This window comes from Monodelphis domestica, chromosome 1 (genome assembly GCF_027887165.1).
Source record: "Monodelphis domestica isolate mMonDom1 chromosome 1, mMonDom1.pri, whole genome shotgun sequence".
Taxonomy (NCBI): Eukaryota; Metazoa; Chordata; class Mammalia; order Didelphimorphia; family Didelphidae; genus Monodelphis; species Monodelphis domestica.
The window spans coordinates 187336756-187480934 of record NC_077227.1 but is presented as its reverse complement, the minus strand read 5'-3'; the positions used below and the strand labels follow the sequence as shown (position 1 = coordinate 187480934).

Below are 144179 nucleotides of genomic sequence, written 5' to 3'. Positions count from 1 at the left end.
ATAAATGAATTTGCTTGTGAAATTTTAATGAAATTAATTCCCATTAACTCTCACATAAGCACTGGATTACAGTGGACAAATTCTGAGGTATATTTTAGTTCTAAAATCTTGTTCAATAATACAATTTAAACATCTGGAAACCATTAGGCATAGATGGAATAGTTCAAATATTTACGCTCAATCTACTGGACCACAGAGGCCCCAATATCTGTTGAAATGGAAAAGGTTTACTCATCTTCCAATGACTGTACATATTTAATTTATTTTGGGAAAAAATATAATGAAGAATCAATTTTCTCCTATTTTCAAAATGTATCTAAAATATCAGAATAAATAACAAAAACCAGAGGATTCATGATTTGGGGAGGTGTTGGACTGACTCCTTCTTCAAGTCCCTTCCTACAAATTTAAACTTATGATTCTATAACAAAATAATAAATAATATTGATTGCTTACTAATGGAAAGTATTGTACACACTGTCAATATAATCCAAAGTGCCTTTTCAAAATCAAACCTTATCTATCCATTACTATTAGAAGAATATACTTTTTGTAGGAAAAAATATTGATTAGAGAACATTCTGATTAGTAACCAAAGCCAAATCTAACCTTGTGAAAGGTTATTTGCCTACTCTTGTATTAAAAGATTCCTTAAACTTCTTTAAAGCATTGACTATAAAAATGGAGTAACTAGGATACAGAGGGTTGGTCCAAACGCAAGGACATATGGATAAGATATTTAACACACTAAGAAGAGATCAAAGACAGAAAGAAATGAATACTGTGAATAACTATGCTGCCCCAATTGTACAGCTTGATGTTGCTGCCATAGTTGCCACCATTAATTTAGATAAACTTAGTTACATGAAAGCATAGAAAGGAACAAAAAGGAAGTAAAACATATATTCACCAAAAATCTTATTAAAAATATATTACATCTGATTTGTCACTTTCTCCCTTTGAAAGATAGGCCTGATCCTCCATTGATCTAAGTTTGCTTCCCAGAGTATCAGGCGAGTTCAAATTGAGATAGTAATAAACCTTTCTCTCTACAAGTCCTTTCTTAATGGAAGTCCCACTAGGAGTCCACTTCTTAGACCTTCCAGGATTCTAAACCAGTTTGGTTTTCTGGGTTCAAAAAGCTACTGCACTTAAACTATATTTTACTTGTCCCCTTCTTTTCTTCAAGTTCCTTCAAGTTCTACCAACTTCTTTCCTCTTTCTCTTCTACTGCAAAAGCTTTATCAATGGTGTTATCAAAATTCAGAAAAAAATAAGATTCTATTTATTTATTTTTTAAAAAACCCTTACTTCTCATCTTAGAATCAATACTTGGTATTGGTCTAAAGGCAGAAGAGTGGTAAGGACTAGGCAATGGGGGGTCAAGTGACTTGCCCAAGGTCACACAGAAAAATAAAATAAAAATTTAAAGAGAAAAAAAATTATATCAATACATCAAAAATGTATATAAACAATGAAAAAGTAATAATTATCATCTTGAATTTATTTTTCTTACAAGTTGGTTATAACATGAATGGCCAGCAATGATCCCTGTATGATAGTAGTTTCAATAAATTTCAGAGCTAATGGTAAAATATTCAATAGATTTGGTAATGAAATTTCTAAAGATTTTTTTAAAAGATTATTTTCAAGAAGAAAAGAAGTATACTCAAATTCTACTCTGTTTCAGATTGAGTAGACAAACTCTAACCTAATCCTTACCTCAAGTTCCCTAGGTTCAGTTTGGTCCATGGCTTTGTTCAAACTTGGAACCCAAAGCTGCTGTTCCCAGATGAGAATAGCCTCTTCTCCTAGACTGCTACCAACATGATATGGGGGCCTTCTCACTTGGTTAATTATACCATTATTCTCAGCCAATCAGGAAGCATTCTGACTATATGACAGGCTTTAGGTGCTACACCCAAATAACTATATAATCACTCTGTTAACTAACTTCCCTTTCCGCCCTAACTTAAAATATGAATAAGGAAAATACAATGTTGAATACCTCATGGTTACCATCACCTCGAAAGTCAGAAAAATTCAGGCCAACATACAGAATGAACATCCCACAAAATAAGCAAAACCCTCTTTTTTTTGGTGGGGGAGGATATATTCTTCTCTTTCTCTCAATATTTCCCCCTATCCTTCCAAAAATGTTCTAAAAAAAGATATTTGGCAGGTAGAAAAAGAAAAAAGTTTACTTGGGAAGAGGTTATTGAGGCCATCATTTACATGAATCTTTCACGAAAATATGTAAAAGTCTCAGTCTTTTAAGGATGTGTACATTGGGAGAGCAACATTAAGAAAGGGATAGGGTTGCAATATAAGTTATAGCAACTATACTTCATTTGCTTTCTTTCTTAGCTTGGCAGCCAGGCTGCTTCCTGTTTGTCTCCACCCTTCACTCTACAGAAGGGGCCTTGCTAAGGAAGACATAGCCAAAGTATAGTCATGACCTAATCCACTCCTAGATATATGTAGTAAATGCCGCAGTGATCACACCATCAGCGCAACTCTTATCAATAAAATGCTTTTCTAGAATTTTGTTTAACTGAATTACTGCATAGAGGAACAAAAAAAAAAAAGGATATTTTAAATACTTAAAACAGAACTGACAAACACTTTGGGGCTAAGGTGGCTACTGAATTATTATTATTGTTTGTTTTTAATCTTTGTTAATTAAGTTTAAGAGAAGCTTTCACAAATAAGATTATAGACAAACCCAAATGTGGGAAGGGAATTTTGTATGAAGAAATTGTCAGTATTCCATCAAACAAAATGCTGAATCTATTCCAAAACACAAACTGGAGACTAATCTGAGACTTTCCCCACAAAGAGGAAGTATCATCTAATGACTCATTCTTCTTTGCACAAGAATTCTCTTAATCTACCAAGTCAATAAATATTGGGCTATAGGTGACCTAAAAATAAAACAGGCCAGGCCTAAAAGAAATTATGCCCCACATAAGCAGGCCTTCAGAGAAGAGCAAACATTCTTCTATTCTTCATTTTTACTTTTTATGATCAAAACCCCTCACCAATTCCTAAATTACTTGTGTTCTAACACAAGTTTTAGTTTCTTTTTCCTCTGTACTTTATTTTATTCCCCAATAACATATAAAAAGTTTCTAACATTTATCAAATACTGAGTCTAGAAATTCTCTCCCTATCTTCCCCCAACCTGGGCCTACATCCCTTGAGAGAAGAAGTAATCTAGTTTAGATTTTACATGTGCAATCATGTAATTTAATTTTTCATTTTTTAACAACTAAATGCATTCCATGACTACCAACTGCCACCCCCAGAAAAAATTATAGGATTCTCTTCTTTCTACATTTTGCAGTAGAGTAACAATCCCACCTGCATGATCTTCCTATATCACTACTTCTCAAACTGGAGTTAAATGGAGTAGGTCACAATAGATCAAAAACCTGATCCATCACATAGCTACTTAGGTATGTGCTGATTTGTAAAGATTAAAATTTAGGGAATATGGGGAGACTGAGGCATCTGAGGCAGGTAGAAATTAGTTTCTCTCTGCAAGAAGTATTATATTTTTTAGAGGTTTATTAAAGGTTAAAGATTAAAGAATATACAAGTAAGAAACATGTGCCTAGGCCAGAGGCCTAGACAAAATAACCTCACATCACGCAAGAGACGCACCTGCTCCAAAACGGAAGTCCAAAAAGAGCCAAGAGAGAGAGCCTCTCAAAAGCCTTTGAATCAGCTTAAATACCTTCTCGATCTCGGCCCAGGTGAGATTACAAGGCATTCTGGGGAAGTGGAACAAAGGCTCGTGGGGATTGTAGTCCTGTATTCGAGTCTATTTTTTACATTTATTTTACATATATTTTACATAAATTTTTAATCTTTACAGATTGCAGTGCTTGAAAAACCAATTGGGCTTAGTTATCCAATCTTAACCCTGCTGTATTGTAATCATTTCATTCTTCCATGACTGATGTTATCATCCTCAGCACCAGAGTTCTTATGGGACCACCTTTTGCCATCTCCCTTTTTGGCAGAGAATATTGTCTTCTATTTTACTGAGAAACAAAGGCAATTCACCTGATCTCACTTCTCCCTATTTGTTACCTCAAAACTTCTAAGTTATTCTTTCTCATTTTCTCTTTGGTATCCATCTCTGAGAAGAAGGCAGCCCCTCCCTTGGCCAAGTCAAATCTTAGAATTGTGCCTCGAATCTTATATCCTACTCCCATCTTCTCCAGGAGCTTGCCCCTTTGTTTTGTTTTGTTTTGTTTATCTCTTGCTTCTTACTTTCATCTCTAATCCATCCATTTGCTCCCTGATTCCTGGAAATATGTTTTCATGAGATTCATCTTTATTCCCTCAAGTTTCTGTTCTTTTTATCTTTTTCTCCTTTCATAGGTCAACTCCTAGAAAGTACTATCTTTACTTATTGCCTCTACTTCCCATTTACTTCTCAAACCATTGTGATTTGGCTTCTGATCTAAAACTCTTCTAAAACTATTCTCTCCAAGAGAACAATAATCTCACCTATTCAATTTTTTTCTCAGTTCTAAGATTTTCTAAAGTATCTGACACTGACAACCGCTTCCTCTTAGATATGTTTTCCTCCCTGCTCTATCTTGGTTCTCCTTCTACTTGGCTAACAGCTCCTCAGTCTCCTTTGCCAGATGATTATTCATTCTTCTGTCCACTATATGTATAGTTCCCATGGGTTCGATTATCATCTCTATATATGACTCTCATATCTTTATAGCCAATCCTAATTTAACTCTGGAACTCTAGTCCCATGTTCCTAAATACTTACTAAATAGCATCCCTGAGATGTTCCATTAGCATCTCAACTCGATATGTTCAAAATGTAACATTTATATTTCCCTAAACTCAATCCTCTCCCCAAAATTCTTTATCTCTGTCAAGTGCACAAATATGCTACCAGTCACCCAGATTCACAAACTTGGGAGTCATCATTGACTTTTCCCTCTCCACCATTCTCCCCACTCCTCCATAACCAATTACTAGCCAAGTCTTGTCAACTCTAAATCCGTAACATCTCTTTCATCTGTACTCTTCCCTCTATTCACCACAGGCTTTGCTCAGGTACTCATCATCTCTAATCTGGCAACTGAAATGAAGTAGTAGAATGGAAAGAACACCAGATTTGTAGATGCAGAAACTGGGTTCAAATCCTGAAGGTGTCATTTATTTTAAGTAGCCCAAAACAAATCTTAACTTCCCTTGGTCTCATTTTCTTCATCTGTAAAATGAGAAGGGTGAACTAGATGACTGCTAAGGTCTCTTCAAGCTCTAAATCTATGATTTTTATGACCAGTCTCTAGTCTTTCTAATCATTATCCACAGAGAATATAATATACTAACTTAATATTCCTAAGGCACAAGTCAGACTGTGTCACTCCCTGCTCAAAAATCTCAAGCATCTAGAATAAAATACAAAATCCTTAGCCTGGCATGTAAAACTCTTCATAATCTATCTCCAACCTACCTTTATAGATCCTTTATTCAGGAATTTGACATTCCCAACCAAACTGGCCTACTAGTTGTTCCCCCTCCCATCTCCAAGTGTTAGTCCTATTGAGGTCCTATGTCTGAAATTCACTCCAACCCCAATCTCTTACAATCATTTCAATCTCTTAAAATCTCTTAACTTCCCTCAAGACTTAGCTCAAATGCCACCTCCTTTATGCTTTCTTGCTCTCCCTAGCTGTTAGCACCCCGCCCCCTTCTGTTCAAATTATATTTATCTCTGTTGAATCCCCCTGGTCAACTATAATCTTTTTTTTAAAAACCTTTTCTTCCATCTTAGAATAAATACTGTGGGTTGGTTCTAAGGCAGAAGAGCGGTAAGAACTAGGCAATGGGGGTTAAGAGACTTGTCCAGGATCACAAAACTAGGAAATATCTGAACTCATATTTGAACCTAGGACCTCCCATTCCTAGGCCTGGCTCTCATTCCACTGAGTCACCCAGCGGCCCCCTCAATTATAATATTCTTAAAAGCTGGGGCCACTTCACCTTTGTCATTATATCCTTAGAGCTTAACACACAAGCATGCTCCTAATAAACATGTCCTTCTTGTTATCACACACACACATGCTTCCCATTTCCGTGCTTTATATTATCTCCATTGCTTAGGCTGTATTCCTTCCTCATTTCCAGTTTCTAGAATCTCTTTTGTTTTCTTCAAAACTCAGCTCAAACATCACATTCTTTCTTTCTTTTTTTTTTTAACCCTTACCTTCCATCTTGGAGTCAATACTGTGTATTGACTCCAAGGCAGAAGAGTGGTAAGGGCTAGGCAATGGGGGTTAAGTGACTTGCCCAGGGTCACACAGCTGGGAAGCGTCTGAGGCCACATTTGAACCTATGACCCATCTCTAGACCTGGCTCTCAATCCATTGAGCTACCCAGCTGCCCCCAAGCACCACATTCTACATGAAGCATTACTAATTCCACCAGCTGCTAGTGCTCTCTCTCCTCAAAAATTTACATATATTTTGCATATACTGATATATTTAATTTTATCTTCACCAATAGAAAGTAAGCTCCTCAAGGGCAGCAACTACTTCATTTTTGTCTTTGTACTGCTACCTAGCAGAGTGCCTGACATAGATACATAAGCACTTAATAAATTTACTTGTTGATTGCACTCTCCCAGTTTCTGCTATTTAAAACCAAGAAGATATAAAGGTTCTAATTTCTTTTTCTCATTTAAACATTTCAAAAAGTGGTAATCAAGCCTCTCAAAGAAAGGAAATGGATTTTTGAGATTTAGAATAAACATTGTAAAAGAATGTTAGAAGGATTTTGAAATCAGAGAAGGAGACTTAAGCAGATAGATTCTTAAAAAGTTTTAGCATCCAGAGGCAAGTTTTAGAAGGGACTACATTGCATATCCATCTACAAATCTTACTATTCATTAATTCTTTGTCTTCGCTATTTATCCCTACCTCTTCATTTTAGAAATAGATTGCCCACTTTCTGTTCCAGCATTGACATACATTTTTAAAAATACACTTTGTACTCTAGATCATATAGTCAATAGGTATAACAAAATTAGTGTTTTATGAAGAGGTCATTTGGCACAAAAGAGTCTTTGAGGAGACTTTTGAGGAACTTCCTCCCCAAAATACTAACAGCAAAAGAAAAATGAATTTTCAGTTTTACAATAACAATTTTCTATTTCTAAACAGCTTTGAACAGAATCTTTTTTATAAAAATATTTTATTCTACCAATTATATGTAAATAACAATTCTCCACATAAGTTTTCTGAAGTTATATGATCCACACTGTCTTCCTCCCTCCCTTTCCTTCCCCTTCCCAAGAGATTTGGTAAGCAATTTGATTTAGATTACACATGTATTATCATGCAATTTACAATTCCATATTGTTCATTTTTGTAAGAGAATAATTATATAAAGCCAAAACCCCCAAATAGAAACCCAAATAAACTAAACTGAAAAATAATATGCTCGGGATACATTCCAACTCCAACAGTTCTTTCTCCCGAAGCGGATAGCATTCTTCATCATAAATCCTTTAGAATTGCCCTGGCTTATTGTACCGCAGAGAGCCGCTAAGTCTTTCACAATTGATCATTCCACAATATTGCTGTTATGAACAGAATCTCTTTAACTGAATTTTGCAAATGGAAAGATGGACCAAGTACAACGGGACCTTTCTTCATGGAGAAAAGATCTGAAGAAACTACTTTAACTCTGTAGAGGCCATGCTTCCAAGCAATGTGTTTTTAGACCCTACAATCTCAAGGGAAAGGTCCCCCCATGAGATTTCTGCAGCTGGAGTCGAGTGGGAAGAACTACAAACAGCTGGTTTCTAAGTGATTTTTACAAAGCAGGCTCTGCTTAGGCTCCCCTGTGGTCACACAGCAAACTTCCCAGATTCTTAAGTTTTCTTTGCTTTAAAACAGTTTACTTTCGGGGGCAGCTGGGTAGCTCAGTGGATTGAGAGCCAGGCCTAGAGATGGGAGGTCCTGGGTTCAAATCTGGCCTCAGCCACTTCCTAGCTGTGTGACCCTGGGCAAGTCACTTGACCCCCATTGCCTAGCCCTTGCCGCTCTTCTGCCTTGGAGCCAATGCACAGTGTTGACTCCAAGACGGAAGGTAAGGGTTTAAAAAAAAAAAACAGTTTACTTTCACCAACTTAATTTCCCACTACTCTCCACTTTGATTTGGCTAGATTTCTGTGCATTTTATCCTCTATCTATTCCTTTGTAAAACTGTTTCCCAACTCAGAGTGAGTGCCCTTCCTCTTAATGTAAAGATTAAAATTTAGGGGAGATGGGGAGACTGAGGCAGGTAGAAATTAGTTTCTCTCTGCAAGGAGTATTATATTTTTTAGAGGTTTATTAAAGGTTAAAGATTAAAGAATATACAAGTAAGAAACATGTGCCTAGGCCAGAGGCCTAGACAAAATAACCTCACATCACGCAAGAGACCGCCTGCTCCAAAGTGAGAGAGAGAGAGAAAAAGAGAGAGAGAGAGAGAGAGAGAGAGAGAGAGAGAGAGAGAGAGAGAGAGAGAGAGAGAGAGAGAGAGAGAGAGAGAGAGAGAGAGAGAGAGAGAGAGAGAGAGAGAGAGAGAGAGAGAGAGAGAGAGAGAGAGAGAGAGAGAGAGAGAGAGAGAGAGAGAGAGAGAGAGAGAGAGAGAGAGACTCAAAAGCCTTTGAATCAGCTTAAATACCTTCTCGATCTCGGCCCAGGTTGAGATTACAAGGCATTCTGGGGAAGTGGAGCAAAGGCTCGTGGGGATTGTAGCCCTGTATTCGAGTCTATTTTTTTTTTCCCCGTATGATCATTTTTGGAAAAATTAATTTCCCCCCCAAAGGATCATAAAAACATAATAAACTTCAAAGATTATAATACTGTGAGGATAAGAGAAAAAAGAATAAAACCAATAATTGCTGAACACATTGACAAAAAGCCATTAGGGGGCAGTCCCCTTTGGCATAAAAGTATACATACAAATAAATGTTCAATCAACCACACCCAAAGTTCAATTTTGTGCAACTTGTGGTCTGGAGGCTTCTTCATGGTGGCTTCTCCAACAGTTCAGTTCTGGATTCAGAGAGGTAGCATCTTCTTTACCTAAAATTCTTCTCAAAAGGAATTTAAACTTTGCAATTTAAATAATGATTTTTTTTCATTCCCCCGTGTTGTGGGTGATTGAAAGATTCAGAATCAGTTAGGGATGCATGGCTGAGGTATGAGGTATATGAATCAATTGGCAAGAGATATTAAAAAGACATCAGAAAATCCAAAAGAAAAGAAAAATTTCTGGATGAAAATATAGACTATCAAAGTCTTATATGTAAAAATCCCAAGTAGAAGAAAAATAAATCTATAACAGGTCCTTCAATCAGGGCCCAATCAAAATGATCTAAGTAATGATTTACCCAGTCAGTAGCCAGGACTACAGAAAGGTACCACACTATGAGAGGTAGAAAAGGGGACCAGATTATATGAGCCAAAGTTTCAGGGATACTCGTCTGTGAGTATCTTCAGGGTAAGTGTGGATACAAGGAAAGCCTATGTCTTAACACATGTTAAACATAGTAACCTCGAGTCTTCACACTAGGTTCAAGACCTTTGTATTGGCCTAGAAGTGCATCAATCCATCCTAGATTGGCCTTTCTTTGGCCCTATGAAATGGCTCTTGTGTGTATCTCTTGTCCTGGAATCAGACAGAATCATTAAGCAAAGTCCCATAATTTATTTAAATAATTAGTAGCATCATTTTTATAGTCACAAGCCTTTTAGGGCATGTATTAGCAAATGTATCTTAAACTTAAAAATCAAAAGGTTAAAGAAAATCTTAATACTGGTGACATGTGCTTCAAATATAAAAAGGAGAGAAAAAAATAATAAAAAAACTGAAAAAGTATATTGCACATGCAAGAAAAATATAATAATAAAAGAGCTTTAAAAAATTCAAAAATATAGCTTATAATCATTGACACTCTGTGTCAGTTAAGAAAATATAAAATACAAGGCTTTCTCACCAAAAAATGAGATCCATTTCCTCTTTGTATCTGGCCATGATCACTGTGAGTAGAAGGCAAATGAATTGAACAAGGTTAACAATTTTTTCATCTTTAAAAATACAGTAATACAACTATGCAGATATCAAAATCCCCAAAATTCTCAATAGCCCAATTAATTACAATAGCAAACAAACACACCTTCATATTTCACATAAGTTGCTGTATGACATTTTTAAAACCTATGAATTGATGGACATTTGTCACAATTTTTACAAACACAGCAATCCTTCAACCTTGGTATTTAAACATATTTTTTAAAACAAAGTAAAACTCATCTTGAGTTTAGAACATAATCAAGAAATCTATATATCATTCTGGTAGAAGTAAAATAGTGAGCTGAAGAGCATAAATAAAGGGGTGCTCCTTTTTCTTAGAGGCTTATAGGGATACAAATGCCCTGAGATTAACTGCCCAACTTCCATTCACATGTGGGAAGGTTGGGGGTTTATAAAATGTATTTCACTTCAGCTAATGGGCCTTATCTCGTGGTAGAGGCAGGCAAAAATAACCAGATTGTTAAAAAAATTCCAAAAATCATATTTAAAAAACCCTTAAAATCAAATCATTTGAGGTATTTAGCACATTAAAATTCCAAAGATTGTTAATACAATTATAACCAGTTCGGAAGTCCATCTATCCTCAGCAAAATAGAAAAAAGCTGTTTTTTCATATATGGGCTTATTCACAATAATATTTGTTCAACACAGTTATAGGGGAAAAACAACAGAATTTTAAAACTCAGTACATTCAAAATAAATTCAATCAACCTTCAGTTCACAGAATAATATTCAATCCAGTAATATATGAACTTAAAATCACAAAGTTATATCTTAAACAAAATAATGCAATAGAATACAGAGATTTTTTTATAAACCATTGGAGTGTGAAATGCCTTAGAATATAGCCTTTAGTCTCTTCAAAGTTCCTTGGGGTTTTTTTTTTGTTTGTTTGTTTTTAATTATCCATTTAAATGTCTATTGTCCAAAGGTAGAGTAGTAAAGGCTAGGCTATGGGGTTCAAGGGATCGGTCCAGGGCCCCATAGCTGGGAAGCATCAGAGGCCAGATTTTAACTAGAGACCTCCCTTCTCTGGGCCTGGCTTCCAGTTCACTGGGCCACCCATTTTCCTCCCCAAAGTTAAAGTTGAATCTTTGGGCTGAGTCTGCTCCCAGACAGGCAGGTAAAATCAATGAAATTGCCAGAAGAGTCAAAAATCCTTTTAAACCCATTGCTTTTTAGGTTTCTGTTTGAAAAGATCTGTTTCTTCTCTCTAGTCTTTTCTCTCTTTCCCCTCTCTGACACCCCTGTGGCCAATACCCCCATCCACATGGAGGCTTAGCCTAAGGGAAAATTGCCCTTTCTCCTTTCCCTCTCTTCTCTCCCATCCACCCACGTGGCCAATACTGTTACCAGCTGGTCACAATGAGTCCTGAGCAATCTGCTCCAAGGATCTGGGTGATGAGCCAACTGGGGTTGTGCTCGAGGGTCTGGGGTGCAGAAATAGGCAGGCAGCGGGCCGGTGAGAGGCCAGGAGCGGCTGCAGGGGTGGGCAAGGCCGGGACCAGGTACCAGGTGAGGACGATCAGGGCTGCAGGCAGGAAGCGGTGGGGCTGAGCCAGGTGGGGTGGGCAGCAGGTCCGGAGCCTGGAGCAGCTTTGCGAGGGTAGAAAACCTTGGCCAGAGAGATATGGCTCAAAAAAAATTTTTTTTCTAGGTACTAGATGTTAAAAGTTGAACTAAAGATCAGAAAAGAATTCAGAAGATTGAGTTTTTTTTTCCCATTAGGTCGCCAAACTGTAAAGATTAAAATTTAGGGGAGATGGGGAGACTGAGGCAGGTAGAAATTAGTTTCTCTCTGCAAGGAGTATTATATTTTTTAGAGGTTTATTAAAGGTTAAAGATTAAAGAATATACAAGTAAGAAACATGTGCCTAGGCCAGAGGCCTAGACAAAATAACCTCACATCACGCAAGAGACGCGCCTGCTCCAAAGCGGAAGTCCAAAAAGAGAAGAGGGAGAGGGAGAGAGAGGGGAGAGGGAGAGGGAGAGGGAGAGGGAGAGGGAGAGGGAGAGGGAGAGGGAGAGGGAGAGGGAGAGGGAGAGGGAGAGGGAGAGGGAGGGAGGGAGGGAGGGAGGGAGGGAGGGAGGGAGGGAGGGAGGGAGAGGGAGGGAGAGAGAGAGAGAGAGCCTCAAAAGCCTTTGAATCAGCTTAAATACCTTCTCAATCTTGGCCCAGGTGAGATTACAAGGCATTCTGGGGAAGTGGAGCAAAGGCTCGTGGGGATTGTAGTCCCGTATTCGAGTCTATTTTTTACATTAATCAAATTCTACCTACCTCAAGTCCCACTTCTATGAAACCCTCCTTAACTACTCACCAATCTTTCGCTCCCCGGCCAGGAAATTCTAATTTCCACCTTAGTATCCTCCTACCCCAGCCCTAAGCATACAGTCTAGCACATAATAAGCACTCAATAGTTATTGACTAATTGAACCCCATATATGCTACAGATGTCCCACTAGATCCCTCAAAGTTTGTACCATTAAAATCATAGGCTAGTTCAAATGAAACAGTATCATCTTCAACATCATCCAGTCCAAGGGTTCTTAACCTCCTTTTTGTGTCATGGACCCCTCTGGCAGTGTAGTGAGGCCTATGATACCTTCTCAGAATGATATTTTTAAATGTATAAAATAAAAATATTTAAGTTTTGAGTTTATGGGCTCTCTGAAACCTATCCATGATCCCAGGATAAGAATCTCTGACCTAGAACTATGTAATTTTATAAATGAGGAAATTAAGGCCTGAAGAGATAAAACAAATAATCAACATAGCTATTTTAGTTAATAAGAGGTAGCACAAGATGGTGGACAGAGCTAGCTAGGTTAGTAGGAAGACCTAAATTCAATCCAATCTCAGAGGCACACCAATTATGTAAACATAGGCAAGTCATTTAACTTCTCAATGACCCAGAGCCAAGCCACACAACAAAGGCCATTTACACAGGTTACAAGATACCTGGAATTTTCTTCCTATCAGTCCCTTATATCAATGCAGAAGCCATAATGAAAATCATTTCTTGGCAAATATGATGAATAAAAACTTGACATCTATAATAAAAAACATTTAAAACGTCACACTTGTAACACTGGTTCACAATGGTTAAAGAATATGAATATATGAAAAAACAATTTTAAAAGGAAAAAACACATAATATTAACCACTTAAAAATGCTCAACTTCACTAATAATCAGAGATGAAAATCAAAATAAACTCCAGTTACCACCTCATGCCCATCAAATTGGTAAATAGAAATACAAGCAATGAAATTCCACGATGGCAAAGTTGTATCAAAACAGATACAACTCATTTTCTGCTGGTGGAATTGCAAACTTGAAGAATTTTCTCAGTATGCAATACAAATTAAAATATAATCATGTCTTTGGATCCAATAATTTCTTTGTTAAGGATATACCCCCATAGATTGCACATTCTATTATATACAATCAATGTTTTGTTGAACTGCCCCATCTCTTTCCTTTTAAACTCTTAGTCACAAAAGAACAACTTTACTGAAATAATGCCTATTTTAAAAAAGTCAGGACTAGATGGAGCACACACTATGATCATGTGAGGGAAAATGAATGAAAATGGATGTAAAAATCCTCATAGAAACTTTGAAAATACTGAAAAGTTTTAATATTTTATGTTCTGAAATAAATTAATTTAAATGTAAATTATTATATAGCAGTTATGATTATTGTATTGATATTTATTCTAGAAAGTCCACCTCTCCTCAAGACTGCTCATAAAACTGGGAGCACCTGGATGCAGTGTTTAATGAAATAACAACACAAAAACTGGAATATGAACGAAAACCTTTGTAAATGCAGAAGCTGAGAAAACACTCAGAATCAGTGAGCTTTTTGAAAAGTACATTAAAGCTAGCACATGTGTACAGTGCCAGTTTCAACTTGGCTCTTACTCTGCCTTTTATAAACATGACCAGATCTCCTTCATCTTAAAAACAAAACAAACAAAAAAATCCCTCTCACTTGAATCTGTTGTTCCCTGAAGTGATCATCCTATCTCTCCTTTCATAGCCAGACTCCCCAAAAAGACATTTTTCTCTTCATTTCCTCACCACTTACACCCTAGTCAGTGGCCTTAAAAACTGACTTCCAACCTCACTATTCAATTTAAACTTTCTACAAAGTTCTCTTTTAATTATTAAATCTGATAATCTTAATTTAGTCCTTTTCCTTCCTGGCCTATCTGCAGCTTTTAACATTGCTGACCACCCCAGTCCTTCCTCCTGAACACTTTTTCCTCACCTAAATCTCTCTTGGTACTCCTATTTCTGACCATTCTTTCTTAATTTCCTTGGCCGGATGGCTATTCATTTCTTTTCCTTTATGTGTGGAGATACCCAAGAGCTCTGACCTTGGTCCTCTTCTATTTCTCTATGGTCTCTTTCTTAGTGATGTCATCATCTTCTTGGGTTCAATTATCATCTTTATTAAGATTAAACCAAACTATATATCTTCATTTCTCCCCTAAGTTCTACTCAAATCACGAAATATTTGTTGAATATCTCCTTGTAGATATACCATAGTTATTTAACTTCAACTTGTCAAAAAAAAAAAAAGCATTTTCCTTACCTCACACCCAAAGCCAGTTCTTAAAATCTTTTTTTTTTTTTAAGGGATCAGCATCCTTCTAGTCACTAAGATTCACAACTTTTAGATCAGCATTGGAGAACATTTTTGAGATCATTGCCCAAACTGCAACTTCAAGTTGCCTGTAAGCCTTCCACACTACCCCAGACAGCAGAGGAAGGTCATCTATATTCAATAATGAAATTGGTCTAAAATTTTCTTTGTTTTTGCTTTTTCTGGCTTAGGTTACAATACCACATTTGGTTCATAAAAAGAATTTGGTAGGACTCCTTCTCTGCCTATTTTCCCAAATAGTTTATATAGTATAGGGATCAATTGTTCTTTAAAAGTTTGATAGAATTCACTTGTGAATCCATCTGGTTCTGGGGATTTTTTCTTAGGGAGTTCATTGATGGTTTGTTCAATTTCTTTTCCTTGTTTGTTAATCTGAGCAATTTATATTTTTGTAAAAATTCATCCATTCCACTTCAATTGTCAGAATTGTTGGTGTATAATTGGGCAAAGTAGCTAGCTCCTAATGATCGCTTTAATTTCCTCTTCATTTGGTGCCGAGCTCACCCTTTTCATTTTTAATACCGATTATTTTTCTTCTTTCCTTTTTTTTAATCAAATGAAGCAACGCTCTACTTTATTTGTCCTCTCCCCCTTCCCCATAAAGTCAACTCCTAATCTTATCCATGGTTCTCTTACTATTTTACTAATTTCTCCTTTAATTTTTAGGATTTCCAATTTAGTCTTTAATTGGTGAGTTTTAATTTGTTCTTTTTCTAGTTTTTTTAGTTGAATGCTCAATTCATTGATGTGTTTTTTTTTCTGTTTTATTGATGTAAGCATTTAGAGATATAAATTTACCTCTAATTATTGCTTTAGTTGTATCCCATAATTCATTTTATTTTTTCAAGTTGAACTTATATATTTTTTAAAAAATATTTTTACATGTTTACATGATTAATTTTCTTTCCCTCCCCTCTTCCCTTCTCCCTTCTGAATCCAATAAGCACTTCCACTGGGTTATACAAATGTTACCACTTATACCAATCTTTTAAAACCAAAACCTTCAATCATATACGCATATAAACAAATGATAGGTCATTTGTTTTTCTTCTGTGTTTCTATTCCCACAGTTCTTTCTCTCGATGTGGATAGCATTTGTTCTCATCAGACCATTGGGATTGTCTTGTAGTAGCAAAGTCCATTACATTGGGTTGTTCCACAATGTCTCCCTTTCTGTGTATAATGTTCTCTTTTTTCTGCTCATTTCACTCTGCATCAGTTCCTGGAGGTCCTTCCAGTTCATAGAGAAATTCTCTAATTCATCATTCCTTACAACCCAGTAGTATTCCATCACCATCATATACCATAATTTTCTCAGCCATTCCCCAATTGATAAATACCTCTTCATTTCCCAATTTTTGCTACCACAGAGCATGGCTATGAATATTTTTGTTCAAACATGTTTCATTATTATCTCTTTAGGGCAAAATCTAGTAATTCCCTTAAATATTGATATACTGTCTCTTCACTGTCATTTTCATTAGTGACATTATTGTTTTTATGATTTGTTCTTTGACCCAGCCCTTTTTTAGTATTAATTTACTTTCCAATTAATTTTTTATTTTTCTTTCCACAGACCCTTATAATTTTTATTCCATTATGACCTGGAAAAGGATGCATTTATTATTTATGCTTTTCTGCATTTGGTTGTGAAGTTATGTTCTAAAACATGATCAATTTTTCTGTAGGTTTCAGGTACTACTGAAAAGAAGATATTTTTCTATTTCCATTCAATTTTCTCCAGAAATCTATTATAAAGTTTTCTAAAATTTTAACCACTTCCTTTACTTCTTTCTTGTTTACTTCTTGGTTTGATTTATCTAGATCTTAAAGGGGAAAGTTGAGGTCCCTCACTAATATAACTTATTGTCTATTTCCTCCTGAAATGCATTTAATTTCTCCATTAAAAATTTTGAAAGTATACCATTTGGTGCATATAAGTTTAGTATTGATATTACTCCATTGTCTAAAGTACCTTTTAGGAAGATGTAATTTCTTTCCTTATCTCTTTTAATCAGGTCTATTTTTGCTTTGGCTTTGTTTGGGATCATAATTGCTACTCTTGTTTTTACTTCAAATGATTCACAATAAATTCTCATCCAGCATCTTACCTTTACTCTGTGTCTCTCCCTGTCTCAAATGTGTTTCTTGTAAACAACATATGTAGGATTCTGGTTTTTAATCCACTCTGTTATGTTTCCATTTTATGGATGAGTTAATCTCATTTACATTCACAGTTATGATTATCATCTGTATATTCCCTTCCATCTTGTTTTCCCCTTTTGATCCTGCTCTTTTTCTCCTTTCACTCTGTCCCTCCTGACAGGTGTTCTGCTTTTAATCAGCTCCCTCCCCTCTTTGCCTTCCTTCTATTACACCCCCCACCCCTTGTCTTATTACCCTCCTACTTCTCTATACTGTAAGATAGGATTCTATACCCCAGTGAATATGGTTGTTATTACCTCTGAGCCAATTACAATGACAATAAGATTTAAGCACTGCCTGTTACCAAGCTCACCCTTCCCTCCATTGTAATAGTTTTTCTCACCTCCTTAGGTGAGATAATTTACCCTATTGCAACTCTCCCCTGCCCCTTTCTTTAATCAATGTAATTCTCTTTTTCATCCCTTGATTTTTTTTACATGTATCATCCTAATCAGCTTCCTCCCACACCCTCTGTTTATATATTCTTCTTCTAATTGCTCTAATACTGATTTTAAAAAATTTAAGAATTAAAATCATCATTCCATGTAGGAATACATACATAGTTTGACCTTGCCAACTCCCTTAAATTTTCCTTCTTATTTACCTTTTTAGGTTTCTCTTGGGTCTTATGTTTGGACATCAAATTTTCTATTTAGGTCTGGCCTTTTCATCAGGAATGCTTGGAAATCTGCTATTTTATTAAATGATCATTTTATTCCCCTTGGAAAAATATATTCAGTTATGCTGGATAGGTGATTTGGGGTTGTAAACCTAGATCTTTTGACTTCTGGAATATCATATTCCAAGCCTTCCGATCCTTTAATGTGTAAACTGCTAAGTCCTGTGTAATCCTGACTATAGCTCCACGGTATACTATAAAGATTAAAATTTATGGAAACTGAGGCAGGTAGAAATTAGTTTCTCTCTGCAAGGAGTATTATTTTTTAGAGGTTTATTTAAGATTGAGAACCTAAGAATATACAAGTAAGAAAAGCATGTGACCAGGCCAGAGAGAGGCCTAGACACAACCACTCACATCTTGCCTGCTAGGTGGAGAACCGCGTGTGCCCCGAAACGGAAGTAAAAAGAGGCCTAAGCCTTTTCACAACCAGGTTTAAATACCCCATCTCGCTCTCGGCCCAGGTGAGAATTCAGTGAGATTAGAGGGCATTCTGGGGAAGTGGAGCAAGGATTTCTGGGGATTAAAGTCCTGGATTTGAGTCTATTTTTACAATCCAAATTGTTTCTTTCTGGATGTCCACAATATTTTCTTCTTGGCTTGGGAGCTCTTGAATTTAGCTATAATATTCCTGGGAGTCGTCATTTGTGAATTTATTTCCAGAGGTAATCTGTGGACTCATTCATTTTCTATTTTATTCTTTAGTTAAAGAATACCAGGGCAGTTTTCTTTGATAATTTCTTGTAGTATGATGTCCAGGTTTTCAAGTACTCCAATAATTCTTAAATTGTCGCTCCTAGATCTATTTTCCAGGTCAGTTTTTTTTTCAATGAGATATTTCACGTTTTCTTGTTTTGATTTTGTTTTATTATTTCTTGTGCAGTTATTAGTTTCTAATTGCCCAATTCTAATTTTTAAGGAATGCTTTTCTTCTATGGGCTTCTGAATCTCATTTCTCTTTTGTCCAATTCTGATGCTATTTTCTCCTTGCATTGCTTTAATTTCTCTCTCCCATTCTTCTTCTGCCTCTCTTAATTAATTTTTAAATCCTTTTTTAATTCCTGTAGCACCTGAGACCAATCTATAGTTTTCTTTGAAGCTTTGTGTATCTTTGCTTTGCTTTCACTGTCTCCTGCTTTTGTGCCTTACTCTTGTCTCCATAAAAATCTTCAACTTTTTTTTTTGTTTATTCATTTTCCCAGCCTTTTTCTTGACTTTCACTTTTAAAGGTGGGGTCTGTTCTTAGGGTAGAGGGGGAATTCTCTTAAACTTCAGTTTTTTCTTGATTTCCTTTAGCTCTATTTCTTGTTTCTGCACGTTTCAGTTTTTCGAAAGTATTATAATGGCCTGTGGCCTGGAGTTTGAAAGCCACTTCCCACTGCTGATACAATCACCCTGAGAATACTGATGGCTTGCTGAGCTCAGACCCTGTGCTCAGAGTCTAGTCTCAGGTTTGGGTAGAAGGAGTTTTGGTCTTACTCTGGGCTTGATCAGGTCAGACACACTGTGGATTGTCTTGCCATAGGGCTTATAACTTTGCTCCTCCTTGAGATTTGGTAGGGACTAGATCTAGGCCTGGTCTAGGCTTACACAGGTCAGCCTGCTGTGGACTGTCTTACACTGGGGCTTGGGACCTTTGCTATTAGCTTACATAGACAAGGAATGCTGTGCTGACTACTTCCCACTGAAAGTCCTCAAGCTTGGCTTTAGGGCTTACATAGAGAAAGTGAGCCACACAGACCATCTCCCACTGAGATTTTGGACCTTACTGCAGGTTGGGACTTAGAGCTTTACAGGGTGTGTGTGAGATTGCACTGCTGTTGGCTTAGGGTCTCAGGGTTCAGATGTTGGCTTGTGCCCAAGTTCAGAACATGGAACAGTAGATGTGGGGTGGAGGAGGCAGCTTACTACCAACTTGAGCCAGTGCTCCTTAGTATAGCCTCCTGTGGGTTGTGCTCCCCCTCTCAATCCTGGGAATCAGATCTTCTCTGCTTAATATTCAAGTTGTTCTCTGAATGAAGGTTACTTCACTCCTCCCTGCTAGTTCTTTCACCATGTATAGAGGTATTATTTTTAAGGCTGGTTAGACTTCTCACAATGGTTTGAGCTTTCCCTGCTTCTACTTCACCATCTTGGGTCTGGCCTTTCTTTTCCATGCATTTTAAAAAATGTTTCAACAATCCTCTTTTCTTTCTCTTTTTCCTCCAACAAATACTTGTAACAAGTGGGAAACACAAAATACTTGTAACAAATAGAAATAGTTGAACAAAACAAACTCTTAAAATGGACAGGTCTGACAACATAGGTCTGGTTGTGTTACCTCAAGTAAATTATCTCCTTGTCAGGAGGTGCATATTATTCTTCATTATAAGTCTTCTGGAATCATGGTTGGTTTACATTAATCAAGGCAGCTAGACAATAGAGAGGATAGACTGCTATGCCTGGAGTCAGGAAGATAGCTTTCTGAATTCAATTCCAGCCTCAGACACTTACAAACTGGTTGCGTAACCTTGAGCAAGTCACTTAACCCTATTTGCCTCATTTTTCCCATCTGTAAAATGAGCTGGAGATAGAAATGGCAGACCACTCTAGTATTTTCCCATGAAAACACCAAGTGGATCACAAAGAGAGACATATGACTGAAACTACTGAACAACATTACATTTAATCACTCTCCTTAAATCTTTCAAAATTATTTTAGAGGGGGCCACTAAGTGGCTCAGGAGACTGAGAGCCAGGCCCAGAGACGGGAGGTCTTGGGTTCGAATTTGGCCTAAGACACTTCCTTGATGTGTCATTCTAAGCAAGTCACTTAATCCCCATTGCCTAGCCCTTACCTCTCTTCTGTCTTGGAACCAATGTACAGTATTGAGACAGAAGGTAAGGGTTATAAAAAAATTATTTTAGAAAAACCCTTTGAAATACAAATACTTATTTACCATTCCTTTTCTAGGAAAAAAAATTTAAATGGCAATGTTTTTTGTTGTTGTTGTTGTTATTTTTTAAATAACCCTTACCTTCTGTCTTGGAATCAATACTGTATATTGCCCAGGATCACACAACTGGAAAGTGTCTGAAGCCAGATTTGAACCTAGAATCTCTCATATCTCTAGGCCTGGTTCTCAATCCACTGAGCCACCCAGTTGCCCCCTGGAAAAAATTTTTTTGATCAGTCTATTTCCAGCATGAATTAGGGATTCAAAGACATAAAAATATGATTCAATTCTGGAAATTTACAATTTAGTAAGAAGAATTAGAACTATCATGCAAGATTATAACTCTACTTTTTAATGAGTCTTTTTTGTTGTGGTTGTCTAAAGTACATTTCCAGAACTTTAAACAAGTTTTCAGATATAACTGTCAAATATAAATGATTTTTGGACTGTTAATTTTTCTTCTTCCCTACATTATTATAAGGAATCAAACTGACTATAGATAATATTATTTATGGATATAGTTATAGCTTTAAAGTCAGGAAGACGTGGGTTTGAATCTGTTTTACATGCTGGCTGTACGTAGGCAGGTCATTTAACTTCTCTGACCTCATTTTCCTTATCCATAAAGTGGAGATATTAATACCCATTATATCTATTTTACAAAATGTCAGTGAAACCAATTAATGCCAGCTATTATTTTTATCAAAAGAAAATTTTAACACTTCAGGTTTTCCTAATATATTATTCATCATGATGGGTACAGTGGCCTACTAGTGGCCAAGAAGAGCTTCAAAGTAGCTCTCATATTTCCCTTTCATTCTGCCTTATACTTTAGGTGTAAAGAATCTGGGGCAAAAAAGTGGTACTTGGTGACAAGAAATAAAAAAGAGATAAACCAAGAAATAAAAGTTCTGACAAGAACAGTTTCTCTTACTTTCTTAAATCCCTCCTTTCCCCCTTAGAATCAATGTTGTGTATTGGTTCCAAGACAAAAGAGAAGGGCTAGGCAATGGGGATTAAGTGACTTTCTCAGCATTACAAAGCTAGGAAGCACCTAGGCCCAAATTTGAATACAGAGTTTCGGTCTCTGGGCCAGGCTCTCAATCCACTGAGACACCTAACTGCTCAGAAGAAGATTGTATTTTCAACTAACACCTCATTTCAGAACCTAAGTATCCTTTTGTTGTCCACCCATTCTTACTTTCATTACTTCCCCTGTTGTCTTTTGGAGTCTTCTTCCTTTTGCCTCTGTTAAATAATGGCTGATGTTCTAACAATTTAGATTAATAAATATTTTATAAATACATTGTTCTCATTTGATCCTCATGGCAACCCTGTAAGGTAAAGATATTACAGGTATTTTTTTTCCAAATGAGGTAATAAACTTAGAGAGAGAATCTTGTTCATGGCCACAACCAATAAGCCCAGCATTCTTTCAAAGTACTCACTTAGTCAAGCAATAAGCACTTATTAAGCACCTACTATACACCAGACACTGGGCAAAGTGCTGCTGATACAAAAAATGGGCAAAATGGGCTTTGCCCTTAAGGAGCTTATTATCTAATGGAGGAGACATTAAGCAAACAAGTACACAGGAACAAGCTACATTCAGATAAATAAAAAATAATTACTAGAGGGAAGACATTATAATTAAAAGGGGCTGGAAATTGTTTCCAAAAGAAGGTAGAATTTTTGGATGGGATTAAAGGAAGCCAGGAGAGAGGAGTCCCTCTCTTCGTTTTCCTTCTCTAAGTCTAACAACTGGAAGGGACCTCAAAAGTCATCTAGTTCAAACCATGAATGCTTTCTACAACAGGAGTTTTAACATGGAATCTAGCAACAGATTTCAGAGGGTCGATGTACTTGGATAGGAGGGGAAAATTATATCTTTATTTTCACTAAGTACTAACTCAAATTTTAGCATTTCTTTTGTTTATTAATGGATTCTGAGTCCATTCATAGGCTTGACCACAACATAATCCCTCCTCTACAACAATCCCCAAAAGTTAATTATCATTCAGACTCAACCCAATGGGAAACTAATTCCTGAGGCAAGCATTACACTTTTGGAAAGTTAAAATCACCAGAAAGCTTTTTTTCCCCCCATTGAATCAAAATTTTCTATCATATCTTCCCTGTGTCTTCTCTTCTCCAGGCTAAACAGCTCTAATTCCTTAAACTATTCCCCATATGGCATGGTTTCACTTCTCTATCCCTCTCCAAATGTCCTCTTCTGGGGGTACTTTATAACCATTAGGATTAAAAAATAATTTCCCCAGGAAAATGGATATATTCTCAAGTACTCCTTACTCCAAATCATCAACATTGCCTTACCTTAATGCTAGTACCTTTTAAGACTATCTCCAATTTTTCTTGTGTATATCGTGTTTGTACATAGTGGTTTGACTTTTGTTTCACTTACATTGTGAGCTCTTTGAGTGCAGGGACTAGTTTCTTTCTTTGACAAGCAAGTTAGCATAGTGGCTGGCACAAGGAAAGCACTAAATAAATGCCTGTTAACTTGACTTATTGTCTCACAACATACTATGTTCCCTGTTCTCCATCTCTCCCAATTTGAACCATTGAGATTTTGAAGAATGTGATGAAAGGGAAAGTGAAGGATTTGGAATCAAGAGATCAGGGTTCAAATACAAAATCTGCTACTTACTACTACTGTGTGACCTTTAACAAATCCTAACACCTCTCTCAGTTACTTGATTTGGACTTGTTGAATTTTAAAGTTTGTTCCAAATGTAAATTTATGGTTTTATGATTCAGACAGTGGGGATGACAGGCAACCAAAGTGATATAAGCCTCATTTGGAAAAGGCAATGGATCTTACTCTTGCATTAGAAGTGCCACACCTAGAGTCAAGAAAACATCTTCTGAATTCAAATTTGATCTCAGATGCTTATATGCTATGTGACCCTGGGCAAATTACATAACACTTTGCCTCAGTTTCCTCATCTGTAAAAGGAGCTGGAGAAGGAAATGGTAAATTACTATAATATCTTTGCTAAGAAAATCACAAATGGGGTCATGAAGAGTCCAACACAACTGAACTACAACACAAAACTAAAGGGAAAGAAAGCATGGGATAGTGGAAAGAACAATGGATTTAGAGTCAGAAAACTTGAATTTTAGTGTTGTTGAGAGTAAACAATCATTTCCTCATCTACATATAATCTAATTATAGTACTTACAGCTCTAACAACCTTAGAATCATAGCGTGGAAAGCACTTTGTAACAGCTATAAGATTATACTATATAAAAATCTAAGTGCAGTTTCAAACTCTCAAAGCTTATAGTATGTTATATACAAGGTAGGTTTTGTTTCCTTTTTCTTTTTTTGCATTTCTTTGTATTACAGGCTATTAGTACAGTTCCTGGAACATATATTAGGTACTTAGTAAATGCTTGTTGGCCATACAAGGCAGTGAGGTATAAAGATAAAAAATATTTCCTTGCCCTCAAGGAGCTTACATTCTACAGGAATGAAGAAACTGAGGCTAAGAGAAAGAAGTCCAGGCAACAAGCTAAAGGAGATTTTGGTATATTCTGATTCCCTTCTATTCTTTTTTGCTTTGACTTTTAGACTCTTGGAAATGAAATTATGTGTGTTATAATAAACTGGACAGGTCTAGCAATTAATTAAAACTATTGAAAGTTAAGGTAAAGGATTCTCAAAACCACTCTCAAGGGGGAAAGGGTCCATTGCGATCCGGTTATCCAAATAGGCAAGTCTCTGCATTTATCTCCAATTAACACACCTATTTCCTGTTGAAGTTATGACCTGGGATAGGTTTTACCGTACATTTCACTACCAGAAGAGCTTTTTGCGTTGAGAGACGCCAATGGGAAGTTGGAAAAGTTATCCTTAACAAAACAGTAAATCGTGGCAATTTAGTATTCTACCTGTAATACAGGATTTATTTTTTAAAAAGGGAAATTTCAACTTCGGTAAGGCAAATGCCCAGAGACGTAAACCTGCCCTCCAGACACCTGTATAGAAGACTGCATGGTACATGCCCACTCAGGTCAGATGGGAATAAGGAATTTCAATACAGCGCAAGGGATACTTAAAATGCAAGTGCAACACCAGTCGGATAAATATTTCGTGACAGCTGGATGTGTACCGACAACTTTGTGGAGCCTCCGTGACCGCCAGTCTTGCCCAGATTGCCGGAGGTGGGGCGTGCCAGGCTCCTTTCGGAGCCGAAGTTTCCGGCAGCAGAGCAGGGAGCCAGCGGCTAAAGCCCCGAACGCCCGCAGGGCCGGGCCGGGCGCCGCCTTCCGCGGGCCGCCCGCTGCAGCGATACCTGAGGCATCCCTTCCGCAGCCCCGGGGGCTCTCTCGAGCACCGCACTACGGCGCGCGGGCAACGCCCCGCCGGCCTGACTTCCTCCTGTAGCCGCCGGATGCGCCCCCCAAAACCCAGCCCGCTGCTCCCCTCAGTCGGCGGCAGAGGAACCGGAGAGAAGAGGGAGCCGGGAGGGCGGCAAAGCGAGGAAACGACCGCTCCCTCCTCAGCCACTAGGGCCGGTCCAACAACCCGCCCCGCATTCTCGGAGCCGACAGACTTCCCGGAAAGTTCGAGGGGGGCGGGGGGCTCTCACCTGACGCCCAACGAGGGCTGCCAGTCGTCTCCGCCGCCGCCGTCCACTTCCTGGGTCTCCAGTCCCAGGTGCTCCGCTCGGACCCCACTACCAGAGTCACTCGTCCGCAGCTATATCAACTCTTACCCAGACACTCGCAAAGGCTCCAGCCCCTCCCGCCGTCCCTGCGCGCGTGCGCCTGCGTGCTTTTCGATTGTGGGGCGTCATGGGAAGTGTAGTCCCGTAAAGGATTGGTGAGACTTCTCCCTGGGATCAAAAGTTTAGAACTAGAAAGAACCGTAGAGACAATGGAGTTCACGCCCACGCCACGCCCCCATTTTACAGAAGGGGCAACTGGGGCATGTGAGGTTAAATGACTCACCCAGGGCCACTCTAGCTTGAGATCAGAAGTTTAGAAAACTGAAGGAGTTTAGAATTTAAAGAGTATGAGTTTCTCCCTCCTTTACAATTTTACAGATGATTAAACTGAGGCACAGTGTGGTTGAAATGACTCACTCAGAATCACACCACTGTTAAGAGACCAAGACAAGATTTTGACCTATGTCTTTTACACTAACAATCCAAACCACTACACCCTAAAGGGTAGTTCAGAACCTTAAATAATAATATACATTTATTAACACTTTAAGATTTACAAAGCACTTTTCTCACAACTGCCCTTTGAGATAGGTAGCACAAGATGGCAAAACTGAGGCATAGAAGCTGAGTGACATTTCCTAACCCAAAGTACCACTCTAGTCCCTAAGGATACAAAGTCCTGAATCTCTAGTAGGAGAGATTTACATTCTGTTGCATTTGAATCCAAGACTTCATTACATTGTCTATAACATTTGATATTTACACCGCACTTTACAAAGCGCCTTACATACATTATCAGTCAACAAGCATCTGTTAAATGTCTACTAAGTGTCCAGGTACAGTGCTTGGCACTAGGCAAGAAAGGACAAAAGGGAAGACCAATAGGCTGTCCTCAAGGGGCTAACATTCAACTGGGGGGAAATTGTTCATAAATCCTAGAAGGGCAAATTGGAGTGAAGGGAGATGTAAGGAGAAAAGTTCTTCCTCAGTAGAAATTACTCTTCTATCTTAAAACCTTTCTAACAGAAGCAGCCATTAAAAATGTTTCTATTTTGTGTGGATTTTGCCTTCACCCTGACCTTTGAGTGGCTTAAATCTCTAGGGTAAGTTTCCTTTCATAGTCAGAGGTTATGCCTTTGGTTGCTGCTGCCAGGGAATGATGTCAACTATTTTAAACTTCTTATGGAAATACGTGCAAAAAATTACTCATCCAAAAATTAAGGTCTAAACAAGGCTTAAATCTGGTAGGAAATCACCAGTTGGGTGTGGTGCCTCCACTGGTTGCCATGGGTATGAACTTAGAGAATATTTGTTAACTCCTTCTCTTCCAGTTCCTTTTTGGCTTCTCCCTAATATGCTTTATTTTTTCCAGTCCAATTATATTTTTTGAAATTTTTAACATAACAAAAGAATATAAAATAACATTCAGAACTGTTTGCAAATTTTTAAACTTGATCATCAATCACCTCTTTTTTTTAAACTCATCTTTTAAAATTTTTAATTAATTTTTTAAAATTTATTTTTCCATGTTTCCATGATTCATGTTTTCTCCCTTCCCATTTCCCTGCCCCCTCCTGGAGCTGACAAGCAATTTGACTAAAATCCTTACCTTCTGTCTTAGAATTCATATGGGTTCCAAAGAAGCAAGGAAATTGGGATTAAGTAATTTGCCCAGGGCCATATAGCTAGGAAAGGCCTGATGTCATATTTGAACCCAGGACATCCCATCTCCAGGTTCAGCTCTCTGAGGCACCTAGCTTCTTCATCAACCACTTTTTAATTATTTCCCTTAATTCAGTAAGGTTATACAAGTATCTAGGGAAGTTTTACTTATTACTGGGAGTCACTTTTTATGAGTCCTAATTTTCTTTTATTTGTAAATAATTAAATAATTCTTTTCTTTGAACTTTATGAAATGAGTGCTTACAAAGGAGGTTGGTGAGAGCACAACACCATGTAGTATAATTTATTAAAGTTTTTGGGTTTTCTAAGTGGAAACAATGAGTCAGAGATCTAAGAAATTATTCAAAATGGGTACAAGTCCTATGTGAGCTCCAGACACTAACCATTTGTATACCTTTGGTTCTGTCTATTGTATCTCATTTCTATTATGCCAGGGACTATAAATCTCACTTTTTGTTGCATCAGAAGGAGCCAATGACCAATACAATGATCCAGGACAGTTCAGAGAGACTTATGACAAAGAATGCTATCCACCTCTGGATAAGAACTTTTGAAGTCAGAATGCAGATGAAAGCATATGATTTTTCACTTGTTTATTTGAGTTTATGTTCCAGGGTTTTTGGTTTTTTAAGATTACTCACTTACAAAAATGAACAATAGAGAAATATATTTTGCATGATACTATACGTATAACTCAGATCCAATAACCTACCAAAACCAGAAGAAAGGGCAGGGAGGGAGGGAGATAACTTAGATCATGTAATTTAAGAAAAATTGTGTTTACCATAATAAAAATATAAAAAAAATTTAAGTAAAAAAAAAGAAAAGGAAAAAAGGAGCCAGTGGCATCTCCCCTCCCTTTTTAAGGTATTTTTGAGAATCCAATTCAAGTTGAATAAACTGGCCTAGCTAGTGCTAGGGGAAAGTAGAAAATAGAGAGGTACTTAGGAACAGAGTGGGGTGCTCTTCCTAAACCCCTGTATGAAGTACAGATGTGGGGAAGAGAATCACTGTCAGGAAGCTGAAGGATGTGGTAAATAAAAAGTAATGTCACTGTGAACTTACCTGGTGAAGACAGAAAGCTTTTGGTGAGTGAGGACTATGGCTAATGTGTCTTTGTGTTAAAAAAAAAAAAAAGCCTAAGGTCTCACTAAAAGGAAGATCAGTTCTAAGTAACTGAAAGTCAATGATTGTCCAGAAGATGGTCACCAGATGCCAGCATTATTTTTGCTTGAAAACTTTCTTTTGTTTCAAGGCTGGGGGGTATCCAAAAATGACAATGACAAAAAAAAATGAAAGACATCAGTAATACTTTTTTTCTTATTAAAAAATAGAAGAGTTCTATCTTTGAACTGTAAATCCAATTTTTTCCACATGGGAGCAATGTGAGAGAGTTGGTGCCCAGGAAAGGTAGTGACCTCCATCTGCTGGAGGCAAGGGTGGAAAACAGAACTTCAGAGGGCAGCAACTTTTTAACAGCAAAATAACCATCTGCTGGGAGCTGAAGAAAACTTCCACAACAAGAGTGGAGAACTTCTGGAAGGAGAGTTAAGGAGAGTCCAAGGACAACTACAAGAAATGGAGCTGTAAAAGACAAAGATGGCAGATCAATGACTACTTTGGTGGTTGCTGAGAAGAGCTTCAGGAAAAAAAAAAACTGTGGAGGGGACCAAGAAGGAACAGTGGCAGGGGAGCAACAACTACCTGCTGAGCTGTGAGAAGTGAGGGCTGTCTCAAAGACAGAGATCATTAGTTCTCCTGATTTCCCCCTTTCTTTCCTACCTAGCCAATATTTTAAGTTCTAGGGTTCTCTGGGGAGAATGTTACTCACTGAATAGTATTGCTTTTTATAGTCTCAGAGTTGAATTCTATCAGTTTCCATTAATTTATAAATGAAACTATTCATGTACTAGCCTGGATGATTGTAACTGGATCTTGGAAGGAGTGTCAGATACTAAAGTTCCAAGATAATCTGGATGTGGGCAATGAACCAGACAGAGTAATGAGAGGCCTTTTAAATGCACCTGGGCCTTTCATTTCTCCTGACAGAAGAGTTTCAATTACATTGGTTTATTTTTTAGAGATTTGGGGGCAAATAGTACAATTTTGATAATGGTTTATAATGTGTTTTAATGTCTGGCCAAGTAAGTGCCCTTTCATTAATCTTCCCTGCCCCCCTCCCCAATATATCTTGATGTTCTTGCTTGTTTATATAAATTGTATTACTTTGGTAGAGGCATAAAGTTGCTCATTAGTATTCTAATTGACATTGCATTAAATTTTTTGAATAATTTAGGGTATAATGATATTTTTATTATATTTTTTTGCCCTTTCCTTGTATAAAGGTTTTGCTCTAAAAGTTTATTTCTATTCTAAAAGTTTTGCAATTATTTTTATAATAGTCTCATGTATATCTTCTTTCAAAAAATTAAAAAAAATAAAAACCCTTATTTTCCATCATCTTAGAATGCATACTGCCTAATGGTTCCAAAGTAGAAGAGTGATAAGGGCTAGGCAACAGGGGTTAAGTGACTTGCCCAGGGTCCCCCAACTAGGATGTATCTGAGGCCAGTTTTAAACCCAGGACCTCCCCATTTCAAGGCTTGGCTCTTAATCCACTGAACCACTTACCTTTCCCCTCATGAATATCTTCTTAAGTTAATGCCAGATATATGGTGGTTTCTATCATTATTATGGTGGTTTCTATCATTATTATGCTGCTTTAATGGTACCATGATCCCATTGATGTAGAAAGAAGTGTGGCAGAGACCAGTCAAGAGGCAGAGTAACAGGAAAAGGTACACATGAGTACTCCACAAATATATAGAAAACCAATCTAAGTCCCAATTGGGAAATTTTCTAAAAAAAAAAAATCACATTAATTTTTTTTCAGCCTAAATGAGCAAGGGGAGATAGAGAGGTCATTGTACACTGGATTTTATTTTGGGGTTATTTTCAGAAGATGACTGGTAGATTTTTTCTGTTTTTCACTTTTTCCATTGGAGTTCTAAGAGATCTAGAGGTTTTCTTTTGTGGTTTTTAAAAAATATGATGTCTAGATTCAGTGGACAAAGAGCCAGGCTTGGAGATGGGAGGTTCTAGGTTGAAATCTAGTCTCATATAGTTCCTAGTTATGTGACCTTGGGCAAGTCACTTAACCATCATTACCTAGCTCTTAGCACTCTTCTGCCTTGGAACAGATATTTGGTATCAGTATTGTGTATCAAGCATGATATTCCAGAAGGGGATAGAGGGAAGAGAATAGCATCAATGTCTCTTTTGTGCCAGGCACTATGCTAAGCACATTTTATAAATACTATATAATTTGATTCTCATAGAGTTAGGTATCACTATTATCTCCATTTTATAGTTGAGGAAACTGAGGCAAAGAGAGTTTAAGTGACTTGCCTAGGATGACATAATAAGTGGAACTCAGATCTTCCTGACTCTAGGTCTAGCACTCTATCCTCTTCATCAGCTGCTTCTGGTGAAAAAAGATATAGGCTTATAACTAAGAATAATTTACCCAGCAAAACAAAGTAAACTTCTAGCAGAGAAAAAAAAAAAGAATTAAAATGAAATAGAGGACTTCCACACATTCCAGACTGAAAGACCAGAAATGCATAGAAATTTTGAAATACAAACAGGAGTTGAGAGAAATATCAAAAGCTAAATTTGAACAAGCAGCCAAAAGGGTCTATAAATGGAAGATGAAACTGCTTATATTTTAATATGGGAAGATAATATACTTCTTCCTTCAGAATCTCATCAGGGGTCACTGATGGAATTTAGTGAGATAGAGATTGGGTAAAAGAATAACACTTGGAAATTGATTTTTTTAATGCTTTAATAATCTTAAAAGAGCAAAGGGAAGGGGAATACACTGGAGAAGAAGGGAGAGAGAGAGGGTGGTGAAATTATCTCATAATCAGGGTGTACAAGCAGAAGATATACAAAGTAAAACAGGTGGGAGGAATGGTTGGCCCCTGGACTTCTCTTTTATCTGAATTTATCAAAGAGGGAAGAATACCCACATATACAACTGGGTGCAAAAGTACTAAGAGAGGTATAAAAGAAAGGTAAAAAGTGACAAGAATTTGTGATACGATGTGGGATGAGAGCAAGTGAAAAGGGGCAGAAGAGTAGAAACAAACTGCACCCCATCTAGAGTTTTAGTGCTGAACATTCTGCTTTCTTACCATCTTCTTTACAAAGAGAAGGTAGAAACAGATCAACCCAAGGATGAGTCACAATTCCAGAGAACTCATGATAAAAGATGCCACCTAACTCCTGATAGAGAGATGATAGACTCAAAGTATAGACTGAATTATATATCTATATCTATATCTATATCTATATCTATATCTATATCTATATCTATATCTATATCTATCTATCTATTTGGACATGACCAATGCAGAATTTTTTTGACTATGCATATTTATTGCAAAGGTGTTATCTTTTTCAATGTGGTGGGAGTTTGAGGAAGGAATATATTTTTAGTTTTTATCAACCGAACAAAAATTCAATTGAATTTTAAAAACAGAAGCTAGTTTGAATATATCTAATATTAGAAGGGGAAATAGTTAGTTGGAAAAACATATTTGCAGCAGGTTTCTCTGCGAAAAGTCCCATTTCTAAGGTTCCAAGAACTGATCAAATAATAGTCAATAGAATAATAGTAATTCTCCAACTGACAAATAGTATGAATGAAGAGAAGGGAAAGAAGCATGAGATGGTATGGAGAGAGAATAGACTAGTCAACTATAGGGTGAGGGGTAGGGATGAGTTAAAGATGTTTCTTAGGTTGTAAGCCTAGGTGACTGGAATTATGGTGGTGCCCTCAATAGAAATGCAGAGGAGTGGTTTCAAGGAAAAGATGTCTCTATCCACTCAATCAAGTCATTAGAACCAAGGAACTACCAAATTAGATCATTGAGTTTCCATTCGTGATCTTTGAAGGATCTCAAACAGGAGAATAACATTTGCCTGACTCCTGGAATAGGAGTCAGGCAAATGTTATTCTAATTTTCTATAAAAAGGGAAGTGGGTGGGAACTATAAGCCAATGTGCTTAATTTCTATTCCTGGAAAATTTTGAGTACACATTGTTAAGAAAATGGCTTATGGATACTTAGAAAAGGAAGCATTGGTCATTAGAAACCAACATTGCTTTATAAAACACAGGTCCTGTCAGACTAACCTAATTTCCTTTTTAGATTAGTAGATTGGGAAGGTATGGTGTAATGGATAGAGAACTGACAAAAATCAGAAAGACCTGAGTTTAAGAGCTCTCTCTGATATATACTGTCTGTGTGACCTAGAGAAAGCCATTTAACATACTCTAGAAAACTCTTTAAAGCATAAGTTGCAGAGGAGGTATAGATCTGTTGATAAAGGGAGTTCCCATCCTTGGAAATCTCTTAAATCAATAAAATCACATTTGTATTTTTTAATTAAGGAAATTTATAAATGTAGAATAATTGGATTTCAACAAAGAATTTGACAAATCTTAGGCTATGCTTGTGGATAAAATGAAGGGATATTGACTAGACAGATCATGGTAGTATTGGATTTAGAACTGGTTGAATGAGTAGATTCATTCATTAGTCAGTCAGTGACAACTTAGAAGTGCCCCAGGAATCTGTCTTATGTTATTCAACATTTTATCCATGATTTAGATGAATACCTACATATCATGCTTGTCATATTTTCAGGTGACACACACCTTGGAGGTTTGCTAACACAATGGATCTTGTGAATGATGGATTAAAAGTTCTTAGGGGATAAATATAAAATCCTACACTTTGGGTTCCAAAAATCTACCTCATCAGTTTAAGATGAGCTGTCACATGAGAGATTAGATTTGTTTTGCTTCAAACTTAAGGGACTGTAGGAATAGGAACAATGGCTGAAAGTTATCAGAAGGTAGATTTAAGCTTGATGAAGGGGCTGCAAAAAGACAGGAGGATTAATTCTCCATCTTCTCCACAAGATGTTACAATCCCTTTTCTCAGAAAGTTTATAGCCCTTGTAGAGGTCAGTGTAATAAGAACATGAAGGGAGATTGAATTTGATAGATTTAAACAACTTGGGAGAATAGGTCCAGGAAAACAAGGTTAATCCATTTACAGAAAAGGCCAGTCAGGATATAGTCTGTAGGGTGTAAATTTTTGTCCTTGAATAAATACATAGTAGTAACTTGTGAACATTGGAAAATAGTAATGCCTTTCCTCCTCTCATCTTTCTTCCAATTTAATGTGAGGAAAAAGTTCAAGTTACTGAGTGAGATAGGCTTTCTGAAAAGGTGGTATGTCCCCTTCCATGGTGGATTTCAAGCAAAGGCTGGAAGATCACTTACATGGTATGTTATAAAAATAGATGATTTTTTTGTTTAATTTTCTTTCATTTATTCCACATACATTTACTGAGACTTCCCCCTAAGTATTTAGGGAAGTGTGGGGGATTGAGGGGCAGATATGGAAATTTACAAAAATGCTTTTCATATAGATACAACATTTTATTATTTACAAAGCACTTTTGTGTTCTCCATAGGGAAGTTCCATGGTAGCCCTCTGTAACCGGAATCCCACAATCCAAATTCAAATCTTTGCAGCCTGCAACATATCATGCTTTTGAAAGAAATCATGTAGTACAAGAGAGAAAAATAGGCAATGACTCTGGAGTCATCTGAATGCTCTCTCTCCTTCATTCCAACTAAAATCTCATTTCCTATAGGAAGCCTTCTCCACTCCATATTAATTCTATTACCTTCCATCTGTTAATTATTTTCTTTTTAGCCCTTATATAGCTTGCTTTGTTTATATTGTCTCCTCTATTAAATTGTAAGCTCTTTGAGGGCAGAGGCTGTCTTTTGCTTATTTTTGAATCCTCAATGCTTAGCACAGTACCTGACCCACAGTAGGCACTTGATAAATATTTTTTAAATTGAAACTAGAATCCATTCCTGCCTCCATTACTTTCTTATTTAGCCTTGGGTAAATCACTTAACCTCACTGGGTTTCAGCTGTAAGATAAAGAAGTTAGATGGCCTCTAAGATTCCTTTCAACTCTAGAGACATGATCTTATTGGGTCTTGTGAGATATTAAGGGAAGAGAATTCCATTTTCACCACGCCCCCCCTCCCCAAGCACACACATACATTTATTATTCTCATTTTGCAGATAAGAAAACTGAAGTTCAGTGAAAGAAGACACAAAATCACCCAGCTTGCAAGTGACACGATTAGAAGGAATCCAAGTGTTTTGATCTCTTAATCTAGTGCTTTTTCCACAAAATTATTCCTGCCCTTGAGGATTTTATAGGCACAATCAACAGACCATTTCACACTTTCTTATATACAAATACAAGGACAAGCCTTTATTTTTATATGGGCATTTTATTTGGGGAGGGGGAAGAAATAACATGAGATGATATATACAAAGATTATCCAGACTTTTGTTTAATTTTTAAAGGACATGTTAGTAACCCCCATTTTTTAAAATTGGGACAAATAAATACAATATTAAACCATTAATATCAGAGATTTTTAACCAATAAGAGTATTTCATATTCCTTTTAGTATTGGGCCTAGTTAATGCCCTAATGGTTCATAAGTTGCACTGAATGCTTGCTTGTTTTAATCAATTACAATCTTTATTAATTTTCAGGAATATTTGCTTTATGCATTTGTTATTTCACTAGAATGGACACTTTATCCATGCCTCTTGTGTGGTTCTGATTCATTATTTTTCCTAAATCCTCAGATCAATCCAGTGATTTATTTTTTACTTTTTTCATCATCCATTTGCTCTCTAACCTTTGTTCAACTTCACTAGTTTCACAATTAATGGGGAAAAGAGCTGTTAACTCATTAATTACCCAAATCAGTTGCTTATATAAGATGGAGGAATCTTATAAATGAAAAGTAAAACAAGATTCCACAGACTTTCCAAGAGTTTACTAGTCCAATAAAGAATACAACCACATACTGCTTGCTGCTTATATAACTTTAGACAGTTCACTATAGTACCATTTCCTTTGTGCTGGTCAAAAAAATAATACAGGTTCACATTGCCATATATCACAAAGCATCCAAACTAATTATACTATATTACAGAGCAGCATGCATATATTGGTAGGTTAAGATGCTTAATATTTGTTTCTCTTGATCTGATGAAGAAATTGAAATATAACCAAAGATTTGATTAAGAATAATTTCAGGAGCATTGTTACAGATTTTAAAGAAACTCACACTGAAGGAAATAATAATTTGAAGATGGAATAATTTTTTTTAATTAAGGATTGTTACTAGCAATATTTGGTTCTAAAACAAAGATTCCTTATAAATATGTTTCACACATATTCCATTTTTACTGTATAGTTATTTAGGCTTCTTCCTTATTCCTTTTCCTCTACCCATAACCCTAACTAGTCAATGTGTGCTCAGGACTTGTAAAATAATTGATATGAGAGAAAAATTACATGCTGCATTTAATTATTTTTTTCCCTCTTACATTTTTTTCAAATCTTTTCATATTGCCATACTATCTCCTAACTTGAAGTAGAAATTTTTTTCCTTTCTCATGATTTCCTCCTTGGCAGTGTGCTTATTAGATATCCCTTCAAATAATTGGTAAAAACACAGAAGATTAAAAAAAAATTTTTTTTTAATGAAAGAATGTCTTAGCCACTTTTTGGATTTGTCCTCTTCCCAAATCTTCAGAGGCTCCACTAAGAACGGAATGATGTATTAAGGGGTGAAATTCTCCTGTGTTCATTTCTATCTATGCAAGTAATTGAAAATAATCAAATTTAAAAGCTGGAAAGAATTATAATTCATTCACTTCATTTCACAGGTAAGGGAAACTGAAACCCCAGGCAAAATGTTGAGTGCTAAGACTAAGATTAGAACTTATGCTACCCTTCATTGTTAACTCTCTCTATTTAGTAACAAACATTTCTTCTAGAAAAGGAATAGGACATCAATGCAAATAAATATGGTAGAGAAGAAGGTAAATTTGTTACAAAAATATAATGCATCTTAACACTAAATGTCATACTACTTTGCATTTTTATAGAACTATTTTAAAAACATTTTCACATATATCATCTCATTTAGTGATAAAATACTTAAAAGAGATAAAGGGAATTATATGAATAAATAGGGTAATTAAGAAATAAGGTATCTTCAAAATAACCATGTGAACTAGGTAGTATAAGTATTATTATCTTCAATTTACAAGTATGGAAATAAAGGTAATGTTTACATTATTTTATAATTTGGGTTATCCAAGCCACTGGTTCTCTTTCATTAACGTGAATAGTTAATTATATATGCTGTTACTAACAAGTACTAAAGTTTCTTCCTTTTATTATTGAATGGATTGATGATTTGAACCCAAAATGCAGAAATACCATTTTTTGAGCTGCAAGCAATCACTTACTTTACTGCCTCTTCCATCCTGCTCTGCTTGTATAGAATGGTGATGGAATAGAGCTCTTAGTGTGGGGCTTTGGGTCATAAGGGTTCTTGGTGGTCTTGGTGGTGATGGAATATTACTACAACCACCATCCCTTGACTGCTGGTGATAATGAGCTGGCTGCCATGATAGGGGGAAACCTAATCTGACAAAAGATGGGTAAATTTTCCCACGTTAGCAGCAGAACTAGCACCTATAATGAGGCTGCTGGGCAAGGAGAACTCTCTTAGAGATGACAGAACTTGACAATGCAAGGAGAGTACCGATGATGCATTACAAACTACCTCCATGGTTTCCGATTCTCCTTTCCCTTCATGTCCTTTCTGTCCCACTCTCCAGTCCTCAGCTCAGGACCCAAATCCCTGTTTTAGAAGTTTACTTCCCTCATGTACAATAGGGCTCATTGTAGACAGGTTGTTTTTTCATACCATAAGGGAAACAAAATCAAGTTAGGGTTAGAGAAAGGAAGAAATGGAGGAAGCGGATATCTCCTTACTCCATCCACCTCTAAGAGCAGATCATACTTGAGAGGGATAAACAAGGCTGTCAGGAGGATCAAGTTACATGTAGACACTCTCTCTTTGTAGGTTTTCCCCACAAAAACCTATTCAAAGTGACACAATTAATAATTTAAAAAACAAAAACAAAATAAGAAACAGCTCTGTGTATGTGTCTTAAAATAATGGGTTCTACTTATTAGCTTAATGTAATTTAATTTAACATAATATCAATTTCAATTTCCTAAACAAAATCTTGACCTCAGGTGGCTTTATCCCTTTCTGCCTCTCCTTACTTTATTTACCCTCTAAGATGAACAGAGGATGAGGAAGAGCAGTTTGTAGAATAAGAGATCAGAAAATGCTAAGAGTTGGAAGGGGCCTCTGAGGTTATCTAATTCATTCCTTATTCACATGATAAATCTTAACACCCCTAAGGACTGACCATTCAGACTCCACTTTCAGACATCCAGCAAAGGGGAAATCAGAGGTTATGTATTCCATTTTTGGACAGCTTTAATTATCAGAAAATGTTTCCTTATGTTTGAACTGAAGTCAACCCACCCACAGCAAAGTCTGTGATCCAGAGCCAAGAGTCTAATGCTTTTTTCCACATAACAATCTTTTAGATATCTGAACCCAGCAACCTTGCTAGGCTCTCCTCCCTCCATCTTCCAAGGCTTTCATTTTCCAGGTGAAATATCCCCAGTTCCTTTAAATAACATATGCCATGGTTTCCCCTCGTCTCACTATTCAGGTCACCCACCTAAAGATGAGGTCATCCACCCAACAATAACCTGCTCACAGATGAGAGTAAGTTTTAGGGCTTTCAATATGAAATTTCAATATGAAAATGATGGCAGCAAGTTTCAGGTGTTTTCCTCTTTCTCCAGTACCAGTGATTGAAACTGGGAAGATTTGTGCCTGGGATCAGATTGCAAATCTAAAGTTTATGGCTCTAACCCTCTTTTACCGATGGTGCAATAATAGCTGTTTGTACAGCAGGCAGGAAATAGCTCTGTGGGGAGTGGAGCTGAGCTGCTATTAGTTTTGCCATTAAGCAATTAGTCTCCAGTTCCTCCTCCTTCCCCTCAAATACTCTCAATCAGTTTTCTGAATATCCGAATCACAAAATAAAATACAAATGGATCCATGTTTTAAGAAAAGGAAAGGAATGAGGAGATGCCTAATACCCTTTTTTCCCCTTATAAGTGGATTCTAAACACTTCTTTATAGACTTGCCAATTCACTAGCAGGAGGACTAAGTCCTGCTAAGAATATGATTTCTATGTTCCCTTATCAGGTTTTGCAAAACTTCCCTTGGTAATGCCACAGCATTATTTTTCCATTTCTGGCATTTTAGGAGCTTACAGTTTTTTTGTTTTTAGAAGGAAGCAATTGGAATGTTTTTAGGACATTTGTATGGCACAGTAGATAGGCCTCAAGTCAGGAAGACTCATCTTCTTGAGTTCAAATCTGGCCTCAGACACTTACCAGCTCTGTGACTCTGGGTAAGTCACTTAATCTTGTTTGTCTCAGTTCTTCATCTGACAAATCAGCTAGAGAAAGAAATGACCAACTGCTCTAATGTCTTTGCCTAGAAAACTCCAAATGGGGTCATGAAGAGTTAGACATGACTGAAAACCACTGAATAACAACTGGAATGTTTAAGGCAGAAGAATATGGGGAATTAAAGGATAATGGTTGCTCTATGGTAAAAGAATAGCTCTTAGTAAAAGAACTCTCCCTTCCTAGGACCTATATAATGACTGAAAAAGAAGAGGAAACTACACACTTTGGATTTGCAATCAGACTTCAGGAATTCTACAGAAGTTTGACTATTCTCTTTTGTTTTATTGTCATGTTCAATGGATGTCATACTAATTATTACTAAGTGTTTCTTTGCTGTGTTCAACTTTTTGCTTAATAGCAATTTGCATTTTTAATGTTGGTTTTCTAGATAAAGATCATTGTAATTGTGTCCCAAACTGATGTTCTCCATATAGAGTGAGATATGGAGGGGAGGGAAGTTTGAGGATAATCAACTATATAGAATTCAAATAGCTTGAACATCTCACTTTCAGTCTGGTAACTGAAGGATTGCCTGAAGACTCAGAGCTTTATGAATAGTCTGTATTTTTAAGCTTTCTAATTTTGCAGAGAGAGAAAAAGCCATATGGTACTAGAACCTTTCCCCTAAGCTAAATCCCTCATGAACTAATTGAGGGGCTGTTTTGAACAAGGGGCCTTTGGGCTTTTTCTATCACAACAACTCTTCTTCTTATCCCCCCTTCCCCAGGCAAGCACAGGAAAGAAGGAAGAGGAAATAGAGGCAAGGACCTGTAGTGAAGGCCTCACCCTAAGCCAGCTCCAATGGGTAGAGGCAGGTATGGTCAAGAAGAGTCGGTTCTACTTACTCTTCCAAAAGGAAGAGGGGGAAGAGAATACCTTAGCTAAATTGTCCTCCATAGCAACATCTGCTGAGTAAATTTCTAAATTTCAATTAAAATCAATCCAAATAAGATATATTAAGCACCTGTTGCAATAGGAACAATATAGAATTTAGGTAAGGCACAATTCTTGCCCTCAGTCTGGTGAATATAAAGTGTTTGTAACAAGTCCCCAGTTCCCATGTTCATGATATAGTATTAACTTTATAGTATTAGCAACCAAGAGATCCACAAAGAAATGCAAAAGTTATTTCAAGACTAAATTTTAAGTTACTTGAGGGAGATACTATGTATCTCCCACAGTCCTAACACATAGTAATTCCAGGTTGATTATTTGAATTTTTTATAAGACCATTAGCTCATTGATATATGATGTACTGATTATAGTTTGTTTCACTTCTAGCTAGGGAATAATTGTGTCTTCCTCAATTCTTCACAGATGGAAACTTTGTCTAAAAGGAAGACTTTTAAAAAAATTTGTTTTGTTTTTTTGTATGAAGGTTGAACAGGGGGTCAGCATATATATTGAATAATAATGATAATAACTGACACAGATACAATGATTTTAAGGTTTGCAAAATGCTTTACATATATCTCATTAGAGTCTCATGCAACTCTGTAAAGTAGGTGCTTGTATTCATACCACTCTTTTACAGATAAGGAAACTGAGACTCAGAGAGGAAGCTGGGCTTGTCTATGTTCATACAGTTAATAAGTCTCTTGGGGTTAGATTTAAACTAAGATCTTTCTTAACCCAAACCTAATATTTTAGCCTATTACTTTTATTTTGAGTTTAAAAATGGTGGTGGCTCTAGACAGTTTAGTTGACTTCTAAGTTGAGATATTTGATGGCTGTGAAAGTAGAAGCTGCTGACTTTAAGAAAGTAATAATTCTACATAAGAACTGGTCTTATGGTGAATTCTATAATGGGGTTGAGTAGGTTTTCTCCATTCATTGGCCCTAGGGTTTTTGTGATATCCTGAAAAGTTGGAAAGGGAACATCAGGATGATTATGAAAGCCTATGTAATACCAATTCAGGTCATACAGATAAATTTCATTTCATGCTGGTTCTATTTGTAATTTTTTTGGAAACTTTAAGGAACTTAAATCAAACTGCTTCATTTAACAGATGAAAGTGTTTATAGATTTCAGCATATATGCTGACCATAACCCTCACTATATAAATATTCTTTTGAAGACAGAAATATAGGTAAGGATAACACAAGACATGGTGGTTAGAAACATTTCATTTTTTTTTAAAGACTGTGTGCTAAATGTTGTTCCAGTATTTTACAAAGTAAGAGCTGTAACACAACACGTCTGTCTTTTTTCATTAACTTGTTTTAATGCTATACTGAGAAAAACTGTGTCCATGTGGCAGAGCTAATTGGCCATAGAATTTAAATTCTGAATTTGGTCTCTGTGTGTGATACCTGGTAACACTGGCAAGACCCAGGCTTAGTTAGGGAATGAGAAGAAATCAGGAAAGAAGGAGAGAGGAGAAAGAAAATTAGTGAGAAAATAGAAAAGAAGGGAGATAAAGAAAGAAAAGAAGAAAAAAAAGAAATATGAGTAGAGAGGAGTTAAAGAATGCCACAGGGGGCTTTTTGTGGCATCAGTGCCCAAGGCTGTCTACCCTTGTGCTATAGCATGCTTTTCTTTTACTTAGTACTAAATAACTAGGTTAAAAATGTCATACAGATTAAATATCCAGTTAAGTCACTTGTATTCTCACAGGCTATGTCTCCACTATGAGAAACATCTAGATGACAAGTGAAAAATCTAGTCTGTATTGGTATGTTCCCAAATAGCTGGACCTTTGGTGGCAGGGAGACAAAATAGGTGTACAGAACCGAAGCTGATTTTTTCACTTTTCATTCTGTTGTTTTGGCACTATGTAGACAAAGCCACAGAGGTTTATAATTAGTCCAAACAGTGCATCTCAAAAGTGCAGTTCAAAGAAAATCTTGATGAGCAGTAGTATGGTGAATTCAAAAGGAATGCAGAACTCCAAAAAGCTTTTACTTTTTGTTAAAATGTTAAAAATTATATTTGAAAATGCTAAAACAGCCTTTCAAATTGTTATCATTGGTCAATAGAAAGAAAACATTTATGCTGGACAAGTAGTGAAGAGAGCATTCTTTAATTTCACAACTTGTTGATCTCTTAGCTGGTAAATATATTTGTGGGCTGGTAAATATTTTGTAGTTGTTTTGCTAAGGCTGTTAAAGGTAAAGTAATGCTCCTCCATATGTGATGGTGACACTACTGGTCCACCATCAGTAGGGGACATTCTTTCAGTAATTTTCCAGTCCCAAGGAACCCATCCATTCTCTCACCCAATATAGGGTTGGCAATACTGGCACATTTCTTTTGTTATATCAGCAGAATGTCTCTGTAACAATTAGCCCAACTCAAAACAGTGAATGTAAACAGAGCTAGGGCTTGATAAAACAATTATACCTAAAAACATACCTTATGTACTAAAATCCACTTTGTGATTAAAAATGAACTTCTGCAGGAAGTAAAAACACAAGTTGGTTACAATGAGTAAGTTGGGAAAGAAATCCCTATGTGAAGGCAGTTAATGTCATTCCTAGTAGTTGCCACTCAACTAAGGTCTACATCAATCCACTGTTCACTGTGCATGCCAGAACCACACATGATAAAAATAAAAATATGTGCACATTATTCATCTGAGAAATAATGTCACACACACACAAAAATACAATAAAGTTAACGTATTAGTGGTGTGGATAAAGAGGAAGCAATTAACGGAAATGAATGACCTTTTTTAAAATGGTCTCACTGGGGCAAGAGTTTAAGGTTATGATCTTAATGCTAGCTGCCTTCGGCAGAAAGGCATTTCTCCGATGATTGGGTTATCGCCGGTCACCTTCCACTCGTTTCTTGCGAACTAGGCCAAAGAGAAATGAAAACAAATGAAAAATAAACTTAAGGAGAATCAATTTACTATTGGCAAAGCATTTCAGACTTCAAGTATTCAAACATAAAATAGCAGCCTCATACAACATCTGATATATACTTAGAACATTGTGCTCAGAACTCTCAATCATCTGTGTCAATGGACAGGAGCTGTATTTTTAGAAGTCTTTTTTTTTAATGGTCTTGGGATGCATTTTGGTATTTGCATTTGAATTCTGGCCATGTAGAATGTTTCATATTATATTTCCATTCAGGAGGAGAGAGAAGGAAGGTCTAGCTTCTCCATAGTTCTTCCAATTCAGCTTCTCCTCGTTCCCTACTCCAGCAGCTCTGAGTCTATGAGAACAGTAGCTAAGCTGTGCTCTTACATTCTAAACTTTATGTCCAAGTAAGTAATTAAATTTAATTACTTTGTATTTTAAAGTGTCTTTTCCTGATAAGTGATTCTGATCTCCCAAGGAAATGTCAACTGCTTTTTCCTCATAAATTTTCTTGGGCTACAGTCATTATTATAGTCAATTAGAGAGTTGTAAACAAAGGAATGCTCTCAGCCCCTAACCCACAGACCTAGACTAAATCATGAGGTAGCTAGGTAGCTCAGTGGATAGAGAGTCAGGCTGGGGATGGGAGGTTCCACGTTAAAATTTGGCCACAGACATATCTTAGCTATATGACCTTGGGCAAGTCACCAAACCCTAATTGCCTGGCCCTTACTGCTTTTCTGCCTTGGAACTCATACTCAGTATTGATTCTAAGACAGAAGGTAAGAACTAAAAACAAAACAAAACAAAACAATGAAATACAATTCTGATACTCTACAGTATATAATTAAGATAAGATATACAGAAAATTCTCTTACCCAGTACAAGATTGATAAAAGGAGTACTTTGTGCTTATGCTATCAGAATATTTAATAGTTACTATCCAGTAAATTAAGTCAATAAGCATATATTAAGTATCTACTAGGTGCCAGACACTATTCTAAGTGCTAGAACAGGGTCTCGTAACCTGAGGTCTGTGAATGCTTTCAAGATCATTGGTTTCCTTTGTTATCCTATGCATTTTATACATTTAAAGCATTATTCTGAGGAGCCCATCAGTAGGCTTCACCAGGCTACTAAAGGGGCTCAAGACACACACACACACACACACACACACACACACACACACACACACACACACACACACACACACACACACACAGAATTAGGACCCTAATCTAGGGGCAGGTTTTACACTGTTATAATTATGAGTGCTTTAAGTGGGAAGTCCAAGAGAGAGAAACCAGGATGATAACAAACAACTCTTTCATTACTGCAACTACCTAGAACACCTGTCACTGGGCACCAATCTTGAGGGTTATATAACAGATAATCATCATAGTGCCCCTGGATTTTCATTGGTAATCTTTTAAAGGAAAGATTCATTTTTTAAAAAACATTTCACTCAATATAGCAAAATATAGTTTTAAAGACTTTCCCCTAACAAGGTATTTCCTATGTATGTTATCATAAAAAAGATTACTTAAAGGAATATAACTATAGCAATAGTCTAATAATCTTCTGATATGTATAAAATATGTATGTATAAAATAAAGGAAAAACCAGGGAACCAAATATGTTAGTGTATGCTATCAAATGCACAGATATAGATGGATGAGGGCAGCAAAAATTAACATTATCTCCATTGTATTTTTATTTATGTTGATTCTCATTTCCCAATTACATTAAAAAAAAAAAAAAACCTTTCCCTTCCCTCTTAGAATCAATACCGTGTATTGGTTCCAAGGCAGAAGAATGGTTAGGGTTAGGCATTGAGGGTCAAGTGACTTGTCCAGTTACACAGCTAAGAAGTGTCTGAGGCCAGGTTTGAACCCTAGACCTCCCATTTGTAGGTCTGGCCCCCAATCCACTGAGCCATCTAGCTGCTTCTTCCCAATTAAATTTTAATTTGGTTTGATGGAACTTGGGAATCAGACCAGGACTGGACTTACTGTTGTAAAGAACATTTTGTACACAATCCACAAAAGGAAAAGAGATTTCCCACATGAAGTCCAGCAGATAATTCTGCTTTCAGATAACATTAGGTTGATTGCATTTATCTCTACAACACTACGTGATTTCTTCAGTGAAATCTGAAGCTACTTAAAAGAGATGAATCTAGTAATACACACAGGAAAAACCAAGTGGATGAAGCATGCAATACATTGCCCAAACCATGGCAAGCAGATAAATAGACAATTCATTGTATTAGTCAATCAGGACATGTATCTTGCATAGAAACTGAAGATTAACCATAAGCTGGGCCAGGATTGACTGAGTAAGGGTGTGTAAGCACTATAAATATTGCAGACAAAAATCTAAAATATTTTGGACTAAATTAAAAGAAACATAACTTCTAGAAATAAGAAGGTGATAGTCTTTCTTTAACCATAGTGAGGCCATATATGGAATACTATGTACAATTCTAGGCTCATCAATTAAAAAAAACAAACAAAACCCTTACCTTCAATCTTAGAATCAATACTGTGTATTGGTTCGAAGGCAGAAGAGTGGCAAGAGGTAGGCAATGGGGGTTAAGTGGTTTTCCCAGGCTTACACAGCTAGGAAGTATATGAAGCAAGTTTTGAACCCAACCTCTCATCTCTAGGCCTGGCTATCTTCTGAGGCATCTATCTGTCTCCTTAGACTCATCAATTTAAGGACTTTGATAAGGTGTAGAGAGCATCTAGAGGAGGGCAAGCAGTAAAGTGAAAAATTTAGAGCCCATATCATTTAAGGACCAGTTGAAGGAACAAAGGATATTTAAACTGGAGAAAAGACCATTGAGAGAGGTAGGGCATGACAGTTACCTTCAAGAATTGAAGGGCTGCTACTTTTAGGAGGGATTAAATTTATTCTCTTTGTCCCCATGGGACAGAACCAGAAGCAATGAGTAGAAACAGCAAAGAGGTATCTTTAAGTTTGTTATCAAGAAAAGCTTCCAAATGATTAGAGTTTTCCAAAAGTAGAATGATCTGCCTTGAGAGACAATGAACCTTTGCTGGAGTCTTCAAATAGAAGTTAAATGACCATTTGCTAGGTAAGTGATATTGGGGATTCTCTTCAGGTATTGTTTGGATTACGTGTCCACTAAGGTCTCATACAACTCTCAAATTCTGTGATTTGGTGAAGGAATCTTGTATTAACTTCAAAATAACAACATATTGTTGACATGTTTTAGGCAACATTTTGCTCTACCGTTTGCTTCTTTATTGTCAAATGATGAGCACACTGGGACCTTTATTCTTTATGTTGTTGAGGCAACTGTGTGACTGTAAAGATGTGGTCTACTGTAGAATATTATTCACAAAGACCTGACTGCTTCTTTCTGATACCTTCATCAAGGATATCATCATTTTGTACTTAAATTCTCAGAGATTTTTGTAGAGATAGCAAAGAAACATGAGTTGATAGTGATGTACAAACTATTTGGGACAAACAATGATTTTTCTATATTATAACAACAATCGTTGTGTATGTGTGCTATTATGAAATGAGGCTGACTCAGAACCTGCCTGATTTCCTGATTTTTGTTAGTTCTTCATCATCTGGGTGCTATAAATTTACTGCCACACAAAAGTGTAGTGGCTCTCTTTGGTCCCGTTTTTAATTCTGTGGTTTTAAAAAATAAAGTAAAGTTCTTAAAGAGTCCATTCAATGATTGTTAGAGATACTGCAGTGGCTATTGGTATGAGAAATCAAACATTTCAAAGATCATTCAAGTCCACCATAAAACAGGGTCATTAAATGGAAGGACAAAGGAAAGTGCAGTCTAAAATGATAACCACCACCAAGAACTGACAAAATATTGCTAAAAGGGAAAATCCAGTTAAGTAAATCCTTAGAAAATAAGCAAAGATTTTTAGAGAGACCTTGCAATTGGAAGGGTTGTTATTGATTTTTCTATGGTGAGAGATAGTCTTATTGAAGTTGGAAAAAGAAAGAAAAGATCAGTTAAAAAAATCTCAGCCACTAATACTGTTCTAAACAAAACAAAACAAAACAAAACAAAATAGCCACAGGCAAGACAATCCAAAAACTCTGGAAAATAAGCATTGGAAAAGGGCAATTTCTTGCTGAAGAAAGATTTTTATTCAAAGCTGTTGTAAGTAGAAGTCTTTAGCCTGTTAAGACTGTTAAGATCTGGGCCTCTTCATCAAACTGTAAAACATCCATCTCCCTCCCTCAAACATGTTTGGGAGATTTTTGCTTCTAGTGTGGCTGGAAGTCTTGTTCCCATTGAAAGAATGATGAACTCTGATAAATACATTCATATACTAAGAAGAATTGTTTTAGAATTATTAGTATAATAGAGTCCTAGGTGTGGAGTCAGGAAGACCTGAGTTAAAACCTAGCTTTGGTACTTAATAACTCTGTGACCTCAGACATCCACTCTGTCTGCCTCAGCTTCCTCAATTGTAAAATGGTGATAATAACAACACCTACTTCACAGGGTTGTTGTGAGGACTAAGTAAGATATTTGTAAAAGTGCTTAGCACAATGCCTGGCAGATGGCAGATTTTACTTCCCTTTCCTTATCCCTCTATCTATGTTTTCATGTAAATACATCAGGAACTCTGAAGTTAAGGGTACAAACATGGTGACAACTTTCCTATTATTACCTTTTTAAAATTATCATGGAGAATGAAGGGAACTCAAGGTCTTATAACTAACCCCAAACTGACTTGAACATAAATTTCATATATCAGGAATAAGTCATAACTCAAGGAACTCTTTTTCTTCACTGTGGCTTACGCACAATATGTTTTCCTTCTAACTTCCTTATGACATGAACACTGTTTTAAATAACTTTTAATTTTTTAATCTATTTATCTTAATTACATTTTATGGACTATCAAGAGACAAGAAGATAGTGTTTCAGAGTTGCTTCTTTTTAAACAGAAAACTGAATTACTATACCAATTTTATAAAAGATATATTTAAGATAGCTAACAAGATTAAAGAAAAAAAGAATAGAAATACTTTAACTAGTGCTTTGCATCAAAGTAATGCTATTCACTCATCATTAAATGAAGAATAGAGGAAAATTAAGCAGGAGAACTGCTTGGAGAATCTAATTAGTTTTTTAGATACTTCTGAGTTGGGTCTTTAAAGTGTCTTTATTATTTTGTTCAATATTCTATGAATTCTCCAAATCAGATATACCTGTAATCAAATGCAAGAACAAACATGAATCCTAAAAGTCAATATAAGTGATTTAGGAAATAACTTCATGTTCCTCTTCAATGACACAGATAATCAAGGACTATATATAAATAATAAATTTAATCTGATTCAATAAACATTTATTAAATACCTATAAGGTATAGTTAAATAAATATTTTTTTTAAAGAAGATAAGACAAAAACCAAAGGCTATTTTTAAAGGAATTGTGTAAGTCAAGGATTCTTGACTTTTTATATGTCCTAGAACCCTTTGTCAGTCCTGTAAAACCTCTTCTCCAAATAATATCTTGAAATGCATAAAATATACTACATTGGATTGCATGGGAAATCAAAGATATCTAAATATGGTCATCAAAATATTATTTAAAAAAACCCAAGTTTATTGACCCAAGCTAAGAACATTTGGTTTAGTTGAATTGTAAGCACTGTTATTAGGATGATTCCATTAGCACTGAATTTGGTGAAGTTCCAAAAGACCCTAAGGTTAATAGTAATGATTATTTATTAAACTATGTATCTGAAACATAAAGATGGAATTGTCTAAAAATGGCCACCATGGTCTTGTAGTTTTCAACATCCCATTAGTCATTAAATGCAAAGCAGCTAAAAAGCAAAAGAATAACCATATTAAAATTACAGTATTTTACCTAGATCATTATTCTTTGTGATGGCAGCTGCTACCCTGGTTCTTGGCCCTTGTTTTGTAAACTGGTATCCAAACTTAAGAATCATTGAGTTCTCCTCAACCATCTGGGCAATTTCCATTTCTACAGCTGTTCCCAACTGCTGTCTCTGGTTTGTGGATATGCAAACACAGACATATACAAACACATATACACACACAAAAAGGACACATTAAAAAAGAAGAAACATTTACTTTCATAAAATATAATTCAAATAGCTAACAGGTTTAATTTTTAAAAAGAACAGGTATAATTTGGGCTTTAAAAGAATAAAGGCAAAAAAACCCCCAACCAAACAACCCAGTCAATTTGTATCTTAGTCTAGCCAAGTGAAGAAGATTCAGTTTTAAACAAAGTCATCAGACTTGTGCTCATCTGTAGTTACATTTTATGTAACTTTATTTTTTGCTTTCTTTATTTTATACCATAACACATTTACACATGAATTTTCCATGGTTACATGATTCATGTTATCTCTCTGCCCTCTTTCCTCCCTCCTCCCAGAGTTGACATTTAATTCCACTGGGTATTACATGTATTATCACTCAAAACCTGTTTTCATATAATTCATTTTTTTGGTAATAATCTTTTAAAACACAAATCCAAATAAACCCAATATAAACCCAAATAAACAAGTGATAAATCATGTTTTCTTCTGCATTTCTACTCCAACAGTTCTTTCTCCAGAGGTGGATAGCACTCTTTTTTGTAAATGCCTCAGAATCGTCCTGTATCCTTGTATTGCTGTTAGTAGCAAAGTTGTGGTTACATTTTTAAATGAAGTTACTGTGGCTGCCACCTGACCTCCTAATCTTTCCAGATGGAAGAAAATGGGTGAATCATGTGTGAAGAAAGAAAAAGAGAAACAGGGAAAAAATTGAAACCAAGGTTAGTAGTTGGTGTTTCTTGTAATCTACTAAATGTTTGTAAGGAAGGTAGCAGGGGGTAATGGAAGGAGCTTTAACCTTGGAAACGGGAGACCTAAGGTCTAATCCTTGCTTTGGTACTAATCTAATTATGTGACCTTGAGCAAATTGCTTCATCTTTTCGTAGAATGATAAGGATGGACCATATGTTCTCTAAGAAGTTTCTGTTTTAACATGGATAAATAATCAAATGGAGTTTTCAAAAATTAAATAACTTTATAGTAACCGAAATTATTGGTGGATGTGGCTCCAAGGGGTGCAAACCAGAAAATTAATTAATAAATTAGTCAGTTTGACTTCTTCCTAAAGCACAAGTCTTCCCATGTCACTTTTAGACTCAGAAATTTTCAGAGGCTCCCTATTGCCTAAAGAGAAAAATATGAACATCTCTGGTTGGCATTTAAACCCCTTCAAAACATAGCTTCAGCCTACGTTTTCATGTTTATTGAACATTCTTCCCTTCACATACTCCACATTCCAGACAATTTGGCCTACTTTCCCCAAACTCAGAATTCCAACACCCACCTCAGTGTATGGGGTGTCCTCTAGGGCTAGATTGCATACCCAGCCCCCCAGTCTGTGTGCTAAAACCCCTAGATTTCTTCAAGGTTCAACTCAGGTAACAACAATAATAATATCACTTTCCCATGTAATCAGCTTCTGATAATAATTCTAATTATTTATAATCAATTTCCCCATGTGTCAGTTTCTGATAATAAAAAAATAATTTATAAATAATTTCCCATGTAATTAGCTTCTGATAATAATAACAGTAACAAAAGCATTCATATGATGCTTTAAGGTTTGCAAAGTGCTTTACAAATATCTTCATTTTATCCTCATGACAACCTTTGGGGGCAAGTACTCTTATTCTTCTCATTTTACACATGAGGGCAGGTAAAGTGATTTGTCTAAGGTCACACAACTGGCTAGTAAATATTTGAGAACAGATTTGAATTTACATCTCACTGACTTCAATCCAGCACTCCAAACTCCCCACTGATTGGCCTTCATTGCTATTGAGCTTTCTCCCTCAAATGACCTTACATTTATGTAGCTATTTATATGTTGTAATTCCTAGAAGAATGAAAGCTTCTTGAAGGCAGGGATTAGTTTTCATTTTGTCTTTGAAGGCTCAGGACCTTTATGCGTCTTACAGGGAATAAATGTTCAATAGGTGCCTTTTATTTTGATTATATGTGAACAGAAAATCACAACTCTAGTCCAAAATCTTCTGACCTCTTAGTACAATTCAGTGTAAATCCAAATGAATTACCTAATTGAACATTACAGAAATTCTCCATATGTTTTAATTCTGTAGGTTGAGTTTTTCCAACGTGGCTAGAAGGAACCCTAGAGGCAATTTTTGCAAACACCACCAGATGGAGGTATTACCGTGTGAAAAATGACTACTTTCTAGAAAAGAAAGGACCCTTACAACTTCTTAGATCTGTAAATAATTTGGGGGAGGGGGGCTGAAAATGTTTCCTCCCCCACCAAAGTTTCTACATAGCCATTTCCTTTTGGAGTATAAATACTTTTCTGCCAACTTTTTTCAAAACTTTATTTGCTCATATTTTTATCTACAGGACTGTAGTTTTCAGAGGAGAATAGTGTTAAATAATTACGTTTGTGAATACTGAGATTGCATTTCTGCTATTCTAGACAAATCCATTGCCATTTTCACTTTGATAAATATTCCATTTGGACAATGTGCCAGGTTGTTCAATCATGTCCAACTCTTCACCACCCCACTTGGGATTTTCTTGGTGAAGATACCAGGGTGCTTTGCCTTTTCCTTCTCCAGCTCATTTAACAAATGAAAAAAACTGAGGCAAAATAGGGTTAAGTGTCTGGGGTCACATAGCTAGTAAGTGTCTGAGATAGAATTTGAACTCAGAAACATGAGTGTTTCTGACTCCATGCCCAGCACTCTCTCTACTGTACCATCTACCTGCCTAATATAGTGGCATACAGTTTAATATACATTTTCACAACCATTATATTACTTGATTTTCACAACAACTCTATGAAGTAGTAGGGGCAGGTATTATTATTATGAGGAAACTGAGTCTCAGGGAGGGTATATGATCTGATTAAGGTCAAATGGCTAATAAGGGGCTGGGCTGAGACACACATCTAGAGATTTTCTGACTGCAAGTTTAGATTGGAGAACCATGCTGCCTCTCACTTACATAAAAAAACTACCGAGATATTCCTATTAAATGTATTCTGTTTAGAAGTTTTTCCATGGATTATTAAAATGAGTTTTTATTACGGCATGTAATACTTTTTCTCCCCTTGGTTTCATATTCTTGGCTCTGGAATTTCATTGGCCATGGGCAATTCATTTGATATGTCTGTGTTTTAGTTTTCTCATCTGTAAAATGGGGATGATAATAATACCTGTGTTCCTTACTTCGCTGGGTTGTTAGGAGGAAGGTTGTTTACAAACAGAAAAGTACAAAATAAAAGTAAACCCATTTCTTAGAAGGTTCACACCTCCTGCCTTATATTTATAAATTCATCTCATGGAATCATAGGCTAAAGGGTTGAGCCAAATCCAGTCTTAGCCATTTACTAACTAGGTAATACTAGGTAAGACACATAGCCTCGGTTTGCCTCAGTTTCCTCAATTGTAAAATGAAGCTATTGACAGTACATCCTAGGGTTTTTGTGAAGATCAAATGAGATAGGATTTGTAAAGTATTTAGCTAAATGAATAAATAAATAAATAAATGCATATTTTTTTTTCCTTTAAAGATCATCTAGTTTAATAATCTTATTTTATAGGTGAAGAAATTGAGACCCTGCAATGGGCAAAGATTTGTCCAAGGTCACATAAATAGGAAAGCTAGGATTCCAATCTAGGCCGTCTGATTACAAACCAAAATTATTTCCACTATAGTACACTGTCCATTTGATTAATTTGTTATGTGCTTTCTTGAGTTTTCTATTTTTCATAGGTCATACCTGATGGAATTATAATTAGCAAGAGCTTCACTGACAGCCTCTCATTTATCTTGTTCTTGTTTTTAAAGAGCTCTTGGGCATCACCCAATGGATTCTCAGGAGATGTGCACTCTGGTACCTTTGCTACTTACCATGCTATATTGGTTTCACATACCAATTATGCCTCTGGATCAAAGTTATAATAGAGAACAAGCTCTAACTCTGGATTTCTGCATACTATTGACTTAAGCCAAGCTCTTCCGCTAAACAATGTTTTTTCTCTCTTCTTGTCACAAGGAGAGAGAAGTACAACAGAGAAGTCAAGTATAAGAACTTGGTAAATCCATTCCAGAGTGACTTAAGACAAATTAAAGATGATTTATGAAGTTAGTATCTTGAGGGGGATTTGAAGTGGCAAGTATAGGTTGCAAGTTTGTATTTTCAAAGATTGAAACTAATTGAAATTCTAAGGGTCTAGATTATTAGATAGATTTTAAGAAGGTGGAACTTCTGAAAGAGGGAATTTGAGAATATGGATTCAGAAATAAGGTTTCAAAATAACCTAAGCCACTTCACATACAAAAATGTAAATATACTTTGAAATAAGCACATCTCAAGTCATTTAGTAATGTTTCTCTAGAATTTTGAAATAATCTCTTCTTGAACTTTTTATTATTCCATGGGGTTCTCAGCTTGTTTCATTTAAACATCCGGCTGCTCTATCTCTTCCTTATCCTTATTTCTTAGTACTCTAAATAGACTCTATCCTTTAACCTTTGTTCTAGGTACCCAGCAATAGAAAAAGCATGACTATGTGGGAGTTAGTGTAGCAATTTATAGGAAAAGTACCCATGAGATGTCCACAGCTTACATTTCTGAGCTTGGAAGATAAAGTCTTAGAAATTAATTTTAAGGGCATTCTGGGGAAGCAAATTGGAATTGGGATGGAGGGGGGTGAAGTCCTAGAGATGTATAGGTACATGAGAAGGATAATTCTATTTTACCTATCCTCTTCCCCATTTCATCTTACACCTTTATTGAATGCTAAACAGTTCAGGAGAAAGTTTAGGGAATAAGGAAAGCTGAACTGTTCTAGGTGGCCCAAGACTCTTCTGAGGTCAGAAACCTGAGGAACACTACAGAACCATACCACAAACATCCTTCTGCTCTTCTTCATTCTGTTCTCCTAGACCTAGCTAGGTTAGAAGACACATCCAGCAAAGAAACTTCCAGATTAGAAATTTAGTTCTAGTCCCTGGGACTAGCAAAATGGCATTCCATTGCCTAGCAGATTTCCCCTTCTATCATTCCCTCTTTCACGAATCTTTATTCTGTTCTTGTCTATTGGCTGCTTCTCTGTTGCCTACATGTCTCCCTCATCCTTAAAAAATCCTTATTTTATCTGTTCATCCCTGTTAGGAATCATCTCATAAGTTTCTTTCCCTTTTATACTAAACCCTTTAATAGAATTGTCTATGGTTGGTGCCTCTACTTTTCTCTCTTCTCAACTTTATGCAGTCTAGCTTCCAGGATCTGAATCCAACTGAAATTGTTCCCTTATTAGTTACCAATTGTCTCTTAATTGCCAAACCTAATGGAAACTTCCCAAACCTCATCTTTCTTCACCTCTCTGCAGTCTTTAACACTGTTGATTAACTCCTTTCCTATATATCTCTGTCTTTCTTTATCTGTCTCTGCCTGTCTGCCTCTCTTAGCTCTCCTCTTTGTTTGACTACTTCTCAGTCTCCTTTGTTGGATCTTCATCTAGGTCATGCTGACTATCCAAAGAAATCTATTAAGGCTTTGTTCTGGGTCTTTTCCTCTTCTTCCTCTACTCTATCTTGCTTGATAATCTTACCAGTTCCCATGGATTCACTCTGTGATTCTTAGATCTATTTTATCCAGTCTTAACCTCTTTCTTGAACTCTGGTCTTATGTTTCCTTTTATATATGTTGTCTTGAACTGGAAGTCACAGACATCTTAAATTTTACATGTTCAGTTCTGAACTCATCTTTTCTCCCCAACCCTCACCTTTTCATAACTCATTAAGTCAATAAACATTAAGTGCCTATTATGTGAACAGGCAGTAGGAAAAATTCTCATTTGATCATTCTCTCCCTGCTAACTATTATTCTGTATCTTTTCTACTTTTTGTGACTAAATTCCCTGAAAAGGCTGTCAATAAGAACTTCCATTTTCTCTCCTCTCACTTCCTTCTTAACTCCTTACAACCTGGCTTCCAGAATTATTAATCCACTAAAACTGCCCCCTTGCTAATAATCTCTTAGTTTACAAATCCAATGGCCTTTCCCCAAATTTCTTTCTTTTTGACCTTTATACATCTTTTGACATTTCTCCCCCCACAACACCTTGATACTCTCTCTTCTCTAAGTTTTCAGGATACCACTCTCTCTTGGTTCTCCCACCTGTCTCACCACTACTTCTCAATCTCCTTTGCTATATTTTCATTTAACTCCCTCTAACTGTAGGTATTTAATAGATATTTAACAGTATTTTAACGGTATGTATTTAACCACTATACTATATCATTTAGTGATCTCATCAGCTCCCACACACTAAATAGTATCTCTATGATGATGATTCTCAAATCTACCTTTCCTTCCCCAATCTCCCTGCTCCAAAGAAAATCTTTCCTTCTCCAATCTCACATATCCAACTGCTTTTCAGATATCTCAAGACATCTTAAACTCAACATTGTTCAAAATAGACCTTATTATCTTTCCCCCTAAACCCTCCCTGTCTCCAAACTTCCTTATTTCTGTATATGGCAATACCATACTCCCAAGCCCCAATGCTCACAATCTAGGTTACCCTCAACCCCTCACTCTCTTTCATACCTTCCATACTCACTCTATTGCCATAGTCTGTTGATTTCACCTGTGCAATATCTATCAAACATGCCCTCTTCTCTCCTCTGACAGTGTTCTGGTGCAGCTCCTCTTTACCTCATACCTGGAGAATTATAATAGCCTGCTGATAAGTCTACCTGCCTCAAGTCTCTCCCTACTCTAATCTACCCTCCATTTATTCACTAAAATTTTCCTGAAGTGCTACTATGTCATCCCATCTACTCACTAAACTCAAATTATTTCCTATTGCCTCTAGGATCAAATACAAAATCTTCTGCCTTTATGCAAAGTCCTTCATAACCTAGCACCTTTCAACCTTTCCAGTCTTCTTACACCTTACTCCCTGATACATAACCTTCAGTCCAGTGATACTGGCCTTCTGGCTGTTTCTTGAAAAAAGATACTCTACCTCTTGGCTCTATTATTTCTGGTTATTCCCCATATTTGGGGCGTTCTTCTTCCTCATCACTACTGTGAATCTTAAAACTACTCAGCTCTACTTCAGAAGATTTGATTAAGTTATTCCCCATTTTTAACAATGGAGGTATTTGATCAGGAATGTATTGGGAACTTTTAACATTACTCCACCCTACTCAGACAGTGCGCCTTAGGGGAAGATACAGTTGCAAACTCCTGATTGAACAATGAAAAGTCCCTAACTCATGCCTTATAGTAAAGCTAGAATCTTAGGCTAGGTCTATTTTTAGATCTAATACAAAAGGGTGCTAAGTACCTATAAAGGTTAAATTAATCACTAAAAGGTCAAGCAACTTACAAAAGGCAAGCTTAACAAAAGAGGTGTGAAGTGCTCAGAGGATTTACTCTAACCAGAGAAGGTGAGAACCAAAGAAGATGTGAACTAAGAATGGGCAGTCCTGGGAAAAAAGCAACTATTGTGATTGGTAGATGTGAAAATTTAGGGGAGGTGACATAAGAGAAAATTTCTTTAAAAGGAGAAGTCAGGGAAACAATCTTCATAAAAACCTCTGACAAAGGTTTAATTACTCAAATTTACAAAGAGCTAAATCAATTGTACAAAAAATCAAGCCATTCTCCAATTGATAAATGGGCAAGGGACATGAACAGGCAGTTTTCAGCCAAAGAAATCAAAACTCTTAATAAGCACATGAAAAAGTGTTCTACATCTCTTATAATCAGAGAGATGCAAATCAAAACAACTCTGAGGTATCACCTCACACCTAGCAGATTGGCTAACATGACAGCTATGGAAAGTAATGAATGCTGGAGGAGATGTGGCAAAGTTGTGATATTAATGCATTGCTGGTGGACTTGTAAATTGATCCAACCATTCTGGAGGGCATTTTTGGAACTATGCCCAAAGGGCAATAAAAGACTGTCTGCCCTTTGATCCAGCCATAGCACTGCTGGGTTTGTACCTCAAAGAGATAATAAGGAAAAAGACTTGTACAAGAATATTCATATCTGTGCTCTTTGTGGTGGCCAAAAATTGGAAAATGAGGGGATGCCCTTTGATTGGGGAATGGCTGAACAAATTGTGGTATATGTTGGTGATGGAATACTATTGTGCTAAAAGGAATAATAAAGTGGAGGAATTCCATGGAGACTGGAACAACCTCCAGGAAGTGATGCAGAGCGAAAGGAGCAGAACCAGGAAAATATTGTACACAGAGACTGATACACTGTGGTACAATCAAACGTAATGGACTTCTCCATTAGTGTCAATGCAATGTCCCTGAACAATCTGCAGGGATCTAAAAAACACTATCCACAAGCAGAAGATAAACTGTGGGGGTAAAAACACCGATGAAAAGTAACAGCTTGACTACAGGGGTGGAGGTGATATGACTGAGGAGAGACTCTAAATGAACACTCTAATGCAAATACCAACAACATGGAAATGGGTTTGAATCAAGGACACATGTGATACCCAGTGGAATCGCATGTCGGCTATGGGAGATGTGGGGGTGGGGGGAGGAAAAGAAAATGATCTTTGTTTCCAATGAATAATGTTTGGAAATGACCAAATAAAATAACGTTTAAAAAAATAAGTCAATGAAACTAAAAAATAAAATAAAATAAAATAAAATAAAAGGAGAAGTCAGTTCAGGTAACTGAGTTTTGGATTGGAAGTCAGATATAGGGAGTTGGTTGGAGTTCGGAGTTTGAAGGATTGGAGCTTGCTTGAAGATGATCTTGTGGTGAGTGATAAAGACTGGCTTGTTCTCCCTTAGGCTCAGGCCTAGGCCATTTTGGCCTAGGCCCTTTTCTACTGCTTGGCTATTCTCTCTCTCTCTCTCTCTCTCTCTCTCTCTCTCTCTCTCTCTCTCTCTCTCTCTCTCCTTCCCTTAATTCCTTCATTTATATGAATTAAAATCTCCATAAAACCCAGCTGACTTGGGTATTTTCATATTTGGGAATTTTCCCATAGCGACCACTTATTTTTAGATTTTAAGTCAAGACACTAAAAATTATCTTCACAGTTTTGGCAACCACATTTTGGCGGTTACACTACCTACTGGCTTCCTTGAAAGTCCCTTCAAAAATTCCATCTTCTAGAGGAAATCTTTCCTAATCCTTTTTAATTCTAGTGCCTTCCTTCTATTATTTCTAATTTATCCTGTATATGGCTTGTTTGTCCATATTTATTTGTGTTTTGTCTCCCCCATTAAATTGTGAGCTTCTTGAAGTCAGGGATTATTTTTTGCCTCTTTCTGAATCCCTAGAACCTAGTACAGTGCTTGGCATATAGTAGGTACTTAATAAATGTTTAATGCCTGAATTTGGGATAAGGACCTTTATAACTACTGGGTCTCTGCATAAACATTCTCCCCTCCTTAAGAAATGGCAGCTACTGATTAATTTTGGAACAGAGGAGAGTAAAGAGACAAATTGGCTGGAGAGCCAGCATGAGTAGCTGCATTTGCTCACCCTGGTCTATCTATATTAGATATATTGGTTATATTGGCTATATTTTATGAGGAAAAAGAACCATTTTTTAAAAATGGTAACTGAGTTCTGGGGTGTGACAATTTGCTTTCCTTTCTTGATTAGAGTAGGATTGGAGGGTCAGGTTAAGGTCAGGGGCAAAGCTGGGCTTCTTGGATGGGTCTGGGGTCCTACCTTTAGTAGAAACTGATAATACACTACTCTAGTGCATCAATACTATTCTGCTTGTCTCCTCAAGTGCTTCACTTATCCTAGGCTAGAATATTTTCTCCCCATGGCATGGATGAACTTTTGGCTACCACTCTCTCATTCTCTGCATAGCAGACATAATTGTAGTACATAGATAGATGCTGCAGCTTACCTGGTTGTCTATCTTGATCTCTGTCAGGGATTCATTTTCTTTCAGTGCATCCACCAGTGCCAGAATCCCAGTTCCAGTGACAAAGTTGGATTCAATATTTAGGCTTTTCAATGTCTTATTTACTTTTAACATGTCGGCGAAAGCCTGGACAGATAAGGAAGAAGATTCAGTGAGCATTTCTGAGGGTTTCTGTGCAGAAATGCTCAGCATACTGAATAAAGCTGGTGTTTGGTAATAACTTAATTTAAAAAAAAACAACTTGGGTCCCAATAACCTATTCCCAAAGTAGGGAGGGCACTGTACAAGTCTCCAGGGCTTTGAGTAGTCTAGAAATGAGAGCTTCTTTACAACAAGAAAGATAAATTCTAAATACTTTTTAGAGCTTAGTAGTATTATTTCCCCTTCTACTGCTTTTAGCTCCTTTTTATGTTTTTGTCTTCCTCTATTAGAACAGAAGCTCCTTAAGAACAGATGTATTTATATCTCTAGTGCTTAGTTCATAGCCTGGCACATAATAAATATTTGTTGACTGATTCATTAATGTAACTTCATGCCTATGCTTAGCAACGTTTCCTTATAATTTGCCTAAATGATTTCACCTAAACGAATGAAAATTCTAGTTATTTGATGTCTCCTGATAGTTGAGATCCAATTAGATAAAATGTTTCCCCTCCCATAAAATCATAACTAATGTGGGTTTACTTACTATGCAGAGCATACTTTACCTGTATTAAGAACACTTAATAGAAAAAAATGTTATACAACTTGTTCCAAAAGTCTTAGTGCAGTTATAAGCAGTAGCTACTTAAGCCTTTTGCCCTGAGACTTCTGGGACAGCCTGTATTTGCTTCTAATGAATTTTTCAAGTTATATATTTAAGAGATTTACTTACAATTGCAACAGGATCATTGCTGCGGGTGGCAGCCAGGCTGAACTTCTTCACATGGGTGTTTTTCTCCAGAGCCTTTGCAAACTCCTTCAGAGTTGGAATTGGAATATTCTATGAAATGTAGAGGTACAGATTTTAAGACCATTGGGTGGGATCCTAAATTACATATTTCTGACTTTCAAAAGGTCCCTATTTATTTAAAAGATATTTTTAACCATTTGCCCATTTACCCTCCATTATCTTTGTTCTGGACAGGAACCACATTTTAGCCTGAATAAATTCTACCAACTCTGTGACCTAATGATGCTTCCTTTCTATCACTGATCATCTAAATATAATTTATCATCTTCTTTCTTCTCAATTAGGGGGTTCCTACATCTATTACTTCTATCACTTATAGTCCAGATAATGACATAATTATTGAATTTTAGCATTGGAAAGAACCCTAGTGGCCATCTAGTTCAATCTATTCCTGAAAAATAATTTCCTTGGGAGCATCTAGGTGGCTCAGAGGTTTGGGGGCCAGGGCTAGAGATGGGAAGTCCTGGGTTCAAATCTGACCTCAGATACTTCCTAGCTATATGATACGGGGTGAGTCACTTAAGCCTCATTGCCTAGCCCTTAGCACTTTTTTGCCTTAGAACCAACACTTAGAATTGATTCTAAAACAGAAGATAAAGGTTTAAAAAACATATACTTTAAAGCAATACCCAATAAATGGTTATCTAGTCTTGACATTTAGCCTTCCTCTTGTATGGGGGGACTCACTCTGGCTTTGGCTAGCTCTAATTGTTAAGGAATTTTTCTTTACATCAAACTTAAATTTTGTAACATCCACACACTATTCCTATTTCTGTTTTATGGGTCAGGGAGAACAGGTCTCATTCCCTTTTCCAACTGACAATCCTTCAAATACTTAAAAGCAGCTAGAACTTTCCCTCTTGAGTATTCTTTTTCAGGCTATATATCCCAATTCTCCCAAGTAAGGAATAACAAGGAAGGAATCAGGACTAACTGAATACTAAACTTAGGAAGAAGTAAGCTATAAAATTGGGAGTGCACATAGTATCTTAGTTGTGCACTTCTGGTCATACTCCAGCATAGTGGTCAGAAATGAATATAGAACTCTTGATGCTATCTTCCCAGGATCAGAGTATGGTAGGAGTATCCCTTCCTTGAAGCTAGATGTTTTCTTAGGGAAGCTTAAGATCATATACTACTCTTATAGGAACTATTCATTAAAAGTATATTGTATTTAATTCCTTCTTTCCTTGCTTTCAAATTTTGCCCATTTGTTTCAAGGAAAAATCTCTCTCCATTCATCTCCATTTTCTCTTTTTTTACTTCTCTTCATTCTATTTGTGAATCCCAAAATTATCTTTAACATAGCTACAAACACAACATGCATTATTAAGCAACCATTATGTACAAAGTACTGTGATAAGTGCTTAGATTTAATGAAAAACTTAAATTTGTTGCTAATGATATATCTATTTTAAGGAAAAAGGAAGCTATGCATTTTACCACAATGTTAAACATTATAAAGGACCAGTCCATCAACCTCTAAAATCCTTACAATTGCCTGGAATTCTCTTTTAAAAGAGTCACAAACATCTTCCCACTTCATCCTCCTATAAGATACCAGCTTTTGAGAAAAATAAAACATTAAAGTTTACAGTTTTTGTTTTAGCCAATTAGCTAAACTACTAATATGATAACAATAGTCTCCTACAATGTAAATGTGTAGTATTTTAACTACATTCTGAATTAAATTGTTCAACTCATAATAATATGATTTCTACAATGAAATGTATACCGAATTCTAAATAACCAAATAATGCAGAAACTTTGGGAATATAATCCATTTGTATGTTGGGGACTGTTCAGTCATTGCAACATTTAGGTGCTTAATAGTTGTTGACTAATTGCCCTACTATTAAACATTTGTACTGCAACTCCATTTCCAACTTCTATTCAGAGTTTCACAGTGAAAGTCTCTACTTGCCGTCAAGTTCTAAAATCCCCATCAGTATAATGTATTCTGAGCTCTGCTACCTAGAATGATGTCCCCAAGACTGTCTAAATAGAAATAAAGGTGGTGGTTTTTTCTATTTATGGACAAGATGATATTTTAAAATCAGGAAAACTCTTAAAAGTTGTGTGTTCTTACTGGGACATGTTGATACTAAATGAAGACTAGAATCATAAATTTAGAGCTAGAAGGGTGTCTGAGTATCTCTCTCACCTTATAGATATTGAAACTGGAGTCTGGCAAGGTTAAATGATTAGCACAAGGTCACACAGAGCAGAATGAGATTTGAACCTGAATTTTTGAAAGAGTTGAACAAGAGAGCCTCTGAAGTCCCTTCCAATTCAAGATCTAAAATCATTTATCATCCTTTGAGTCCAAATCCATTACTCTTTTCACCATACCACAATGTAGTTTAACAGGAAAATTATTTTAAGTACTAAGCCCATAATGAGCATCTGTAGCCCCCTTAGGGCATTGGAAAATGTTGCCTTCAATTATTTATGCTTATTTTTGTCCCATAATGATTTCTTGGTTCTTATTAGTACAAAATTCTTACATCCACTCACCATTTGCCTCCCAAGAAGTTTTCTTGAACAAGCTTTGGGGCAAATGTGGGGAATCTGTTTTGCCTGAGTAATAGATATTTATTTTTGCTTTCTCAGTAGAGGGTAGGGAAAAGGAAGAGAAGAAAAAAATCTTCATTTGAAATTTTTTTAAATAAAAAAAAACAGCTTTTGGTTCATGGAAAAAAAGTGACTGGGAGGAATCTACACTAAAGTTCTCCTTATTAGTGTAGAAGTGACCCTATGACTTGGGAGACTAAGTTTTGGTTGGCTTTACCACACTGGAAAAGCTCTGTGTATGAGGCAGAAGGTGGACTGAATGTATATTTGATGTCTGGGAAATGGTTTAGTGAAATGTTGAAAGATTCATTACCAGAAAGTTGGTCACCAGGTGATTAATATTTCAGACACTCATGAGATATTAAGGAGCTCTGATCTACAATGATAGAGGAAATACCCTCATCAATTAAATTATAGAGTTTTTTCAAAGTAGTAAAGAAATGTGGAAGAAGGGAATAGATATGCCCAAAGGCTCTATTAGTACAGAATTCCTTAACATGGATTTCCCAGCACAATTTTTTTTCCAGCCGGCATTCTTTGGACAAACCTCTTTTAGAGTTAGAATAGAGGACTCCAAGAGAAAGACTCAATGAAGTACTTCCCTACAGTATTGTGTATGGACTAACCAATGTACAAGGAAGAGAAATCATAAATTTTATGAAGTCGTGTCAACCAGTTTTATACAGAAAAGACCAGGCAATCAGAAGAGTAAGCTAGTTGTAAAATGTGTGAAATCTAACAAAAGGCAGGAACCACTTGGTAATGGTTTCTCTGAATGATAATGCAAATACTGTAAAATGAAAGGTCAGAATGGATAGCCATATTATTATGATAGTATAGGCATCCCATTATATACATGTCTACTTCTGAAATGTCTTTGTAATCCTTCCCTTGGACAGTGTTTGCTCTCTTTTTACCAGTGTGGCAAAATGCATCAGATGTTCATCAATGGCTATGTACTCCCTCATTGAAGGCTACATCCAAAACACAGAAAGTTTTCAAAGAAGCTTAAGTCAATATGCTGAACTTCAAATCAATTTAAGAAGCCTTTATTAATGCTTAATACTTGTAAGGTACTGTGCTAAGTGCATGGGTTCAAAGACAAAAATGAGTAGCCATTGCCCTCAATGAGGTTACAATCTATTGGAGGAGACAAGGTGTGTAAAGTTAAATAAATATATAAAGTCTTCATAAATTATATTAAGTAATTTCAAGAGAAAGCCCCCAAACTAGAAGGAACAGGAAAAACCTTGTAGTAGATAGTATCTAAGATATGCTTTCAAAAAACAAGGTATTCTAAGAGGCAGAGGCAAAGAGGGATTTCTGTGTTTCAGATATGGGGGATCACTTGTACAAAGGTACAGAAGTGGAACACAGATATATCATAGACAACTAACAGGACAACTGGATTAAAATGGAGAATGTAAAAGGAAATAATAGGAAATGAGTAGAAAGGTAGCTAGGAGCTTGAATTAGATGGTTGGATGGTTTTGTATTTTAACCTAGAGCCAGTAGAAACTTCCTGAAAAATGTTAAATAGGGGAATGACATGGTTAGAACTCTATTTTAGAAATATCAATTTGGCTGTTGTATGGAGAAAAGATCAGAAGGGAAGGAATGGAAGCTTTGGTAGACTAAATGGAATAATCCTGATGAAAAGTGATGAGGAACTGAGCTCCAATAGGGACTCTAGGATGAGGGAGGAAGACAGAAGGCAAAGATGTGGTGATAGATCAATAAGTCTTGGCAATCCATTAGATTTAGGCAGGGGTGAAGTAGGGAGCTGATTGTTAAATTTTAAGTGTGGGCATTTATATCTTAAAATTCAACAATGCTACAAAAAAGGTCTTGATTATCTAGATTTAAAAAGTAATGGAGAAAAATTTAATAAATTAGATTAAATTTAAAAGTGTGTAATTCATATATTTGGGGGGGGAAGACCTGTGGTTAAATATTTTCCAGCACATCATCTGAGTTGGAGTATGTTCCCACTCATCTGTTCTCACATTTACCAAGAACTCAGAGTAAGTTCAGGCTGTACTCTATTCTTACTTACACTACTGCAATAGTCTCCTAGCTGGTCTCCTTCCCTTGTCTCTCCTCTCCCCAATCTGCTCTGCACAAAGCTGTGAAATTATATTTTTAAGGCACATTTCATTCCATTCCTTAAAAAAGCTCTACCTTTTCTGGGTCATGGACCCTGGTAAAATCTATGAACTCCTTTCTCAGGATAAAGCTTTTACATATATAAAATTTAAAGGGAAAACAATTATGTTAAATATATTTACAAAAAAAATTAAACCAAATTCATGGACCCCAGATTAAGAATCCTTGCAGAAGTTCTCTTTTGCCTTTAAGATAAAACACTAACTTCTCTATTTAACATTTAAATATCTTTACAATCTGGATCTTTACAATCCTAGTTCACCATTATTCTCTTTCAAAAAGTCTGCAATCCAATGAAATGGCCATATTTCTGTTCCCTTTATGAGACATTCCACCTTCTATTTCTGTGTGCCTTTGTGACACAGGTAGTTTCTTATGTCTGGAATGCATTCCCTCTTAATCTCAGCCCCTTAGAATTCTGGTTTTCTTTAAGGGTCATTTCCTACATAGAGTTGATCTTGTTTCCCCTGGGGGCAAACACCCTCACCTTTTCCTCTCCTCAAATAACTTTGGTATATTTTATGCTGACAAAAATAGACACCATTTATAGAGTGCTTTAATGCTTGCAAAGTACTTTAAAATATTATTCTGTTGCATCCTCACAGTAATTCTAGGAGACAGGTACTATTGTTTTATCCATTTATAGATGAAAACTAAGGCAGAAAGCAGTTAATTCACTTGCCCAGCATCACACAATTGGTAAGTGACTGAGACAGGTTCTGGGTTCAGGGAGACCTGAGTCCAGATCCAGGGCTATATCCATTTAAATATCTCTGCTTCATATGACTTCCTGGCATAGTAGAGAGAATGCTGATCTCTGGCACATATTGGTGGTGGGCAAGGCATTTAATCTCAGGTATTTGCCTAAAAAGAAGCTACCCATCTACATTAATGAAGGGAATTTCCTTGTAGGGGGTTATCTACATCAAAGAAATTATAAGTCCAGTCTAGGAAAGAATTTGTTTTAACTTAGGTCTATAAATGCCATCTCCCACAATAGAATAGAATAGATATAGAATAGAATAGAATAGAATAGAATAGGCTGCTTCACTTTTATATATCTTGGGAGTCTAGTATTATTCCAGGCACAGCTGTTTGACAAATGTTTATGAACTGAATGAGGCTTGCTCATGTAATATATCCATTTGTTATATTTGACCATATTTATTTCTTACAGAGGATCATGTTGGAGAAGGGGAGTCATTGGGAAGTGACAATGAATTTTAATGGAGAAAAAAATGAATTAGAAAAAGCCAAGAGTCAAAGATGATTCCAAGGTTGCAAAGTAGTTGCTAACTGGAAGGATAACAGCATGGAGTACTGGAAAGAACACTGGTTTGGAAGCCAGAGGTTCTGAGTCCAAATCACACTTCTGCTCGTTATTGATATGATAATATAAAAGTAATTTACTCTCATTGAGCCTCAGTTTCTTCATTTATAAAATGAGAGGATTGAACTAGGTGGTCACTGAGGTCCCTTCCAGCCCCAATTCTATGATCCTTAGGGGACACCCTCAAAAAAAGCAGAGAAATTCAGAGGGGCAATGAGTTAGGGGAGCAACAAATTTAATTCCATTTTGGACTCATCAAGTTTGAGATATTTATGGAACATGGTAAAATTATAAATCTGGTTGTTTGAAATGCAAGATTAGAGTATAATAAAATAGTTATGCCTGTATATGTTGATTTTATAGTCATCTTTATAAGATGCCCCTAAACCAATTATATCTGTTAACATCTTTCCCTTCTTTCATGGCCCAAGGAATTCTTTGGATTTGGAGTAAAAGAGACATTTACCTCTGGTCCAAAGCACAATGATCAAACTCTTCCACTCCAAATCTAAAACTCTGGAATTTGACTCTTTTTAAGTTGGCTTCCCAAAAAAGAACTAGCTTACTATTGTTAATGAGAACATTCATACTGGCATACTTTGTGCTCCTTCTGGATTATGTTCTATAATTCAGGAAGGATGGTTAGGGTCCCCAAGGCCATTTTATCCTTCAACTTTCATGTGAAACTGCATAACCTAGGCTAAGGATCCAGTTACCATCTGGATAAACATATATTATAAATTCCTTCTGTGTTTATTTCAAGAACTGAGACTTCTTTCAAGGAACAGTGGAGACTGCATCCTCTTTTTTTTCATTATACAAACGCATTTCATAGCATAGGAAAATAAGAGATATTCTAAAAGGGTGTAAATTGATAAGCAAACAGGTAACCAGTAATCTCTAGAACATTTCCAGCCCTTACTGATGCAATCAAGTGACTGCTGTTGTAATTAAATACCTTAATGTTGTTGAGGTTGACTTCCTGAAGGCTGGGATCATTTGCTTTCAGCTGCTGCAAACTTAGTTCCACATTTGTGGGATTGGGTGGTTCCTCAAATATTGGCTTGACCTTCTCACCTTTGACCACATCTAAAACACAAGTTAATACTTTTTTTAGAATTCAAGTTCTCTTTTTCTTAATCATGTGTGATAACATAATTCTTAGAGTTAAAGACAGTTTGCCAAAGTGGTACTATGGGTTTCAGGAACTATGAAATCTAATAAAAAACATACTCAGGTTTATTAGACAAGCAAGTGAATTATATGGCTTTACTAATGACTAATTAATTCTTCCTGGTGCTTTAACTTGATGTTTCTCAGCTTCAGTAACTATGTTCAAGGCTCAAATATAGGAAATGATAAGGTTCCTGGCCTTATCACGAAAACAAACATCAGTATTGCTCAGAAATATTGTGTTTGGGTTTAGGTTTTGGGGTCTATAAATAATCAAATGTGCAGATGGCCATTTGGCATAGTACCTTTCCAAATAGCACTCCCATATGAAGATGACTGGCATGTATATAAAGAAATAGTGAATGGACAGATAAATATGCGTATGCATATAATATGTGCATAAATAGTGTTTATGTGTATAAATGCATCTAAACACACAGATACATACTATATGTATACACGGATGTGTGTATATGTATTGATGATGAAACCCATCATCTCGATGTCTCCATCCAGCTGAATAATAATGCCAAACCACCCTTCAAATTTGGAAATTGTGACTGTCACGATCATTTTTTTCTCTATGGTATATAGCTGTGAAATTGTGTGGTTGACAATGCAAAAGTGAAAATGAGATTATCATGAAATCATGTGAATACTTGAAGATGTGAAAGTTAAATGCCTGAATGTTGAGGATTAAATATAATTTTATACACATAAATATAACCTTATATACAGCACGCATCATTGGAAAAAGAAATGAGGGGGAAGCTAGGTGGCTCTGTAGATAGTGTCTGGAGACAGAAGGTCCAAGGTTCGAATAGAGCCTCCGACACTTCCTCGCTATGTGACCCTGGGCAACTCACTTAACCCCATCTTAGAACCAATACTCCTTTCTGCTCTTTTGACTCAGAATCAATACATACTATTGAGTATTAGTTCTAAGACAGAAGGTAAGAGTTAAAAAAAAAGAAAAAGAATGTATTCTCCTCACTGTTTAACTTTTAATTCCCTCCTACTTTCCTTCATTTTTTTAATCATTCCAGGAATGTGGGTACAGATGGATACACCCAAAAGAAGATAATGGGTTATTTTCCAGTGTTGGTAAAGCTATAAATAAATGAAATCTGTGAGACACATGAAGAGAATTCAACATATCATAAGGCATTTTTATTTCTTGATTCACTTATGTTCCTGTTAATGGTTTTTATAACCTTGAACATCTATGGGTCTACTGCTTTACTAAACCAAGCTAGAAGATCCACTCTCCTTATGCCAGTATGGCATGGACTGTTGATCAGTGGTTACTGATTCCTCCATCCTGAGGCTATGTCCAAAGGACAGGAAGTATTCAGAAAGCTTAAGCAAATATACTGATCTTCTAGCAAATACTGAAGAGCTAGGGAAACAAAAGGGCTATAGAAAGCCTGAAATCGAGGCCTTGTCCATGTGTGAGGATTTGTATGTCACAGTTAGCAGAAATTTCAGAGAATATAATATCCTAGCCTCCCATTTAACTTCCAAGGTTTTCTACTTCTTTTTGGAAAATGAATAGTACATTTCTCTGGTTACTTTCAAACATCCAGATGAATCTTTATTTTGAATGTTCTTTCCCCCTTTCTCTTTTCTCTTCTAGTGCCTGTCCTGAATCCTTAAATATGTCATAGATAAAAATATGAGAAAAGAAGATTTTGTGGTTGATTATGCTTTTTAAGAAGTCAGGAAATGCCCAGATTACTTTTTTTAAACCCTTACCTTCCATCTTAGAATCAATACTGTGTATTGGTTCCAAGACAGAAGAGCAATAAGGCCTAGGCAATGGGGGTTAAGTGATTTGTCCAGGGTCACATAACTAGGAAGTATGTGAGGCCAGATTTGAATTTAAGTCTTCCTAATTCCAAGCTCTCTGCCCTGTGGTTAATTAACTTGCTCAAGATTATCCATATAGTAAATATCTAATGTAGGATTTGAACTTGGGTCTTCTAAACTGCAAGTCCTATACTCTATCCACTGTGCCACTAGCTTTAAAAAAGATATAGAAGAGCAGTGAGATGGTTTAGTGGATAGAGATCCAGTCTTAGAGACAGGAGGTCCTAGGTTCAAATCTGGCCTCAGAGATTTCCTAGTTGGGTGACTCTGGGCAAGTCATTTAGCCCCAGTTGCCCAGCCCTAACTGGTGCTTAGGATCAGTTCTAAGATGGAAGGTAAGGGTTTAAAATTAAATAAAAAATTAAAATTTAAAAAGTTATTGAACCTTCTTCCTAATTAGTTTTTCCTTGTCCCCATGTTTTTCCCATTACTGACTTTTCTAATAAAATATCTTAAACACCAACTATCCACCCCCAGGTCTCCTATTTATATTGCAAGTTCCTTTCCATCCATTTCTCTAGTCTGCAGCTTTTCCCAGGCTCTGTCTCAGTGTTCATTACCTTCTTATCTTTCCTGATAATGTTTCCTTTCCTGACAAGATAGAACTCCTCCTGGACTTTGAAATAGAGCTTGCTATAAGACTTGTATCTGCCCCTAAGCCCAGATCATTAAAAGCAAGTAAGACATTAGGCAGAATCTAAAAGATTATTTGTGAGGGCAAGCCACATATGTGAACAGTAACAGGGATCAAAACTTTCCAGGGTAAAAGCTTGCGTGATAACATTCTACAATTGCAACACTAAGCTTTTTGACAACCATGTAATAATACTAAATATCCTGGGACATATTGTGTTACAGCCAATTAAGAAATCTGAATTTGCAAGCAGCCAAGAAGTTTCACATCCTTGACAAATCCCCTTTTACTTACTTCTAGGAGGGCTTTTGCCAATTTCATTACTTGGTACTTCTTCATTAAACCGTGGATTATTGACTAAATTGTGAACTCCAAGAACAGCTAAAAAGCAAAGAGAAGCTATTAGAATGGTGGATATTCTTACTTAGAGCAAAATGTGAGAATTTCAGGTTTTTAATCTGTTTCTTGAGGAGATTGTTTTCATGCCTATTATTTCTATTACCCATACACTCTTTTTCTCTTATATCAATCCATTAGCAAACATTTATTAAGTGCATACTATTGTATTCAGCACTGGTAATATAAAGATAAAAATGAAAAATCACTACCCACAGGGAGTTTATAGTCTATTAAAGAAACTTCCCAGATACTTCGTAGATATTATAATAATAATAATCAATATTTACATAGTGGTTTAATGTTATACACATTAATTCATCTAATATAACAACTCTGTGAAGTAGGAGTTAGCCTTATCTCCATTTTACAGATGAATAAACTGAGGCTCAGAGACATTAAATGACTTTCTCAGGTTTGTATAGTAAGTGTTTGAAGTCTTCCTGTCTCCCAAGTCTAGAACTCTATCCACTATACTCTAGTGCCTCCCATCTGCTAATTCCATTCTTGGATCACACTGTTTACTCAACCCTGTCTCTGAGAATCCCTTACTCACTTCAGTGCCCATCTTTGTTGTCATCTGTTATAGGAAAAGGTGTTCTGGGTACCCTTAGTGGTTGGGGTTCTTTCCCTTCTCAAATGATCATATATTTACTGATTTGTATACAAGTTGAATTCCTTCCACCTCATTACATTTATTGTTGTTCAGTCATTTCAGTTGCCTTTGACTCTTCATGAACTCATTTAGGGTTTTCTTGGCATAGATACTGGAGTGGTTTGCCATTTCCCTCTGCAGATCATTTGACAGTAGTTCTGTCCCTGTGGTGTTTTCTCCGGTGTGATAAATGGCATTCTCCTTCTACTAATGCAGACCAAAACTCCTCTAAATTTTAGCAAGTGAATTTCTGGCTAAAAAAGAAATCCATCAGCTTCTGGTGATGATTCTCTCTGCACTTAGCTAGACTGGTCATTTGAGGGTAGGCACTCACTTTATCACCGGATGCCTTACTGCCTTTCCAGCAGGGTAGGATCTGGCATAGCTTATACTCTGGAGGCATAGGCTTCAAGAACCACAGATCACATCTGTGTTGAGATTAAGACTTTAGAGTATAAGAAAATACATAGTAATTATAGCTAGCATTTATTTAGTGCCTTAATGTTTACAAAGCTCTTAACAAAAACCTTCATTTGAGTCTCACAACAATCCTGGGAGGTAGGCGCTATTATTTTCCCCATTTTGTAGATGAGAAAACTGAGGAAGTCAGAGGTTAAGTGATTTTCCCAGGGTCACACAGGTGTCTGAAGCTACATTTGAACTCAGGTCTTCTTTCCTTCCTGGAGAAGGAAATGGCAAACCATTCCAGGATCTTTGCCACGAAAACCCCAAATGAGGTCACAACGAGTCAGACACAACTGAAATGATTAAATAACTTTCTTCCCCTAGGCCTAGCACCCTATCAAGAGTGCTACCTGGTAGCCTAATAATAATAATAATAATGATAATAATAATAATAATAAACATAACAATAATATAATATTATATGTAAAATTATAAATATGTAAGTATACCATTTAAATATGATATAAATATATTAATATATAAAATAATAATGGAAATAAGGATAATAATACCAAAAATATCTACCTACCTGGAGAGGCAGTATGATATAATAGATAGTGAATCAGGATGACTTAATTTCAAACTCTACCTCTGACCTCTACTGCCTATAAAAGCCTGGGCAATGGGGTCCAGTGGAGAGTGCACTGGGCTTGAAGTCAGGAAGATTTGAGTTCAAATTCAGCCTCAGATATTTACTAGCTGTGTGATTCTACATAAGTCACTTAAACTCTGTTTGCCTCAGTTTCCTCATTTTTAAAGCGAGGGGGTTGGTTTTTAAGGTCCCTTTCAGCTCTTAAGCTATTTTCCTAGGCAATTCTCCCATACCAGAAATTGCAAAATAGTTACTCATACATTGACTGAGGGAATTTTCTCACTAGAAAATTCTTTACACTGATGAAGTTACAGGTCATGAGTCTGAATCAAAAATTAAAAAGCCCCTGCACCTTACAGGCTCATTACTAGGTTCAAATGAGATAAGAAATGTAATTACTTTGTAAGCATTAACACATTCTATGTTAGGTGTTGTTAAGATACTAAAAGGATATTAAAGAGAATAAAAGGATATTGATATTGTTAATGATAACATTATTCCATGGCTTATATTAACATATGTACAAATATCTTTTATCCAGCTAATTACCAACCTGCAAGATCATAGAGTTCGGTATCAGAGGCACTAGCTAAAGCTTCTTCCAGTTCTGGATCAAGAGTCACTTTTTCTTCCTTATGAGTTTCTTGTAGTTTTTCTTTGGGGATAAAGATCCTTCCTTCGAAACAAACACACAAACACAATTGAGAATGACTGCTTAATTGACAAAAGGAACTGATTAACCTAGAGGATGTGGCTTCTACAGCCATGCTTAAGTCACTTTTCTATGTGTCCAACTGGGAATTTCCCTGCTAATTAGAAAGAGGTTAAGACTCCTAGTCCCCCAAGTCCTCAGAAGAGTATCTGGAGTGCGGAAAAATGTTGTAGTGGGGAGAGAAGAAAATCTTGATCTTCTCTCTGTGCTTCAGAGAAATGGGGTAACAAGAACTCTAAAAGAATATATAGGGGGCTGCTTAGTCATTCAATCTGTAGAATGTCAGTTTCTTAAGATGACATCGAGGAAAGGAAGAATTGGGGAATTCATTAGGAATGGGCCAGTGACAGCAGGGCACTATGAAGTGGGGGAAGGGATGGAAAAAAACAACAACCTATTGGTTGTAAATTGAGTCCTTACAGTGGCATTACTTATGGCAGAGATCTGGGAAACTCTAGGAACTACCACTATTACTGTGCCCTTTGTGGTCTACCTCCCAACTTCACAGAACCACTGATTCTCTGGTAGGGAATAGTAGGGAGCAAGAAAGTTAATAGCAGTAGGATGTTAAAGAAGTAGGAAATAGGATACTGTCAGGATACTTGCCCTCACCCCAAAATTCAGACTTATTTAGAATCCTCACAAGACTCATTAATTGGAACCAGAGAGGAAAAAAGGCTAAATTTAGAGGGTTTTCTCTGTGGTGTGTGTGTGTGTGTGTGTGTGTGAGAGAGAGAGAGAGAGAGAAAGAGAGATACACATATATACATATATATGAGAAACTATTTCTTTTCAGTATTATCTTTGCATTATACTAAGTCTGTTTTGGACTATTCTAGTAGCTATCAGAACTCAAAGTCATCTATCAACATGAATACTATCTATAAAAAGTAGGAATTTCTAAATAGATAAAACTACACTGAGTGAAAAAAAACTAATTGTAGAATGTGGTGTACTATCCCATATCACTTTTATCATATCACTTCTCTCTTTTAAGACATTCCTGATTGGTCATCATTAATCTGTATAGTTATTTCTGGACTCAAAGCCCTTTACTAGTAGTCCCAAAGTACCTCCTATCTTGTTCCCAGCCTGATCTTTGTCTTTCTGGGCAGACTTGGTCTATTATTCTTTACAACACCCTACTTCATCCTTGGACACCTCTCCCAAATTATGTGTCATGCTTGGAAAACCCTCTTTCTACTCTTCCTTTCTTCTCTCCAGTTCCCCCATTCCACCTAGCCTTCTCTAGGATTCAGGTAGCTCCTAAAATTCCAATTCCTCCCCAAAGTTTTCAGTATGGATCTGAAATTAAGCAATTTTCTCATTTATTTGATTAAAGTCCTTCCCTTTGATATGTCTCCTGGGATTTTACTGTAGATGTGAAACTTTTTTTTCCCTTTTCCCAATTAAGTAAGTAACAGCTACCATAGTAACTAGCCATTTTCCCCATGGTTAGCTCTGATTATCTGCTCAATTCTTCACTTGTACTTAATTTTCTTAACTAAATGCCATTCTAAATATTACATAAGCCATTAGTTAGCGTGTGAACAACTGTAAGCAATTAAAATCAGAAGACAGCTACAGCTATAGGCATGATGGGTAGGTACTTTAATTTAACCCAGCCTAGAACCCTTAGATGTTAGTGTCATTTTATGGCTAAAGAACTTGCACAGACTGCTCTCAGCTGACCAGAGAGAGGAATTATCAGGACTTCCAGTCAGATGAGCTTTTCTTAATGTTCATCCAAAGAGAAGTATATACTGTTGACATGTGAATCAGCCTCTAACATCAGTACCTAATTTTAGTAAGTCTGTTGATTAAGGCTGCAGAACAGGGGGTTTAACATGAAGTGGATATAAAGGAGAAAAGACTTCATGAAAATGCTCTGGCACAGAACCAAGAGCTAGCACAAGGCTGAGTGACATCAATCAGAAAGCATGGGACTTTCTTCCTCCTCCTACATTTATACTTTTCTGAACTCTCAGAACCCCTAGGATCCAGGGGGTGTGCTGGAAGTGGCTCAAATCAGAAAGCTGACTGATGAATGCTTCATTGTAAGAGCATTTACACCTCAGAAATCAACAAATTCTACAAATCAGGGCTTGATGTATTATCTTGATTGTTTATAGTTTAAAAAGTGATGGAGAAAATGTTAATAATTCAGAATAAACTTAACAACCTGTCATGGATAAATTATTATTAATGGAGAGCTGGTTGTTAAACACTTACCAGCACATCACTACTAGGACTCTCATTTTTTAGTGTTTAGTTCCTTTAAGTGAATCTTCTGTCAGCAATTCAATGAGCTTCAATGGCAGATTACATGGTGTCATAGATGAAGTGGGAGTCTCTGAGTCAGAAAAATGTGGGTTTAAGTCCTACCTCTGAAATATACTATGTGGCTGTGGGTAAATCCTGTAACCTCTCAGTATTCCCAGCCAACTCTCTAAGGCTATAAAATGTAAAACAAGTTACAGCTTTGCACTGGTAGAAAGAGTTCTCCATCTCAATTAAATCACAGATCCAGTCCAAAAAAAGAAGAAATAGAAAAAAGAAGGGGAAGAAAGTACCATCGGGGTCCATTTTTATAGCCAGTGAGCAAAGAAAGAAAAGTGGGTCTTTTCCCTCCCCTCTCTTTTTTTTAGGTCAGACCCCATTCTTGGCCTGATTGAGTAAGTCAGTAACTTAACGATCCCAGGCTGGCCATTCAACCCTAATTTAGGACCAGACCTTACCTTTCTTTTCTCCAGTGAAGGGTACAAAGTCTTCCCTGTCTTTGTGTTCCAGCGCCTCTTTTTCCAAATATGAAAGGAGATGCTCCCTGTCAAAGGGGCCAGTGGCCGCTTTCTGTGTCTGGTCTTTCTGCCGGAAACCTGCAGGTAGGAGTGCACTCTGCCAAATAATAGGTTTGGTTAGGTGTCAGTGACAAGATGGGTCATCTGCCTGGGGTTTCATTTGCTATCTCCGTCCCCATTTACTAACATATCAGGTAAGCACAGGATTTCTGTCCAATTATCTAAGGTTCCCTTCTCTCCTCAGTAAGTGGAGGAGGAGAGGTTCCTGCCTCCCCTACCCTCCCCGGCGGTCACCACGTGCCCTATTTGAAGCTCGCTATGGTCCAGCAAAGTGAGCTGGTCAAAAGCATCCTAATAGCTTATCTATGGCAACAGTGTTTGGCAGAAGAATTACACAAAGGAAATTAAATATCGGGACAAGGCTCCTTCTACATAACTTTCCCAGTTACTAGGACTATTTGACTTGTGGTAACAAGTTCTATTTTAACTGTACTGACTTAATTAATGTAGTTCATTAACATGTAAATAAATAGGAATCTCATCTTGTCTCAGCATCCCTAATCAGTAAGAACAGGTGGTCTATCAAAAACAATAGGAAACTATTCCTATAGCTCTACCTCACGGAAAGGCAATTCTGTGGATAATTCCTGGTGGCCTATCTCAGATGATGGCATAGAGTGAAGACTCCTCACTGATAAAATGGAATTGTAAATGCTTTCTGCCCATCTGCTTTCCAGAAATCTTCCAGGGTACCACAAAGGATAACAACTAAAACTCGTTTGGCCATGCCACTCCTCTTCCCAAAAAACTCTACAGTGGCTTCTTATTGTTTTTTAGAGCAAAATGCAAATTCCTCATTTTGGTTTTTAGAGCCCTTCATCGTCCAAATTCATACTGTGTGTCCAGGCTTGGTACACCTTAATTCTTCATGCCAAATTAACTATTTGCTTTTCCTCATACAAACATTCCATCTAATGCATTTTTGGCATAGTCACTAAACCCCATGTTCCTACTCCTATTTCATCATTCCAAAAATTGACAGATGCACTAGTGAGCAAATTTCCTTAATCTCAGAAAGGCTTTTACTCCATGCCGTGTTGTATTGTAAGTTTGTTTGCTAGTTCTGCTTTTTGTTTTTTAAGTTGGAGAGGTAGCGCCAATATATTTATTTCACATATGAAGAGTGGACTCCTGGAGAGGTTAAGGGATTTTCCCAGAGTCACACAGAAAGAATTGGATTAGTTCTCCCAACTCCAATTTCATTATGTAATTGCATGTTACTTCACTGAAAACTCTTCCCTTTATTAAAAAACAAAATCTGTCTACTGGAAAAGTAAAACTCAACATAGTATTCAAAGTATCTGCCATGCTAGAATAATTTATAAAGTGTCTTATACGATAACAAAATCATCAGCTCAGATCTATCTAGTTATAAAATTATAATTTAATCAGGGACTATTTTGTAGTCCACCTTTGCACTAAGAAAGGGTTTACTAACTAAATAAAAATGTCAGTAAGATTTCAAGGGAAATAGTTAAACTATCTAACAGAATAATTTTTTTAAACCCTTACCTTGCATGTTAGAATCAATACTAAATATTGGTTTCAAGGCAGAAGAGTGGTAAGGGCCAGGCAATTGGGGTTAAGCAAAAACAACAACAACAACAAACTTTTAAAGTATCCTTAAAGAAGTTAAAAGCACTTATTTTCCTATACCATTCAACAAACATTTAATGGTTGTCTTATCAAATAAGGCAACATTCTTGGCTAATCATTACAGTATTTCCCCCATGGGCCTCTGCAAGATAGATCTTTGTTATATAGTTCAAATTCTTTTATCTACTTGAAAGTCATAAAATATCAACAGTTATTAAATTTGTCTTATACATTCGATCTGGCCATCCCCCATTTAGTCCAAGTTAGTGAGGTGCTATTATTTTTACTCCATGGATGCCACGATGATACCTCCCATCTCCTTAAATTAGCCATACATCCAACGTGGGCTCTAGAAAGGCATAGAATACCCTCCAGACTCCTCTGGTCTCAAAGCCCAGAGTTATCATGGGCTTGTATAAAAGTCTACCTTTGAGTCTAGGCCATTCTGAGAGGGAATGTGAATTCTATGGGACTCTCAGAATGTTGCTCTGGGTTGAATACAGGACTCTAGAAAAGTCACTCCTACCAGAGGAACAGAGAAATTAAGTGACTTTCTAATATTACAGAGCTAATCAGGAAGGAACTCAGGCTTGGATTTTGGAGTCATAGACCTTGCTGTTGGTGGTTCAACCATGAAGGCATCTTGAGTATGTGATAGTCTCACGAACCACTGTACTTCACTTCCTCCACACTTACCTCAGGATCTAGGTCATCTAGAACATTTTCCAACTGTTTTAGCTCCTCTTCTGAGAGTTTACCAAGGAGTTCATCTTCATCAATATTCTTGTATTTCTCAAGTTCTTTTTGAAAAGGTAGGGCCATGATTTCTCTTTTAGGATCTAGACAGTTAAAAAGGCCAATTTTCTGATCTTCAAAAGCCTATTAGTGAGAAAGAAACAAATAGAATCCCCTCTTTTGTAAATCAGGCATCCAAATGGGATATATATATATATATATATACATATATATATATATATATATATATATATATTCCAGTAAGTAAAGTCAACTTGTGTGCACACAAGTCGACTTTACTTACTGGAATTATTCTAGAAAACAATGAGTTGATTTAGAACTAGAAAACAATGATAGCTCTTTTAGGGAAGTAATTAATCCCTGATTCTGTTCTCTATACTCTCATACAGAGTGCCCTGTACAGAGAAGATGCTTAATACATCTTCACTGAATTTGTTGTTGAACTTAATCAAAAGGTAAGACTAGAAGCTGCCTGATGAGTCTGGAGAACAGAATAGTAATATTAGTAGCAATATTACAATTATAATAGTAATTATAATAGAAAAACATTTAAGGAACAATGAGGTGATTTAAATACCATACCAAGAAATCTGTGTTATCATTCTGGGAAGAAAGAATGATAAGGATGAAAAATAGGATTCATTGAGGATGTTGGTTTAGAACAGCCTAGGGGACACCAGAGATAAAAGTAGAACAAGATAGAATGAGAATGAAGAAAATGGTAAAAGAAAGAATGAAAGAGAAGAAGAGAAAAGCACCTAGGAATTTTATAAGTAATTGTTAAGCTTCTCAGTCCCCAAGAAAACTGTTAGATCACAGATTTTGGTTATCTAAAAGAAAAGCTATTCTTGACATCAGCATCTCAGCTAAACTGCTTCACTTGATTATTGAGGTCACCTTGTGTATGCCTGTGGTTAGGAGCAAAGTATCCAAGAATGGAGGTGAGATAAAGAAAAATAAAGTGACAGGAAAAAACATAGGGGTACCCTTCTTCCTGAAGCCCCAGAATGCAAAGATCACAACTTACCAAATAGAAATAGGATGTAGAAGAGAATTTAAAGATTGTCTAATCCAACTCCCTTATTTTATAGATGAATTAAGAAGTAATTATTTCATCTAAAGAGAATATAAATGTTTCTTTGTGCCACAGAAGTATTTGCGCTGGGGCTCTTTTAAGAATTTTAACTTCTTCTATATTAAAAAATATTATTACATTAAAAAATTTCATATACATAAAACTTTTCAGGAATATATCTATTGTGTAAACTTTGATCCACTTATAGCATGTAGGTCAGGAATTATTAGGTTTAACTGTCTACTATTATATTGGAATGACAGCTATAGTGTTACAATGCCTACCCCTGGGCACATGATGGATAAGATTTGTAGCTCCAGACAGAATCTGTAGTATTGAACGTGAGCATCATTCAGCTCTCCTCTTTGGAATATTTTGGGTCTAAGCTCTGGACACATCACAGGACCTGACCTCAGACTCACATTTAGACACCTAGAGGAACAAATATACTATGGGAGCCCTTTGCTGCCTTTCTCAGGGCCAAGGTCACACAAAACACTGAGAAACATAAGAAGATATACTAGAACACCCTCAGCTGAGTATCACCTATAAGCACCCTAGAGCCTTACCTGGTTGTTAATGCTGTACTCTCTCCCACACCATTCTGTGAACCTCACAAAAGATAGATGACTTAACAATCATATACTAGCATTGAGACCCAGGTAGGCACTTGCTTTAATACTTTCTCTTCTTGACACCAGGCATGGTTCATGTCTTTAGAATTTCTTTCCTGGTTAGTCCTGACTCCTTCCCATTGTAGTGGCTAATAGTATAAATCTTTGCCCCTTTTATTTGAGTGAGATACTTTAATAATTTAGGAAAGAAAATCCAGATAAGCTAATAAAACACCCACAATAAAATAAAACAATAAATACTCAGATCATAGTAAACTTAAAGGTAAAGGGGCAGCTAGATTGGCTTAGTGGTTTGGGAACCAAACCTAGAGAAAGGAGGTCCTGGGTTCAAATCTGCCCTCAGATACTTCCCAGCTGTGACCCTGAGCAAGTCACTTATCTCCCATTGCTTAGCCCTTATCATTGTTCTGCCTTTGAACCAATACAAAGTATTGATTCTAAAATGGAAGGTAAGGGTTTTGATACAAAAACAAGAACTTAGAAGTAAGAGTAAAATGGGTAGTATAATCAAAAGCATGTCGGATTTGGAGTCAGATACCGTATGTTAAAATCTCAGCTTGGACCTGAGATTATTACCTGGGGGAAAATGCTTAACTTTTCTGGGGTCTCAGTTTACTAATCTATAAAATGAAGAGATTGGACTAGATGGATTCTAAGATCTTTTGCAGCTCTAAATTCTATGATTCTGTCATTCTTAAAAGATAGACATAAGTCCTGCAGATTTTTGAATGATACTCTTTCTATTACTTTTTTTTGAAGTTCAAACTTTCAGTCATGTCTGACTTTTCATGACCCAGATGGGGTTTTCTTGATAGAGACACTGGAATAATTTGCCATTTCAATCTCCAGCTTGGATTAAACACACACACACACACACACACACACACACACCCCAAACTCTTTCCTTCAGTCTTAGAGTTGAAAGTGGAAGAGAGGTAAGGGTCAGGCAATTGTTAAGTAACTTGCCCAGGGTCATGCAGCTAGTAAGTTTCCAAGGTCAAATTTGAACTAGGGAAGGTGAATCTTTCTGACTCCAGGACCAACATTCTATCCAGTTCACCACCTAGCCACACCCCTTTCTAGTACTAGCAAGAATTTTTGCCACTTAGATTAAATAAGCTAAATATGACCATCTTTATGAGTCAAGAAACATTTCTATTCCTTTCTCCTCATTTACCTACTTTATATCTTCCCTCATTTTCTCTTATTTTTCTCTTTTCTTTACCTACTTCTCTCTTTCCTAAACTCCTTTTCTAACCCCCATATAATTTTCATTTGCTATACAGAAAAAGTCATCTTGAAACTGATTATTATAGCAAGTGAAGCTACTTAGCTGATATGCAGATTTCAGAGGGCAAAAAGATTCTCATCAATGTAGTGAAAAGCTAATCCTTCTACCTGTACACTATTCCTATTGGAATAGTGATCCTATTTCATATTGACCTTGCTCCAGTAGATACCTTTCTCCTTTATGAATCCTCAATCTCTGTGACTGCTGCCTAAAAATATTCTCAAATTTGTCCATTTTTTGAAAAGCATTCCTGCTACTCTTCAATCCCACCCAATAATTCTCCATATCTCTAGACATGATTTTTCCTCTGTGCTTCAGGCATGGGTCTTCAACGACTTTCAGAATGTCTCCACTGTGCCTTGCCTATAACAGACGCTTAATAAATGTATATTGCATTGAAGACCTTTAATTTCAGGCAGTGTCAGTTCAGACTTTCATCACTACTCAACTAAACTATTATAGTAGTCTCCTACTTGGTCCTGTGTCCTCAAGTCTCTTCCTGCTCCCACTAATCTTCCACAAAGCTACAAATGTAATTTTTTTTCCCTCAAGTAAAGTTACTCCCACCAGCTTCATAAATTCCAACTACTCCCTATTAACTCTAGCAAAAAGTAAAAACTCTTTTAAAGCCCTTTATAACCTGGCCCCATCCAGTGAATACTGACCTACTTGCTGTTCCTCACACATGATACTCCACATCTTCTGCAGAGCCCTTAGACTTAGGCTGCCCCTCACGTCCAGCATGCTCTCCTTTGCCTTTGACTCATAGAATCCATAGGATCCTTCAAGACTTTAGCACTAGTGCTAACTTCTGTAGTAGTCATTTTTTCATACTCCCTTTTAGAAATGCCTTTCTCATCTGGTGGTGGTGTTGTTCAGTCATTTCAGGGGTGTCTAACTCTTCCTGACCCCATCTGGGGTTTTCTTGACAAAGATACTAGAGTGGTTTTCCATTTCCTTCTCTAGCTCTTTTGACAGAAGAGAAAACTGAGGCAAGCCTCATGAAGTGGCTTACCCAGGGTTATACAAGCTAGTAAGTGTCTGAGGCCAGATTTGAACTCATGAAGATAAGTATTTCTGACTCAAGGCCAGACACTCTATTCTCTGTTATCTTCCACCTATTTTGTATGTATCTATTTGAATATATCTCTACACCATAGGAACATAAAATTGTTGAGGGAAGGAACTTGTTTGTGCTTTTTCTATGTATCCCTAGTGCTTACCACAGTGCCTATCTAGCACAGGCTAATAACTTAATTGTTGATTGACTGATTCAACATGTCCCCATCTGAGATCATTTCACCTGAGCCCTTCTTCCTCACAAATCATATCTAGTCAGTTCAGCCTTTGGATTAAATTTCTACATCTTTTGATTCCACTCCTTCTTCTCTATTTCCACAGACGTCACTTAGGCAAGCCCTTGTAGCCTCTTACCAATGCAATAGCCACCTTATTGGTCTTTTCAATTCCATCCCATATACTTGTACCAGACTAATCTTCTTAGATATAAATTGGGTCCTGCCATTCCTCTGTTACAATTCTTTAGTGTTTTCTGCACTGGCTAACAAGTAAAGGTCTAAGCCTTTGCCATCTGTCATCAATTTTCTATAATTTGGTACCACCTTCTCTTTCTTGCTTTATGTTGTGGAGTTGATGTTCATTCTTCATTTTCAAAAAGGGCCAACAACATTACTAGAGTGATGTCTTGACTTGTGCATGAATTGGATTTAAGTATGTACTAGTCAAAACAAATTACTTATGTCCTCTCAGTCTCCCTTCCCTGCACAACATACATTGGATTCCCATTTCTCTTGTCTTTATTTACACTGCTTTCTATTACTAGAATGCCTCCCCTTCCCTGTCTTTACATACTGAATTTCTAACTGTTCTTTAAAGCCCAACTCATATCCTACTTTTTCCATGAAGCCATTCTTGATCTCCTCTCAGTTACAAACTTCCCCCACAGACATCACATCATCGCACTTTATTTTGTGACTCTGTAATGGACTTATCAAACAAATGATGGGATTTTAATATCATGTAATACTTTTATGTATAATAGCAAGCTTATTTCCTAGCTGTGTGACCCTGGGCAAGTCACTTAACTCCAAATGCCCATTCACCACTCTTCTGCCTTAGTATTGATTATAAGACAGAAAGTAAGGGTTTAAAAAAAAGGTTGTGGAATATAAGATATATGGAAAAAGTGGTCATGTGATGATATTAAGCCACAACAGGACACAAAACAGTAGGTATAGACTGATTCCATTTTCATATGTGTACTTTGTTTATGACTGCCAAAAAGTAAATTAAAAAAAAATTAATGATGTAATTATCATAGTGATTTTAAAAAATAAAGTTAAGTTTAAATTTTAAAGGATAAATTATGCATAATCAAACATTTTATGAAATTTGAACTATATATCTGATTAAAAGTTTGGTCATGTTCACATGGAAAAAGAGTCCCCCATGTTTTTATCTAAAAAGTAATATTACTATGAAAAATCATGCAGGACTTAAAATGTTCATAAAAAGGAAAGAGAACAATTAGGCTAAAAATATGGGTTGCATCTGCACTGGGGAAGGCTTAGGATACCATTGTGTCCATAATTTTGAACTTTATTCTATAATTAATGGGAAGCATAAAAATATATGTACCAAATATCACTCTTTTTAAAAAACAGTACTGCTTTGCTTTTATGTCCCCATTCATTCTTGCAATAGAGCTATCCTTTATAGCAAAGTATGGGGGGAAAATACAAGAAAATAAGTTCTGCAAAATTAAATAATATATTCCCTCTCTCCTAGACCCCTCATTTTATTTGTTAATTTAATTGGTGGAGAGGGCTTTCAGTTTTGTTAAGCTTTCAAGGATTTCAGCTTTGGGGTTTAATTGTGATTTTCAATTTTATATTTTTCTAGTTTTTAAATTCGCATATCAACTTATTGGTCTTTTGTTTCTTTTGTTGATTTTTCATATATAAAATAGAAACTCTTCTGTAAAACTACTTTGTCTGAATTCTAAAAAAACAAAAGAAGACCCTGAAACAAGAACAAAACAAATGATAGATGGGGGCAGCTGGGTAGCTCAGTGGATTGAGAGCCAGGCCTAGAGACAGGAGGTCCTAGGTTCAAATATGGCCAGCTGTGTGACCCTGAGCAAGTCACTTACCCCCACTGCCTAGCCCTTACCACTCTTCTGCCTTGACTTATGCCTTGACATAGTATTGACTCCAAGATGGAAGGTAAGGGTTTAAAAAAAAAACAAAAACAAATGATAGCATAACAAATAAATCTGATGTGATGAGCAATATCCCATACCCATGAACCCTCATTTTTGCAAAGGACTGGAGGAAATATCTTCTGATATCTCTCCTTTGGGGCCAAGCTTGGTCATTATAATTTCCAAGCAGAGGGGCAGTGAGGTAGAAAGTAGAAAGAGAGCAAGCAAGCTCTGGAGAGTGGAGCTCCTGGGTTCAAAACTGGCCTCAGATACTTCTTGCTGTGTGATCCTGGGCAAGTCATTTAACAATTACCTAGCCTTTACTTCTCTTCTGCTTTCAATTCTAAGATAGAAGGTAAGGGTTTTTTTTTTTTTTTTAATTCCTAGTATTCAGTTTTGATTGTTTTGTTGTTCTCTATTTACACTGTTGTAATCTTTGTTTATATTGTTTTCCCATTTCTTCTTACTTCACATTGTATCAGTTGATATGCCTTTTCATGTTTCTCTTTATTTATCATTATCATAATTTCTTATAATAAAAGAAGTTCTACTTTATTTCCAGTTTTTTTGCTACTACAAAAATGCTGCTATAGAACACAATAACAGCAATATTGTACAATGATCAACTACGAAAACTTGGCTACTGTCAGCAAGGCAATGATCTCGGACAATTCTGACTGGGAATGCTATCTGCCTCCAGAGGAAGAACTGTTGGAGTCGGATGGATACGGATCAAAGCATACTATCTTGTGTATTTCAGTTTAATTTTGGTTTTGCATGGGTGTGCTTTTATAGCAATGATTAATATGGAAACATGTTTTGAATGATAAAATATATATGGCCTAGATAGAATTCCTGGGTGGGGGGAGGAAAATAAGGGAGGGAGACAGTTCAAATCTTATAATTTTAGAAAATGTATGTTGAAAATTGTTATTACATGTAATTGTGAAAATAAAATATCTTTGAATTTTTTTAAAGTGCTGCTACAAATATTTTGGCATATATACATATACATAAGTACATATATGTGCATGTATGAACTTAAAAAAAATCTCCTTTTGGTCACTGACTTCCTTGAAAGTACATGCCTAGCTGTGGAATCTTTGGGTCAAAAAGTAAAAATATTTTAGTTCTTAACAATAAGGACTACAATTTCAGATTGTTTTTCAAAATGGTTGTTCCAATTCATAGCTCCAAAAGCAAGACATTAGCAAACCTCTCTATCCATGTCCTTCTATCAGCTATTCCCATCTTTGCCAGTGTGCCGGGTATCACCCCTCCTAATTGTCCACTGATATTGATAGAGAGTTACAGACGCAGCAATTAGTCTACATATCCATTTTTGTTTTTTTTTTTTCACCAAGGCCTGTGATTTCATGGGGTTGGGGAGTTCCTGGTGATAAAACTCTTTCTACCAGTTCACAACAGCAAATGTTTAACAATTTATAGTCTTACAGAGTTGCTTGTGTAAAAAGTTGTACATAAGCCAGTATGTGTTCAAGGCACCACTTGAACCTAGGACCTCCTGGTTTCAAGGGCAATTCTCTTTCCACTATAGAAATTTTTTTGTTGTGAATAATATTTCTAAATACACATAAACACAAACATGAAGGTAGGTAAAATTTTATGTAGATACACATGTCTGCATCTTAAGTCCAATTAAATCAAATAACCTTGTGTTCTATAGTAAGGAGCTATATTCATGTCTGTCCCAAGAGATGGCCTATAATAATATTCATTTGCTGAATTTGTGAATAGGAATTCTCTTCAAGAGACATCTAAGTGTCCTAGGGGATAAAACAATGGGTTTAACATCAGGAAGAAAGCACATGAAAAAGTGTTCTAAATCTCATAACCAGAGAAATGCAAATCAAAACAACTCTGAGGTACCACCTCACACCTAGCAGAGTGGCTAATATGACAGCAAAGGAAAGTAATAAATGTTGGAGGGGATATGACAAAATTGAATTGTTGTTGGAGTTGTGAATTGATCCAACTATTCTGGAAGGCAATTGGGAACTATGCCCAAAGGGTGATAAAAGACTGTCTGCCCTTTGATCCAGCCATAGCATTGCTGGGTTTGTACCCCCAAAGAGATCATAAGGGAAAAGACATGTACAAGAATATTCATGGCTGTGCTCTTTGTGGTGGCCAAAAATTGGAAAATGAGAGGATGCCCTTCGATTGGGGAATGGCTGAACAAATTGTGGTATCTGTTGGTGATGGAATACCATTGTGTTAAAAGAAATAAAGAACTGGAGGAATTCCATGTGAAACGGAATGATCTCCAGGAATTGATGCAGAGTGAAAGGAACAGAACCAGGAGAACATTGTACACAGAGACCAATACACTGTGGTACAATTGAATGTAATGGACTTCTCTACTAGCAGCAATGCAATGATCTAGGACAATTCTGAGGGACTTATGAGATAGAACGCTATCCATATCCAGAGAAAGAACTGTGAGAGTAGAAATACAGAAGAAAGACATTTCCTTGATCACATGGTTTGATGAGGACATGATTGGGGATGTAGACTCTAAATCATCACTCTATTGCAAATATTAATAATAGGGAAATAGGTCTTAATCAATGATACTTGTAAAACCCAGTGGAACTGCATGTTGGTTATGGGAGGGGGAAAAGGGGAAAAGAGGGAAAAAACATAAATCATGTATGGAAATGAAAAAAAAAATTCTAAATTAATGAATTAAATTTAAAAATTAAAAAAATCAGAAGAGCTGAATTAAAATATTCCACTAGATGCTTATTAGCTGTGTGACCTTAGGCAAGTCATTTTACCTCTAGGAGCCTCAGTTTCTTCATAGGTAAAATGAAAAGAATAGAATAGGAGCAATGCAAAGTAGTGGGAATGGCATCTGACTTAAATTTAGAAAACCTAGATTTAAGTGTCTTTTACTTACTAGCTGTGTTACTGAACTTGGTCCATCAAATAAATGAAAACCTTTTTATATGTTAGTGTACATGAATAAAATGAAAATGCGATAGTGTCTTACCTCAAAAAGTTTATATTCTGTAGATGAGTGGGGAGAATGTCATTTCAGTTCTCTAGAACCAAGAATCTTCAATCTAGTGGTTTAGTGGATGCTTCTTGATTTTTTCATGTTATAGACCCCTTTTGCAATCTGATGATGTCTATGGATTTCTCAGAATAATGTTTTATAAATCCCCCAAATAAATTGTGTAGGATTACAAAGGAAACCAATTAGATTGGAATAATTAGCCAAATAGATTTAAAAAACCAAGTGTACAGCACCCCAACCCAAGTTAAGAATCTTAAGATGATCACTAAAGTCCCCTCCACCTCTAGAATCTAGTTTCCATTCCCCTGACATCTTATTACCTTGGCCATACTGGCTTCTGGCAACTTTCTTCCTGCTACTGATACCATATCACTCTCCTATCACTTCACTCCCATCAAATAAAGAAAACATAAGATACAAATTTACAAAAACAATTTAAAGGAGGCAAATGAAACTTTTAACTTGATAAATTATATCAGTAAGTGAAGCAGTATGCTTAGTTCATACCTGAACAGGAAAAACCAGTTTTGAATAAAATATGAATTGTACAGACTGTACAAACTGTACAGACTATGGAAAGCTATTTAAAAAATAACAAACAGCAACAATTACAAGGAAACCCCCCAAAAAAACCCTTTAGATGTGTCCCTCTGTCCATTCACAGGTAGACACACTTCTATGACCCACCATACAAAAAACCTCTCTAGTTCTCTGAATGAGAATCTTGATTTGGAAAAAAAAAAAGATAATGAAAAACATGTAATGGGCACAAGATGGTGGGCTAAGGAGTTTGGGCTGGGCCAGACTTTAGGCTTGCTAACAGTAGTGTGCTCTACATTGCTGGTCTGCGCTTTTTTCTCCCCTACCCCATCACATTTAAACACCACAGCTAGCCCTCCTTAGCTTTAAGTCTTGCAGACCAACAGAGAAAATCTAGAGCCGGGAGGGACGACAGCACAATACTTTTACTTCAATCAGAATCAGACTATATTAAGGGCGGCAAGGACAGACAGTCATTAAACAGATTTCAGACATCCCCCGTGGATGCTAAAATTCCCTAAGAATGACAGCTCAAGTTATGGAGTTGTTGTTGCTGTTTTAAATTGTCGCGTTCACTGGGTTTCAGCCCGTGTTTTCACAAGCCATGGAGATGTTTAAAGCCCCTCACATTTATTGAACACGTACGTCTGGTGGATGAAGTCTGAACAAAGCGGAGCGTTCGAAAACCCCAGCCCAGCCCTCCAGCACTGCGGAGACACGAGGGAGGGGGAAAATCCAACTCCGGCGCCTTCTAGACTGCAGCTAAGATCGGGGCCTGGGAGCTGTAGCTGCGCAGGGGACGACGTGTAGGACCCAAACCCTGAGGACTTCGCGCTCTCCAGTAGAGATTCCGTCCTTCCCCCCCAGGGAGCTGGATGCACCTCGCCCAGAGAAGGGTGGCGGCCGGACAGCACCGTGCTGCCCTCATTCTCGAGGACCAGGGTTGGGCCAAGGCAAAGAGGACACCATTCAGCGGGGTTTCCATCACCCTCCCGACCCAGCGCTGCAATAGAGCATCTTCCAGCCCCGGCTGCGGACCTCCTGGACAGGGAGGGAGGAAAGGAGAGGTGAGGTACAGTAGACTCCGCCGGGGCTATTTGCTGCTTCTGCAGTCCCGGGGACATGTCGAGCAACAGAGCTTGGAACAGCGCCTCTCCCGGAGCTCGGCCGAGTCCCCACCCATTCCCGGAGAAGCAGAGAGCTGCCTTACCCATCCGTGCATCCATCCCGAAGCCCGCTATCCGTCTGTCAGTCAGTCAGTCAGCCCTTCCGCCAGTCGTCCTTTCTCGCCGGAGGTAGGAGCTAGGTGGAGGTAAGAGAAGGGGAGGCAGGCAGGGCTATCAACAGGCTAGTCAATCAGCCTGGAGGCGGCTGCGCAACCCTGATTCCAGGCTTGGAGAGCAGAGCGTGCTGGGAATTGTAGTCCAGGACCAGAGGATGTGTGATGCAGGATCCGAGGCGGGACCCCAGGGCATGAATTATCTTTTCTCTTGTCTTTCTCTTCTTTTCTATCTTTTTGTGTCTCCCCAAAGGATCCTCTTCTCTTCCCAGCCCCATTCAGGAAATATGTGCTTAAAAAAAGAAGAGAAAAAAATGTCCTGGGAAGGTTGTAAAGACACCACCTTTTGGATTTCAGGAAACAGCTGGAATTGACCCCTTTGAGAGTCATAAAGCTGCAGATAATGCGGGTGGAGGTTTGTCAAAGCTGTGAGGAAATCGAGTTGTGTAAGTCACAACCTTTCCCATTCCATCTGTAAAACTGTCTAATTCTAGTCATGATCCCAAACATTAGATGGTAGACACATCCTTTGGATTTCAAGGGAGAGTGAAATGGAGGCCTTTAGGAATCACAGAGCTAGGAAAAATAGAGGTAGAGGTTTATCAAAGCTGTGAAGAAATTGAAATGAGTGAGCCACAACCTTTGCCACCCTAATCCCAAATGAAGACATTGTAAAACATTGTGTCTGATCCTACTCTGAGTCCCAAATGCCATCATTAGATGTCATCGACTGAAATGGGAACTGTTCTTGGTATGGAGGAATTATTGACTGGGCTGAGGTTTGGGGAAGAGAAGGCAAAGGAAGGAATAAGAGGACCAATTATGAAGAGACTGAGATCAGGTTGTGTATTTTGCTAGTCCTTGGATTGAGTTGGAAGTAAATTGAATTGGGTATTTGCTGCCTTGATGCCATCTGGATTATTATTAAACTGATTTCCCTAGAGATGTGCTTCCTAATTTGAAGTCACAAAATCACAGAACTATTAGAAGAGACTTCAGAGGCCATTATATCCAACATCCTACTTTTTCAGATGAGAAAACTGAGAAATTAAGTGATTTGGCCCATGTCATCATACATAAAAACAACCTCTATATTTCTATGAGACTCTTTCCCGCCTCCACTGTTCCTTATTCTCCATCAGTCTTGCTTTGAGACCTGACAATTATAGTGGATTTCAATTTTTGATTGGTATATAATGAATATCTACCCAGTTCTGTGTGCCTTTATTACTATGTCTAAGAATGTAGTCCTAAAATTGAGGTTGATAATTTTCTCATATTTTTGAAATAAAGTATTTTGAATTTGTTTTAAAAAGAAGAGAAAGAGACAGAGACAGAGAGAGAAATAGAGAGAAGAGAAGGAATCAATTGGCAAGATTATAGAACATTATTTAGAGGTTGGATAGTGAATATCTGGAGGAGCCAACATAGCTTGATTCATAAGAAATTATGCCAGATTAACTTTATTCCCTTTTTTAAACAAAATAATAGACTGGTAGATTAGGAAATGTTATAGAGATAGTTTATCTAGATTTTAAATAAAGAATTTGACAAAATCTTTCATACTATTCTCATTGGGGAGATGAACAATGAAACTGGTGTAGCAATAGAATACTTTATGGGGCTTCAAAACTATTTAAATTACTGGATCCCCAAAATAATCATTAATGAAGGTTGGCTACTTGACAGAACTCTAGAGGAATGCTCAGTGATCTACCTATGTTCTGTGTTCTTTAACATTTTGATCAGTGACTTAGACAAAGGCAGAGATATAGCCAACAAATTTAGAGCCGACTTACCTAGTTAAAGGAGGATACCAAAAGGATTCAATGAAGCCAAGCTACAAACTCTATAGCAAAGGTTCTTAACCTGGAGTCCCTAAATTATGGTCAGAGAATCTATGAGATGCTAAAACTATTTGCATAGCTATCTTTTATTAAAATTTGTTTCCTTTGTAATTCTGGGTATTTAATTTATGCATTTAAAACATTATTCTGAGAAGGGATCCTTAAATTTCACCAGATTGATAAAGGGATTCATGACACATACAAGGCTAGGAATCCATAATCTGGAAGGAAGATGAATTGTGACATTCACATATTGCTAGAATTTTGATAGACTTATTCAGAATGAGACAGATATATTTAGTAATGAACAATGCAGAAATTTGTTTTGTTGAACTATTTGTTCTTAATGCTTGGTGTTAAAATGAAAAGTCTTAGTCTTTCTGAAGTCCTTTTAATGTCTACTATTTCTGTCTCTGTCTCTCTTTGTATACACACACATACACACACACAGAGAAGTTTCTTGACATCTTTGCCAATTTGTAGGGCACAAAGTAAAGCTGCAGAGATGTGATCTAGCCTGTTCTCCTTCTCATACTCAATTCTGACCCCTGCCCAAAATTCATCTCGAGAGTCAGTCCATGATACATATATACTGGTTGACTAAATTAATGGAACAGTTCTCTATCCAATTTCATGCATAATTTGTATAATGGGAATTCTTTGGCAATTTGGTTTCTGGGTTGTTAGGCCAGTCTCTTTTGAGTGGATATTATGAGATATGTGAGAATTACAAGGGATATAATTGTAAGCATAGGATCCCTGCAACTGAGTCAGTTCTTATATTTGTTGCTAGGAACAACTGGCTATTAGATAAGCCTCAGGGCAGGAAGATCAAATCAGCAATTCAAAGTAGAAAAAAAGCTCATGGCATGGGAAAACTAAAAAGAGAAGGGTAGAAAAGGGAAACAGATACTGATGCTTGAATGCTTTTAGCAGCAAAATGTCCTAGATTAGGATTAGAGTCAAAGACACCTGAGTAGAGAGGAAAACAGTGAATCATTATTTCAGAAGCAGGAAATGAAAGAAGTCATAGGAAGGATTCCCTAAGCTAAGGTCATGGTAAGTATCAGTCAGGCTTTGGGGGACCTTGAACTATAATAAAACCCTGAGAAAATGTTGACACCAAGCCCTAGGGAGGGTAAAATTTTTTTTAAGGATATTAGGTTTTTGTTGCTATTATTTAGTTGTGTTCAACTCTTTATGACCCCATTTTGGGTTTTCTCAGCAAAGATACTAGAATAATTTGCCATTTCATTTTCCAGTTGAGGAGACTGAGTCCAACAGAGTTAAGTTATTTGCCCACAATCACATACATGGTAAGTGTCTGAGGTCAAATTTGAATTTAAGAAGTTGAGTCTTTCAGACTCCAAACCTGGCATTGAATCTACTTCACCACCTAACTACCCCATATATTAGGTTAGGGAAAGGGATTAATAGTAGTTAAAAGAATTTAGAGGGGTGACTAGTTGGCTCAAGATTGAGAGCCAGGTCTGAAGGTCATGGGTTCAAATCTTGTCTCAGACACTCCCCTGTGTGACTCTGGGCAAATCACTTAACCCCCACTACCACTTACCAGTTTTCTACCTTAGAATCTTAGTATGGATTCCAAAATGGAAGATATGGGTTTAAAAGAATGAATTTAGGGAGAAAAATTCAGATGTACCTCTCACAGCTAAGAGTCAGCAGAATCATCTCATGCAACTCTCTTATTTTATAGATGAACAAACTGAGATGAGGTTAAATGACTTGCTTCATGTGACACAAATGGTAAATTAGGGAGGACAGAACTGAGCTTGACATCACAGGGGGAACTTTGTATGGTCAGAGGGCAACAAAAGATCATGTATCAATTTGGAATAGGTGAAAAGGGAAGGTAAAATAAGAGAAGAGGTCATGAGTTCTAGTTTTTAGATTTATTTATCTTAAAACAGACCTTTAACAAGGTTTAACAGCATATACTTTAATATGTTTTTAATGCTTAAGTTTAGAAATAGCTAACATTTATATTGCTTTATAAATGTTATTTAATTTTACCTTCACAACAATCCTGGAAGATAGGTGTTATTATTATCCTCATCTTAGTTGAACAAATTAAGGCAAACAGATGTCAAATGACTTACCCAGTGTCACACAGCTAACAAAAATGTGAAGCTGGATGTGAATTCATACATCTTTCTGATTGTAAGCCCAGTGCTCTATCCACTGTACCACACATCTGCCCCTACCAGTACTCTTTCTACCATAATGCAGATGGCAACTGCTAAAAACTGCCTGGGGAACTGAGAAGTTAGATGACTTACCTAGGATCATAGTCTCTATCCATAAAAGGCAGGATTTAAACTCTGGCCTTCTGTGGTCCAGGCTGCCCATCCACTACACTGATGGTTAAAAGTTGGTTTTTTAAAAATTACTTAAATTCTGCCTGAAATTTTTACAGTGTGCTTTCCTTCTTTGGAAAGTAAAATTCACAATAGGAAATTGACAAATTAGACTTGGTAGTAATATTAGGGGATTTAAGTTGGTAGAATACCTAAATAGGATGAAAACATGAAATGAGGTTTTTGGAAGAATCCCAGAATCCCAGAACTGAAAAGGATCTTATAATTTAGTTATACAATCCAGTGTAAACAGAAATTCCTTCTATAAGCAGTCAAATGATTGCTTTCTAAAACTGACTCTTAGAACCCCAAAGGAAAGGTAATATTCTGGTAGGGTTTTAAGTATGAAAAAAGGAACCTCCACAGAAGTATTCATTGATGAAGTGCTGTGTAATGCCAGCTGCATTTTGAATTTTTGACTGGAGAAGAAAAAAAAGGAGAAAGTTACTCAAATTTAGAAAAGGGAACTAACAACTACAAATTGTGGGCATTTTATTAGGGGAATAACAGAAAGGAATGGTCAGAAGAATAAGGAACTCACAGGAAGTCGAAAGATTCTATATACCTTCTTGGACTCAATTCTTGATGTTTCCTGCAAAGCACCCTATCCACTGGACACCAATTAAGGGGTAATGCTCAGATGGGTATAAAGAAAGCCCTAGAGTTAATCCCCTACAAAGATGAAAGAAGAAAATTTAGGGTAATTTGAGAGTAATAATTATCAGAAGGTAATGATAATAATAATGATAATCAGAATCAGAATGTAGCTTTGGGTGTCACCTGCATCTTTCTTTTTATACTCCTTCCCTATTTGTACCTACAGGTATACTCTCCATTATTCCACAGCAGTCAACAAACAAACCTGGTTCATATTTCTGCTTTGCCACTTAAGTACCTGTGTGTCTGGGGTATTCGAGGCAGACTAGCACCTCTGTTGTGAGTGTTTACTGAGCCAGGGTTGCTTATTTTCCTCTAGTGTTCACCTTTCCCCCATCTCCCACCTGTAGCTCCAAGAATCTATAACATGCTCATCAACTACCCCCCAGTAAACCAGCAGACAGGTTATTTAGGATAGAGGTAACCAAGAGTATACAAACTCATCAGTTTAGGGGGATGTTTACCCCAAACATGAGAAATTTCTGTTAGAATAGGCAGATGAGGACAATTTGTTCCACAGGCTATAAAAGTGGCTGAAGTAGATGCTATGGGGCACTTAGAGCCTGGTTAGACACTGAAGACACTCAAGCCATATCCAGTCATCCTGACTTTTGTCTTGCTATTAGACTTTAATGACTTTGGAAGAAAGAACAAAGTTTATGTAACTCTGTCTCACATCCAATTCATGTGCAAGTCAAGACATTACTCTCTGATGTTATTGGTCATCTTTGAAAATAAAGAACAAAAAGCCACCTTGGTAACTGTGGAAAAGTCCATTGAACAATCTGGGCCTCTGTTTTCTCATTTGTATAAGAGTAGCATGTTGGGGAGAAGAGAGAGGGGTTTAGAATTGATATCTAAGGTTCCTTCCAACTTTGTTAACTATTATTCTATGATTGCTTACTATCCTATAGCCTTCCAAAGTCTTTCTTGTAATGCTCAGCTCAGATCTGTCCTCTACTAAGTACTCCATGCTCCAAAATGATTGATTTCTGTCTTCCTATATATCAAAACTTCCATTTGTTCTGTGCATTTCAGCTGAATATTTGGAAACATGATTAAGAAAACTTGCTCTAAAGTATGAATAACTGATAAGCTCCCTCCTCAGTTGTCTATTAAATATTTCTTTAATTATTAATCCAGGTAAATCCTAATAATCCAAATAAACCTTTAATTGGTGCAAATATCAGGCAGGATAAGGAAGATTTTTGGTATAGAGGATGTTTTTCATGAGTCATATGACCACTTTCTTTGCTTCTGTATAAAGATGGATTCCAGAGGCAGTGGGGAAGGAGTTTTGCATGTGGCTTCTAGCCCTCTCCTTTCAGCTAGGGAACACGAGCTTAGCAAATACAAGTTGGAATTTCTTTTGAAGATTCTTTAAATTTTAACTGAACTTAGACAATCAGGCGTCCTCCTTTCTCTGGCAGGAGTGCAATGCCCCTAGCTAGAGGTGTTGGGAAACTAAATAGTAAAGCTAAGAACATTGGGACTTGACTTTAAGGCAGCCAGGGAAGCATCCTCTCCTCTGTTGTGAGAATTGTCCAAGAAATTGACTTTTCTCTTTTAAAAAACATTGTGTTTGTTTGTTACATTAAAGTTCCCAGGTATCCTCTTCCCTCCCTCCCCACCTTTAGAACTTTAGAAGACATCATTTGACCAAAAAAAAAAAAGCATATATATATATATATATATATATAAAATTATGTCTTGCAAATTTCTTTTTATTAATTCTTTCTTCAGTTATTCTTCAAATGATATTTCTGTGGCTGTATATAATTTTTTCTTGATTTTACTCATTTCATTAGTAATTTCATGTTGGTCTTTCCCTTTAAAAAAAATTAACTTGCTCATTTATAGCAATATTCCATCACAATAATATGCCACAACTTGTTTATCCATTCCCCAAATTGATGGGCATCCCCTCAATTTCCAGATCTTTGACACCACAAAGAGAGCTGCTGTAAATGTTTTAGAACATCTTTTCCTTTTCCTCCAATTACCTTGGGAGACAGACCTAATAATGGTATTTCTGGGTCACAGGGCATACACAGTTTTATAACTCTTTGGACATAATTCCAGATTGCTTTTCAGAATTAACTTTTTTAAAAGATATTCAAAGGACTTCAGTACAATCAGAATGTTAGGCAGGAACTTGATTGTGAGGACTGAGTGCTTTAGGAGCTACAAATCCTCCTTTTCTCTTCTTCTTCCTATAATTATTTCCTAGTATCCTTTCCTCTACCAGAGAAAGTAGGAGTCTTGACTACTTCTAAATTATGGATCTATGGTTCTTCTGTGGGGCCTCAGAGAAGCTTCATGCTCTGCTCAATTTCTCCAACTACCTTCTCCTCTTACCATCAGATATCTTAGGTATTCATGGTTTTCTTATTTAAATGTAATACTAATTCACTCACAAAAATGAAGAATATAGAAATGTTTTACATGATAATACATGTATAAACAAGATTGAATTGCTTTCCAGCTTTAGGAGCAGGGAGGGAAGAAGGAAGGGGGAGACAATTTGGATCATATAACTTTGGAAAACCTATATGAAAATTTATTACTACATGTAATTGATAAAAAAATAAATTAATACTAATTAAAATAATAATTATGTAGATAATTAAATGTCAATTTGTAAGAGAGAGAGAGAGAGAGAGAGAGAGAGAGAGAGAGAGAGAGAGAGAGAGAGAAATAAAGCAAGAGTCAGGCAGGAAGATGCATGATCTCCATCAGATAGCTCCATTTATTATGACAAAAAGGAACACTTTATAATTATAGAGAGTAATATGTGAAGCATTACATCATTCTTGGGAGGTATTGCTCTTCCACAGAATATCCTTTATGAAATGACTTCACACAATAACATTACTAGGGTTCTTTTACAAATGTAAATAAATTGAGAAAGAGTGACAGCTATTCTGTGTAACTTAGGGAAAGGAAGGTCTGGTTTTTACAGTCATGATATTACAAAGACTTCTTTTCTCTTCAGAGTGAGGAAGGACTCAAAGTTTGATGATGTCCATACTGGGGGAAGAATCCTTTCTTATCTAAGTTACAGCCTAGAGAACAGCTGTGCTGTAAGCTGAGACTGGCCTTTCCAAGAGTTTCAGGAAAACTCACAAGCATATCTTTTCTGGCTGCTTTTCCTCAGTGGGTCTAATTTGTCCTAGGCTCCTCCATATCAACTCTGGAACTGGGTAAATCAACTTAAACCCTCGAAGCCTCAGTTTCCTTATCTATATAAAGGGAATCAGCATGTTAGAAACCAGCATGGTGGAAAGAACATGACCCTTGGAGGCAGAATACCTCTGATCAAATCCTACCTCTGAAATGTGCTCTGTGTTTTTGGACGAGACACTCAACTTTCCTAAATCTCAAATTCCTCAACTATAAAATGAGAGAGTTGGGGTTCTGAAAGGCAATTTGGAATTATGTCCTCAGGGTTATAAAAGAAGGCATACCTTTTGATCCAGCAATATCACTACTAAGTCTGTACCCAAAGAGAGTTTTAAAAATGGGAAAGGACGTGTTTGTACAAAAATATTTACTTTTTGTGGTGTCAAAGAACTGGAAACTAAAAGGATGTCCCTTAATTGGGGAATGGCTGAACAAGTTGTGGTATATGACAGTGATGGAATATTATTGTACTCTAAGGAATGATGAACAGGATGATTTCAGAAAGAACTGGAAAGACCTTTGTGAACTAATGCAGAGTGAATTAAGCTGAACCAGGAGATCATTATACACAGTAACTGCAATAATGTGGAATGATCAAATGGGATAGACTTTGCTATTAACAATAATACAATGATCCAGGAAAGTTCTGAGGGACTTGTGAAAAAAATGTTATCCACCTCTAGAGAAAGAACTGTTGAAGTAGAAATACAAATGAAAAATATGATTTATCACTTGTTTATTTTGGTATATGATGTGGGATTTTGGTTGTATAAGATTATTCTCTTACAAAAATGAGTAATATGGAAATGTTTTGAGTGATAATACATGTACAACCCAGTGGAAATGCTTGTCAGCTCTGGGAGGGGGGAGGGAGACAATATGAATCATATGACTTTGGAAAACTTATGTATAAATTTGTTGTTGGAATAAAATAAAGATATATATATTTTTAAATTAGAGTGTTGAACTAGATGGCTTCTGAAGTCCCTTTCAGCTTTAGATCCATGGTTCCATATATTTTGTTGTTCAGTCATTCTTAGCTGTGTCCAACTCTTTGTGACTCCATTTAGGGGTTTCTTAGCAAAGATACTGGAATGGTTTGTCATTTCCTTCTCTAGATTATTTTACAGATGAGGAAAGTGAGGCCCACAGGGTTAAGTGACTTGCCCAGGGTCACACAGCTACCTTCCTGGCTCCAAGCCCTGAACTCTATCTACTGTGCCCCCTAGGTTCTCTGTATACAGGATAATAGTACCTGTAGGACTTACTCATGGGCTTGTTTTAAGAGATTACATGAGATAATATATGTAAAGTACTTTATAGACCTTAAAGTGTTACATACATGCTAATTGCTACTGATACTATTATTGCAGATAAGTCACTACATAAATAAACACCAGCTACTATTATTCCAACTCCAAATAACATCCTTTCTACATGTCTCAACTGCTACACTGCTACGGTACCTCAGTCAGTTGATAAGCATTTATTAAACATTTACTATGGGCCAGGTACAGTGCTAAGCACTGGGGTTAGGAAGAAAGGCAAAAGAAAGTCCTACTTCTTAAGGAGCTCAAAGTCTGATGGTGGGGACAGCATGCAAACAATGATGTACACACAAGTTATATACAGGATAAACTAGAAATTATCCTCAGGGATTTGACAAAAAGTCATCAATTTTAAATAGGTCTAACTTGAATCTCTATTACTATTTACTTCTATCTAGCCATAGAGAAGTGTCCAAGATGTAAGAAGACACTGACATTAGACAATGATATAACTATCAAGGCTCACTGTTTATTTGCACTTTATAAGGTCATAATTTTGAGTTGATAGGGATCATAGAGTTCGCAAATACAAATCTCTCATACAAATAAGGCCTTTCATTGAAAGACTTGGCAAAAGTGCTTTGTAAAGTTCTTTGGATACATTAGCTCACTTGAGTTGTTTTACAATAATCAGGTAATAAATTAATCAATAAACATTTTTTAAATTATAAGGGAAATAAGCCTTTTAATGCTTCAGTGTAATGATTCTGCTGCACATTGACTGAATTGTAGTCAGGCCAACAGCAGATAGGAGACACACAGAGCTAACAGAGGAGGGGAGATAATTAGCAAGCAATGTTAGTGCCAGCCTATGGGAAAGATATGTACAATCCTGAAATGTCAGCAACACCAGAATAAACAAAATTAACAGCTTAAAAAAAAAGCTTATAAAGTGATATGTGAGCAGGACTCCATTCTGGTTTTGAAGTTGTTAGATAAAATAAAGTACCAATATATATGATAAACACTTAACCCAGATATTAATTTTCTTGAAAAAAAAATACAAACCTCAAGTATGCTTTCGTATTATTATAATAATAACAACAATAATAAAAACACCAACCCATGGAATGGAAGAAAGCCCCCCAAAACAAAAGCCTACAATGTGCCAATTTCACAGAGAACCACAAACATTGGTGCTCACTCTTCACATTTCTGTTTCTGACAGATGGTATCATAATGAGAAAAGTGCCAGGCACTTATAGGAGCTAGGGATACAAGAACAAAAGTGAACATCTTGCCCTGAAAACATTACAATCTATGGAGGAGAGACAACATGTGCATACTTAAATGGATATATACAAAATATATGAAAAGATCATTGGGGAATGTGGGTACTGGTAGCTGGCAGGATCAGGAAAAGAGTAATGTAGAAGGTTGTGCTTGAACTTAGATTTGAAGGAAACTAAGGATTCTAAGAGGCAGAGGTGATAAAGTGGGAGGCCCCTATAAGATCTGACAAGCCTGAAAAGTCAGAGACACTGTGAAATACCCTGTGAGAAAAAAATAGTACTTAAGCCTCAGAAATGTCACTCTGGATCACAAAGCTAGTAAGTAGTAGAGCCCCATGATGTTTGACTCCACATCCCTAGTTCTTTCCATCATATCATGTTGCTGACATATGCATAAACTAGATTCCAACTTTTTAATGGAATCGGAAAAAGTGTAATGAGGAAAAGTAATACTCCTTTATCCCCCACCACAGTCCTGGCACCCTAGAGGCCAGTTACCAAGCACTGGTACACCGATCTTACTGGCATTTGCCAAAAGTACCATAAGACCAGGTAAAATGGCTTTATGTAGATGGGATCTTGGGAAGAAGTGACTAAATGAAATGATGGAGCTGAATTGGGGAAGCTGTGGGAATCCAGAGGTTCATAATGTTCGCTATAACTCGAAGTTTGAGGCACTCTGCAGTCCGAAGGTGGTGAGACTGAAAGGTCTTCAGAGAGGGAGTAAAGTGAATGTCTGATTCCGGATGCTGTAGGCTTGGCAATCAAGAACGGAGAAATAGCAAAGTTTTCCCGCAGTGGCCCAGGCAGAGACGGTAATATGAGCTCTATAGCCAAAGCTTTGCAGGGCCGCTGTCACAGACAAAAGGTTCCTGCCATTGGGCAGAATTTTCCCGCAGGCTTAGGATCCTAAGTACTATTCTCCATCTTCCCGAGGCCACGGTCATTGCCTTTCCCACCCCCTTTCCCAAAGCACAACAGCTTCACTTCCCCTGACGGGGGTGGCGGGGGTGGTGCCTTCTCCGTGCGTGCAGCAGGCTGGCAGGCAGGCAGCCAGGCAGGCAGGCAGGCAGGCAGCCAGGCCGGGTGCTTGCCCCTCCCCGGGGTCAGCGGCAGCCCCGTTCCCCTCTCCTCTGCTTCCAGGTATCATCCTTCTGCCGTGCACTGGGAGCTGCCGAGGAGGGCCCCCTGGAGATGGCCCAGCCATGCCTCGGCTGAGCCTCGGACTCCGCCGCCTCCATCAGTGGCCTCACTGAAGAGGGGAGCACGAGGCGCCGCCCCTTAACAGAGAGAGGTTTCCGAGCAGGCGGCCCCGGCCTTGGCCCGAGCCATGGCGGACTTCTCTCCCGCGCTGTCTCTGCGGGAAGGTGGCCCTCGCGCGGCCAGGCAGTCGGTCCTGGCGCCCTCGCCGCCTCCGCCCCGCTCCCGATCGGGCTCTGAGTCGGAGGAGGCCGAGCTATCCCTGAGCCTGGCCCGCACCAAGACCCGCTCGTACGGCAGCACTGCCAGCGTGCGGGCGCCCCTGGCAGCCGCTGTGTGCGAGCGCCAAGTGCAGCATCGGGTGTGCGCCGGGGATACGCTGCAGGGCATCGCACTCAAGTACGGAGTCACGGTGGGTGAGAGCTGGGGGCTGAGCTTGGGGATTGATGGGGCCGGGGGAGGGGGCCCCCCAAGGAGCTCTTGTTCCAGAACAGGAGTGGGAGGAGGATGAGCAGGCAGGGCAGAGACCATGATGGCCAGGTAACCGATCCTGTGATTACAAAGGTTATTTTAGCTTGTTGGAGCAGCCGGGGATGATGAATGAGCCAAGGCTTTGAACATAATCACCGAATAGTATTTGTCGGAGTTCCCATGCATGTGGGGTGCCACTCTGAAGACGTGGTCCATGCCTTCTTGTTGAATGTCAGCGGAGATGTAAGCGTTCTGGAGACGCTGGGAGGAACAGAGGCCACTTGAACGTGATTTTCAGGCATAGAGTTTGTACTGCTGTATGTGTTCACCTCAAGCAGAGCTGGGGCCAAAACGACTGTTGAGAAAATAATTTAGATTGTTGTTATTGTGTGTGTACTTTTTTAAAAAATAGAAGCAGGGCGTGGCAGTGAGTCAGTGATGGCACTATTGTCCCTGCAGATAATTCAGTTCAATAGACTGCTTCTTAATTTAGATGTGAAATTACACCCCTGGGCTCACTGTGCTGTGAATGTGACAGACACTTGTTGCTAAGCAGCAGCCAAGAGCTGTGGTCCAGGTGAGCTTAGGGATAGATATGTATATTATAAATTTATTACCTTTTGGGTATCTTGAACAAAATACTTTACAACCTTGGAGACAGAAAAAGGGTATTATGGGAATACATTTTTAGGTTAAGAAGTTATTTTATAAGAAGGTATTTAGATTAAGAAGTTATAATATTTATATTATTGAGTTTCCAGTGTTGATGAAGGACTTCCCCCTCCCCCAAACCTTTGTGGATCCCTTTTCAGTGTTCTTTCCTGAAATATCTCTGAAGCTTGGGAGAAGGAAAGAATAGATGGTCTTATCTGTACTTCAGTCTTAAAAGAAGACTATCTCTTCTGTACCACATGGAAGAACAGAGTCAGGGTAATCTGTCTTGCATACTTGGATGAGTATATATTTACCAGTCTTATCTATCATATAAACATTCTAGTGTATCTAGCAGGTTATGGATATACTAAATAATCAAATGAATTCATTATTGTTCCTGTAGGGAATTCCTTGTGAAGTACCATAATGATCAATTCTGTTATCTGGATTCCCCAGAGCCAGTTTTGGGGTCAGAGACAAAAAACAAACAACTAAGGTCACTCTAAGTTTCTGTGTGGTGAAAATCATTTTGTAAAATGGACTTTCTGATTGTGTATGTCTACAATAAAGACTGAGAAATTCATTGGTATTAACCAGGTGCAGACCTATGCACCTTGAAGAATTCCAGAAGGTGCTATTAGCAAAAACAAGTCCCGACATATTCTAACACACTGAGTAGTCCAAAAACAAGACACTTTCAGGGAATCTGCAAGGTCAAAGTTATTTTCATAATAATAACATGATCTTTTAATTCCTAATATGGTAAACATCAATAGATATTAGCCACAGACACAAAGAGCTTGGGAGTGTAGGCAGGGTCTTCAATCATTTTTAGAGGGGGAGGGTCCTGAGACCAAAACATTTGAGAACTGCTGCTCCAACTGAAGTCTTTCTAGAGTTTCACTATTGGTAGCTACACCAACACTAAAGACTTAGCGTTTTTTCCTTCAAAGATCAAGCCCTTGGGCACAGCTATTGCCATTTATTTCTGTTGTGAATTATACATAGAAGAGAGTTACTTTACTACAATGTAAAGAAATCTTGGGATACATCTTATTGTATGTATAATATATTATTTATTGATTACAGTTTGTTACAATTTGATTCAGTTTAGTTCAATATTTCAATTCAATAAAAAAATGTACTTTTCCCCCACTCTTTCTAATTCCATCTTCAGTTTTATCCTTAGTCTAAGTAGAGATTCTCTCTCTGACTGCTTCTCTAGTTATAAAGGAAAACAAAGTCTTTCATGTATATATGTGTAGGTATATGTGTTTAAGTTAACAAACATTTGGTGGCAAAGAAGATAGTGCTGTGTTTGGCATCAAGAAGATTCATCTTCCAGAATTAAAATACTCTGATATCAGACACTTACTAGCTGTGTAGGTAAGTCAGTAAGTCAGTAAGTCTGATTTACCTCCAGGTAAATTAATATATTCCTTGCCCATTTTAAGTTCTCTTATCACTATTTTCTCAGCTTAGATCGTATTAATTGTAATATTTTCTCTGCTATGCTCTTGTATTGCACAACCAGCTCTCTATTCTCTTTTTACTCCAAAGATGTCAATCACTATTATGTTCTCTCTATGTTGGCCTTCTCTGAGCTCATATTACACAACTGAGATCAGTTGGAGCTACAGTAAGAAAAAACGAAACCAGAAAAAACAGGTTACAATGGACTCCACAATCAGTTCATAAGTGCAAACCATGATTTTTCTACTTTTGTTTCTGAGAGAGTAGAATCTGTGTCTGGGAAGACACTGTTTATATTCTAAACTGGAAAGGGAAATTTGGTTACAGTAAACACTTGAAGGTTTTTTTTTTTTTTTTTTGCTTAGTAGCATAGTCACTTTTCTCCCTTAATTCAATTGTTAAAAACTTTGGATTTTAAAGATTCTGGGCACTGGAGATATGAGACAAAAATGAAAGCATATCTGTCCTTAAGAAAATGCTATTGAAGGGATAAATTTAGTGCAGGACTTTTAAGATTTTCTGTCAAACAATTCATCTTGTCCCTATCAGAAACCTACCAAACCTATTGGAGATCTGTCTCATTCCTAGGTAAAACCTTGACTGAATATTCTTCAGGGAAGCAAGAATACTTTTGTGAGAAAGTTTCCATCTTGGGCTTATCTTTGTTGTTTGAAGAGAGGTATTTTACTTTAGGTCTGCTCCCAGGTGAGACTTCTCTGTGTCCCTCAGGGGACCTAGCCCTTGCCTGAAATACAGGTTTGTTTTTTCTTTGTACAACTGAGGGGAATTAGCCTGTGGTTTTTAAAATACACATGAATTCTACTTTTGTGCCATTGGGTCCACAGCTTCAGATCCCTCCCATGACCAACTCTTCCTTCTTAGGAAATGCAGAAATCAATTTTCAGGTAGTGCTCCTTCCTGTTAAGGTATCAGGTGTTTTCAAATTTTCTGATCATTGATTCATAGAATGCTGACTGAATGAACTCCCCAGCCCTGCTGTAACTGTAAATAACCTTCCAACTTTCCAATTTTTTTATCCTTTTTTCCATATTCTTATATCCTTATTTTTATTCTCTGTGCTTACTTCTAAAATTAGGAAGACTCCTATAAGTTTCCAGACTAAAAATATTAAAATATTTTAAGTGTAAACTTAGAAATATTCACCTTTAAAATAGTGATAATAGCACTCATTTAATAATCAGACATGTTAAACTATCATATAAATATTTATTCTATATAGTAATAGTCAGTTAATTGTTATATGGAATTAGTTTACATCCAATAAAGCAGACTAGTTACTGTCATTAACCATTAGTAGCATTATCAGTCACTTTATCTCTATGATTATAAGAAAATACCTGTGGCTAGAAAGACAAATATTAAAATGCTAGTTATTAAAAAGTCTGAGACTTAAGGCCACATGCATAGCAGTTTTGCATATTATATTGGCAACTGATCCATTTACCATACATACATAGGCATATCCAACCAAAATTAAAAATGTTTCCCATTTGTCAAAGTATTGTGGTGGAACTATTTTTTCATTTGTAGTTTCACTACCTGGATTCATTCTGTCCGAGGTAGAGAGACTTTTAAAATAGATAAACAGATTACTTAAAGAAATGTTAGTTTAAGCAAGTATTAAGAAATAAAATCAATACCTTACTATCCTCTTAGAGAACAACATAATTCAGTTGGGATAAACATGTTGGAACCCTGAAGCCTGAGCAAAGATCTCAGTAGAGCCAACATGTGGCATTTTTAATGTATGTGTACAACTCTACAAGAAATGATGCCGTAGACTTTTTACGCTATATTTATTAATATTTGGTCATGAACCATACCTACCTATTGATTTGAGACTAGGATTCTCAGAGGATAAAAAACATGTAGTCACAATCCATACAGTTTGTGGCTGAGAGAGAAGTAAGAGAAAGCCTGCCAACTAGCTATGACCTTAGCTCAGATGAAATCTGAAAAAAAAATTAAGAAATGATATCTGGTTTAATTACCAAAACCCTCAACCAGGTGACAGGGTATTTCTGAGTAATCTTGGTCAACTTAAGTTGAGTCAACAATCTGTTTATTTATAAATCCCTTACCTTCCATGGTAGAATCAATACTGTATATTGGCTCCAAGGCAGAAGAGTGGTAAGAGCTAGGCAATGGAAGTTAAGTGACTTGCCCAGGTCACACAGCTAGGAAGTACCTGAGGCCAGATTTGAACCTAGGACCTACTGCCTCTAGGCCTGGCTCTTAATTCATTGAACTATGTAGTTATTAAGTGGTGTACCAGGCACTGTGATAAATGCTAGACATATAAATATAAATAAAAAGAAAGACAGCCCTTGTCCTTTAGGAACTCATACTCTAACAGGGGAAGACAGCTGATAAAAAGGAACTGGAAAGCTGGAGGGGGAGGTGGTGCTACAAATTAGTAAATATACAAAGATTTGTTCCTTTTCAAGTAATTGAGTGCCTGGGCAATTTTCATATAGAATAACACTAGAGAATGAAGGTTCTTTGAAAACAATTTATAGGAACTATCTCTTGACCATGAGAGAGTTAACTGGACTCCCTGAGAGGTAATACAAAAGTAATAATGAGCAATTAGTTAAGATTTTCAAGAGAAGAGATTACCCACCATTTATAGCTGTACCATCCGAATTAAACAATACCTCAGAAAGGCATGCTTGTAGTGAAGAAGACACTATGTACAGAAACCCATCAGACTTGGCTAGGATTGAAGAAGACCTCAGTTTAGCCAGTGGTGGGGAAGAGAGAGAGGACAGTACCCAAATATTTTTTAAATCTTTTCCTATATAAAATTTTATTTGTAGGGACATCTAGGGGGGAAAAAGACTATCTGTAAAGCTTAGAGATAATGATATTCCGTCTTCACTGTTTTATCAACAAGTTGATACCCACACATAGACACAGAAAAGCCCATAGGTCACACAAGAACCAGAAGTATTCTACCGCTAATTAACGTAACTGATAATGTTATAGGAGAAATGAGAAATGGTTACTCATGCAGTCAGAGGTAATTCCTATTAATGAGTCAGTTCAGGGCTGCTCAGAAGCTTTTTTGATGTGTATGTAGTGTTCTATTTAACTATTATTATAATTACTATTGCTAGTGTTTTTTTGCTTTTCTCCTTCCTTAAAGCAAGCATATAATATTCGTGTGGATTTGATGAACCACCAAAAGGATCTTCAGGAGATTGAAAATTGTTGACCATGGGAAGAAACGTAATATCTGTTTTACTAAGCTCTCCCATGGAAACTACAGATACAGTTACTATATCTTTACAAGATGATGGCATGTAGTATAAATGGTATTTTTAACTGTTATTTTGAAAACAACAACAACAACACTGATGACTTGAGAAGATGGACAGTCTTTTTTTCTTGATGGGAATTATTTCAAGCTTTATCTTATAAAGAAGAGAAAGAAAATCCTTGAGAAGAGATTTATTTGGACCAAGTGGCAGAACTAGGTTTCCAGGACTGGGAAGAGGCCATCGTTAGTTATAGTGATAGTTAGAAGGGACTCTGGCAGTTGTCTTTAAATAAATTATTCAGTTAGTAACTTTATTATTGAATTAGTCCTAAGAGGTTAGGGATTTATAAATATAAATATACATGTATAAGAGAGAGAAAGACAAAGAGAGGCAGAGAGACAGAGACATGATCAAGTTCTTATGAGGAAAGAGATTTCTCCAGTTTATTAAATAATAGCTAAAAAATTGAGGTTGGGTCCTCAAGGTAACTAACTGACAGTGAGAAAGAGTTTGTAATTTTGTTAATGAGAAAACATTCAAATATACTTGTGAGTTACCCTATAATTTAGGGTGATGAAAATAAGTATGTTAACAAGTCAAGTAAGAGGCTGAGGGTTGACCTTCAAGTGAGATTGGTTGACCTTGTATAACCTTGCTACACAACAAAGACAAATAAGTGTATACAAGATGATTTGAGGAGGGATAGAACATAACAACTGGAGAAATCAGGAAAGGCTTCCCAGAGGAGGTAGCATCTAAACTGAGTCATGGAAAAAAGGATTCTAAAGGTTTTAAAGTAACATATTATAGATGTGAGGGACATTCTTTGGGAAGGCAGGGAAACTGGAGCTAGAAAGATGAGTTTGGGGAAGAACTGAGAGGAACATAGAATTCATGAAATGGAGTTAAGTTTAGAAATTAATTAAGAATTAAGTCTGGAAAGGTAATTTGGAGTCATATCAAAGAGGGCTTTGGATGATAAGCTGAGGACTTTTTAGGACTTTTTATTTTGTTTTGGAGGTAATAGGGAAATATGGAAGATATTTGAACCTGAGAGTGATATGGTCAAGCCTGAGCTTTGGGAAGAGGATTTTGGCAATTCTGTGAAGTACAGATTTGTATGAAGAGGGACTCAAAGCAGGAAAGTCAGTTTGGAGGTACTTATAACAGACTAATCCATCAGCAAGTATATATTAAACACTGTACCATCTAGCTGTCTCAAGAATAATGATGCTCTTTACAAAAATAAAGATGTTTGCAGGAGGGGGTGTAGGGAAAGAATGTGAATTTTGAGTTGGACATGCTTTATTTGAGATTCTGCTGGTGCCAGTTAGCTGGATGATGTTATCTCATTTCTAGATCTCCATTATATTCCCCCCTTTAAAATAGTTTATTTCTTATAATGTATTTATGTTGCATCCAAATCTTTGCCAGAAAGTTTAATTTTATTTGACAAATTCACTTTGCATAAATTGCAATATAATCAACTTGTGAGAACAGCAACAAAAAAGTTTTAAATCTGAATTTTAAGTCTCTGTTTTCTTAAAAAATTTTTAGTGACAGGGGGCAGCTGGGTAGCTCAGTGTATTGAGAGCCAGGCCTAGAGACAGGAGGTCCTAGGTTCAAATGTGACCTCAGACACTTCCCAGTTGTGTGACCCTGAGCAAGTCACTTGACCCCCATGGCCCAGTCCTTACCACTCTTCTGCCTTGGAGCCAATACACAGTATTGACTCCAAGATGGAAGGTAAGGATTTAAAAAAATTAGTGACAAAAACTAATTGAAGTTTGAATTTAAGAAATATTAAAGCAAAAAGTCATAATGGTGGCATTATAACTAATATTTTAACTAATATTTTAGATGATACATTCATTTGTTCAACAAATATTTCTATTACCTTTCTAGAAAAAGGCCAAAATAGACCATGAACTACACTTTATGAGACTCTTCTGTAAAGGAAATAGAAAGATTAAAGTCATCCCAGTAAACTGATTTGGAAGCCAATTAATGCCTATCACATAGACCCAAGCTTTATAAGAGACTGGCAGTAAGGAAGTGTTAATCTAGATGTATATAACAAGAATGCCCATTGCAGAAGTGGGAAACTACAGAATATATATGTGCATACACATGCACATGCACATATATTATATATACATATGCACATATTTTTATCTTTAAAGTATTCTAATTAGATTTTAGATTTAAATTTTTAAATATTTTAATGACAAATTTCCATATAAGTTTTCCAAACTTATATGATCTATATTGTCTCCCTCCCATTCTTCCTTCCTGAAGCTGACAATCAATTCAATCTGGGTTATACATCATGTTATCATGCAAAACATATTTCCATATCATTCATTTTTATAAGCGAATAATCTTATAGAACCCAAACCCCAAAACACATAAGGTATTCTAATTTGAGTGTTTGGAAATTGAAAAAGCAGAAAAATTTATCTTTTCCAGTATATAACATAACAGAAAAGGAAAGGTTTTCAGAATTTTAAGTTTTTCATTTGAAACGGCCTATTAGATATTTTTGTTAAAATATCTTGTTAAAAAACAAAATATATTTCACACTTGTAATAAAATCACAAAGTCATAAATTTATCGGGCAGTTTGTCATATGCAGGACATGTTCACTAATAAAGAGAAAAATTTAGACTATATAAACTGATTTGGTTACATTTAAAAATTATAAAAAATTTTTTAATGATGGTTGTTCTAATGAAGCTAAGCATGAGCAAAGTTTATTTAATTAAATTAATCAGTTCTCAGTGGTTTTAAATAGTTCCTGCAGTTTGCTTTGGGTAAATAAAATAACCATAATTATATTTTTTAAAAATTATTTTAGAGGGCAGCTGCATTGCTCAGTGGATTGAAAGCCAGGCCTCTAGATGGGAAGTCCTCCGTCTCTGGTCTCAGACACTTCCTAGTTTTGTGACCTTGGGCACTTAACCCCCATTGCCTAGCCATTTCCACTCTTCTGCCTTGGAACCAGTACATAATATTGATTCTAAGATGGAAGTTAAGAGTTTTTAAAAATATATTATTTTATTTCCCCCCAAATACATGTAAAAGCAACTTTTAGCATTCTCAAAAAACCTTTTTTTTGAGTTCCAAATGTCCTCCCTCTTTCCAAACCCTCCCTCCTCTCCAAATGGCAAACAATTTGATATAGATTTTACATGTACAATCATGTAGAACATTTTTCCACACATAACTATCTTTTAATTCTTGGATCTATTTGCAAAATTAACAATAAAAGAGACCATATCAGTGTTTGTGTGTTTATTAAAACACATAAAATGTATATAGGTATAGATATACAATGTGTTTGTGCACACCTCTGCATCTGTCTCTTTAGTTGTTAAAAAAAATGTTGATTGTGTCAAATGGAGTTCATTTTTGATTGCTGCCAATCTTTCTTATGATTTCATTTGATCCTCACAACAACCCTGGAGGTAGGTGCTGTTGTTGTCACTGTTTACAGATAAGGAAACTGAGGCTGCCCATGGCCACATAGCTAGGTTACTTGTAGGGTCACATAGCTAATATAATTGCCTTGAGCCCAGATCTTCCTGACTCCAAGGCAATTCCTCTCTTCATTAGATTATTCTGTCTTTCATTAGGGTACATGTAGGCGTTCACATTTTATTTAATCTTCCAGCTTTTATTATCTTTGTCAATTTGATGGGTGTGGGATGGAAAGTCAGTTTTGTTTTAATTTTCATTAATCATACTAGTGATTTGGAGCAATCTTTCAGGTTGTTGATTGTTTGCAGTTCTTTGGGAAAATGTTCCTAAGCAATGACCCTCTATGTCCTGGGGAACAGTTCATGGTCTTACATATTTGTGTCAACTCCCTGGATGAAGAGTTCTTTATCAGAAGTATTTAGTGTCAGATATTCTTTTCCCAGCAGACACTTCCTTCTCTTCTAGCTGTGCTGATTTTGTTCCAAGTCCCTTATTCTTACTGAGCCCTAGTAATCAGAAGAAATGAAAGTGAAACAAATGAGAAACTGGGACAGAAACTAAGAGCCCAAGCCAAGCCTCTGAGCCTGAATCAGACATTTCTCTGCCTGCACACATCTCTAGTAAGACCAGGAAGGAGGACAAATTATCTATAGATTACTCAGTGTAACTTTCATGGCACAAGTTCTCATAATGACATGAAGGGCATGGGTACATTTGGAGATTTTTCACCTCAGTGGCTTATCTGGAAACTTTGTTGTATAACATAACACCACCTTCTACAATCAATCCTCCTTAATGCAAGTGCCTTCCCTCTGAGAGTACCTCAATTTATTCTAGGTTCTCAATTATATCTAAGATTCTAGATGTCTTGTTTGTGCTGAGCTGTCTGAATTTTTTTTTCTCCTCTAGATTAGACTGCACATTCCTTGAGAGCAGGGGCTGTATCTTGAGGGGTTTTTTTTGTATCTCCAGTAATGGGAGATTTTGGTTAATGCACAGTGCCTTGGCACTTAGTAAATGCTTGTTGACTGCCAATATTAAAGACCTTCATAACACCAAGTATCAGGTTCAGACATTACCCTGAAAATGCATCTGTAAATGGCTAACTCTTAAGGGAGAAGGAAAAGGAAGGCAAGGTGAGGGTCTTTATCCTGTCTAGATTGTTTTCATAGCACAACAGTGGTCACATAGTAAGCTCTGAATACACATTGATTGATCATTAATGGTGAAAGTGACTTCAGGCATTGTTCCTTGATATTGGCAGAGCCCTCCTTCTTTGCTTAGATTCAAGCTTTCAGGGGAAATTGACTCTCTCCAGGCAGTTACTATATTGTTGGTAAAGACAGCTATTTCCTGTTGGAAGACAGAAGAGAAATTGAGCCTGTGAAAAGAGAAGGGGGAGAGAAAGCCCTGGCCAGAAGTAAACTGCCTCTTTTCTGAATTAATGAAGCGTTTTCTCTAAATCTTGCCACACTTTCACTTTCTATATTGTACTACAGTTTCATTTTTTCTTATCTTCTCTATTTTAGTATACATTTCATTAGGACAGGGTCTGGGTCACATTTTTTGTGTCTCCCTATTCTTCTCTCTTCCCATGATGAGCACCCCTTCCTGTGCTTATATATATATAAATATACATATATATATAAATGTATATAATAAACAATAAAGAGTTCATTAAATTTGAGGGTAATGATGTAAATCCAATATGGGAAGCCTCGCCAATGTCTCAAATTGTCTTCTTATTAAAAACTCCCTAAAGAATAAACAGATCTTAATTTTTAAAAAGGCTATATAAGAACATATTACTGGAATAACCCAGTGGAATTGCTTGTCAATTCCAGGAGGGGAGGGTGACAACATGAACCATTTAACCATGGAAAACTTATGTGTAAATTAATTACTGTAATAAAATAAGGAAAAAATTAAAAAAAAAAGAATACATTACTAGAGTGACTCAATGGTTAGTTAGACCAGGCCTAAAGACAGGAGGTCCTGAGTTCAAATTTGGTCTCAGCCACTTCCTACCTGTGTGACTCTGGGCAAATCACTTAACCCTAATTGTTTGGCTCTTACCACTCTTCGTGGGGTTTTCCTTAATGGACTTCCCTAACCAGCAGGGTCCCACAAGGGAAGGGGCTCACCTTTGTGATGAGACCCGAGGAGAGGTAGGAACCAAGAACCAGGGTGGAGAATGAAAGACACCGACAAGTCAGTGGTTGAATAGGGGCAGGCAATCCCTATGATACTCCCTTTGATAGGAAAGTATGAGTACAAAGGAACACGAGGTGGAGGAGATTAAGATAGGAAATGCAGGTGGAGATGGTTACAGCCTCAGGGAAGGAGAAGGTCAAGAGGAGAGAGAGACATAGTCATTGAGGAGCCCAGTGGAGCTCCATGGAAGGGAAAGGCCAAGAGGCAAGAGGAAGTTCATGGGATTGCCTCCGAATTTATTCCTGTCCTGCTTGGGCGGTACTCCCAAGGACGTAGTAACCACATCACAAAGTATAGACACTTAAGATTGGGTGGCAAGGTAGACCTTTGGGCGTGTACATTGCAAACCGCGCTTTCCCGGGGAATTGAGTCCAAGCATGTTAATGAGTTTGTCTTAGCCAAGGGCCGCATGGCCAGTTCAAGGTTGCATTCACAAGCCTCCTTGGTATAACCTTATGCTTGGAGACACAGTAATCATACAGTCATTTATATTTCATAGATGTGAATATGCTTGGGATGCTACACTCTTCTTCCTTGGAACTAATATTTAGAATTGATTATAAGTCAGAAGATAAGTGTTTGAAAAAGGAAAAGAATACATTACTTAATGAACTTATTAATGATAAGTTATTTTAAGTCATCATTGATAGTACTTTATTTCATCCTTTGTACATAATTTAGCCATAATATTTTTTATAGTACTTAGTATATAGTGAGGGTACTTTCCAGCAATCATTGAATCAACAAGTCCTTAATGAATCCACTAAAACCTAGCACAGATAAGACTATTCAGAATCTTGTCTTATTTAGGTGAATACATATGATATATAGAATATATAAGATGTTTCTCCCTCTTTTTAGAAACTTGCATGATTTTTGGTGTTTTTCTCTGTATAAAACTGCTATTCCTTACTGTCCTTTGCTTCTTAAATTAATATATATATATATATTAAACATTCATTCCCTCATTTTAGGTGGAAAAAAATAATCTTACCAACCTTTCAGTTAGTTACCTTATAAACTATTTAATTTAGAGAATAGGATTTTAAAGCCAAAAGGAATCTTAGACATCATCAAATTCAACCCTCTCATTTTATAAAAGAGGAAACTGAGATTCTTTCCTCTCCAACAAGAAGTGATTTATATAGGATAGTAACTGATAGTTAGAATTTAAATTCAGTTCTTTTTATTCCAGATTGAACATTGTTGAGGGCACCATCATCCTTGCATTTGTTATGATTAAAATTCTCTGGAGAACATATCTTAATTTTATAATTATTATTTATTAAATAGCAAAAAACTAGAGGGAGAGAGGAGAGAGGGAAGGAGAGAGAGGAAGGGAGAGACAGAGAGAGAAATCTACTTGATTGGTTAGCCCTTTCAGCCTGAGACAGCTCAGAACCTTCTTGAGTCTCTGGTTCTGTGGGGGGAAAAGCCTAACTTTATAACGTCTCCCTCTTCATTATATCCCTTTCATAAGTCTTTCTGAATGGAGGACTCAGACCTTAGACAGGATAAGAGCTGGGTCTTATGGATGCCAAGGCAGTACTTGGCTCCATGGCATATTGTAGATTTCCCCAAATGGGTCTGCCAAATTATTTTAGTTACTTTACCACCCTAGAGACTTTGGTTTGCCTATAAAACAAGGAGCTGGTCCCTGTCCTGAAACACATTACCCAAAACAAAAGACGTAGACAAAATGATGGAAGTCCCTATTCAGCTTTACAGCCTTTGAGGGGAAAAGCTAGTTCATTGAATCAGTCTAAAATCAAACCATTTGACCTTTAAAAATAAAAAGTTTGTTTTGAGGGCCAAAAAAGGGTTCAAATTAATATTAACTTTTCACACATTCATCCCTGTTTACAACTTTAGAGTCATACTTGACTCTTCCCTGTCCCTAAACTCCCAGATCCATTCAGTTTCTAAAACATATCTGTTCTGTAATTTGTCCTTTTTTTCCCTACCCATTTAGTTCAGACTGTTATCACTTCTTACCCAATTTATTGTATTAGCTTCCTGTTTGGTTTATCGGTTTCCAATCTTCCTATTCTGTCCTTTTGTTTAAACTATTTTCCATATAGCTATCAAAATAATTTTCTTCAAGATCATGTCTGACCATGTTACTTTCTGTAAATAGTTTGTCATTTCTGGACTCCCATAATCTAGCTCCCACTTACCTTTCTAGCCTTATTTCAAATTTCTCCACTTCATGAACTCTGCATTCCAGTGAAAGTGGCTAGATTATGAAAGGCTTTGAATATTCATTTGTATTTGATCCTGGAGGTGATAGGGAGCAGTATAGTTTATTGAGTACAGGGTGATATGATTGAACCTGCACTTTAGGAAATTTTTTGACTGCTGAATGGAGGATGGATTGGATTGGGGAAGAGATTTGAGGTAGGCTAACCCACCAGAAGGCTATTGCAATAGTCTAGGATGGAGATGTTGAGAATATGCACCAAAGAAGTGGTAGTGTCTGAAGAGAGAAGGGGACATATTTGCAAGATATCACAAAGGTGAAATCAATGAGCCTTGGCAACAGATTGGATATGGGACAGGTGTATTGTGCCTGGCATGTAGTTTGCATTTAATAGATACTTGTTGAATTACGTTGGCTAGAAAATGTCATGTTCTGGTCAGTTGAGAATTATTATTTATATAATATGCAAATTGCTGATTATTAGGGAATCAGAATATACCTAACAAGCTATTTAAATCTTTCTCTGACTCAGAAGGTAATTGGGGATTTTGCAGTGCCAGTTAATACATTTTTCCAGTTAACATAATTTTGGAATAATGAGGTAATAGGAGGCAAATTATAATCATGTAAGAAGATCTGATGCAGTTAAAAGTATGTAGTTTGTGTTTTCCTGTGATTTTGAATATTAGCTTGTCTCAAATGTCACACAGTAGCTTCCTTTGATGTACTTTTACCCATTAGGAAACCTATAATGAATACCAGTGAATTAAAGCTGGAACAGACTTTAGATATCATCTCATTTATCCAATCAGGAAACTGACTCAGGTTGAATGACTTGCCAAAGAAGGGAAGGAAGAAAGAAAGGAAAGAAAAAGGAAAAGGTAGGAAAGATAAAAAGAAAGGAATAAAGAAACAGACATTTATTAAGTATTCCCTATGTTACAGGCACTGTGCTAAGCTCTGGGGATACATACATAAGCAAAAAGATGATGGTTCCAACTCTCAATAAGCATACATTCTAATGGGGGAAGATAATGCACAAAAGAGCTGAAAACTTTGTGAGAGGAGAGGTGGGAAACTGAAGGAACTTAGTTTGTAGAACATGGTTTTGAAGGACAGAGGAAACCAAAAACAATGCCAAGAGGAGAAGGTAGTAAGTTATGGGTAGTAAGATAGTTATTGCACAGGTAATAAGTAAATGGCAGAGCCATGATTCAGATCTAGACCTTTTTATTCCATACCCTTAGCTTTTCAAATATACCATTTATTTTCTCCATTCAGAAAACTGATGGACTCAAATAGCCCCAAAGTCCTCATGTTGTGTTTTTTTTGCAAATAATGATGCCTACTTTTTTTTAAGGCTTCAGACACAGAAGAAAAACAACTACTCAATCACATGGTTTGATGGGGATATGATTGGGGATGTAGACTAAATAATCAACCTAATGCAAATATTAATAATATAGAAATAGATCTTGATCAATGACACATGTAAAACCCAGTGGAATTGCATGTTGGCTATGGGGTGGGAGGAGGGGAGGGAAAGAACACAAATTATGTGACCATGGAAAAATATTCTAAATTAATTAATTAATTAAATAAACTTAAAAAGAGGTTTCCAGAAATCTGTATTCTTGGAAATAAGTTATGGCTATCATCTTTTTAATCAATCTCATGATCTACTATAAATAAATAACAGCTTCTTCCAAGCTCATTTACTGAAAGTTTTTACTGAAGAGGTTGCCCTTTTGAAGTCAATTCCCTTTATGTAACAATTAAAAAAAATTTCTCATCATATCACCCTTACTTTTACAGTGGAATGGGAGGGAGTGCTAATATAAATTGCTTTGCTGTGTTAACTTTTATTTGTTTTTTGGGGGGGTTAACTTTTAAAAAGAATTCAAATACCTACAAAGACAAAGAGAGAAGTCAGAGGATACTGGATCCTAATAACAGTGACTTTTATTATGTGCAAGGCACTATCCTAGGTATTGGGTATACAAAGACAAAAATGAAATCCTTCCTGTCTTCAAGGACCTCATACTATACAGAGAGACACAGTGTATATACATAAGTAGATGTGAATAATTAAAAAGTAATTTTGGAAAAGAGAGAATTGGCTGGGGGGATCAGGGAAAGCTTCCCATAAAAGGGGGGCACTGTAGTTGAAATTTTTTTCTTTTTTTTTAAACTCTTACTTTCTGTCTTAGAATCCATACTAAGTATTGGTTCTAAGACAGAAGAGTGGTAAGGACCAGGCAATTGGGTTTAAGTAACTTACCCAGGGTCAAACAGCTAGGAAATGCCCAAGTTCACATCTGAACCCAGGAGTTCCATTTCTAGGTCTGGCTCTCTATCTGCTGAGCCACTTAGCTCCTCCTCTGACTGAATTTTGAAAGAAACAAAGTATTCGAGAGTCAGGGGTGAGCAGGGAATATATTCCAGGTGTGGGGGGCAATCGGTGCAAAGAATATGGATCAAAGAATTTTTAGACCTTAGGAATGTTCAAGTTCTTTCCTTTAAAAAAAAATTAAACTAAAGAAGGAATCTAAGGCCCAAATAAATTATATGACTTGCCCAAGACCAGGAGGCTAATTAGCAACGTGTGAACTGGTTAGGTAGTAATGAAGACTGATCCCCAGTGCAATAAACCACCTGTGATTCCTCCCCAGATTTTAGTACTCTGGCCTTCCTCTAAGTGTCTTTATTTAAAGTATTGTCTCTCCCCTGTAGAATGTAATCCTCTTAAGGGTTAGCTCTTTTTTTGGAGAGGGGGTGTCCCCAGTGCCAAGCACAGTGTCTTGCATATAGCTGGTGCTTCATCCATACCGACAGTTCTTTGTAAATTCACATTATATGAATTTGACTTTGCATCCAAAATTCTGGAAGAAATCCAAATGAGGATTCTGAATGAGTATCCTATTCAATTATAAAGATGGCAGAAGAAAAGGGAAGCTTCAGAAACTGAGGTCAAACTGTTAAGTTTAAAGTTAGGGGTTGAGACTGTATATAATAATTATTGGTTGCCAAGGATTTTATTTATAAAATCCTAAATGAAACACTCAAGTCAGAATGGAGTTTATGGTGATTTAATTACAACAGGAGGAAGAAATTAAGAGAGGGGGAGAAGGGGAGAGAGAGAGAGAGAGAGAGAGAGAGAGAGAGAGAGAGAGAGAGAGAGAGAGAGAGAGAGAGAGAGAGAGAGAGAGAGAGAGAGAGAGAGAGAGAGAGAGAGAGAGAGAGAGAGAGAGAGAGAGAGAGAGAGAGAGAGAGAGAGAGAGAGAGAAGGAAAGGAGTTAGCTCAACTGCCCTGGCTCAGGTTGAGCCGGAGGCAGGAGCTCAAGGATTTGGCCTGGGAGCCAAAGGGAAAGGGCAATCAGTCCTTATCACTCACCCATGTGACTGATTGAAGGAAAGCTGTCTGAGAGGCTCCTCTAAGTTTGAGTTCCAGGATTGAACTGGCGCTCAGCCCTCTCCACAGGAAGTGACAAGAACTCCAGAGGCAGTTCTCCACCTTACTTCCTGCATCTCACATGTGCCAATGGTGGCTCAAGCTTGGTTTAGGACAGCCCAGGGAGGCAGTTAGTTGTTTGTGATTTGTCATTAGCTAGCACATGCCCATGTAGTGTGGTTGTGCACATTTCTGGGTGCTAGACCAAGCAAGATGGAGAGAATATAAAAATCACAATTGATGATGATTGGGGGACTAATCTTCCCAATTGATCACTAAACATAAGCGACCTGCAGCCCCAAAATTTCTAACTGCAGTGTATGCAAAATTTTACCCTCTAGAAGGAAAAGTACAATAGTTAGAGATAAGGGGGAAATAGAAGAGAGAGAGACAGCAAAACCAATGTTTTTCTGGGTGCATTGACAAAAGCTAATTAGGGGGCAGTCCCCTTTGGCATCACAGTGTACATTCAAAATAGATGTTCAATCAACCTTCAGTTCAATCAACGGCACCCCAAGGTTCATTCTGGATCTTCCTGTAGTGTAAGGGTTTAGGTATCTTTCTGCAAATAGTTCATTCTCTGGATTCAGGAGTTAGCAAGCTTCTTCTCTGAAAATCTTTCTTGAACAAAATTTTTAAATTTTGGATTTTATGAAAATACAATCCCCCCTGAAGAAGGTGTTGAAAAACACCCAGTTCAGCTCAGGATGCAAGGTTTAGTTATGGGGGTGTGTGTCAATTAAAAAAAAAACAAAAATGAAAATGAAAACAAAAGACAGGAAAAAAATGAAAGAAAAATTAAGCCCTTTTAATTTATGTATATGTATATATATACATATATATATTTAAAGAAGAATTCAAAATCAGTATCAAAATATCAAAATTTATGTATACAAAATTTTGAGTAAGCAAGAATAAATTTCTAACAGGCCCTTGTATTAGGGTCCAATTAAAGTAATTTCTAATCCCACAAGTCTGTAGGACAGAATGCAGTAGTATTTCACTTACCCATTTGCAGCCAAGGCTACAGGAAGTTGCCATACTATAGGAGAGAGAAAAGGACTAGATTTTTATTTTGATAGGGAAGTATCATTCCCTGGTTTGATTTTACCTTCATTCTCAGGGATAGAGGGTGCCAGGATGATAACCAAACTTTGGTACTTGTCTGTAAGTATTTTCACAAAGAGTGTGGATACAAGGAAGGCCTACGTCTTAACGTATGTCAAGTGTCACAACCTCTAAGCTCACACTTGGTTCCTTTGTATTGGCTTAGAAGTGCATCAATCCTACCTGGATTGGTTTTTTCTTTGTTGAACCTGTTTGCTCTTGTGGCATTATTCAGGTTATCTCTATGCTCCTTTTTGATCCCATTTCCTAGAATCAGACACAAACATTAATCACAGTCCCATAATAATTATCAATACATGGCAGGTTCCCACAGTCTAAAGCTGTTTGGGTATATATTAATATTATAGCAAGTATATATATTTAAGCTTATATTATTGTAGAATAAAATTAATATTGATTGTATATACCTTGAGTAAATAGAAATGAGAAAAGGGAAAAATCAAATATTTTAATAAAAATAAAAGAAAAAATAAAATAGTGAAAAGGAGAAAAGAGAAAAAATAAATTCAGGAATTCAATGTGTTAAAAAAACAGCATCCACTTGTCAATGGGTTATTATCTCCAATGCACGTATAGGATACAGTCAATCCATTTCAATAGAAGATGCTCCCTTTACATATGAGCAATGGATCCAAGAGTCCTTCTCTCCAGTTTTTATAGATGTTGGAGTGGTTAACAATATTTGGAATGGCCCTTCCCAGGAAGGCTGAGTTGCTCCCGTATGCTGGAAGTTCTTTATATACATCTTGTCTCCTGGGTTCAGGTCATGAAGTGAAAAGTCTAGTGGTCTGGCTTGTACTGCAGCTTCGCATTCATGTAGTTTACACAGTTTGTGCTATAATTCCTGTATATAGGAAGCAATAGTAATATGTCCCCCTAATAGCGATGTATATACAGGGGAGAAAGGCTTAGCCTGTATAGGCAGATGTCCAAAAAGCATCTCAAATGGTGAGATGTGTAGGTCTCCCCTGGGCCTGCTTCTAACATAAAATAGTGCCAGAGGGAGAATTTCAGGCCATTTTAAATGGATCTCAGTGCATAATTTGCCAATCATATTTTTAAGTTCTCTGTTCATCCTTTCAACTTGGCCTGAGCTCTGGGGATGATATGGAACATGGAATTTTGGAATTATTCCCAAGCAAGAATATATATGATTTAGAACAGAATCAGTAAAATGACTTCCTCTATTGGAATCAATACAGGCTGGCAGGCCAAAGCGAGGAGTAATCTCTTTTAAAAGCACCTTAGCAATGAAAGCTGCTGTAGCTCGGACTGTAGGAAATGCTTCTGGCCATCTGGTCAGTTGGTCTACTATGAGTAGACAAAATGTATATTGTCCAGCCTTTTGCATTGTTATAAAATCTATCTGCAGGTGCTCAAAAGGTGTGTAAGCCAGAGGATGCCAACCAAAGGCTTTTCCATGAAAGGTGTGTTGGTTATATGCCTGGCAGGTAGAGCAAGCTGAACACATTTTAGAGGCTATGGTAGTTATACCAGGGGCTATAACAGAGTCCATGATGCCCTGGGTACCAAAGTGACCATTTTTATGAATAGATTGGCAAATTTGGTGATAGAAACTTCTATGGAGCAGGGATTTTTCTTCAGATGACACCCATACTCCATTAATCTGTTTTGCTTTGAATTTTTGTTTCCATTTTTCACTTTCTTTTCATTATAGGAAAGTGATAAATTTAAATCATCAGTGGTTGTTAATGTTAAAATTAATTCAGGCCCTTCTATGGCTGCTAGCTTTGCAGTAGTATCTGCCTGGTCATTTCCCCTAGAGACAGGGTCAGTGTCACCTGTATGGGCAGAGCAATGAACTATGGCTAGGGCTTCAGGTAGCTGGAGATCAGAAAGAACTTCATTAATAATTTCTGCATTACCTATGGATTTTCCAGCTGAGGTTAAAAATCCTCTCTGGAGCCATAGCATCCCGACTGAGTGACAAATACAAAAAGCATATTTAGAATCTGTATAAATTGTTGGCTTTTTACCCTTGGCAATTATGCAGGCATGTTTCAGAGCTATGAGTTCTGCCCCTTGAGTGCTAATATTAGAGGGCAGAGAAGTTGACCATTCAGTGGCAAATTCTGTGACTACAGCAGCTCCAATGTAGCATATGCCATCCCTCATAAAAGAAGAACCATCAGTAAATAAGACCAGGTCTGAGTTGCTTAAGGGAGTGTCCAAGAGACCATCTTGAGGCTTTTCTGCCATGGACACTAGTGTTTCACAACTGTGTAATGGTTCTCCTGAGGTTGGTAAATCTGGAAGGAAGGTGGCAGGGTTAAGGGTTGTACAGCATTTTAGAGTAATATTTTCATTGTTTAACAAGGTTATTTCATACCTTGTAATTTGCTGATCAGAAAATGCCTGTGTTCTCTGTCTTAGCAACAATGCTTCTACCTCATGTGGGCACATAATTGTTAATGGGCATCCCAATACTAGATCAAAAGTTTTTGTCACTAGTAAAGCTGTAGCAGCCACGCCTCTAAGACATGGTGGTGCTCCTGAAGCTACTGGGTCCAGCTGGGCTGAATAATAAGCAACTGGGCACTGAGAAGGTCCCAAAGTTTGAGTTAAAACACCTGAAGCTGCCCCTCTTCACTCATGTACATACAAAGTAAATGGCTTGTTGTAATCTGGGATGCCTAGAGCAGGGGCAGACAGGATAGCCTGTTTTAGGTCTGATAGAGCTGACAGGTGTTCTGGCTCTAGTTTAAGGGGTTCAGGGACTGAATCTCTTTTTAGTACTATAAGGGCCTTGGTAATTTGCCCATAGCAAGGGATCCATTGTCTGCAAAACCCTCATGCTCCCAGAATTGCTCTTAACTAGTTTCTTAGTGGTAGGAGCACTCAATTTTTGAATATTTTCAATTTGCTTGGGAGAAATAAAACAGGCACCAGCTGTCAGAATGAACCCCATATATTCTACTTTGGGGAGACACCACTGAACTTTATCCTTTGAGATCTTATGCCCTCTTTTGTACAATTACAAAAGAAGGTGTTTACTATCTTCCTGATATGCTTCTGCATCTTTTGAAGCCAAGAGTATATCATCTACATATTTGATGAATTTTTAAAAAATATTTTATATTATCTGTATCTTGGCTCAAAATTTGTGCAAATAAGCTAGGGCTTTCTATGAAACCTTGTGGCCGACGACTCCAGGAGTACTGAGAGCTCTTCCAGGTAAAAGTAAAGATATGCTTAGAGTTCTCATGTATGGGCATGGAAAAGAAGGCTGAGCACGAGTCCAGTACTGTAAAGTATGTAGCTGTGCTAGGAATAGAGGAAATAATAATATTGATGTTGGAAACTACAGAGTGTCTCTTTATAACGTGATTGTTCACAGCCCTCAAATCCTGTACAAATTTATAGAGGCGCTTGCCATTGGGCCCCCTATTTGGCTTTTTAACGGGCAGGATGGGCGTGTTGTATTCAGATTTACAAGGGATTATTATTTCCTGATCAATTAATGAGTTAATTACTGGGGTAATACCTTCTGTTGCCTCCTTTGAGAGAGGATACTGAGGAATGGAAGGAAGTGGGCTGGATTTAGTTTTAATTTGCACAGGAACAGCTGATTTAAGTAAGCCTACATCAGAAGAATATGTGGCCCCAAAAGACTCCTGTATATCTGTAGATATTTCAAAGGTGGGAGGCTCTTTAGCCTCCTGGCTCTCTGAGAGAAGTACAGGGAATAAATTTAAGGATTCCTCAGGCACTTCCAAGGACATAGAGCCATCTGGGGCGCACAATATTGTGGCTTGTAATTTGCATAGTAAATCTCTCCCCAGCAAATTTGTGGGGGATCCAGGCATTAAAAGAAAAGAATGTTCAACAGTTAGGAGTCCCAGGCATACCATGCGAGGAGAAAGTTTTGGAACCTTTAACAGTGTTCCTGATACACCTATTACATTTAGAGAGCCAATAGAGTCACATTTTGCATCTGGTTTGCTTACCAAAACTGACCTAGATGCCCCAGTGTCCAAAAGACAATCATAGTATGAATTTCCCACCTTTAAAGTGACATGAGGCTCCTTACTATTTGGGGTGTGTGTGTGTAGGGATTATTGGCATTAAAATATCAGGGTCTGGAAAATCTTAGGTTTCACTCTTTGATTCCAAGGTCCTCACCCCTCCCTTCACGCCTTCATAAAGATGCTTGGGCAGTTTTTTGGGATTCCCCACTCTGTTGGGGGTATTCACCTGGAGTATAGCGTGGTTGAGCTCCATTTTTTATAAATTTTGTTGAGCATTTTGTTGCAAATGATCATTTTCCTCATTTGGAGCACTGTCATTATTTTGATTGGCATTATTATTCCTATAGTTATTATTCCTAAAGTTGTTATTATTTCTTTTTTCCCATAGCCAGCTCCTTCAGACCATCATTGCATGGCTTCTCTTCCCACAAAAAAGGCATGTTAATGATTTATCTATGGATTCCTGCAAAGTGGCTATGGTCTCTTCCTTATTTTTCAATTGCCCCTTTAACATTTCAATTTCTTTTCTTAAGTCTTCCACTGATGTATTGTGTCTCAGGTCTTTTTGCACAATTCTTATAAACATAGGTTGCTACTTTCCTCAGTTCTTTGAGGTCCATAGAGTCCCAATCAGGACAGCTAGTTTTAAAGTAGTCTTTTACCACTGAACAACAATTCTCAATGAATTGCCTGCATATTTGTCTAATGTCCCTTTCTCTGGTCAAATCAAAGTCCATATATGTATTTCCTATGTCAATAAGTCTGTCCATAAATTGGGAGGGGGTGTCATAAATTTCTTGTTGGGATTTTTCAAATTTTTGCCATGTTTCAGGTCTATCAGAGCAATATCTCATGACTGTCCAATAATGCTTCTCTGGCCAGGGTTAGTTTTGTGTGATCTGGTGCAACATTGAGGTTCCAGTGTGGATCTGTAGTTGGCCAATGGTATACTCCTTTACCTTTCTTTTGATTAGCCAGAGAGATGACATTATTTTTTTCTCTCTAACAAATTTTCAACCAAGAGGGGTCAGAAATTCTGAATATGTTCTCTAATTTTTGTATAATTAATATTGGTTCTGCCTCAAATGATGGAACATTTAACTTGAATTTATCTAAATTGTCAGGGTTAAAAGGTGTATAGTGTCTTATAGACATCAAGTTCTCATCTTTATTAAAGGTGGGTACTTCCCTTAATGGAAATAAACTATCTAAATTATCTAGTGTTCCTGTTTATAGGCTTCTTGCTCCATTTTCAATAGGGTAGGTAAGAGAAGGGAAAGGGTTGGGATGGTTAAGGGTAGTGTGGGCAGGGCAGGTAACATGGGTGGGTGGGGTAGTCAGGGCAAGGGGGTTGGGGATGAAAGTATGGATGGAGGAGGGGCTGAGGGGGTGGGGTAGGGCTGGGGCTAAAGTGGGGGGAGGAGATGGGGCTAAATGGGTGGGGCAGAGAGCAGAGATGGGGCGGGGCTAGGGTTGAGGGTGTGGGGCAGGAGGCATGGGTGTGAGGAGGGACTGGGGCTAAGGTGGGTGGGAGAAATGGGTTGATTAGGAGTAGGGGTTGCTATTTGAGAACTAGGAGCCAAATTGCTTAGGGCAGGGTGGGACAGGGAATCTGATAATGATGGAGAATGGAGAGATAAATCACTCCTATTACGGGATGCTCTTAAGTCTCTTTTAATACTTTGTATAGCTATGATCTCCCCCAAACTTTCCTCCATAAGCGTATTTTGTTCCGCAAGTTGTTGAGTAATAGAAGGAACAATTGTTTGGTTTGGTTGGGAAACATGTTCTTCAGGGGGAGACTGACATAATCCTATTTGCTTCTCTATATTATGTATGGTATTTTCCAGGGCTCTCTTAGAGAAAATTAGATACAATGTTACAGCTCCAACAATTACAATCCCAAGGAGGGGTAGTGCAGTGATCAGATATAGCCAAAAGTCTATTGGGATGAGCCATTTCAGAGAGATAAGGAATAATACATTTACAAATTTGGTCATGGAGCTGATAAGCCAATTCTTAAGTAAATCATGTATGGGCTGTAGCCACATTTTTTTTTCTTCAATGGCTAAGTTACCTTTTCTTTTCTTTTCCTTTTACCCACAAATTATTGCAATCTTTAAGTTGATTATGTTTCCATCATCCTTTTGGGAAAACTGGTTTCCCAATACAATCACAGGTGATATGTAAAAATGGAGATTTGAACCCCAGACTTAAATTCCCAGAAGTCCTTGGTACTTCCCAGAATTCCCTATAATCTTACCTTAGTTTCCACCTGGGCGAGATCACAATTTAGTATTTAAAGGGCTCTCTGCCTCCCAAGAGTCTCTTCCTCTACTTGGACATTGCAACATGTACTAAGTAGTCTGTGAATGGGCTAATCAGCCCTAGGCACATTGTTTATTATTTTGTATCTTTGATTTCTAATAATTTTTATAAAATATAATACTTTTATTACTAGAAACTAAATTTAATTTTTACAAAACCAAAAAAGTTCACAACAAACCAATTGACAGAAGCTTGTCATCATTTGAGTGAATGTTTTTCTTGTATTGGAAAGATGGATCCAGATACTTCAAGATTTTTGAAAGCTCAAAGGCTAGCTGGTGATAAATACTGCTTGCCATCATCAGATATCCAAGGGAAAAAAAGAGAGCCACTGTTCAAACATTTGTCCATAAAACATCTCTTCACAAAAAGTTGTGCAACTAATCATCAGTGATAAAGGCTGGGTGCAGTGGTTGGGGAAGGGACGACTAGTATGTATGTGCACACCTATGTGACCTTTACTGTATAGAACTATTTGTGCTTTATTATTAACTTAACCTTTCATTTCATAATTCTGTATAGTGTTTAATATGTTTGCATTTTAATGCATTTTATGACTCACATAAGGGTATTTGTGTCTGCCTTTGTTATATAAGCTAAGGAAAATGGGGGAGTAGGGGCAAATTTGCATTATTTAAAAATCACTCTAAGTAGAGCTCAGTGAAATGGTCTATTTCCATGAAATAAGAATTATCTGTAATTGAGTCCAATAAATATTTATTACTTCTCTACTATGTGTTATCTGTGCTATCTGCTGGGTTACAGTTAATAAAAAGATAGACAGTCCCTCTCCTTAAGTAGCTTATAATCTAAAAAATGGAGATAACACACAAACAGAGGCAGGAGAGTTTGGAGCCGGGAAAGGGAAACCAGGGCCTTGCTGAATAAAAAGTAGAATCAGATTTTGAACCAGGGCTTTGGGCTCCAAAGTCAGGGCTTTTTCCTTGAAACCATGCTCAGTGGCATGGTTGTGAGGGATCAGAGAATGTGGTAGGAAGGCATAGACAAGAGTGACTTGTAAAGAAGCTGCGATATGGACTATATATGTCTAAATTGAAATATGGTATCTGGAAATGTATGACCCAAAGACTGATGCAGAGTAAAATAAGCAGAACCAAGAAAACACTGTATACAGTAACAGCAATATTGTGGAATGATCGACAATGATAAACTTAGCTACTCAGATCCAGGACAATTCTGAGGGACTTAAGACAAAGAATGCTATCCCCCTCCAGAGAAAGAATCTTTAGTTGGAGTCAGAATGCAGATGAAAGCATACAATTTTTCAATTGTTTATTTGGGTTAATGTTTTGGAGTTTTGATTTTATAAGATTACTCACTTATAAAAATGAACAATATGGAGGGAAAATAAGTATGACCTAAAGGACCTACTTACTTTATTTTTTCTCTATTATACCTAAGGGCTATTAATTTTTATTTCTTCTCTTCCTTCCCCCACAAAAGAATATATAATATTGAATTCAGTTACTTAATTTGTCTCCCATTCATGCAAACATAGGTGGGAGAGAATATTTGAGTAAATAAGATTTTTTTTAAAATGAAAGTAATTTTACTTTGAAATTTTCATGACATCATCTAAGATAATTTTAAAAACTCTGGGATGATGAAAGACAGACTGGGAAATTCAGATTGAGAGTAATCTTTGCAAATGATTTTTCTCTTTATACTCATTTTACTGAAAATACTAATTTTTCTGAATTTAGGTGATTGTAATTTGCTATTTTCTCTTTTTATATATTCTAGATGGAACAAATAAAAAGGGCCAATAAACTATTTACCAATGATTGTATTTTTCTGAAGAAAATTCTGAATATCCCCATTATATCAGAAAAACCTTTATTCAATGGACTTAATTCACTTGAGTCACCTGAAAATGAAACTGTGGAGAGTAGTCATCTTTCTCAGGAAGAGGAGATGGTAGAAGCTGAAGAAGAGGACATCTCTCCTGTTTCTCAGGACTCTGCCATCCAGCCCATTCAGCCTGAAGAAGTGTCTGCCAAAGATTTTCTACAGAGACTAGATTTGCAGATCAAGTTGTCAACACAAGCAGCCAGAAAACTAAAAGATAACAGGTAACAATACTCTTTGAAATGTCATTGCCTCAGTTGCCAAAGAATAAGCAAGTGCCCTTGCTTATTTAAACCTTTCCTTTTCCTCTTTAAAGATTAAAATGCCCTCACTCTGAGAAGTACATTTGGACATATGAATTCTATATCATGTTGCTATGTCCAATTTAAGACTTCTCTGGTCTCCTTGCTTTGGTCTTTTTTTTTGTTGTTGTTATTGTTTTATGCAAGAAAGTTGGGTAGCTAGGTAGGTGCTGGTCCTAGAGTCAGGAGGACCTGAATTCAAATCCAACCTCAAATACTTATTACGTATGTAACACTGGGCAGGTCACTTAACCCTGCTTGCCTTGGTTTCTCATCTGTAAAACGAGTTGGGGAAGGAAATGGCAACCTAGTCCAGAATATTTGCCAAGAAAACTCCAAATTTAAAAAAAAAATAAAAAACAAAAAAAACCCCAAATAAGGTCACAAAGAGGTTCAGACCCAACTTAAAAACAACAAAAAATAATTTTTTTTTTCATGAGCACCTTGCCTGTCAATTATACTGGTGCCAGGAATCAGGCAAGAAAGTATACCAGCCACTTCTCTTGGAGCCTCAGTTTCCTCACCTTAAAATGAGGATTTAACTAGATGACTGACCTCTAAGGTAATCTCTAGCTCTAAATCCATGATCCCAAATAGAGGTCCTTAACTTGCTGTGAATTCAGGAGACCAGGATTCTTGTGCAAGTCTCTGAAATTTCTTCTAATTCTAAAATTCTGTGCTTTGTAAGCATTGGGCTCAGAGCTCAGGCAGAGTTTACTATTCTAGATCTTGGTAGTAAAGTATTTTTAAATCTAAGAACAAATGCAGCAATGGGAATGTTTCAGAAAATTTAGCATTAATGGGAAAAATAAGGTTCACAAAAAAATATTTGTAATTCTCTATAACTTTTTAGAAAGATATAGCAGGCCAAGATTGGGAATCTCTTGCTTTTCTTTAGAAAGTAGATTGTAATAGGTATAATTGTTGTTGAGTCATTTTAGTTGTGTCTGACTTTTTCCAACCTCATTTAGGTTATTCTTGGGAAAGATACTGGGGTGATTTGCCATTCCCTTCTCCAGCTCATTTTACAGATGAGGAAATTGAGGAAATGGGATTAAGTGACTTACCCAGGGTCACACAATGTCTGAGGTCAGATCTGAATTCATGAAGATGAGTCTTCCTGATTCCAGTGCTTTAATCACTGTGTTATTTTCAAATATTTGTTTTTAGATGTTCATTGAATAACTAGCAAATGGTTTTGTAGCTTTAAAATTGTCTGTTTCTGTGTTTTCCCCTCCCAGGGATGATGATAGTCCTTATACAGCATCCCTCTACCACAGTTAAATGATTATTACACTTAACTTGGAAGAAGAAGCATTTGGATTTGAAAGAAGACAGCTGAAGACTCAGAAGGGTATCTTTTGAATTCCCATTGCAGATTTCTTAAAGTCATGTAGGGGTCATTTCACTGACTCTATTTGCACTGAAATTCTTTGTCTTTTTCTGCCTTCTGTAACTTGATATCCTCATTATGGCATGATAAGTAAAATCATATCCCTGAGCTCACTCTTTTGTAGGATGATTTAATCTTTAGGCTACCTTTTGTAAATACTTAAAATAAAACATTGAAAAAGCATTTCCCTATAGAAATACTCAAGGTAAAAACATTACTTATCTTTGGAAGGCCTAATGGAAAATAATTGCTCTTTTAGTGAGACTGAATTTGTTGTGTGTTTATAATATAATATCCGATGTGAAATATATATACATATAGAGAGAGATACATCTATTTAGGTATGTATTACATGTACTGTATTATTATGAAGAACCAAATTTATTCCTCTATTTTGAAAAATAAACTGAAAAAGTCTGAATGAGAAAATAAACTATGTTTATATACTTAAATCTTTTATTTTTTTAAATAAATAACAATAGGTTTGTTGATAATAATATTTTGAAATGAAATATGTCACAATGGATAAAAAGGTGGTCTTCCAGAAAGATCTGGATTCAAATCCTGCCTCTGAAATACACATACTAATCCTATGACCAGTAGGTTGTCACTTACCTTCTCATTTCTCCAGGCAATGCATTATTCATTTGCATTAATGGAAAGTGTTTCTACTTTTATATGGCCAGTCATTTAATATTTACTAAACACCTACTGTATGCTGGGCACTGTTCTTATTGCCAGGGATACAAAAAAGGCAAAAGACAGTCTGTTTTCAAGTAGCTCAGTTTATATAACTGTGTACAAAAAAGAGATGTACAGGATAAATCAGAACTAATCAACAAAGGGAAAGCAGTAGCATTAAGGGGAATCAGGAAAGTTATCTTGTAGATGAAGGAATTTTTTCTGGGATTTGAAGGAAGCCAGAGAAACCAGAAAGCAAAGATGAGAAGGGAGAGGATTCTAGGTGTGGGAAACAGCCAGTCAGGAGATGGGTTGTCTCATGGGAGGAACACCAAAGAGGCCAGTGTAACTGGATCCCAGAGTCAGGGTGAGCAATGTGTAAGGAGATGGAAAAGGTAGTTCAGTGCATAAAGGACCAGGCCTGAAGTCAGGAGGACCTGGGTTCAAATCTAGAGCCAGATACTGCCTAGCTATGTGACCCTGAACAAGTAGTATTTATCCCTGATTGCCTGGCCCTAGCCCTTTTGTCTTAGAATTGATATTGAGACAGATGGTAAGGGTTTAATTTTTTTAAAGACTGGAAACATGGTGGTGGAGGGACAGGTTACAAAGGACTTAGAACACTGAACAGGGCATTTTATATTTGGTCCTTGAAGTGCAAGGGAGCCACTAGAGTGTTCAGTATTAGGGTGATACAGTCAGAGCTGTGCTTTATGAAGATCATTTTGACATCTGAGTTGAAGATGCACTATAGTGGACAGAGACTTGAGAGTTGAGACCAACCAGCAAGCTGCTGAAATAGGCCAGGTGTGATGTGATGAGGACCAGTACCAAGATGGTGGGTGGTGTCAGAGGAGAGAAGGGGGCATATTTAAGAGATGTTATGAAGATACCATCAATGGGATTTGGCAACAGATGGGGTATAGCACTTAAATGTTTACAAAGCACTTTCCTTACAATAGCCTTGAGAGGTAGACAGTGCTAGTATTTTTATCTCTGTTTTACAGTAAGGAAACAGCTTCTGAGAAGATAAGTGTCTTGTCTAGTGTCAAGATTGAACTCAGATCTTTGAATTTGAAGAATAATATTCTTTCCCCTGTACACCAGTGTTTCTATCACTTTGTAATCTGCTTTTCTTTTAGTCATAGTTTTAAGCAAGTTTAATTTTTAATTTTCTCTTACAAATCATCTATTTTTCATGGATCTGCATATAGATGAGCAAACAAATTGAAAGAATACCAGTAATTTTAGCATTTTCATACCACCTGAGCTCACATAGCTCATATACAATGAGATCCATTTCCCCATAACATATATTAAACAAATCTTCACACTGGAAATTCAAAATATAGATGAAGGATCCATATTGTCTAGATCATGACAAGCAGTTGGGTGGGCTTTTCCATCTGTTGCTTCTCAATGGAGATCAGTCAAGTCTTCCACACTGGAAAATAAAAATGGATGAAGGATCCATATTGCTCAGCTTATGACAAATGGATGAGTAGAGCCCATTCACTGAATTAGTCCAGTACACATAACTTGGGCAATTGCTACAGGTTTCTTAGCTCAGAATTGACTAGGAAGAAATTGGTTTAGGCCACATTTGAAGGAGTGTGCTACATTCTCAATAATCTGGAATTCTTTGCAGACACAAAAGCCCATATTTTCAACCCTAATATTCTCTTGGTGCTGCTACATAACTGCAAGTCATGGACCATCATAATCTCAGAAGAATTTGTGACAGTGGCAACTATGTGACTCAGTGGATTGAGAACCAGTCCTAGAGAAGGGAGATCCTGGGTTCAAATCTGGATTTTGACACTACCTAGCTGTGTGACCTTGGGCATGTTACTTAACCCTCAGTGCCTAGTCCTAACCACTCTTCTGATTTGGAACCAATATACAGTATTGATTATGAGACAGGTGGCAGGTGACCTAAGAGGTAATATGATGAAGCACAGTGGATAGAAATAGGCTACAAAATGTTAATAATGAAGACCTGTGTTGTCGCATCACCTTAATTCTCCAATATATTTTTTTCACTTCCCTTTCCAAAAAGCCATTTATTAAAACAAAGAACAACAAAAAACAACAACAAAGAATCCAGCAGAATTAATCAACACATAAATAAAGTCTAAAATGATATGCTGCATGTCCCTAGTCTCCATCCTCTGCAAAGAAGGGAAAAGGCTGGGGTGCAGTGGCAGTGGCCTCTCTGCTATTCTTGTTCAAGACTCTCCATCTAGCAAATCAGAGTGTTTTCTCTGGCTGTCTCCCATGCCTGGAATGCTCATCCCCTCATATCTACCTCCTGGCTTCCCAGGCTTCTTTCAAGTCTCAGCTAAAATCATTCTCTCTACAAGAAGCCTTTCTTGATTCCTCTTAATCCTAGTACCTTTGAAATAATCTCTAATTTATCCTCATTTTGAAATGATTTCCAATTTGTCCTATCTCTTGTTTGTACATAGCTGTTTGCATATTTTCTCTCCTATTAGGTTGTGAGCTCCTTGGGAGCAGGGACTGTCTTTTGTCTTTCTTTGTATCTCTAGCACTTAGCACAATGCCTGACAAATAGTTGGGTTTTAATAAATATTTATTGGCTAATATCTTTGGAGCCCAAAGGGCAGTTTATTTAATATGGTATATAGTGTTCTTTTGGACACTGTTTCTAGGAGAGGTACAGTATATACCAATGGCATTATGGGAAGACTACTGGATATGGAGTCTGAGAATCTGGGTGCAAATCACACTTCTGTATTTTACTACCTGTGTGACCTTAGGCAAGTCATTTCACTTTTCTGGTCTTGTTTCATCATCTGTAAATTAAAGGGATTGATAGCTCAGAGAAGGAATTTTTCAAATCCCTTCTAGTTCTATATCTATGATCCCATGACTAGCCTCAGAGATCATTTAGCTTTAACATCTCTCATTTTGTAGGTGTAAAAAGAAAACAAATGGGGGGCAGGTAACTTTCCTAAGATCATAGAGGTGATAAGTAGAGGCAGGATTTAAAACCACATCCTCTGACACCAGAGCCACTGGTCTTAACAATTGTACCATACTGACTGTTAGCCATTGGTATACTGATAAATGTTTAATGACTAGTTCTGCAGGAGAAAGGGAGAATATAAATACAGGACATCCTTTTAAGTTTACTATGCATTATTAATATTACATATATTATATATGTATAATAATAAATAATATTAATATCTCCATCTCTTTCTTAAGTCTGAGCAGTCAATAAAACAATAAATCAAACCCTGATTTGTAGTTTTTGCCAATTTCTAGTATGTAAACACTCACACTGAAAATGTAACAATTGGCTCTCCAGTAGAGCGGGCTCTATCACATTCTTGCTGTTGGCACTAGGTGATTTTTAAGATCCATTCTTAATTTGTGATCTGTGAAAATAGTTTTTATGGCAATTAAAATTGGAATATGGTTCATAAAACAGTCCCCTATGCTGATTAAATTTAGTTTTGGTTTCACGGAATTATGGAATTTTAAAAGACAAATCTCATACTTTTACTGTATTCAAAGACAATATTCATAGAGCACAATGCTTAGTTTCAACTAAAGCCTTGGGTTTTTGCCTTTTGGCTTCCAATTGGTATATTGTTATTGGAATTCTGATATAACAATACTGTTATATCAACTGTACAAGTAGACTTTTAAATGCTTAAAATTGTCAACAAAAAACTGTCATATCCACCTCCCCATGGGGAATCTTACCTTTTATAGTTATAGAGAACTGAGATACTGTCTGGAGTTTCTCTTATCCTTCTTTTTTTCTCCTTTTTTTTCTTTTGTCTCATCCTGAACCCTCCTTTTTTTTCTCTCTCTTCTTCCTTATCCCCACTTTATTCATCACTAGAAAACTTTGAGGATTAAAGTTGTGTTAGAGCTGACCTGGTAAAATGATTGATAAAATGTCAAGTTATTTCCAAGTGTAAATTATAAAGGGATACTAAACATAGTACTGTACGAGTGAATACATTTTTTAAAATTAATAGGTAGCATTGTACATTTGGATAATTCTTGTATTGAAGTCATCATGTTGGGATGAGTCAAGATTTGTAGGAATTTATATGAATGGTTTGGATGGAAGAGGAAGGGATAGATTGGGCACAAATAGAAGGGAACAAAAAAAAAGAGAAGAGAAAAAAGGAGGAAAAGAAGGAAAAAAGAAAGAAAGTCAAATGGGAAAGAAGAACCAGGAAAAAGGAAGAGGAGACAAAGAAAAGTATTGGAATAATTCTAATAAATTCCAATAAACATTTATTAAGTATCTCCTATGTGACAGGCATTTCTAAGTGCTAGGGATGCAAATTATAAAAAGACAGTCCCTGCCCTCAAGGAGATTATAATCTAAAGAAAGAGACAACTCATAAAAGAAGCAGGAAAGGGGAGATGAAGGAAGAAGTGAAGGGGGGAGGAAAGGAAGAAGATATGGGTGTGTGTGTGATATATCTTGTTCCCAAGAGCTAAAACCCAATAGAACAACATAAGCAAAGTATAGTAAGTTGAGAGTTCAGTTTCTGCACTGGGAGGAGTTTGGTGCTGCTCTCTCCAGTTCTTCAATAAGAGGGAGAAGAGGCTAAGGAAGGTGATTTCAGTCAAGTCTTGAATTAGCAGCAAGACAGTGAGTTTAGAAGTGATGAATTTATCCTGTTAGGGGCATTTTGTTCAAAGGAGTTAAAACCAAGAAGAACAGTAGATGGAAAATGGAATGAAAGAAAGGAAGGAGAGAGGGCAACTAGGTGGCTCAGTAGATTGAGAATTGGGCCCAGAGACAGAAGGTTCTGGGTTCAAATGTGGTCTTGGGTACTTCCTAGCTGTGTGACCCTGGGCAAATCACTTAACCCCCATTGCCTAGCCCATATCATTCTATGACAGAAGGAAAGTGTTGCAACAAAAAATTTTTTAAAGAGAAAGAAAGAAAAAAAAAGGAAGTAAAAGAAGAAAGAGATAAAAGGGAGAGATTTTTTTCCTACCTGAGTCCTTATTTGCTGGGAACTATAGCTAGTCTGTCATTCATTCATTTATTTCATTTCATTAGACAAAGAAGCATTTGTTAAATAATTTTTGGTGCCGAACACTGTGCTGTAGAAGATACATTGTTTAGGTAAGACAATCCCTGCCCTCATGCAGATTTTCAACTAGGAAGAGTAGAAGATAGAAGCAAAGGTAAGCATACTACAGGACACATAAGTGAGTTAGAGCTACAAAACAAAGTGGTAGGTGATGTGTGTGAGAGGTCTTTAACCAGTCAGGGTAATCTGGGAAGAAAGGGTAGGTGAAGGAGATAGGCTTTCAGTTGAACTTTTGAGCATGGGCAGCTAGAGGGTGTCAACCACTTACTCAAATGGGATATGAGAATTACCCCAAACACCCAGTAGGTAATTTAAAAGCACTCAGAGTTTAGTCTGTTGAAAGAGAAAGACAAAATCACAGCATGATTGAGGAAAAGCTCTTATCAAAACCTACCCCCAAATGCCAAAGCATAGCCTTCAGTTTTTATACATGAGCAAAACAAAGAAGAGGGAAATATATAATCAAAGTAAAAACAGTAAAGTTTGCCCACTGACAACAAGGGGAACAGTTAGTTTTTTAGTTGATGGAAAGTCTATTCATAACAGGGCTATGTCAACCAGTCTATTGTTCCTGCAGGTGTTCTCCATTACCCAGTGATGATGAGTTCATTTCTGAGCTGCCCTGTGGTTTGTGGTCAAGCAGCAATACCAACAGTCTAGCTATTGTTGGTCCAGAGCAGGAACAGTTTGTTTGGTGTAGCTGATAGATCTTAGCCCTGTAAAATATAGACTGAAGAAAAATAGGGAACTTAAGGGACTACAGGGGTCTGGTGGGCATTTTCATAAGGTTAGCTAAGAGGAGGTTCAGACTAGCTGTGTGACCCTGGACAGGTCATGTAACCTTGTTTACCTCAGTTTCCTTATCTGTAAAATGAGCTGGTGAATGAAACATGAAACCAGTCCAGTAGCTTTGCCAAGAAAACCCCAAATGGGGTCATGAAGAGATGTATGAACATGACTGAACAACATCAAGAATTTAAGAGGGGAAGAAGGATATTCCAGGCTTAGAGAACATGAGCAAAGTAGACTCAGAAAGGATAGAGAAGCATTTATAGACATCCTGTATCTGTAGGTTCTGAAGCATCTTCCACTTATTCCTTTCCTCCAATGTTGGGGGAAAGGGCAATTGCCAAAGAAACCAGGTAAATAGAATCTTCTAAATTTCCTGCTAAATTTGCTGTTGTGGAAGGTGGCTACATGAGTTTGATTTATATATAGTCAACTTCTCTTTTTTTGTTTGTAGTTCAAGATGCCTTCATCTTTCTGAGCAGAATGGACCAAGGCATGACTTACATGACTTACATACAGAAGTCTTCTATCTCTACAGCTTCTCTCCTGCATATTCCCCTGGTACTTGGTCTGGACTACAGGCCAGTCTCTGGTGGATGCTCTTTTTCCTACCACTTTCTGTCTTCTTTCATTTCAGCTTTTCCATCAATTTTACTAACCCATCATCTAGAGTTCTCTGAGCTGTCTATTTTCTTCATTTTTTTGCTATTCTATATAAAGCTATTTCATTTTATCAACTATGTATAATAACAAATTTCCAATAAGTTTTCTGCAGTTATATGATCCACATTGTTGCCCTCCTTCCCATTCCTCCCTCTTCCTGGAACTGGCAGGAAATTTGATTTGGATATTATCATGCAAAGTCCATTTTTGTAAGAGAATAATCACATAAAACCCAAACCCCAAAATAAAAACCCAAATAAACTAAAGTGAATTCTGACTCCAACAGTTCTTTCTCTGGAGTTGAATAGCATTCCTTGTCATAAATCCTTCAGAATTGTCCTAAATCATTATATTGCTGAGAGTGGCTAAGTCTTTCACAGTTGATCATCCTACAATATTGCTGTTTCTGTGTATAATGTTCTCCTGGTTCTGCTTATTTCACTCTGCATCAGTTCACGTAGGTCTTTGAGACTGGCTATTCCAAATACCTAGCTCTACTTTGCTCACCTGCTACCAGGCATTCATCATGAACTCTCTCACTGGGAGACCTTTCTGTTCCCATTCTTCCTATTTTCCAGACTGTTTCCTCCTCCAGTGCTATCTCTTTCTTTTGAAATCCCAGTTAGTTAACTACTGTATGTACTGCCACCTTGGGAGATTTGTACACTCAGAGGGGGTGTACTCTCTCCTAGCCATTGTGTGTCTTTGGGCAAATCACTTAACCTTTCTTTAGAGGCAGCTAGATGGCTCAACAGATAGAAAGCTGGGCCTGGAGTTAGGAATTAGGTTTAAATATGGCTTCAGATACTTAATAGCTGTGTAATTCTGGGCAAATCACTTAATCTCTATTTGCCTTAAACCACTGGAGAAGGAAATGGCAAACTACTCTTCTATCTTTACCAAGAGAGCCCCATAGAAAGTATGGTTCATGGAGTCACGTGAAATGACCGAGTAGCAACTGCCATTGTACTTTCAGTTCAGGTGAACTGACACCCTGTGAGCATGGCTATTATTGTTTGTCCTTCATTTCAAAGATCAATGACGTCACAAAGTGATGTCTTGACTTGCAAGTGAATTGGATTTAAGTGACTCAGAATTGCAGAAAGTTTTCAGTCTTTCTCTTCCAGATTCATTAAAGTTCAGTGGCAAGACAGAAGTCAGGATGACTGGCAATGGCTCACAATGCAGTGGATGACCTTGGCTTCTTCCATGTCTGACCAATGGGGAGGGTTATTTCTGTTATGACCTCCTCATTCAGATATCTGGGCATCCTATGAGGCTATGGATGTTCAAGAAGGACTAGAATCTCTGGGGCAAGGATATGCTGATCACTTTTCAGGGTTTCTCATCTACCATTGGTATCCACCTGGCATTCAACTCTCACCTGTGTCTCCAGGAAGCAGTAGGATGTGTAGCATTCAGACTGCAGTAAACCATCTCGGCAGATAGACTGAACCAGGTCGAGGGTAACACAAGCCCATTGGTAAGTTAAGGGAATATCTACCCAAAGCATGTGAATTCCTCAGTGGAATGGGCTGATGAGAACAATTAGTTCTGATGGCCATGAAGGCAGTTGCAGCAGGCAATGTGGACTACTTGGAGCTTGGTTAGACACCAAAGATGCCAAGATCATCTACTGTATCCTGGGCCATTGCCAGTTATCCTGACTTTTGTCTTGCCACTGGACTTCAATGAGTCACGCTAATGAGTTTGTGCAACTCTGCCTCACTTAAATCCAATTCACTTGCAAGTCAAAACATCACCCTATGATGTCATTGTTCCTCTTCAAAAATGAAGGAAAAACAATAGATGTAATTAACAAAATCATGTTAAATATAGGTTACTTTTCTAGTCAAGTATGGTTTTTCTATTTTTAAAATTAGAAAACAATAAATATAACATTAATGTGCTAACATCTTGTAAGATTGAAACAAACACTGCCAATTACCCCTTTCTACTACCCCGAATAGACATGAATGTTAACCCTTCATACTATATTTAAAGAGAGGAATTTTAGTTCATCTCAACTATAGGATGAAAGATGTCAAAAATGATACCCCCATGCTTATGTAGGTAGCCTTTGTATTTAAAGTCACACAGGTATTGCAGCCTCTTACTTTAGTTGCAAATACTTCAATCTCAGCCTCTCATTTTATCTACTAAAGTAATTTCCCTGAAATTTTTAATTTTCCTTTGTTCAGAATTCTACCTTTTCCCAGGCACTCTAATCTTCTATTAGGGCAGTGAGCTGTGAATTTGTCTAACCCAGTGGTTCTCAAAATCGTATTTGCTTAAAGAGTAGTAGTATTTTTTTTTGCGAAGGAATCAAACCCATTGTAGGAGAGTAGGGAGACATGCCTGGATATTCATTGCAAGTGTAAGTTCCTTACAATTCTTGTCAGTCTTAGCTGAACCCGTATTTAGCCCACCCATGAGGATCATTAGTAATCATTCTGTAGAACAAATTAAGAGCATGCTAAACAATCACTCTTTTCCTCTAGAATAAAATAAAAACTTCATTGTTTTGTATTTTGTATTTGTTTTGTATTTTTTGCATTTAATGCTATTCACAAACTGACTCTAGCTTTCTTTTCCAGGTTTAAATTACACATTACTAACCTATACATACAACAAACTGCCCTACTCACTGTTTCCTGTCTATAACAGTCCATTTCATTTCTCCAACTGTCTTTAATGCTTGAAATGCACTATCTACTCACCTCCATCTGATGGAAGTTCTAGTTTCCTTCAAGGCTTCTCTGAAGTGTCACTTCCTACATGAGGCCAAACCCGAACTCCCCAAATGCCAGAGCTCTCTTCCTTCATGATTATTTCGCATATATCTTATATTTGATTGTTAATGTACTTATTTCTTGAAATAGAATGTAAGCTCCTTGAGGGCAGGGATGGTCATGCTTTGTATCCTCAATGTATCCTCAATCCTCAAGAACAACTCATGTTCTTTAGGCTACCATCCCAGAAGGAATATCCTTCTGCTTCCAAAGCTGCTGCTTGTACCTCCCCTGAAGAGCTGCTATTATGTGCTGGGATGTGTTCTCTGCTGGGCTGTCATGTATTGGTTCTTCTCAAAACTGCTACTGTCATCTTTTGGCTCCTGCTGAGCACTGACTTATTCTCCACTTAACCAAGGTTGCTAGGCAAGTACTTATAGCCCCCTTTATGTGCTGGCCCCTAGTCCTCACTTCTCGCTGGGGTGGGGGGGATGCTTTAGACTCCGACAGATTTCTGGGACTTGGAGTTTTCCTGCTTATCTGCCAAGGCAAGGAAATTTCACAAGGTATTGATACTATGATGGGACTAAAGGAGAGGCTATGAAAAGGAAGAGGAGAATATGCCTCACAGAAGGCACAGGGATTCCCCTATCAGTCATAAGGATTAATGTAACCACAGAAGCCATAGAAAAAAGAAGCCATTAGAGTAGGGTTGGGACTTGCAATGGAAGGAAGTTCGGGTAGCCATTTAAACAACAGCCTTTCCTGCAGGTTTAGGAAAGGAAGGCAAGATGAGAGGAGTCAGTTGCAGAGGTATAGACTGCTCTGTTCGATGATGGCCAATCACAAACTGAACTATTCCTATACCCCCTACCCCTTTAGCTAGGTGTGACTGACACCTATGTTTAAACATTTTCCATTTTTCTATTATAAACTGAATTTTGGAATGTGTGTGGATAATCAGGGACCTCCCTCTGGAATGAGGGCTTGTCAAGACCTTTTCAGGACTGCTCATTTACCTTTGGTGTCCACCTGCCACCCACCAGTAACCTATGGCTCCAAAAAGCTATAACTCATGCAGAGGCCACACTCCATCAAAACAGTCTTGGCAGATGGACTAAACCAGGTTGGGTGTAACCAACAGGCCCCAAACCTGGAAGTGAATCAGAGGAATGTCTACTCCAAGCATGTAAAACTTCTCTCCGGTAGAATGGGTAGATGCGAACAATTTGTTCCAATGCGGAGTACTTAGAATTTGATCAGACATCAAAGATGCCAAGGTCAGAGAGACTCATCTTTTTGCATTCAAATCTGACCTCAGACACCTACTAGTTGTGGGACCATGGGCAAGTTCATTTAACCCTGTTTGCCTACCACTTCAGTGTCTGCCAGGAAAATTCCAAATGGGGTGATGAAGAGTCAGATAAAGCTGAAAATTACAAAGATGAAGAAGAAACATAACATGCAGTGTATTTTTTCTGTATGTGACTGAAAATTTCAAGTACTTGGGCAATGGTTTGGAAGCTAAGTTATCATTAATATTGTGGAAGAAGATCCAAAGTACATCACTTCCTATGTTTGTAAGGCTTAGCAAAGGGAGGAAGGGTACAAGCATTTATTAAGTGCTTAGTGTGTGTTGAGCACTATACTAAATGCGTTACAAATGTAACAGGATTTATCTGTACTTGCCCAGATCACCTAACATGGAGGCACCCTGCTTCTGGGAAAAGGCATCCTGGGTTCCCCTATCACATAGAAGAAAGGGGCCACTTTTAATTGTCTGTGTATCAAACAGGCTGTGACTTTTTAAAAAACTACCAACTTGGGACACTCTCTTTCTATCTGTGTCCAGAAAAAATAAAGATTCAAGTGAAAATATAGCATAGCACAATGAGCTGTACTGGTGAAGGAGAGAACCACCTTTCCTTCTCTCACTGTAACTTGAAACCCTAAGACATAGCTACTTCTGTAGTTCTAACAGCTTAATACAAAAATAAGAAAAAATCAATATAATATATAAATAACTCAAAAGCAAGAAATTCTTAGTATAAGTTAAAATTATAAGGAAAACAAAGGGGGATCATTTTCAAACATTCATAGAATGAACATTTATTTCTACCATTTATTCACCATTAGTCTAATAATGCCCTTTGTAAGTATGAAATATAATATTTTTGGAAAATTTGATAGGTAGAAGAGTAACACATTTCTTTATTTAATAACATATTTTCACCTTGCACATGTAGACTCTATCTCAGATTGCCTGCCATATGTTATAGGAGGGTTGGAAGGAAGGGTTAAACAAGCTATAAATGAAATAGAAATTTATTTATCTAAAAGGAGAAAAGAAAGGAAGGGGATCAGGGAGTAACATTTCTAACCCACCCAGATATAAAACCTTAAACTTTTCTAAATAACTTAACCTAACCAATTAAATAAGTGATTAAAGATAAAGAGGGATTTGTAAAGTTAATAGGGCCCAAGATCCTCATACCACCAGAGTCCTCTGTTGAGTCACACAGCAGTCTTGAGTTGAAAGTCCTCACAGGATTTTAGGAGGGGAATGAGGATTATTAACACACACACACACCCTATCCACTAGTGTGGGGTAATCTCGCACTCAACCTTTCCTTGAAGATGGTCCAATTTCCTGGCAGCTCCAAAGTTGTTTTTCCTCCAGGGAGAGAGACCTCTACTCCTTCTCTGTCTTTTTCCAGAGAGGCAATGTCAGTTAGTTCCTAACTGCCCCTTCAGTGACTTAGAATGTTGACCCAGTCCTTGCAAGCTCTGTGGAATCTTGGTTTTGCAGTATCCCCAGGCTGCTAGCTTGCCCTGCTAAAGATCACTTACTACACATCTCAGAAAGGGGGAGGAGTGAGAGAGAGGGAGGGAGGGAACCTGGGAAGGAGAGAGAAAATTTGGAGCTCAAAACTTTAAAAAAATGATAAAGATTGTTTTTACATGTAATTGGGGAAAAATAAAATATTATAAAATCTTTTTAATAGGAAGTTGAATCACGTATTTTATTTATTTATTTATTTATTTATTCATTCATTCATTCATTCATTTATTTATTTATTTATTTATTTATTTATTTATTTATTTATTTATTTATTTATTTATTTATTTATTTATTTATTTGATTTTTTGGTTACAATGCTCACTTTATTTCCCTCCCTCCCCTCCACCCACCCTTCCCGCAGCCAACGGGCAATTTCATTGGGTATTACTTGTGTCCTTGATCAGAACCTATTTCCATGTTGTTGTTTGCATTAGGATGTTCATTTAGAGTCTACATCCCAAACCATATTCCTTTGACCCCTGTAGTCTATTGTAAAATCTTTAAAAAAAAAACCATTTTCATCTAGTTGCTTCACAAACATCTGCCATTATAGGAAGCTTGTCAAGGAGGAATGGCTTACCAAATTAGGGGGAAAACGAGGAGCAGGAACAACGAAGCAGAAAGGCTTCCTCTGGCAAGAGGCAGTGAACCAATTAGGAAAGAAAATAATGAAATCAAAATGGCCTTAGAGAAAAAAACTGTCCTTGTATAAATGCATTGCAATTATTTTGTTATGATAGTCACCATTCCTTCTTGAGTGCCTCATGGGGTATAAAAGTAACCTTGTGCTCTTAAAGGCTCAGATAGCTCCATGTGAACCCTGGCAAGAGCTACCAAGAAGGAAAGCTTTTGAATATGGTCTCTGTGACAAATCCTCATGCCACCAGACAATGGTGTCTTTTTGGTTCCAGCATCTTATGAAACCATTTCTTCTAAAGAATGAATGGATTGTAATCTGGGTCATGGGAGGGAATGTCTACAATGAATTATGGGTTGTTTGAAGGACGGTTAGTTTTAAAAAAAATTCTAATCCCATAGTTTTATTATTATTTTTTTTTGCTGAAATTCTCCCTATAATCACTCTACCCTAAATACCCATCATTTTTGCCTGTACTCATTGGTCTTGAATTCCTTCCTTGTCTCTCAAATGACAGCACCTTAATACAATGCTCTATTAGTAAGATGGTTTCCAAAATTGCAGAGGAATCTTAAGGTGTCTTATGCTCTTCTTCCCTATGGTTCTGGCAGGGTACCTTAATTTTTGATTCACTTATCAGAACTCCATACATTTCTTAGGGCAACTAAGTGGTGCAGTAAATAGAGTTCCAGGCCTGAAGTCAAGAAGACTTATCTTCCTATGTTCAAATCTGGCCTCAGACAGTTACTAACTGTGTCACCTTGAACAAGTCACTTAACCCTGTTTGCTTCAGTTCCTCCTCTATAAAATAACTGGAGAAGGAAATTGCAAACCACTCTTGTATTTTTGCCATGGGAATGGGAAAAGTATGATACAACTGAAGCAAATGAACAAATAAATTTCTTAGCTACACACCAAGTACATATCACTTTATTAGCCATTCCAACTTCCCCTCCCTACTGCAAGACCACAGAAAAACCCTCTTAGATTATCAATATAAACCAAAGTTTCAAGGACATTTTTGAGAGCTTAAAAAGGGGTGATAGGATCATAGATCTAGAGGGGAAGAGACCTCAGACACTGTCTATTCCAACTTGGTCATTTTACAGATGAGGAAACAAATTTTGGAAATTAAGTGACTTGCTTATTATCCTACTAGGTAGCAGGGGCAGGATTTGAACCCAGTAAAGAGCCAATCCTCCTTCATTGTGAACAAAGTTGAAGGTAACTACATGAATACAAGCAGAACTAAGACCTTCTTCAGTATTATACACCTGTGGGGAATAGAGGAGTGGAGTATATATGAAAATAATGATGGTACAACTTTGACAAATTGAAAATTCTTGAAAAGATAAATCTCCTTTTGAGGGTATTGAGGTATACTGAAAGTTGGGTTTCAGATATATAGTTGTGGGCTTTGGGGAGAAGCTGATGCAAGTAGATACTTGCAGTGGGGTAAATGAAAGGATAGGCATAATTCACAAATATTCATCTTTTGTGGTTATGGAATCCTTTATCTAAATATTTTTATTGGTTAATATGATTTTATTTTATTTTTTGTAAGCATTTTTTTAAACATTATTTTATTTGGTCATTTTCAAACATTATTCATTAGAAACAAAGATCACCTTTTTTTTCCTTCCCCCCTTCCCCCATCCTTCCCATTGGCGATGCGTGATTCCTCTGGGTATCACATTCGTCCTCAACCCGAGACCATTTCCATGCTATTGGTTTCCTTATTAGGGTGTTCATAGTCTCTCCTCGATCATATCCCCTCCACCCCTGTAGTCAAGCTCTTGTCCTTCCTCGGTGTTTTAACTCCCATCGTTTGTCCTCTGCTTGTCGGTAGTGTTTTTTTCCTCTTTGATCCCTGCATGATGTTCAAGAACCTTGCATTGAGACTAATGGAGAAGTCCATTATTTTCGATTGTACCACAGTATATCAGTCTCTGTGTACAATGTTCTCCTGGTTCTGCTCCTCTCACTCTGCATCATTTCCTGGAGGTTGTTCCAGTCTCCATGGAATTCCTCCACTTTATTATTCCTTTTAGCGCAATAGTATTCCATCACCAACATATACCACAATTTGTTCAGCCATTCCCCAATTGAAGGGCATCCTCTCATTTTCCAGTTTTTTGCCCCCACAAAGAGCGTACCTTTGAATATTTTTGTACAAGTCTTTTTACTTATTGTCTCTTTGGGGTACAAACCCAGCAGTGCTATGGCTGGATCAAAGGGCAGATAGTCTTTTATCACCCTTTGGGCATAGTTCCAAATTGCCCTCCAGAATGGTTGGATCAATTCACAACTCCACCAGCAATGAATTAATGTCCCCACTTTGCCACATCCCCTCCAGCATTCATTACTTTCCATAGCTGTCATGTTAGCCAATCTGCTAGGTGTGAGTTGATACCTCAGAGTTGTTTTGATTTACATCTCTCTGATTATCAGAGATTTAGAGCACTTTTTCATGTGCTTATTAATAATTTTTATTTCTTTGGCTGAAAACTGCCTATTCATGTC

At 37.1% G+C, this 144179-nt stretch overlaps 3 protein-coding genes and 1 long non-coding RNA gene across 12 annotated transcripts in view; 1 reads left to right on the top strand and 3 right to left on the bottom strand.

Moving 5' to 3' along the window:
* Positions 1–25380, bottom strand: part of TMOD3 (tropomodulin 3) — an 85323-nt gene extending 59943 nt beyond the window's left edge. For 3 of the 4 annotated variants that reach the window (XM_007479960.2, XM_056810202.1, XM_056810200.1), the window contains exon 1: positions 25239–25380. The gene's annotated coding sequence lies outside the window, so the exon portion shown is untranslated. Of the gene's footprint in view, positions 1–1722; positions 1965–25238 lie in introns of those variants that run through there. The other variant, XM_056810201.1, reaches the window with a different exon arrangement.
* Positions 25381–34377: 8997 nt separating this feature from the next.
* On the bottom strand, positions 34378–88303 carry TMOD2 (tropomodulin 2). 4 transcript variants are annotated; one of them, XM_007479958.3, is made up of 10 exons: positions 88087–88303; positions 77010–77192; positions 74598–74754; positions 71701–71823; positions 69334–69420; positions 66322–66452; positions 59216–59323; positions 58324–58467; positions 48250–48394; positions 34378–42346 (listed from the first exon to the last, which is right to left on the bottom strand). In XM_007479958.3, exons 1-10 carry the CDS (start codon positions 88096–88098, stop codon positions 42312–42314), a joined length of 1125 nt encoding a protein of 374 aa, XP_007480020.1. In that variant the 5' UTR covers positions 88099–88303; the 3' UTR covers positions 34378–42311. The 4 variants fall into 4 exon arrangements, with proteins under 4 accessions (XP_007480020.1, XP_007480021.1, XP_001370111.2 ...); XM_007479959.3 differs by lacking the exon at positions 88087–88303 and adding an exon at positions 78714–78778; XM_001370074.4 differs by lacking the exon at positions 88087–88303 and adding an exon at positions 78429–78630.
* Positions 88304–97705: 9402 nt separating this feature from the next.
* On the top strand, positions 97706–128668 carry LYSMD2 (LysM domain containing 2). Its single transcript, XM_001370045.4, has 3 exons — positions 97706–100392; positions 126417–126745; positions 128065–128668. Exons 1-3 carry the CDS (start codon positions 100111–100113, stop codon positions 128105–128107), a joined length of 654 nt encoding a protein of 217 aa, XP_001370082.2. The 5' UTR covers positions 97706–100110; the 3' UTR covers positions 128108–128668.
* LOC103095845 (uncharacterized) lies at positions 126493–140935 on the bottom strand. Of its 3 annotated transcripts, none has more exons than XR_001626461.2 (4): positions 140803–140935; positions 132633–132809; positions 132204–132301; positions 126493–126731 (listed from the first exon to the last, which is right to left on the bottom strand). It is a non-coding gene; the product is annotated as an uncharacterized LOC103095845 (long non-coding RNA). The 3 variants fall into 3 exon arrangements; XR_001626460.2 differs by lacking the exon at positions 126493–126731 and adding an exon at positions 128984–130341; XR_008914880.1 differs by lacking the exons at positions 126493–126731; positions 132204–132301 and adding an exon at positions 128984–130341.
* Between the last annotated feature and the right edge of the window lie 3244 nt (positions 140936–144179).

Excerpts from the sequence above, each read along its gene's own strand:
- TMOD2 (XM_001370074.4), bottom strand. The coding sequence starts at position 78,542 with ATGTGTCCAGAGCTTAGACCCAAAATATTCCAAAGAGGAGAGCTGAAT. Across the intron at positions 69,421-71,700 it reads CGAACTCTATGATCTTGCAG|CTGTTCTTGGAGTTCACAAT; the intron begins GTTGGTAATTAG and ends TTTGCTTTTTAG. Across the intron at positions 48,395-58,323 it reads AGATCAAGATAGACAACCAG|AGACAGCAGTTGGGAACAGC; the intron begins GTAAGCTGCAGC and ends TCCACAAACCAG.
- LYSMD2 (XM_001370045.4), top strand. The coding sequence starts at position 100,111 with ATGGCGGACTTCTCTCCCGCGCTGTCTCTGCGGGAAGGTGGCCCTCGC. Across the intron at positions 100,393-126,416 it reads CACTCAAGTACGGAGTCACG|ATGGAACAAATAAAAAGGGC; the intron begins GTGGGTGAGAGC and ends TATATATTCTAG. Across the intron at positions 126,746-128,064 it reads AGAAAACTAAAAGATAACAG|GGATGATGATAGTCCTTATA; the intron begins GTAACAATACTC and ends TTCCCCTCCCAG.